General features: G+C 46.1%; 1 protein-coding gene across 1 annotated transcript; it reads left to right on the forward strand.

Annotated features, from left to right (window-relative positions):
- Positions 1 to 62,809: 62,809 nt before the first annotated feature.
- LOC130022006 (zinc finger protein 879-like) lies at positions 62,810 to 64,895 on the forward strand (the record flags this gene model as incomplete). The annotated part of the gene is made up of 3 exons (XM_056112732.1): positions 62,810 to 62,821; positions 63,634 to 64,401; positions 64,689 to 64,895. Coding segments are annotated over exons 1-3 (987 nt in total), but the record flags the coding sequence as incomplete, so codon positions are not given.
- Positions 64,896 to 144,179: the final 79,284 nt, after the last annotated feature.

Below are 144,179 nucleotides of genomic sequence, written 5' to 3' on the forward strand. Positions count from 1 at the left end.
ATGGAAGTGGCCCCTTGATTCAAATGTCTGACAAATGTTGGGAATATGTGTCAGTTTCCCACATCCCAGCACTCCCCAGGCTCCTCATATCCCAGCAGGCCGTTCTATTTACTTGTGTTTACTCACAAGTTTGGTCAAGTTTTTGGATCCCATCCGTCAGTTCAATAATATTAGAGAAAAGAAATAAGCATTGTATTTGGAATTAGCAGAGTTCCATTAATCTCATAGTCACCAGCATGATAAAAAGGATTCAGATTTGTTTAAAGGCCAAAAAGGCTCCAAAGTGACCGGAATGGTTTGCTACCTATTATCCTCCATTCTTAGGATTGGAAAATATAGTCTAGGTTTTTATGTGTACATACATGTATATAGATATAAATTTTATGTATATGTAATTTATATATCTTATGTATAGGCTGGAGTGATAGCACAGCAGGTAGGGCGTTTGCCTTGCAAGTGGCCAATTGACCGACCCTAGTTTGATTACCCCGCCCCTCTTGGAGAGCCCGTCAAGCTACTGAGAGTATCTCGCCCACGCGGCAAAAGCCTGGCAAGCTACCCGTGTTGTATTCGATATGCTAAACACAGTAACAAGTCTCACAATGGAGATGTTACTGGGCCTGCTCAAGCAAATCAATGAACAACAGGAGGACAGTGACAGTGACAGTTAATGACAACACTTCTGTCAATTTTGCATGAACTTCTTGCAAAAATATCTGGTCATTCCAGGAAAAGCCATATGTGTACCAATAATTGTATTTGCATGGTGGAAATGTTAGACATCAAACCTGCAGGGTTCGACATTTTCTTTTGACATGAAGACTCTCAAGAAATCAAGACGTAATTGGAATCCTTTTCTGCTGTTCTCCAGCGAAGCAGCCAGCCTCAGTGGAATGTCTCTGATCCTGGGCACTGTGACAGTCTCAAGTGAGCAGTGATGCCTGCATCACCATGGGGATTCTGAGACAAACAGGAAGTCTTCAGATGGGAAAAGTCCCAGGGATGTTAGCAGCACGAACACAATTTGAGTCAGCTGCCACACAAGTGTGATCATCTGAATATCCACACAGGAGAGAAACTGTAGAAATGTAAAAAAATGTGGGAAGCCTTAGATCGATCTTCATACTGCATACACATAGGAGAATTCATACAGTAGAGAAACGCTATTCATCCAAGAAATATGGGAAGACCTCAAGACTTAGTATGCATAGGGAAATTCATTTAGAGAAACCTTATTCATGTAAGGATAAGGAATGTATAACGACCTTTATTTCCTTCTCAGGGGTTTCTGTGCATAGGAAAATTCATGCAGGAGAGAAACCTTTCTCATGTAAGGACTGTGGAAAGACCTTTATTTTGTACTCAGAACATACTAAGCAAAGGAAAACGCACACTGAAGAGAAATATATATATATATCTCAAAAGTATCCTGCCCGCACGGCAGAGTCTGGCAAACTTCCCGTGTCATACTCAATATGCTAAATACCAGTAACAATGATGTGTCTCATTCTCCTAATGCTGAAAGAGCATTGAAATAGCTCTTTTAAAATCTCAAGGCTAGTAAGAAGGAGACGTTACTGGTGTCTGCTCGAGGAAATCGATGATTGTGATCTTGTGAGATATATATATATATATATATATATATATATATATATATATATATATACACTGTTGGAAGACATTCACTTACCCCTCACTCCTTCTTCCATATAAGAACATTCATACTGGAAAGAAACCTTATGTGTGTAAGGCAAGCAGGAAGGCCTACATTATGTCCTCAAGCCTTAGTGATCACAGAAAAATTCATATGGTACACAGTTTACATATGGAAGGACCGTGGGAAGGCCTTCATTCAAAATTGATGTCTTACTAAGGTAAGGTAAAGGCCCTCCCGTTGATCGTCGATTTGCTCGAGCGGACCCAGTAACATGTCCATTGGAGACTTTGCTGTTACTGTGTTTGGCATATCGAATACTCTCGGTAGCTTGCCGGGCTCTCCGAGAGGGGCAGAGGAATCGAACTCGGGTCAGCCATGTTGGCCGCTTGTAAGGCGAACGCCCTACTGCTGTGCTATCGCTCCAGCCCGATGATGTCTTACTAAACAGAAATTTTCATACCAGAGAGAAACCCCATGCATGTTAAAAAGGCCTTTGCTCTACATTCAAGCCTTAGTATGCATAGGAAAATTCACAGTGGAGAGAAGTCTTACATATGTCAGGAATGTGCGAAGGCCTTCACTCAACCTTCAACTCTTCGGAATCATAGGAAAATACCCCTAGGGAAGACAAGTTTTATTTAGACCAGGAGCATTAGGGTGCCTTCAAAAGTGCAGCGAAGAAGCTAAGAATCCAGCATGACAAGCTTCCCGTGACATTATCCTATAACGGAATGGTACTCTGTGATTATTACCAGGGCTATAGTTATGCCAGTGTCCTGGCATTTGAACTTCACATGTATGTTAACTTGTAAATAACACTCTTGGTGATGGAAGCCAGGAGGAATGTGACTAAATAAGTACCAAATATAAATAGTAAAAACCTCTTGGAGCAAAAAAAGCTTTTAAAAATTAATGAGACAATCTTACCAATCCTACAACCAGATATAACAATGTTCACACGAACTTGTTTTCTCCACCTATTGATATTAATATTGCAAATTTGTTATCTCAAATTTTATTTTATTCATTTTTTTTGGCCTTTTGGGTCACATCCAGCGATGCACAGAGGTTACTTCTGGCTATGCACCTAAGAATTATTCCTAGTTGTGCTTGGGGGACCATATGGGATGCTGAGAATTGAACCTTCGTAGGCCGCATGCAAGGCAATTGCCCTACCCACTGAACTATCGTTCCAGTCCTGTTTAAATATAGAATTGTATTAAAAATTGTTGTTTTCTTTTTCTTTAGTAAATTAAATAAATAACCACCCCTCACTCTGCACCGTCAAGGTTCACCACTGGACCATTCTTTGCTCTGATCCTGGCATGGCCCAAAGACCCTGTTTTCTGGGGGTTTTGGCAAAGACCAACCACAGTGCTGCAGGGAATCGTCTTCAATCAAAAATCAGCCAAACCTTCATTCTTCAGGCCTTTCTGTGTTACATTCTAGGGTGCTGTGCCCTACACCTGGCTCTCTTCTCAGAGCTACATACCTGGGGGAATTCTCATATGTTGTAGAGCCCTGAGGTTGGAATACAGGTTGGCGTATCTGATAAGCACATTTTCCACTGTTGCATCTTTGCATATCTCATATTCTGGGATTTTTGTTTTTTGAAGAATCAACTCAGTATTGAGAATGTGTATTTCCAAAAACTATCATCTTAAGAAAATGTTCCTGGAAATCTTCGTTCATAGGTTGGATGGGAGACCGTTTAAATACATTTTATTGTGCATAGAAGAACTTGTGCCAGTTTTTTGAAAGGGTGAAAGGGGTCCCTGGAGTGAAATGTTTTACAAATGGTGGGGCCATGGGAGAGACCTCAAGCTTTCCCCCATCTCAGCCGGTCTTATGGGTACCTGTTTTGTAGCTGACAGAGATAGTTCACTCGGTCCCACTATTGTTACACGTGGGTGAAGGACGGCCTGGAACTGGCTGCAAGCGGTTCTTGAAGGCCGATTTTGGAGCAGGACAGGGGCGACTCTCAGTCTCTGCACTGTGAGTGACGCACTAGCGTGGGGTACGCTTTCGCGATGCTTCTCACTTGTTTCCCGACATCTAGGTGTTCCTGAGGCGTGGCGGAGCTTTAGGGGAACGCGGAGCTTTGGGGGACACGGTGGGGGCTATACTGGGGAGCAATGTTGCGGGTGTGAGCATGTGGTCCCGGGGGGCCGCTGAGGCCAGGATGGCCTCCAGCTCCGTGATGGGGCAGCGGCGGGTGGGCGGGTTGGGGGAGGGGCTGAGCTTGGGGCTGAGCACTGGGGTGCTGGACCTGCACACGGCAGGGGGCTTGGCTGTCCCAACCCTCCCAGCAGTCCCATGTTGAAGTTTTGACCCTAATGTCGTAGCTGTAGAACCTCCAGATTTGAAGGGCAGAGCCGCAGCCCCCCCCTCACCCCCCGATGGCAAGGGTCCCCTTGCTGTTCATCATTTTCCTTGCGCCCGTGTTGGTCCGTGACATTTGGGGGCAGTGACCCTGCAGGTGGCTGGAGTTTGCCAGTGAACATGTTCTCTTGGGGCTATTTTTTGTTTTGGGTTCTTTGAGGGTGGTTGGGGGCGGGGCATCCCCGGAAATGCTCAGGGCTTCCTCTGGCTCTGGGCTCAGGCATGATTCCTGCTGGTGTTGCTGCGGGACATAGGTATGCGGAGAATTTACCAGGTCAGGGCAAGTGCCCTACAGCCTTCATTATCTGACCAACCACAACATTGTTTTTTTTTTCCAGATCACGAGTTTCATCTCCGTCATGTCAAGTTGCAAAGCATCCTCCACCCTTCATCTCTTCCTGAGCGGGTTACACGTCGCTATTGGGATAAATACTGAGGGTAAAGATTTTGTTGTTTTTTAATTTTTTCCCTTTTTTGAAGGAAGATACTTGTTTATTTGTGTGTGTGTGTGTGTGTGATTTTGTACAGGACTCCTGGTATTTTTGGAAGAAATTTATGTAGGAAGGGGTGGAGCAAAAGTACAGCAAATACTTGCCTTGCACACAGTCAACATGGGTTCGGTCCCCTGCATACTAGTGATCCCCAAAGCTTCCAGAAGTGAAACCCTGAGTGCAGAGTTAGGAATACCCCCTGAGCAATGCTTGTTCTGGCTCAAAGAAACACACACACACACACACACACGTACACACTTGTACACACAGGAAACGTGTGATTGCAAGAAAAGAGAATAATAAGGATTCTGGGAAACTGTGGCAATGCCAGAAAACAGAGTTTTCAGAACCCACTATTTTACTATTTAAATGTTCCTCTAGTTTGTCTTTGTACATAATTTTTTGTTTGTTTGTTTGCTTTGCTTCCTTAGAGTCGTCCTGTTGTTGCTGTAGTTTTGACCACTCCTTGTAGGATCTGACATTACTTCTGACTCAGCTCAGGGATCACTGCACCAAGCCCCAGGGTGGCCAAATATCATACTTGGGTCAACTGAGTGTAAGACCACTCTATCCCCAAAAGAGAATATTTACAGTATAAGTAGTCTTGAGAAGTTCCAAATGTCAGGCACAGTTCATATTATGGTTCTTAGTAAACAAATGCCTTGGTTATTTGGATTTATTTTCTATAAACCTGGGTGATTGTACCATTTTCAAATATATTCCTGCACAACAGGACCCACGCAGATGTGCTGATGCAGGATTAGAGTAAATCAGGACTCAGATGGGCCCAGGTCCAGTCAGACAGAGCACGGCTGTGCCTCAGGCTCATCTGGACCCAGAAGTGACCTTGTTCCCATGGACAGAGTGCACAGGTGCATGTCCTTGTCCACCCTGCAAGACAGTGGGTGAAGGTTTGTCTACCCTAAGTCCCAGTCTTTCCCCATGGCAGAGCCACATTCCAGGCTGTAGTTCCCAGGGACAGCACTGCTGCCTGCCTGCAGGGGTTGCTGGTACTCAGGAACTCCTAAGGCCCCTGGATGTGTTTCTAGGGAATTTTTTGTGCTCCATGAAGTAATCTAAGGATCATAAAAGGCTGCCATTTCCAGTTCTTTCACTCCATTTTGATCACTTCCTCACATAACTCAATGTCAGGTGCCTTGTTCCAGCCTGCCTGTTTGACCTTGAATCAACCCACATGTGTTTTTCCTGATGGACTGTGTGTGAGAGCATTGTTTCAATGATTGACTGACCAGTGCATTTTCAGGAGGCCTCCCCTTATCCCCAGGCCCCCACTGTGTGAGCAAACACTCTAGCAGCTGCCTCTCCACTCCTTTATCCATTCCATCCCCCTTGCAGCACGGATTCACCTGGGTGGGCAAAGAGGGTCTCTGCATCTGGACCATGGCCCTTTAAGGCTCCTGGTGGAAGCAGAAATGATGTCATAGATGGGCCCTTCTGAAATCCTTTCTGTGCTAGTTGTGGTTGCCTGGCTCTGACCGCCATTGGTCTCCTGGCTAGAGGAGGAACTGGCACCTGGCATGACAGGGAAACTGTGAGGCCGATTTTCTGGCAGAACGCAAGTGGCCTCAGGTGAGCGCCCCGCATCTTGGCACTTTGAGTGGTGGGGCTGCACCAACTTGGGGGGAGTGCTTTTGCACTTGTTTTGCACTGTTCAGGATGTCCAGGTGGTTCCTGAGGTGAGGTAAGTCGAAAGCTTTCAGGGGACCCAGAGGCTTTGGATGGTGCAGTGGGGGCTGTGCCAGGCGCAGGGGTTGCAGGTGTGAACAAGTGATCCTGGGGGGTCCCCTTGGCCAGGATCTCCTCCAGCTCCTGGAAGGGTCAGAGGCCAGTGGGCCTGGGACTGCGGGACCTGCAGAGAGCGGGGCTTAGCACTCCCGAACCTGCCAACATTGGACTGTGCTTGGCCCTGGCATCCTTAGTGTGGCACCTTCAGATTCACTTAGAAGGGCAGGGTCCCAGCCCCATTGCAGCAGGAGACCCAGTTTTCCTTTGTTGGACTGCCCTGATGGGGTGGAACCACCCAGTGTCTCTGTCCTTGCAGGTGAGTGGGGTTTGCAAATGAAACTTTTTTTCATTATCATCATTTTGGTTTGGCTCTTGTACCACATCTGGAGGTGGTCAGGGTTTACTTTCAGCTCTGCAGTCGGGAATTTCTGCCCGTGGTACTATGGGACCATAAGGTATGCCGGGAATTGATCTCTGTTGACTGCATGAAAGGCAAGTTCCCTACCCACTTTACTGTCTCTGGTCCCAGCTTTTATATTTTTTCCCTAGGTCAAGAATTTCTCCATCCTAGGGTCCAGTTGCAAAGCACCCCACACATGTAATCTCTCCCTGACCAGATGACCCCCAGCTGTTGTTAGTACTGGGGGTCAAGTTTTGTTTTCCTTTTTTAAGAGAAATAGTTGATTCCCGGTGTGGGTGTTTTGGGGGAAGCTTAGTTCAGGGTCATTCCTGATGTGGTGAATATATTTAACTTAGAAAGGGCCAGAGCAATGGTACAGCAAGTAGGGTACTTGCCTTCCAAGGAGCCAACCCAGGTCTTTCTATGTCTAGTAATCCATATAGTCCCTGAGCCCCACTAGGACTGAACCCAGATCCCAGAGCTACAATAATCCCTGAGCATTGCTAGTTGGGGTCTAAAATTGAAACATGTGCATGAACACACCCACATACACACAGAAAGGCTATGAAAGCAATTAGAGAGAGGAGTAGTATTCACGAGAAAACATGAATATCTGCAGCATAGAAAAAAAAACAGATCCAACAAAGCTGAACGGCTGAACGGCTCCAATTCCAACAGGTACAGCCCGCCCCCAAGGGCCTGGGTTCCTCTCTGGGCACGCGCAGCTAGAAACAGCCCCTAGACAGCCGGTTTTCAACCCCTGATCTGCGTGGGACGGGCACAGAGGCCCAGCTCTGGGCAACAAAGCTGAACGGCTCCAATTCCAAACAGGAGACATTCCCAACTCCTCGCCCAGTGCCAGGGACTCTTTCCGGAGCCGCGGCCGCGTGGCCGCTAAATATTTTCACACTACATATGCCATAGGAACCATTAGCTAACTTCTTAGATGGAAACTTCTCTATTTTAGCTCAGCCACTAGAAACACAGTTGCCAATAACTCATAAGCCTATCTTAACTCACACTGCATATCAAGCAGAATAGTAACGCTGAACGTGAAGGACTAAACCACACCTCTCACAATGGTAAAGCAACGCAAAAGCCCACCAAACATTCACATTGAAGAGTCTAGCCCAGATGACACCAACAGTACTGTAGTGTTAGACAACCTCTCTGACAAGGAATTCAGAAGGGAGCTACTTAGGATGCTTAGGGAATTAAAAGAAACAATGGAAAGCAATGCCAATAGAAGACAAGAGGATCTGAAGGCAGAAATGAGGAAAATGCAATCAGAAATGTCAGACCTGAAAAATCTCGTAGGCGAATTGAAAAGCTCAGTGGAAGGCCTCAGCAGCAGAGTAAGAGCGGCTGAGAACAGAATCAGTGAGCTCGAAGATGAAGTTCAGAGACTCTCCAGAAAAGAGCAGAAAATGGAAAAGAGACTCACAATTCGGGAACAGATGGCAAGAGAAGATCGTGATGAAGCCAAGAAGGGTAACATAAGAATTATTGGAGTCCCAGAGGGACAGGAAGAAAACCTCGATGAAGAAGAAACTGTCAAAGACATCATTGCTACAAAGTTTGCAGAGCTGAAGAAAACTTGTGACCACATTCAGGAGGCCCAAAGGGTACCAGCTAGAAGAAATCCGAATAAAAATACCCCAAGACACATTCTGATCAAAATGACCAAAACCTTAGACAGAGACAAAATTCTGAAAGCAGCAAGATCGAAGAAAGAAATCTCTTACAAAGGAGCATCCTTAAAATTCACAGCTGATATTTCTGATGAAACCCTCATGGCCCGAAAACAGTGGTGGGACATAGTAAAAAAACTCAATGAAATAAATGCCTCCCCCAAAATACTTTTCCCAGCAAGACTCTCATTCATAATAGAAGGAACAACACACAGTTTCACAGACAAACAACAGCTCAGGAACTTCATAGACTCAAAACCATGGTTACAAGAACAACTAAATGGGCTACTTTAAGGCAAGAAAGGCCCCTCAAATACACCAAATTTTAACATAACAATGGGACAAAATCCCATAACAATAATCTCTCTCAATGTCAATGGGCTAAACGCACCAATTAAAAGACATAGAGTGGCAGGATGGATTAGAAAATTGAACCCAACATTCTGCTGCCTGCAAGAAACGCATCTCAATAGTCAAAGCAAACACAGACTCAGAGTCAAAGGCTGGAAAACAATCCTACACGCAAACAGCTCCCATAAAAAAGCTGGGGTAGCCATCCTTATATCAGACCACATCGATTTCAGAGTGATTTCAGAAGGTAATAAGAGACAGTGAAGGCCATTTCTTATTGATCAGAGGATCTGTACAACAGGAAGAACTTACAATAATAAATGTATATGCACCTAATGAGAGACCAGCAAAGTACTTAAAACAACTACTCATAGATTTGGAAAAAGACATCAATAGCAACACAATACTAGTGGGAGACTTCAACACTGCTTTGTCACCTCTTGATAGATCAACCAGACTCAAGCTTAGCAAGGACATACTTCATTTGAGGGAAACAATGGAAGAAAGGGACTTAGTAGATATATACAGGACACTTCATCCACAAAAAGCTGAATACACATTCTTCTCAAGCGTACATGGAACATTCTCCAAGATAGACCACATGCTGAGCCACAAAACATGCCTCCATAAAATTAAGAAGGTAGAGATTGTATCAACAATCTTCTCAGACCATAATGCGCTGAAATTAGAAGTAAATCACACACAAAAACAGAAAACTAAATCAAACACCTGGAAATTAAACAGTGCACTATTGAACAACGAGTGGATTAGACAGGAAATCAAAGAGGAAATCAAAAGATTCCTAGAAACGAATGAAAATGAGAACACGAGTTACCAAAACTTATGGGACACAGCATAGGCTGTGTTAAGAGGAAAGTTTATAGCTCTACAAGCATTCCTCAGGAAGGAGGAGCGAGCACACATAAGTAACCTAACCTCACAGCTTAAGAGCTTGGAGAAAGACCAAAAAAAGGAGCACAACCCGAACAGGAGAAAGGAAATAATAAAACTCAGAGCAGAGATTAACGAGATGGAAACCCAAAAAACAATCCGAAAGATCAATGAAACCAAAAGCTGGTTCTTCGAGAAAATTAACAAGATCGATAAGCCTCTAGCAAAACTCACAAAGAAAGGGAGAGAGAAAACCCTAATAAACCGAATCAGAAATGAAAAGGGGGTCATTACAACAGAAACCACAGAAATTCAGAGGATCCTCAGGGAGTACTTTGAGAAGCTTTATGCCACGGAACATCAAAACCTCGAGGAAATGGATAAATTCCTAGACTCCTACAGACTCCCAAGGCTGAACCAAGAAGACCTGGAATACCTGAACAGACCTATCACCATCAAGGAAATTGAAATGGTAATAAAAAGTCTCCCCAAGCACAAAAGTCCTGGCCCGGATGGATTCACTAGTGAATTCTTCCAAATCTTTAAAGAGGACTTACTCCCAATGCTCTTTAAGCTTTTCCACGAAATTGAAATATCAAAAACACTTCCAAACAGTTTCTACGAAGCAAATATCACACTGATACCAAAAGCAGACAGAGATACCACAAAGAAAGAGAATTACAGGCCGATATCCCTGATGAACACAGATGCAAAGATCCTCAACAAACTACTAGCAAATAGAATCCAACTACTCATTAAAAAGATCATACACCATGACCAAGTAGGATTCATCCCAGGGATGCAAGGATGGTTTAACATTCGGAAATCAATCAACATAATCCACCATCTCAACAAAAGAAAAGATAAAAAGCATATGATCATATCAATAGATGCAGAGAAAGCATTTGATAAGATCCAGCACCCCTTTATGATGAAAACCCTAGCCAAAATGGGTATAGAGGGGACCTTCCTCAACATAATTAAAGCCATCTACCACAAGCCTACAGCAAGCATCATCCTCAATGGGGAAAAACTGAGAGCCTTCCCTCTAAGATCAGGGACGAGACAGGGATGCCCACTCTCTCCACTGCTGTTCAATATAGTACTGGAAGTACTTGCAATAGCGATTAGGCAGGAAAAAGATATTAAGGGCATTCAGGTAGGAAAGGAAGAAATCAAGCTCTCACTATTCGCAGATGATATGATACTCTACTTAGAGAACCCAATAACCTCCACCAAAAAACTCCTAGAAACAATAGACTCGTATAGTAAAGTTGCAGGTTATAAAATCAATACCCAAAAGTCCATGGCTTTCCTATACGCAAACAGTGAGAGAGAATAAAGCAACATGAAAAAAACAATCCCATTCACAATTGTGCCCCAGAAAATCAAGTACCTAGGAATCAGCTTAACTAAGGAAGTAAAGGACCTGTACAAAGAAAACTACAAAACGCTACTTCAGGAAATAAAAGAGGACATGAGGAAATGGAAAGATATCCCCTGCTCATGGGTCGGGAGACTTAACATTGTCAAAATGGCAATACTACTGAAAGCATTGTATAAATTCAATGCAATCCCTATAAGGATACCCATGACATTCTTCAAAGAAATGGAGCAAACACTCCTGAAATTCATATGGAACAATAAGCCCCCACGAATAGCTAAAGCAATTCTTGGGAAAAAGAAAATGGGAGGAATCAACCTCCCGAACTTCAAACTGTACTACAAAGCAGTAATAATTAAAACAGCATGGTACTGGAACAAAGGCAGAACTGCAGACCAATGGAACAGGGTTGAATACACTGACATCTCTCCTCAATCATATGCTCATCTAATCTTTGATAAAGGTGCAAGTAATGTGAAGTGGAGTAAGGAAAGCCTCTTTAATAAATTCTGCTGGCATCACTGGACGGCTACATGCAAAAAAAAATAGGCTCAGAACTCTGCCTAACACCATGTACAAAAGTAAGATCAAAATGGATTAAAGACCTCAACATCAGACCAGAAACCATAAGGTACATTGAAGATAAAGTTGGCAAAACCCTCCATGACATTGAAGCTAATGGTATCTTCAAAGATGCCACGCCACTGGCCGAGCAAGTGAAAACAGAGATAGATAAATGGGACTATCTTAAACTAAGAAGCTTCTGCACCTCCAAAGAAACAGTGACCAAAATACAAAGACAGTCTACAGAATGGGAAAGGATATTCACCGAATACACATCGACAAGGGGTTGATATCCAGGATATACAAAATACTGGTTAAACTCCACAAGAAGAAAACATCCAACCCCATCAAAAAATGGGGCAATGAAATGAACAGAAACTTTCTCAAAGAAGAAATCAGAATGGCAAAAAAGCACATGAGAAAATGCTCTACATCATTAATCATCAGGGAGATGCAGATCAAAACCACAATGAGATACCATCTCACACCTCAGAGACTGGCCCACATTCAAAAGAACAAAAGCAACCGATGCTGGCGTGGATGTGGTGAGAAAGGGACACTCCTTCACTGTTGGTGGGAATGTCCACTGGTTCAGCCCTTCTGGAAAACAGTATGGACGATTCTCAAAAAATTAGAAATTGAGCTCCCATTTGACCCAGCAATACCACTCCTGGGAATATATCCCAGAGAGGCAAAAATGTATAGTCGAAGTGACATCTGCACTTGTTTGTTCATTGCAGCACTCTTTACAATAGCCAGAAACTGGAAGAAACCTGAATGCCCAAGAACAGATGACTGGTTAAAGAAACTTTGGTACATCTGCACAATGGAGTACTATGTAGCTCTTAGAAAAGATGAAGTCATGAAATTTACATACAAGTGGTACAATATGGAAAGTATCATGCTAAGCGAAATGAGTCAGAAAGAGAGGGATAGACATAGAAAGATTGCATTCATCTGGGGGATATAAAGTAACAAAGTATGAGATTAATACCCAAGAATAGCTGAGATCAGCACCAGGAGGATTACTCCATAACTTAGAGGCCAGCCGGGTATTCTAGAGGAAAGGGCTGTTCAGATAGAGAAGGGAGCACCAAGTAAAGGATGTTTGGAGGATCCTCCCAGGAGGGGAGATGCATGTAGAAAGTAGACTATGGACTGAACATGTTTGCCACTCAATGCCTCTTTTGCAGACCACAACACCCAAAAGGAGAGAGAGAACACAGGGGATTGCCCTGCCACAGAGACAGGGGGGATGGGGGGATGGGTGTGGGAGGGATATTATCCATGGTGGTGGAAAATGGGCACTGGTGGAGGGATGGGTATCTGATCATTGTATAATTGAAACCAAAGCACAAAAAATTGTAAATCTACAACTTTAAAAAAATAAAATAAAATAAAGGGAAAAAAATTAGAAAAAAAAGAACAAATAAAATTGAAAACCCCTTAATTAGAGTCATAGGGAAATAGAGAGAAAAAAATCTAATGAATGGGATCAAGATAAAAGGAAGCAATTGCAGCATAACCTTCAGAAAGATCATAAGATGTTATTATGAACAATTTTATGCCACTAAACTAGAAAATCAAGAAGAAATTAATGAACTTTTAGAATCACACAACCTCCCATGTGTGAATCAAATTGGAAATGGTAATAAAAATTCTCCCCTAAACCAAAAAAAAAAAAAAAACAGATCTACTTAAGGATCTACTTTAAATGTTTCACTCTAGAATTTGTCTTTACCCTAAGTGTTTTAGGCTTGATCAGTAAATTTCCACTTTTGCTCCCCCCAGAGAAGGTTATAGTGCTCTTATGAGCACTCCTAATCTATCCTTAAATCATAAAGTCAAACCTTCTGGTGACTCTGGACTTTGCATCTGTAGTCACTTATTTGCACTTCTCTTTCCTCTGTAACCTATATAATCAATAATCCATCACTATAGAGCAATGTTCTTTGCTTCAAAAAGGAAAATACGTTCATGCTAAGCTCTTAATATTTATGAGTTAGTTGACTCTAAAATATATTTACTTCCGTCATAATTACTTGACTCAGCATTCAGTTGCTATAGTCTCTAACCCCAGAAAGCTGGATCCCAGCCAGCTTTTAACCTTCGCTCCTGGACCCCAGAGAAGTAAGTTTTGGAATGTTTCTCTACTGTGTATATCGATAATTTCAAATATTAATAAGAAGTAAACTTAATTGTTTAATATGTACGAGCAGGGAAAGAGAAAAGCAACACAGATGCATATAGCCCCTGAGTGAATTTCTTAGTATAGTCTCAGGCAGAACGTCTTCTTGACTTAATTCCCCCGCAAAAAAAATGTCTCTGTTGAAACGCTTTACCTCTGTAAATGGTAAATCACAATACATGCAGTTCTGTACCGCAAAACTCCTCAGATATTCTATAAGTATGCTATTTGGTTCTGAATTAAAGGTTGACTATGCACTATCCATTGGCCATCAGTTCCTGTGTTCCCTGTGTCTGTCTTTCTTTGGAGACACAGAACACTAAACGTGTTACCATGTGACCTACCAAGTCACTATGCTTCACATCTGGCGACCTGGTGTGTATGCCTCAGAATTCATACTTGGGGTATTTTTTGTTGTTGTTCTCTTGTTTCATTAGAGTTATCTTTTGACGTTGCAGTGTTTTTGGTAATCACCCTTCATTGTCCGTGGCTTATTCCTGCCTCTAAACTCAGGGATCATTTCCTACAAGGGTCAGAGGCCCATATATGTTCTAGATTATTGAACCTGAGTCAGCCAAGTGCAAGGTGAATGTCTTACCGATTGTATTACCACTCCAGGTCCCAAGATATTATATTCATGGTTTCAAAGTGGACTCACTCTAGAAACTCCAGTTGTTAGATACATGTAATATTTCGTAATAAACATCCTGGTTATTTGGATACTTTTGTGATACAACACACTGTTTACATGGTTTTTAGAGTGATTCTTGCAAAAATTGGAGCATGTGCTGGATGAGGCTCATGTGCTAATTGGGGATTAGAATAAATCACGACCAGGATGGGTCCAGGTCCAGAGGGTCAGAGCTGGGACATTCTGGGGCCTATAGGCGCTCAGAAGTAACCTTGATCCCTGGAAACGAGTGCCTAGGCCCATGTTCCATCCACTCTGGAAGAGGGCAGCTGAAGTTTTGTCCACCCTGAGTCCCTGTGGCTGCTCCCACAGCAGAGCCAATAACGGAGCCATGGTCACTGGGGCATGCAGGGGCTGCTTCTGTGTGGGAGCTCCTGGCCTCATAGTTATTCTCTGGCCTTTGGGGCCTTCCTTTGTGGTTCCAAGGGTAGAGTCCTGGGGCTCGGGCAGCACTGAGTTTTCCTCCCTATAGGCCTCAGCCGCTCCTGTCCTGACAGTAGCTGGGTCAAAATCCACTTCTCTGTCCCTTGAGAGACAGGAACATCTGTTAGTGTCTCCCCTTGGATGGATCTGTGAGCCAGTGTCCAAACATCCGGCTGCTCACTACCTTTCTGGCTCCAATGCAGGGACTTCTTGTCAGTCCTGACAAGACTGGCGATTCTCGGGGCTTACTCTAAGCTCTGTCCATAGGAATCACTCTTTGTGGGTTTTAATGAATCTGGAGTGTTGGGGATCGACCCAGTTTAGCCCCGTGCATAGAAAGCTCCCAACATGTTGTACCATTGCTCAGGTCTCTCTAAAATGCTCCTGGTTCCTGCCAATGCTGAGTTCTCTGATTATTTCTTGTACTACACATAATTTCTATGTATTTTGGTTTTGCTTTTATTTGGGGCACAACTTGAATATTCTTGTCTCTGTGCTGAGGGATCACTCCTGGGGGTGCTCAGGGGCCATGGAGTGCTGAGGATTGAACATGCTTGGTAGCCAAAAAGGTTGCTGTCTTAATCCTGGAACTATTGCACCTGGCCCACAACTTCAGTTAATTTATTTTTATTTATTTTATTTTAGTTTAGTTTTATTTTTTTTTTCATTTTTATTAGTGAAACACCATGACGTACTTTTGTATACTTACAATTTTTGTGCTTGGATTTCAGTAATACAGTAATTAATTACACATCCCTCCACCAGTGCCCATTCTCCACCACCACTAATCCCAGTATCCCTTCCACGCCCATCCCCCCAGTCCACCCTGCCTCTATGGCAAGGCATTCCCTTTTATTTTGTTTTGATTTGGTTTGGGGTTATACTTACAAACACTTAGGATTATTTCTGGCTGAGTATTCAGTTATTCATCCTGGTTGTGGTCCGGGGCATTGTGTGTTGCTGGGGACCAATCCTGTACGTGTGTGTAGTGTCTGTGTCCTGCCTGCTGAAATATTGCGCCCAACACAGTTCATTTATTTCTTAGGGCCTCACCCCATAAGATGCTGCTCTATTTCAGTGCTCGTGGTCACTTGCAGTGGTTCTCTGTTCACCAGGACCCAGGGTTTGCCTCTGAACTATACAGTCAGGGATCAAGCAGATGACTTGAGAGACCCTACTGAATGTCAGGATCGAACTTTTATTGACCTTGAGCAAGGCCAGTGCCTGACCCTCTGTCCTGTCTGTCTGCATCCTTTTATCTTTATTTTTATAACCAATTTGGGGCTTTGGTCGTCTTTGGCCATCTTTGGATTTGTTAAGCTTTGGGATTTACTGCACTCAGGCATCAGTTCATGCAGGCTCAGTACATTGCATGTGATGCCGAGCCTTGAGTGGCAGTACAGTGGGTACGGTGCTTGTCTTGCCAGATCTGGACATGCGTTATATCCTTACCATCCCATGTGATGCTCAAGCACCACGAAAGGTTGTTTATGAGTACACAGTCAGGGAGAAGCCTTGAGCATCCCCAGGTGAAGATCCCAAACTAGAGAAAAACATACTAGGTGATGCGCTGTGATCAAACCCCCATTGGGGTGAGAAACCTGTTGGCCCTTTGCAATGCCAGGGCTATACTATTTGTGATGTTTTCTGGGGCCCCATATTCTCTTAAATTAAGACCCGAATCTTAGCTCTTGGATAACTCCAAATCTGGAGCATTTTAGAAGTACAGATTCTGCTCATGCCATTCCCATAATTGACTCCATTTTTATAGGGAGACATGGGGTTTACTTGTCACCTTTTCCTTGTCACTTATCCATGCTCCATCTCTGAGAGGTTCAGGGCATTCTTGGGTTAAGCCTCTGGTGATCTCCTGGCTGGAAAGAGGAACCCTGAGGCCGGGGAGGAGAGTCATGTATGCAGGTGAGTGTCTGAGAACCCTCCCTGGCTCAGGCCCTCGGCAGTGTGTGGGTGCCCTGAGCACATGTGAAACGAGCTGCTGACCCTGATATCCTTGAGTTCTTGGATCTTGGCATCTGTGTTCTATTCACGCTGCTCTTCGCTCCCACGGATTGTCTGTCATGGAATAATCTTGCGCTTTAATTTCTTGGCTTTGACATTATTTTTCATCTTCTGCCAGAATTTCCATGAAATTCTCACTTCTTGGTCCCCCTGTCTATTCCTTACCAGCCTTTTTGTACAGCCTGTAATGTTGCTATACTTTAAAAAAAATTGCCTCTTTTGTTTAGTTAATAAGTGAGGCCATAATAAAGCTATTTTGGCTCTGAGTGATAGTAATGCAGGAAATGTGCTTGTCCTGCACATTGTCCACCTGGTTCAATAACCAGCATCCCAAATAGTTCCCTGAACATCACTGCGTATGTTCAACAAACAAAAAAGAAAAAAAATGTCTTGTAGGATTGCCAAGCTTTTCACAGCAATCCTCCCCAGGGACCTTCCCTATTCTTTGGGATCCTTTGGACTGTGAGGACCATAGAGATGTCCTCAAGCTGTACTGCCTGGTTAAGGATGTTTCATTCAGTAATTCTTACATTGTATATTGTGTTTCATTTCAGAACTCAAAGCATGGCTTCAGGATTTGGGAACTCAGTCAGTGAGTATGAGTAAGCCGGTAAGATTTGCAAGTTTGGAATCAATATTATAGTACTAATGGAAAATGTCAGTAGGCCAGCATGTTATTTTTAATGTGCAGTACGGGAATGGCCAGAAGGAAATTCAGAGTATGATGCTTGAGGTCGAGGACACTTATCTTCACTGGGTGCTCACATCTCTGTGAAAAACCTAAGGAAAATTGTAATATGTTTCATATAAATGTCGTGCTTTTTCATTTGATTGAAAGCATCTACAAATGGTAATCGTGAAAGGAGTTGGTCTTTTAAACTGGTCAATCCACATTGCTCCATGTTTTTCACAGAGACCTACCAGGAATAATCCTTGACACTGCATGGTGTACCCCCTCACCCAAATGAAAACAAACTACAGAACAGAAAAAGTCATTGATCCTGAAAAGAATCTGCCTGTGGTGAGATGTTTTCACTGGCCCCTGTGGTCAGTCTCAGCAGTGTGGGATGCAGCATTTCTTCACAAATGCTTTCCGGGCTCTGCTCCACAGTGAGATAGAACTGAACCCAGAGTTTAGTGTGTTTTATTTTTCTTTTGAATCTGGTGCATCAGTTTTCTGTGGAGGGAGTTATTCCTGCCTGTTAATTAAGTTGAAAAAATATTTAAGAAATTAATGGCCTCTCATTCATCAATTTTCCATGTGTGTCTTACAGAAACATTAGGTTAGTCCATGGTAATGCCATCCACCTGCCGGGAATTGCATTGTGTGTTGCGAATGTTAGAAACCAATCTGCAGGTATCAATTTTATTTAACATGGAGACTCTTAAGGCATAGTACGATAATTGGAATCCTCTGCTGTTCTACAGGGAAGCAGCCAGCCCAAGTGGAATGTCTCTGACCCTTCACACTATGAAAAAGTCTTGAGTGTGCATTTGTGCCCTCAGCCACACAGGGATGCCAAGGCAGGCAGGATGGCCTCTGAGGGTGATCAGAATGGAGAGAGCAACCTCACTCTGAACAATCCTTCCCCTGGGAAAAGGTTCACACAGTCTGTTTTTCTCGGTCCACAGACACAAGCCCCAACTTTGGGGCAGTCTCTAGAATGTGGGAGAGGAGCACTGTTTATAGTGAGTCTTTCACACCGAAAGGCCCACAAGCAAAGTCACCATGGATTAATGCTGTCCAAGAGTAAGGAATATGGGGGAGCTTCCCCATGTTCCCAGGACCGTGATGTTCCCTTTGAAACCCACAGTGGACAGAATCCCCAGGAGTGTCGGCGGCAAGGGCATGGTTTGAATTCAGCGTCACCCCTTTGTGATGACATGAACATCCACACAGGAGGGAAACCAAATACATGTAAGAACTGTGCGAAGGTCTCCAATAGACCCTCATATCTCTTAAAACATTGTAGAATTCATACTGGAGAGAAAGCATATTGTGAGCAATGTGGGAAGCTCTTTTCTTACTCTTCACACTTTTCCAGACACAGGAAAATTCATAATGGAGAGAAATGTCATAAATATAAGGCACATGGAAAGGCCTTCACTCAATCCTCAATGCTTACTCATACTGAAGAGAGGCCTTTTATATGTAATGAATGCGGGAAGGCCTTTACTTATTCCTCAAACCTTACTCGCCATATAAAAATTCGCAAAGGAGAAAAGCCTTATGGATGTAAGGTATGTGGGAAAGCCTTTTGGTATCCCTCACAACTTACTTGTCATATGAGAAAACACACGGGAGAGAAGCCTTATGACTGTAAGGTATGTGGAAAGGCCTTTGTTGCATCCACAAGCCTTACTAGGCATATGAGAAGTCACATTGGAGAGAGACCTTATGTTTGTAAGGAGTGTGGGAAAGCCTTTGTTTCTTCCTCAACCCTTACTGTCATGTGAGAATTCACACTAGAGAGAAACCTTTTGTTTGTAAGTAATGTGGAAAGGCCTTCCATCAGGCCTCCGACCTAAATGTACATAGGGCAGTTCACACTGGTGTGAAATCTTACATATGTCAAGAAAGTGGGAAGGCCTTTCTGTTTATTTCTGGTCTTAGGAAACATCAGAAAATTCATATTGCGTAAGTCAATACCCTAATAACAATTTTTAATGTCAAAACAGCCACCCTTTGGTAAAGTCTGTTTTCTTTGTACCATGGGATGCTGTGCTACAAAAGTGCAGCTAGGAAAGAAATAATCCTTTAGTCCTTAACAAACATTTTGTGATGTCAGTTTATAAGGGAAAGTCTATGCAAAGTTTCTGGCATTTAAACTTGATGTGTATGTTAACATGTACTTTTTGGATTTTCTGGTGAAAGCCAGGAGGAATGTGAATTAAAAGGCAAAAATCCCCTATGCTCAGGGCTGTCAAGACTCACCACTGTCTCATTCTTTATAGTGACTCTGGCTTGACTCTCTTTTGGCTTTGTGGTTCACACCCAGCGATGCTCAGGGGTTACTCCTGCCTCTACAATCAGTAATTACTACTCGTGGTTTCTCAGTACCATATGGGATGGCAGGGATTGAAACTGGGCTAGCCCCATGCATGGAAACAGCCCTCCCCCTGGACTATCGCTCCAGCACCTGTGACTTGGCTTTGAGGCCCTTGGTTTGGGGGATTATAGCAGAGAAACAGCCACATCTTCGTTCCTCAGGCCTCCTGATTCATGTTCTTTGGAGCCAGAACCAGCTGAGTCCTATTCCTCGCTCTCAGCTCAGTCATCCCTACCTGGGGGACTCAGGATAATTATGGGGTACTGTGGTTGGAATCCAGGTAGGCTGTGTTCAAGCTCCTTCCCCCATGCCATCTCTGTCTCCCATGTGTTCAGATACTGGCTAGCATTGTGTAAGTATAAAGAATAAATGTTTCAGAAAGTGTTATCTTAGTTAAATGGCCCTGGCAAGGTTCTTTAATGAAGTGCCGTGAAAACAGTTTGTTTTTAAATTTTGAACTTTTTTCCCGTCTTTTTGGGTCATATCTTGAAATACTCAGATTACTGTTTTTAGAAAGACATATGAAAGGATGAAAGAGGCCCCTTGCATCAAATGTCTGACAAATGCCGGGAATATGGGTCAGCTCCCCACATCCCAGCAGGCTGTTCCATTCATCTATGATTACTCACAAGGTTGGTCACATTCCTGGATCCCCCCACAAAGTTTAATAATATTACAGAAAAAAATTAAGTGTTGTATTTAGAATTAGCAAAGTCCCCTCAGTGTAGTAGACACCAGAATGATAAAAAGGATTCAGATCTGCTTAAAGGACAAAAAAGGCTTTAAGGTGCCCAAAATGGCTTGCTGCCCATTAGCCTCCATTTTTATGGTCGGAATATATGATGATGTTGGTGCAGCCTGGCAGTGTTCAGGGCCTACTCCTGGCTTTGCAATTCAATGGTGCTCAGGGGACCATTTGGAATTATGAGGGTTGATCCCAAATTGACCACATGCAAGGCAAGCGCCCAAGCCACTGTACTAACCTCTTGCCCCATAATCTAGATTTAAAACTGTGCTTCTGAAACGGTTTTTCTTGTAGGCAAGAGTCCACTGGTTTGGTATTTTCAAGGGGTAGTGTGTTGACCAGACAGTGCACTCTGATGTTCTTACCATCCTATCCTCCTTTTCCAGTGTCTGTCCAGCTCTCTGGACTGTTTCTAGGCCAGTTCCTCTCTGCATCTCCAGGGCTGGCTTTGCAGTAACTGCTTCCACCCCATCTTAATTACTTCCCCAAGAAACTCAGCAACCTTCCTGTTTTACCTTGAATCATCTCAGCTGCTTTTTTCCTGATGGACTGTGTGTGAGAGCACTGAGTCATTGTTTGACTGAGCAGTACAGAATCAGGGGTCTTCTTATCCCCACCCTCCCACTCTGTGACCCACCACTCTCCACAGCCACCTCTGCACACCTTTATCCAGTCCATCCCCCTTGATCACAGATTCATCTGGGTGGGCAAAAAGGGTCTGTGCATCTGGAACAGGGCCCTTTAAGGCTCAGGTTCTGGCAGCAGTGGAAGTGGCGTCCCAGGCCAGGAACCTTCACATATTTTTTTCTCTTCCCATTGTGGTTGCCTGATCAGGCAGTGATTGGTCTGATGGTAGAGGAGGAAATGGTGGTTCTTTGTGGAAGGGGGACTGTGAAGAGCTATTTTTTGTCAGGACGTGTGTGGCGGTCCGCGAGCGACCAGTGCCTCCTGTTCTTTGCACTGTGAGTGCCAGGACCACTCCAGCTTGGTGGGGCCCTTTTGTGCTTGTTTTTCCCTCATTTTTGATATCAGTCATTTCCTGAGGCATGAGTGATGCTTTAGGGGAACCCAGAGGTTTTAGGGGGTTCAGGGGTTGCGGTGTCTGTGGGTGATCATGGGAGTCCCCTTTGGCCACCATCACCTCCAGCTCCATGAATGGTCAGCAGCAGGTGGGCATGGGGCTGAGCGCAGGGGCTGAGCTCGGGGCCTGCGGGTCCTGCAGGACCTGCAGAGGGCAGGGCTTGGATGTCCTGACCCTCCCAGGATGGGACTTTGCTCTGCACTGTTTCAGAGCACTTGGTCCTGGCATCACTCACTCGTGTAGAACCTTCAGATTCACTTCAGAGTGCAGGGTTCCAGACCCCCTGTTGTTGTCTGTCCTTTGACTGTTGTGAAATGGCAAGACCACATGATGGCTTGATTCCTGCCAGAGGCTGGGTTTTGCAAATGATACTTTTTCAGTATAATTGTTTTGATTTGGCTTGTGTACCACATTCACAGTTGTTCAGGGTCTACTTTTTTTTTTTGCTTTTTCGGTCACACCTGGCAATGAAAAGAGATTACTTCTGTCTCTGCAGTCAGGAGTTCCTCCTGGCAGTGCTGACAGGACCCTATGGGTTGCTGGGAATCAAACCTAGGCAGGCCGCATGCAAAGCAAACGTCCTATCTGCTGTGTTACCTCTCCAGCCCCACTCAGGGTTCGGAAACTGCCTCCTGGGTTTTCCTTGTAGATGAGTGTTCACTGCTCGGGTGTTGGTAATCGTAGACCATTCAGTGGACAGTGTTCTCTGATGTTCTTACGAGCCTTTGCTCCTGTTCCAGCGTCTCTCCAGCTCTCTGGGCTGCTACTAGGTCAGTTTCTCTCTGCTCTTGTGCTGGCTTCGAGTGACTGCTTTCACCCTACTTTGATGGATGATTTCCTGGAGAAGCTCATTGTTCCTTGCCCACCTGCCCCCTATCTGCCTCTTTTGTTTTGAATGAACCCCCTTTGCTTTTTTCCTTATGGACTGTGTGTGAGAGCATTGGCTCATATTTGCCCAATAGGACTTCTTACCTGTCACTACCCCTCCACTGTGTGACCGTCCAGGACAGCAGCTGCCTCCATCCCTTTATGTGAGCCCATCCCCCTTGCCCACAGATCCACCTGGGTGGGCATAATGGTTTTCTCCACATCTGGAGTCTGGCTCTTTAAGACTGCTTGTGGAAGCAGAAGTGACATCACAGGGGGCCCTTCCTGGTGATTCTATTCCTGGAAACTGGGTCAGTGTCATTGTTAACATGGGTAAAGGACAGAGTAGTGCCCACGAGAGAAAGTGGGACTCTGAAGGGCCAACTTTGTGGCAGAATGGGGACAATTTCCTGTGACTGCCTGGCAGTTCCCCATGTCCACACTGAGCTGCGGGTCCTCGCCAGCTTGGGGGCACTTTTGCACTTGTTTTTCACTTGTTCCCTGATACCAAGTGGTTCCTGAGTTGCGGTGGATGTTTGACGGGGTCAAGGGAGGAGGATGTGAATGAGTAATCCTGGGGGGCTGCTGCGGCCGCAATAGCCTCCAGCTCTGCGATTGAGCAGCGGCGGGTGGCTACGGGGCTGATCAAGGGGACTGTGGGCCTTGGGGTGAGGGACCTGCTGAGGGCAGGGGCTTGGCCGTTCTGACCTCCAGCTGGCCTACTTTGGGACCTTGGCCCCAGAATCGCTGCTGCAAAATCTCCAGATTCACTTTTGGCAGAGTTGCAGCTCCTGCAATGCCAAGAGACCCTGTTACCGTCTGACTTTTTCAATGGCTTCCCTGGTATGATAGGGCCATCTGGAGCAGTGGATCTGCAGGTTACAGGGGTTTTAGTTTCCTTTAGGGTCTATTTTTGGTGTGGGGAATGGGGGGCTCTGCATGCCCGACGATACCCTGAGGGCTTCCTCTAGCTCCTGGCTGAAGTATTCTTCCTGGAGTGCTCTGGGGGCCATAGGGATGCGTAGGGATGCAGAGGATTGAGTGGTGTCAACAAGGCAAGCATCTTGCTAGTTTTACTGTCTACCAGAACAGGAATTTCTGCTTCTTCATATCAAGTTGCAAAGCCCTGTCTAGACCCCAGTTTATTGAGATGAGTACTGGGGGTAAAGGGTGTGTGTGATTGTGTATGTGTGTGCCTGTAGAAATTGGGTTATTTTAAGAGGAGGAGGACTGTCCCCATAATAGAGCCACATTCTGGGCTATGGTTGTGGGAGGCAGCCCTGCTGCCAGCCTGCAAGGTGCGCTGATGCATGTGATCTGGCCTCTGAGTCAGCCTCTGCTGTGCCTGTGAGAGCCTTCTTTGGGACCCAGGGAGGAGTCCTCAGGCCAAGACAGGGCTGAGTTTTCTCCTTTGTAACCAACCCAGAGCTTGTGTCATGAAAGGCAACACAGATGCCAACCCATTTTGATTCTCCTGGGGAGACAGCAGCATTAGGCAGTATCCCCCAGGCGGGTCTGTGAGCCAGTGCCCTGATCAGGCCTGGGGGTTGTGCTCCTCTCCAGTGCTCACTGCTCTGACTCCTCCTTCAGGTCTCTGATCCTTGGGAAAATCAGAGGCAGGAGAAGATGTTGACATGCCATCGGACATCCCATCCCTAGGTAGGTAGAGAGTGACAAGAGAAGGTGATGCAGTGACAGGAGCACTCAGTCTTCTTGGGCCAGATGTTTCTGAGTTGTTTCAGGAATGATCCTGTATTGTGCCTCCTTTTTGGATGGCCCAATACTTTCTTTATTAGGCTATGTTTATTTCAGTTCTGTTGTATTTGGCTTTTCAACCACACCCAGGTAAAGAGTGCTCATACCTTAGTGCTCAAGGATGACTCCTGACATGTCTCAGGAACCATATGGGATGCTGGGGGTCGAACGCTTGCGTCTGGGTATTTTGTTTTATTTGGAGGGGTATAACCCAGTGATTCTGGAGATTATTCTTGGCCCTGCACTCTGGCGTTGCACCTGGCAGTGCTAGGGGGACCATATGGGAAGATTGGGTTCACAGCCCGACCCTCTGTTCTGTTACTCCATCCTGCTGCTTTATTTTCTTTCCTGTTTATTTTTGTTGCACAGTGGAGGTGCCCAGGCCTTCCTTGCTCTGTGCTCTGTATTCGCACTTCATGCACATCATGGGTCCCCTAGGGTGTGCTGGCCCTGTTTTCTCCCTAGCAGCTATGGTGACTCGGATCCCAGGACATGTGTTTCCCCTATTTTGTCCTTTCTGCTCTGGAGAGCCGTGCCTGCTCAGTCACACAGTCCTGCATTCATTCACTTCTCTGTTTGCAGTTCTGGGCATGCGCCGTCTTTTGGAGTCACACCTAGAAATACTCATGGATTACTCCTTGTAGTGCTCTGGGACCCTGTTAACGATAATTCAAGAGAAATGTCGTCCCTGCTGTCCTGTCTCTTTGGCCCCTACTCGAAACAGTTTAAATGAACTCTACTGTGCGTAGAAAGACGGTTGAAAGGATGGAAGGAGCCCCTTGATTCAAATGTTTGACAAATGTTGGGAATATGGGTCAGTTCCTCACATCCCAGCAATCCCCAGGCTCCCCACATCCCAGCCGGCCCTTCCATTTATTGTCATTACTCACAAGGTTGGTCAGGTTCCTGGATCCCAACCGTCAGTTCAATAATATCAGAGAAATAAAATAAGCATTCTATTTGGAATTAGGAAAGTTACATCAATCATGTAGTCACCCCAATGATAAAAAGGTTTCAGATCTGTGTAAAGGCCATAAAAGGCTCCAAAGTGACCGGAATGCTCTAGGTTTTTATGTGTACATACCTGTACACAGATATGAATTTGATATATATTTAATTTCTATGATATACATTATGTGTTATACAAATACTCCATATTATATATATATATATATGTATATGTCAAAAAACAAACTGTCCTCCCGTTTTTCATGTATTTTGCTCTAGCAGGCCCAGTAAAGTCACATTTTGAGACTTCTTGTTACTGTGTTTAACATATCGAATACTCCACAGGTAGCTTGCTAGGCTTTCCTGTGCAGGCGAGATACTCTTAGTAGTGTGCCTAGCTCTATGAGAGGGGTGGAGAAATCGAACTCGGGTACACTATGTTGGCCGCTTGCAAGGAAAACGCTCTACCAACTGTGCTATCGCTATGTTTGCTGGTGGTACACACCTGGCAGTGTGCCTAGCTTAGTCCTTGATTTTCACTTTGACAGTGCTCAGGGGACCATTTGGAATTATGAGAATTGAACCCAGATAGACCACATACAAGGCAAGCACCCACCCTACTGTACTACCTCTCTTGTTCATACTCTGGATTTGAAGGTGTTTCTGAAACTGCCTCCTGTGTTTTTTCTTGTAGGCAAGATTCCACTGGTCAGGCATTTTCAAGAGGTAGCATGTTGGCTGGACAGTGCTCTCTTATGGTCTTAATAGGCTTTTCCCCTTTACAGTGTCTGTCCAGTTGTCTGGGCTGGTGCTAGGCCAGTTCTTCTCTGCATCTCCAGGGTTGGGTTCAGAGTCACTGCTTTCACCCCATCTTAATTACTTTCTCACGAATCTCAGTGTCAGGTGCCTTGTACCAACCTGCCTGTTTGACCTTGAATCAACCACATGTTTTTTTTTTCCCTGATGAACTGTGAGAGCATTGTTTCAATGTTTGAGTAACTGGTACAGGATCAGGGCTCTTGTCCTTACCCCAGCGCCCCACTTGTGACCCACCACTCCAGCAGCTGCCTCTCCACTACTTTATCCAGTCCAGTCCCCTTAAAGCACCAATTTACCGGGATGGGGACAGAGGGTCTCTGCATCTAGACCATGGACCTTTAAGGATTCTGGCAGGTGCGGAAGTGTTGTCACAGAACTGGTACGTTCAGCATCCTTTCTTTTCTAGTTGTCGTTGCCTGGCTCAGACTGCCATTGGTCTCGTGGGTAAAGGAGGAATTGGCTGCTCCTTTGACGTGGACTGTGGAGGCTGATTTTGTGGCAGGATACTAGCGGCCTCCCAGTCGCCTGCACTGTGAGTGGCAGAGCTGGGCCACCTTGGGGGTGCTTTCTTCCTTGTTTTTCCACTCGTTCCTGGCATCCAGGCGGTTCCTGAGGTATGGCAAAGGCTTTAGGGGGACCCAGAGGCTTTGGGCAGTGGAGCGGGGGCTGTGCCGGGGTGCAGGGTTCGCACGTGTAAGCAAATGATTGTGGGAGGATCCCCTTAGCCAGGATCACCTCCCGCTCCGGAAAGGCTCAGAGGTGGGCGGGTGCTGGGCTGAGGGACCTGCACAGGGCGGGTCTTAGCCCTCTCAAACCTGCCAGCACTGGGCTGAGCTTGCCTCTTTCCAGAGACTTTGGCCCTGGCTTCACTAGTGTAGAACCTTCAGATTCACTTCAAAGGGCAGGCCCCCAGCCCCGCCGTGCAGCAGGAAACCCAGTTCTCCTCTGTACTTTGATTTGCTGTTGTGGTGGGAAAGGGTCACCCGGTGGCTCATTCCCTGTGAATGGGTGAGGTTTTGGAAGTTGAAACTTTTTCTTTTCTTTTCTTTTCTTTTCTTTTCTTTTCTTTTCTTTTCTTTTCTTTCTTTCTTTCTTTCTTTCTTTCTTTCTTTCTTTCTTTCTTTCTTTGCTGTCCTCCCGTTGTTCATCAATTTGCTCAAGCGGGCCCAGTAATGACTTCATGGGAGACTTTGTTGTTACTGTGTTTGGCATATCGAATACAAAACAGCTTGCCAAGCTCTACCGTGCGGGAGAGATGCTCTCCATAGCTTGCCAGGCTCTTTGACAGGGGCGGAGGAATCGAACTCGGGTTCGCCATATTGGCTGCATGCAAGGCAAATGCTCGACCGCTGTGCTATCACTCCAGCCCACTTTACTTATTTATTTTTTTTCGTTTTGGATCACACTCAGCCATGCACAGGGGTTACTCCTGTCTCTGCACTCAGGAATTACTCCTGGCGATGCTCAGGGGAGCAGATGGGATGCTGGGAATTAAATCTGGGTCGGCCACATGCAAGGTAAATGCTGTGCCAGCTCTGCTTTTCCTCCAGCCCCTTCATTATTTTTTTGGTTTGGCTTGTGTACCATATCTGGAGATGCTCAGGGTTTACTTTTGGCTCTGCACTTGGGAATTCCTGTTGATGGTACTCAGGGATCATATGGGATGCCAGGGATTGATCTGGGTTGGCAACGTGCAAGGCAAATTCCCTTACCCGCTTTACTGTCTCTCGTCCCAACTTTTTTGTCTTATTTTCTAGGTCAAGAATTTCTGCTTCCTAAGTGCCAGTTGCAAAGCACTATGAGCATTGTCTCGTGTGACACTGTCCCAACATATAAACATAAAAAACCCAAAATCCTCATTGATCCTGACATTGATTCAATTAGGTTAGATGATTTCAATGGCCCCTGCATTCTCAGCTTTGTGGGGACTCAGCCTTGCCTTCGTACATGCATCCCGATCTCCATACTGAGCTACAAGAGAACCCAGACTCGGGTGTATTTTTATTTTCTTGAAAGTTGTGCTTCCTTTTTCTGTATAGAAATAATTTTCACTTAATGTGTTCTTCATTGAGTTGAGAAAAAATTGGACACATGTTAATAGCAACACTTCTGTCAATTTTGCATAAACTTCTTGCAAAACTATTTGGTCATTCCAGGAAAAGCCTTTTATGTGTCAATAATTGTATTTCCATGGTGGAAATGTTAGACATCAAACCTGCAGGGGTTGACTTTTTTTTGACATGGAGACCCTCAAGAAATCAAGAAATAATTGTAAACCTCCTCTGCTGTTCTCCAGGGAAGCAACCAGCCTTAGCGGAATGTCCCTGATCCTGTGCACTGTGACAGTCTCGAGTGAGAGTGGAGCCTGCATCACTGTGGGGATTCTGAGACAGGCAGGAAGTCTTCAGATGGGAAAAATTCCAGGGCTGTTAGCAGCACGGACACAATTTGAGTCACCTGCCACACAAGTGTGATCATCTGAATATCCACACAGGAGAGAAATTGTAAACATGTAAAAATGTGGGAAGGCTTAGATCTATCCTCATACCTGATTATACATAGGAGAATTCATACAGGAGAGAAACGCTATTCATCCAAGGAATATGGGAAGACCTCAAAACTTAGTATGCATAGGAAAATTCATTTAGAGAAACCTTATTCATGTAAGGATAAGGAATGTTTGAAGACCTTTATTTCCTTCTCAGGGGTTTCTGTGCATAGAAAATTCATGCAGTAGAGAAACGTTACTCATGTAAGGACTGTGGGAAGACCTTTACTTTGTACTCAGAACTTACTAAGCACAGGAAAACGCACACTGAAGAGAATCCATATATATATATATATATATATATATATATATATATATATACTGTTGGAAGACATTCACTTACCTCTCACTACTTATTACATATAAGAACATTCATACTGGAAAGAAACATTATGTATGTAAGGCAAGCAGGAAGGCATACATTATATCCTCAAGCCTTAGGGATCACAGAAAAATTCATATGGCAGCGAGCTTAAATATGGAAGGACTGTGGGAAGGCCTTCGTTCAAATTTGATGTCTTACTAAATAGAAAATTTCATACCAGAGAGAAACCCCATACATGTTAAAAAGGCCTTTGCTCTACATTCAAGCCTTAGTATGCATAGGAAAATTCATAGTGGAGAGAAGTCTTACATATGTCAGGAAAGTGCGAAGGCCTTCACCCAACCCTCAACTCTTACGATCCATAGGAAAATACAAACTGGAGGGAAAACTCATGTTTGTCAATGTAGAAAGGCCTTTTTGTGCCTCTCTAGCCTTTGTAGTCTTTGTAAAATCCACATGGGATGAGTTGACCCCGAAGAACTGTCCCCAAGTTTAGCACAATCTCCCTAGGGAAGACGAGTTTTATTTAGACCAGGAAGGGTAGGAGGGGGCTACAAAAGTGCAGCCCAGAAGCTAAGAATCTGGCATGACAAGCTTCCCTTGACATCATCCTATAAGGGAAAGGTACCCGGTGATTATCACCAGGGCTATAGTTATGCCAGTGACCCGGCATTTAAACTTCACAGTGTGTTAACTTGTAAATAACAGTCTTGGTTATGGAAGCCAGGAGGAAAGTGACTAAATAAGTACCAAGTAAGGTAAGGTAAAGGCCCTCCCGTTGATCGTCGATTTGCTCGAGCGGGCCCAGTAACGTCTCCATTGGAGACTTTGTTGTTACTCTGTCTGGCATATCGAATACTCTCGGTAGCTTGCCGGTCTCCAAGTACCAAGTATAAAAGGAAAAACCTCTTGGAGCAACAAAAGCTTTTAAAAATTAATAAGACAATCTTACCAACCCTAAAAACATATATAACAATGTTCACATGAATTTGTTTTCTCCACCTATTGCATAGCGGTAGGGCGTTTGCCTTACAAGCAGCCAACATGGCCGACCCGAGTTCGATTCCTCTGCCCCTCTTGGAGAGCCCGGCAAGCTACCGAGAGTATCTCGCCCGCACGGCAGAGCCTGGCAAGCTCCCCGTGACGTATTGGATATGCCAGACACAGTAACAGCAAAGTCTGCAATGGAGACGTTACTGGACCCGCTCAAGCAAATCGACGATCAATGGGAGGGCCTTTATATTTATCTTATCTCAAATTTTATTTTATTCTTTCTTTGGCCTTTTGGGTTACATCTGGCAATGCACAGAGGGTACTTCTGGCTATGCACTGAGGAATTATTCCTAGCAGTGCTTGAGGGACCATATGGGATACTGGGATTTGAAACTTCGTAGGCCGCACAGGATCCCCTGGGTGTCCCGAAAGGATCTCTCTGCACTTGGAGCCTGGTCCTTTAAGGCTGCAGGTGGAAACGGAAGTGATGTCACAGACAGGGCCTTCCTGGTACCTGTGTTCTTGCTGATAGAGATGGTTCAGTCAGTCCCACCATTGTTACCTGGGTGAAGGACGGCCTGGAACTGGCTGGAAATGGTTCTTGAAGGCGGATTTTGGGGCAGGAGAGGGGCGACTCTCCGTCTCTGCACTGTGAGCAACGCGTTAGCATGGGGGACGCTTTCACGCAGGTTACTCACTTGTTCCCCAACATCCAGGTGTTCCTGAGGTGTGGCAGAGGCTTTAGGGGGACACGGAGCTTTGGGGGACGCAGTGGGGGCTGTACTGGGGCGCAGTGTTGCGGGTGTGAGCGCGTGGTCCTTGGTGGCTGCTGAGGCCATGATGGCCTCTATCTCCGTGATGGGGCAGCGGCGAGTGGGGGGAGGGGCTGAGCTTGGGGTTAAGCTCGGTGGTGCTGGAACTGCACAGGGCAGGGGTCTTGGCTGTCCAGACCCTCCCGGCAGTCCCATATTGTAGCCTTTGGCCCTAATCTCGTAGCTGTAGAACCTCCAGATTTTAAGGGCAGAGCCACAGCCCCCCTCACCCCCCATGGCAATAGTCCCCTTGCTGTACATCATTTTCATTGCCGCCGTGTTGGTCCGTGACATTCGGGCGCAGTGGACCTGCAGGTGGCTGGGGTTTGCCAGTGAACATGTTCTCTTGGGGCTGTTTTTGGTTTGGGGGTTGTTTTGGGGGGCGTTGGGGGGGAGGGGGCATCCTCGGAGATGCTCAGGGCTTCCTCTGGCTCTGGACTCAGGTATGATTCCTGCTGGTGTTGCTGTGGGACATAGGTCCGCGAAGAATTTACTGACTCAGGGCAAGTTCCCTACAGACTTCATTGTCTGTCCAACCAAAATATTGGTTTTTTTTTTTTTTTTTCAGTTCAGGAGTTCCATCTCCCTCATGTCAAGTTGCAAAGCACCCTTCACTCTTCATCTCTTCCTGAGCGGGTGACCCGTGGATATTGGGATAAATACTGAGGGTAAAGATTTTTGTTGTCGTTTTTTAAAATTTTCCCTTTTTTTGAAGGAAGATACTTGTTTATTTGTGTGTGTGTTCGGGGGGACTTTGTACAGGACTCCTCGTACTTTTGGAAGAAATTTATGTATGAAGGGGCAGAGCGAAAGTACAGCAAATACTTGCCTTGCACACAGTAAACTCAGGCTTGGTCCCCTGCATCTTAGTGATTAGTGATCCCCAAAGCTTCCAGGAGTGAAACCCTGAGTGCAGAGTTAGGAATACCCCCTGAGCAATGCTTGTTCTGGCTCAAAGGAAACACACACACACACACACACACACACACACACACACACACACGGACTTGCACACACAGGAAAACATGTGATTGCAAGAAAAGAGAATAATAAGGATTCTGGGAAACTATGGAAATGCCATACTATGGAAATGCCAAACTATGCCATACTATGCCATACTATGGAAATGCCAAACTATGGAAATGCTATGCTAAACTATGCCATACTATGCCAAACTATGCCATACTATGGAAATGCCAAACTATGGAAATGGGCTGGAGCGATAGCACAGTGGTAGGGCGTTCGCCTTACAAGCGGTCAACATGGCCGACCCGAGTTCGATTCCTCTGCCCCTCTTGGAGAGCCCGGCAAGCTACCGAGAGTATTCAATATGCCAGACACAGTAACAACAAAGTCTCCAATGGAGACGTTACTGGGCCCGCTTGAGCAAATCGATGATCAACGGGAGGGCCTTTACCCTTACCTTTACCTTATGGAAATGCCAGAAAACAGAGTTTTAAGAACCCACTCTTTTACTATTTAAATGTTCCTCTCTAGTTTGACTTTGCACATAATTTTTATTTGTTTGTTTGTTTTGCTTCCTGACAGTTGTCCTGTTGTTGCTGTAGTTTTGGCCACTCCCTGTAGTGCTCTGCCCTTACTTCTGACTCAGCTCAGGGATCACTGCAGCCAGGGCCTAGCGTGGCCAAGTATTGTACTTGGGTCAGCTGAGAGTAAGACCACTCTACCCCCAAAATAGAATATTTACAGTATAAGTAGTCTTGAGAAGTTCCAAATGACAGGCACAGTTCATATTATGGTCCTTAGTAAATAAATGCCTTGGATATTTGGATTTATTTTTTATAAACCTGGGTGATTGCACCGTTTTCAAATATATTCCTGCACAACAAGAGCGAGTATAGGATGAGACTCATGCAGATGTGCTGATGCAGGATTAGAGTAAATCAGGACTCAGATGGGCCCAGGTCCAGCAGGACAGAGCACGGCTCTGCCTCAGGCTTATTATCTGGACCCAGAAGTGATCTTGTTCCCCTGGATAGAGTGTACAGGTGCTTGCCCTTGTCCACCCTGCAAGACAGTGGCTGAACGTTTGTCTACCCTAAGTCCCAGGCACAGAGGGTCTCTGCATCTGGACCATGGCCCTTTAAGGCTCCTGGCAGAAGCAGAAATGATGTCATAGACGGGCCCTTCGGAAATCCTTTCTGTTCTAATTGTGGTTGCCTGGCTCTGGCCGCCATTGGTCTCGTGGGTAGAGGAGGAACTGGCGCCTAGCATTACAGGGAAACTGTGGGGCCGATTTTGTGGCAGAATGCAAGTGTCCTCAGGTGAGTGACCCGCGTCTTGGCACTGTGAGTGGTGGGGCTGCGCCAACTTGGGGGGTGCTTTCATTCTTGTTTTCCTCTGTTCAGGATGTCCAGGTGGTTCCTGAGGTGAGGTAAGGTGAAAGCTTATAGGGGACCCAGAGGCTTTGGGCGGTGCAGTGGGGGTTGTGACAGGCGCAGAGGTCGCAGGAGTGAACAAGTGATCCTGGGATTCCCCTTGGCCAAGATCTCCTCCAGCTCCTGGAAGGGTCAGAGTCCGGTGGGCCTGGGGCTGCGGGACTTGCAGAGGGTGGGGCTTAGCCCTCCCGAACCTCTAGCACTGGACTTTGCTTGGCCCTGTCCGGAGCCTTTGGCCCTGGCATCCTTAGTGTGGCACCTTCAGGTTCACTTAGAAGTGCGGGGCCCCAGCCCCACTGCAGCAGGGGACCCAGTTGTCCTCTGTCCTTTGTTTGACTTTCCTAATGCGGGGGGGCCACCCAGTATCTCAGTCCTTGCAGGTGGGTGGCGTTTGCAAATGAAACTTTTTCATTATTATCATTTTGGTTTGGCTCTTGTACCACATCTGGTGGTGGTCAGGATTGACTTTCGGCTCTGCAGTCAGGAATTCCTGCTCGTGGTACTAGGGGACCATAAGGGATGCCGGGAATTGATCTTGGTTGGCTGCATGCAAGGCAAGTTCGTACCCACTTACTGTCTCTGGTCCCAGCTTTTGTATTTTCCCTAGGTAAAGAATTTCTCCATCCTAAGTTCCAGTTGCAAAGCACCCCACACATGTATTCTCTCCCTGACCAGATGACCCCCCAGCTGTTGTGAGTACTGGGGGTAAAGTTTTGTTTTCCTTTTTTAAGAGAAATAGTTAATTTTCGGGGCAGGGGGTGTTGTTGGGGAAGCTTTGTTCAGGGTCACTCTTGATGTGGTGGAAATAATTCACTTAGAAAGGGCCAGAGCAATAGTACAGCAAGTAGGGTACTTTCCTTGCAAGCAGCCAACCCAGGTCTCTCTATGTCTAGTAATCCATATGGTCCCTGAGCCCCACTAGGACTGAACCCTGATCCCAGAGCTGCAAATTCCTGAGCACTGCCAGTTGTGGTCTAAAATTGAAATATGTGCTTGCACATACACATACACACAGAGAGGATATGAGAGCAATGAGAAAGAGGAGTATTATTCACGAGAAAACATGAATTTCTGCAGAATAGAAAAATACAGAAAAAGTGGCTTAAGGATCCACTTTAAATGTTTCACTCTAGAATTTTTCTTTACCCTAAGTGTTTTAGGTTTGATCAGTAAATTTCCACTTTTGCTCCCCCCAAAGATGGTTATTGTGCTCTTATGAGCACTCCTAATCTATCCTTAAATCATAAAGTGAAACCTTCTGGTGACTCTAGACTTTGTATCTGCAGTCATTTATTTGCATTTCTCTTTCCTCTGTAACCTGTATAATCTATAATCTATCACTATAGAGCAATGTTCTTTGCTTCAAAACAGAAAAACCATCCGTGATAAGATCTTAATATTTATGAGTTAATTGACTCTAAAATATATATACTGCTGGCCATCAATCATAATTACTTTACTCAGGCTTCAGTTGCTGTAGTCGCTAACCCCAGAAAGCTGGATCCCAGCCAGCTTTTAACCTTAGCTCCTGGACCCCAGAGAAGTAAGTTTTGGGATGTTTCTCTACTGTGTGTATTGATAATTTCACATATTAATAAGAAGTAAACTTAACTGTTTAGTATGTACGATCAGGGAAGGAGAAAAGCAACACAGATGCATATAGCCCATGAGCGAATTTCTCAGCAAAGTCTCCCGCAGAACGTCTCCTTGAGTTATTTCTCCCGCAAAGAATTATCTCTGTTGAAACGCTTGACCTCTGTAATGGTAAATCACAATACTTGAAGTTCTGTACCTCAGAACCCCTCAGATGTTCTATAAGTATGCTATTCGATTCTGAATTAAAGATTGACTATGCACTATCCATTGGCCATCAGTTGTTGTGGTCGTGGTCCCTGTGTCTGTATTTCTTTGGAGAGACAGAACACTGAATGTGTTACCATGTGACCTACCATCTCACTATTCTTCACATCTGGTGACCTGGTGTGTATGCCTCAGAATTGACACTTGGGTATTTTTTGTTGTTGTTCTCTTGTTTCATTATAGTTACCTTTTGAAGTTGCAGTAGTTTTGGTAATCACCATTCATTGTCTGTGGCTTATTCCTGCCTCTGAAGTCAGGGATCATTTCCTACAAGGATCAGGGGCCCATATACATTCTAGTATATTGAACCTGGGTCAGCCAAGTGCAAAGTGAATGTCTTATCCACTGTATTAGCACTCCAGACCCCAAGATATAATATTCATGGTTTCAAAGTAGATTCACTCTAGAAATTCCTGTTGTTAGACACACATAACATCATGGGTCATAGTAAACACCCTAGTTATTTGGATAGTTTTGTGATACAACACACTTTTTACATGGTTTTCAGAGTGATTCTTGCAAAATAGGAGCAAGTGCTGGATGAGGCTCATGTGCTGATTGGGGATTACAGTAAATCAAGACCAGGATGGGTCCAGGTCCAGAGGGTCAGAGCTGGGACTGCCTGGGGCCTACTCGAGCCCAGAAGTGACCTTGGTTCCTGAAAGAGAGCTCCCAGGCCCGTGTCCTATCCACTCTGCAAGAGGGCAGCTGAAGTTTTGTCCACCCCGAGTCCCTGTAACTGGCCCCATGGCAGAGCCAATAATGGCGCTGTGGTCATTGGGGCCTGCAGGGGCTGCAGCTACGTGAGAGCTCCTGGCCTCAGAGTTAGTCTCTGGCCTTTAGGACCTTCCTGTGCGGTTCCCTAGGTAGAATCCCGGGCTTGGGCAGCACCGGGGTTTCCTCCCCTGTAGGCCTCAACCACTCCTGTCCTGACAGCAGCTGGGTCACAAACCATTTCTCTCTCCCCCGAGAGACAGGAACATCTGTTAGTGTCTCGCCATGGATGTTTCTGTGAGCCAGTGTCCAAACATCCAGCTGGTCACTACCTTTCTGGCTCCAATGCAGGGACTTCTGGTCAGGTGGGGTCCGGGGCTGGTTGTGCTCCTCTCTGGTGCCCACGGCTCAGGTACTTGCATGGAGCCTCCTGTTGATCCACAGGAAAAACAGGCAGGAAATGGTGAGATGGCCTCTGCCACACCATCTTCAGGCAGGAGAGTGAGAAGACAATGCAGTGCAGTGACATGTAGCACAAGCTTCCCAGGCTGATTGTCTCTGATTGTTTTAGGAAGGAGCCTGGGGATCCAGCTCCTGACCTGATTGATCAGCTCTAATTTAGGCCACTGTTTTATTTTTTGTTGATTTGAATAAAGTAAAGGCCCTCCCGTTGATCATCGATTTGCTCGAGTGGGCCCAGTAACGTCTCCATTGGAGATTTTGTTGTTACTGTGTTTGGCATATCGAATACATCACAGGTAGCGTGGGACAAGCTTCCAGTGACATCAGTACTATAAGGGAAAGGTACTTGCTGATTATCACCCGGGCTTGGGCTTTAGCAGTGTCCCAGCATTTGGACTTCACGTGTATGTTAACTTGTAAATAATGGGTTTTGGTAATGAAAGTCAATAGAGAGCTGACTAAATAAAAATTAAAAATCAATATGTAAAAACCTCTTGAAGCAACAAAAAGCTTCAAAGATTCTTAGAGTCTTAAAATTCTGCAATCAAATATAACAATGTTCACATAAATTTATTTCTACATCGATTGATATTGCAAGTTTGTTTTCTTATCAATTTTAATCCTAAAATTTTATTAGCAGTTGGGGATTTTTCTCTTTAGTAAATTAAATACATACATATGTCACCACCCCTCACTTTGGACTGCCAAGTTTCACCATTGTCTCAGTCTTTGCTCTGATTCTGACTTGGCCCAGAGGCCCTGTTTTGAAGGGGTTTATGGCAGAGATCAACCATAATGTTGCCGAGAATCATTGTGAATCAAAAATCAGGCAATTCTTCATTCTTCCCACCTCGCTGTTTTATGCCTGAGGGAGCTGTGGTCAGGCCCTACACCATAGTATGGGGTGGGATGTCCTCACTCCTCTCCCCTGTGTATGTCGGTCAGGACGTGGTGACCTTCCCCGATGTGGCCATGAGCTTCGCCCCAGAGGAATGGACGGGGACCAGAATGCTAAGTATGTGCAAGGAGCAGGTGAGCCCCAATTTGCTGGAGTATCTCCCCAGTTGTGGGCCTTATTTATTATGAGTCCAACTTATTTTTTTTACTTTGTTTCATTTTGGGGTCCAACTGGAAATGCACATGGTGACTTCAGGTTCTGCACTCAGGAATCACTACTAGTTTGATACTTGACATCCAATATGGACCCCAGGCATGGCCAGGAGTATTTCCTCAGCCCAGAGCCATGAATATACCCTATACATTGCTGTGTATGTGACTCAAAACAAACGAAATAAATTTACTTCTCTTTCCACATTTAAATTGGGTGTTTTGCTTTTGCTCTTGGTATTGTTTCGGGAACACACTAGGAATTTTTATTTTCTTTCATTTGTAACTTTTAAATTCCATTCATTTATTTTTTGGTTGTTGGGTTGTGGTGTTCAGGGGTTACTCCTGGCTCTTCCCTCAGTATTTACTCGTGGCAGTGCTCAGGGACCATATGGGATGCTGAGATTCGAACGTTGGTGGTTTGCATGCAAGCCGTGCCCGCTATGCTGTCATTACAGCCCCGAAGATCATTTATTTCTTAGGGTCTCACCCTCTCATCTTCTCTTATTCTCAGTGATTGGGGTGACTTTAAGTGATCTTCGGTGATCAGGTGTCGCCCAGCATCAAATCAGAGGTTCCTGCATGCAAAGCATATTTCTGAATCCTTTGCATTGTCGCCCCGCCTTCATCGGACTCTTTTAGGTTTTTTTAAAATTTGTTTTGGGCAAAACCAGCAGGACTCAGGGTTTGATCTTTGTCTCTGCACTCAGGGATCATGTCTGGCTGGTGGTGGACAGTATGGGGTTGTCGGGGTTCATACTTGGTCTGACCATTGACAAGACCATTGCCCCACCTGCTGTAATACCTGCTACCCTCCGTCTTTCCCTTTGTTTTTAGCTTAATATAAATTTGGGGGGATTTCCATCATTGTCCTTGCTTGGATGCTTGGGTTTACTACTGACTCTGCACTCAGTGAGAGTGAACTCAGGACCCTCCAGTTGCTGGTGTCCTGGACACAGGGCCCAACAGTCATTGTTCTTGTGGATAAAGGACAAAGTAGAGTATCTTCTTGGAAAGCTGACTGTGAAGGCCAATTTTGTGGCAGGAGACAAGGCCTCCTGTGAGCACCCCACACTTCCCTGTCTCTGTTCTATAAGAGGGTTACCTGCTCCAGCTTGGGGAGCGCTTTCACACATTTTTTCCACTTGTTCCCTGATATCCAGGTGGTTCCTGGGGAGAGGTGGAGGCTCTCGGGGTCACAGCTTTGAGGGGTATGATGGGGGCTGTACCAGGGTGCAGGGTGCGTGGGTGTGAGTGCATGACCTTGGGGGGCCCCTGCAGACACGATCGCCTCCAGGTCAGTGATAGGCAGAGGCGGGTGGGAGCAGGGTTGAGCAGGGGGACTTCAGGTCTTGGGGTGAGGGACCTACATCAAAGCACTGAAAGCCTTTGTTTTCCACATTGCAGACCGAGGTTCCATCCTGCTAGCAACAACCTGGATTGATTTCTGAGTGCAGAGCCAGGTATTACCACTTAGCATCAGCTGTGTGGCCTCCAAAAAAATAAAATAGAAGATTTATTTTGATTGGGCTGGAGCGATTTATTTTGATTATTTTGATTGATTATTTTGATTGGGCCCAGCAAGTAAGGCATTTGCCTTGCATGTGGCCTACCCGGGTTTGATTCCCAGCTTCCCATATGGTCCCCCGAGCAACTGCAAGATTAATTTCTGAGTGCAGAACCAGGGGGAAACCCTGAGCATCGCCAGGTGTGACCCAAAAAGAAAAAAAAAAGATTATATAGGAATATGTTAAGGAGCAAAGCAACTTTCTCATTTCATCTCTCCCTTAGCAGGCTTCCCTCGCTGTTGTTTTGTGTAACGCTGGTAAAGTAAGATACTGGAAGGAAGATATTTGATTTTTAGGTGAATAGGAGCTTTGCCTAGGGCTCACTGCTGGTGTGCTTGAATTATTTAGAAAAGGCAGGGGACTGAAGCAATAGCACAACGGGTAGGGCGTTTGCCTTGCACGTGGCTGATGTGGGTTCGATTCCCAGCATCCCATATGGTCCCCTGAGCACTGCCACGAGTAATTCCTGAGTGCAGAACCAGGACTAACCCCTATGCATCGCCGGCTGTGACCCAAAAAGCAAAACAAAACAAAACAAATACACAATACTTTTAAAGTTACCTTTATAATACATTAATCATTTAATCACTTAATCCCCGTTATTCATCGATTTATTCGAGCGGGTGCCAGTAACATCTCCATTCATCCCGGTAGCGTGCTAGCGTAGCCCAATGGTATCTGTTCGTTCTAGGAACATGCAGAGCCTCAAACCGATCATTTAGGGTCTTGACGAAGAAGTCTGACCATCGTATAGGTGGGCATCCACGTGATCTTTTGATGTCCCGTGAAATCCAATCAGTAATGGCTCTAGTCCAGCAGTTGTCTGTAAACCTCATTACATGTCCAGCCCATCTGATTTTTGATGTCTTAGCAAATGAGACAGCGTCCCTGATTCTTGAGCGTTGGCGAAGATCAGAACTCCGGATTCTATCTCTCATTTGAGTGAATCGTGATATGCCAAGCATAATTCTTTCGATTCTTCTTTGAGAGACCCGAATAGCGTTCTCATCCTGTCTTCGTAGGGTCCAGGTCTCTGAGGCATATGTTACATTAATTAAATAATTAAATAATTATTTATTTATAATTATATATATAAATATATATAAAATGTATATATAAATATATATAATTATATATAATTATAATTAACTAATTACATATACTACATTATTTACTCAATAATTCAAAACTCTCCCAAATAAAATTTTCTCAAGGACCTAACATTATATTTTGTATGCGTCCAATTTTGTTTTCTTTAGTTTCATTTTTCAGCCACGCCATGATACTTCGGGGTGACTCTGGATTCTGCACTTATCCGTCTTGGTGCTTGCTTGGGGGATCATATGGGATCCGGGGATTGAATTGGACCAGTTGCGTGCAAGGCAGCAAAAGTGAAGATTGTGTTGTGTACTTTCAGTAACTTGGCTGGTTGTATCAGGGACACATGGGCTAGGACTCTCACCTTTTCATTGTCACTAATCTCTACATTGATTATGTGGGAGCAGGGTATTCTAGGGTGAAGCCAGCTGTAATTCCCGGGATGGTAGGAGGAGCCCTGAGGCCGGGAAGGAGAGGCGTGTATGCAGCTGAGTGTCTGAGGACCCTCCCAGGCTCGGCCCCGGGCATCGTGGGTGTGCCCTGAGTGTGTGTGAAACATGCTGCTGACCCCAGGGGCCCTCAGGCTCCTGCATGCAGGCATCTGTGCTCTACTCATGCTCTACTCACACAACCCTTCGCTCCCCTGGGGTGATCCTGTGCTTTGCTTTCTTGGCTTGTTCCAGTCTTATTCATTAGTCATGTGTTCATTTGATTCAGGGTCCTTTGTACCCCTTTCCCTTACCAGTCTGGGTGCACAGCCTGCATTGTTGGGGTGCCCTTTTCAGGAGCAGCAGAACCACCTTGCACCCCGCCCTCTCTGTCACTAAGCTTGTCTTTGACATCAGGTCATTTGCATGTTTTTTGAGTATACGAAGACATTTTGTTTTGTATCGGTTTGGGGTCTGATGTTGCCAAGGGTTTTATTCCTGGTGGTCCTCAGGGGTTCCTCTGGGTAGTGCTCAGAATCCTGCCCCTGTCAGCCTTTATGCAAGGCAGATGCCCTACCTGCTATTCTCTGTCTGACCCACTATGAAATATTCTTTTGGTTTTATGTTAAAAAATCATTGAGTGAGCCCATAATAAAGCTAGTTTGTGCTGAAGTCATAGTATAGTGGGGAGGGTGCTTGCCTTGCACTGGGTTTGAGTTGCAGTTCCCATAGGATCCTCAAATATCTCTGGTTCTAGTCGAATAGAAAAGCCAAAAGGCTAGTGTGTGATTGCCAGGCTCCTCCCAGCGATACTCCCAAAGGATCATCCCTTTGCTCTGGGCCTGTTTGGACTGTGAGAACCACAGAGATGTCATCTACCTGCTCGGCCTGTTCACCCAAGAGTCATTCGACTAATTCTTACCTGACTTGCTGTGATTTACTTAAGAACTCAAATCACAGCCTCAGGATTTGGCATAGCTGCAATCTGACTTGGGAATAGGGTCACTGAGATTGCGTGAGCTGGTAAGATTCACACATTCAAAAATGAATATCATTATACCCAGCGGGATAGATCAGTGGAACAAGCATGTGACTGGAAAGGTGGGGTTCCGGGCTCTCTCCCTGCCATTACATCTGTGGTCTCTGGACACTGCAAGGAGAAAATCCAGAGTCTTATCCTGGGAGTAAAAGACACTTAGCCTTACTGGGTACTGAAACTTAAAAAAATTCTATTATTTTTCATATCAATAAAGTACTTTAATTTTTCCTTCTACTGAAAGCAAATACAAGTGTTAATTGTTTCAAAGAACTGGTTTGTAAGTTCATGCTGTGTTTACAAAAAATGAATATGAAGCCCCCTCTCTCTCTCCTCTCTCTCTCTTCTCCCCTCCCCCCCACCTCCACCTGAATTTGATGGTCTCAGGCTGCTTCCCCAACCCTTGGCCAGCTGATGACCATGGGTGGATGACGGAAGGAATGAGGGCCAGGCTCGTTGGTATCAATTGCAGTTTCTTCCAATCTCCTCTCAGTTCTCCTCTGATTCTCCTTCCATGAATCTCCTTCATTTCTCTTGGATTTTCCCTCTCAGATTCTTTCTTGATTTTTTTCCCCTTGCCAACTCTTATAGCATTAATTATCTCCCAAATCATGAGGGAGTTGGTGTAGCAATTACACATAGGCGAGGTCATACAATCAGTGGATGAATGGTTCCTCTCTCAGAGGAAATTTCTTCTAGGACAAAGTCTTTCAGCAAGAAGACCCACCTAAAGGTGAAATGCCATCTATGGGTGCGTTTTTCCTTCTCTTAGTTCAGGAACCATATAAACATTCATCTTATTTCTACTCCTTAATAAAATTAGTAGTCATAGAATATGGACATAGTAATAGATACATTAAGCTGGGGACATCTTACTATAGATCTGAGATTACAGTGCTCAGGCCAGATTAGTCTTTCTTAACCCTAGCATGGTACCAATCTAGTTGTTACTCCTTGGATCATGACAGAATTTGTCCATGACCATGCTCTTAACATTTGGCATTTTGGTTTAGTCCGTTTCGATGCCAGGGTACGTCACAGCTAGCCGTGGGTCCATCCAGTCACTCATCATGACACTGCCTTTGGGGTGCTAGGGACTAAGGGTAACTGAGGCTTAGATTGAGAAAGCAGATGCCCAGGTATGAAGTATTATTTGGTGTCAATTAACTCCCAAGTTATAATGTCAGAGTATTAACTATCTTCCTATGTGTATACGAAAAGGGTGTTGCTCTAAAGTAATTATGCCAAGGACATAAGGAGAAGAGAAAAGCAGTTTTTCACTCAGATTTCTGAGGATTCAGACCTTTTTTACAAGTTAACAGAGTCTGATTAGGAGAAATATGTGACAGACCAGTTGGGAAAGCAAAGCACAGAGAGGGAAGTTACAGAGAAACATAGAAGAATGGGAGTGCCTCAGGAGCACTGTGGTAAGCCTAAGCTCCCTCTGGCAAGGGAGGAAGGACATACCAATGTTAAATCTAAAGTGTTTAGAGCTATATTCCAAGAAATAGAGGAACGGGAGTGCCTCAGGAGCATTGTATGGGTGTAATCCAATAAAACTTAAACTCCCTGTCACAAGGGAGAATGGACATACCAGTGTTAAACCTAAAATGTTTAGAGCTATATTTTCAACAGAACAGTGTAGTAGTTGGTCTGGAGCGATAGCACAGTGGGTAGGGCGTTTGCCTTGCACGTGGCCCTTGAGGCTGCTCTAAGTTCGATTCCTCTACCCCTCTCGGAGAGCCTGGCAAGCTACCGAGAGTATCTCACACGGCAAAGCCTGGCAAGCTCCCCGTGGCATATTAGATATGCCAAAGACAGTAACAAGTTTCACGATGGAGACACTATTGGGCCTGCTCAAGCAAATCGATGAAAAATGGGAGGACAGTGTGGTAGTGGGAAGATAGGGTAAGTTGAAGATAGGGGAGGTTGTGCTGCGTCCAGCCTTCTACATCATCCCACAGCTGACTCTCGGGACCAGAGAGAACATCGCCAGTACTAGCAGGTCCTTTGAAGGCTTTCTGCGGACATCCCAGGAATTTGGGATGTTGGGCCCCCATGCCATCAAATCTCGAATGAACTCCAAAATTTGGAGTGTTTGTTCACACCAGGTTACAGGCTGTTCTGCCAGGCAAAGCAGCAGCCTCCCAAGAGAAGCACAGTCTGTTGGTTAGAAAAAAGCACATCCTGATTCACCTGTCCATTTCATAAGCACCCACAAAATTACATTCACCAGACCCACATCCTGGTACCCTGTAAATTTATCTAAGCATAGTGAGGCAAGCATAGTTACCGAAGCAAAGAAAAGCGAATACAGAAATAAATCAGCTATTGATGTTTACTACCTCACTTTGGGGGGACCCTAACCTATTTTTCCTATTTGCACTCTGTGACGATCTGGCACCCTAGTGGAATGGTTACAAGAAATTGAGTATGTTTTTGTAATAACTCCGCTAAAAAGTAAACTTGTAAACTAAATTAATTTCATATTCTTACGGTAACAAGCACCAAATCATCATAGCCAAACAACAGATCAATAGATCAACATTTCTGAAAAAGAGGCTTTCTCCTGTACTGCTACTGTACAGTTATTCTTTCCCACTGGTTCAAATTTTGAAGAATTATAGCTTAATAAATCATCAAGTACTAAAATATTAAAAGAATATTTAGCTGCACAGCAGTTAAGGGACTTTCTATTCATTTGTCTGATCCATGTAGAATCACTGCTATGTAGACTTTGAGCACTGTTTGAAGAGTTGCTGCGCATAGCTCTCAAGGAATAACTGGAGAGCACCGTTTGCTCTGAACACACACAAATACAGAAACAGGAAGTGTTGAACACAAATGTTTTCCCAGTCATCACCAATCCCTGAGTCCCCTTCTGGGCTACCCCTGACTGCTTTCTAAGCCACGTGATTCACTTAGTTTCTGAATCTCTCCTATCATTGTGAAAATAAACAGTTGAAGTTACTCAAGACCTGGACTTTCAGTGTGATATAAATAAACGTGGGGACTCAGAGAGGTCTGGGAGGCTGTTTGCAAAGAATGTGAATTTTATTTCCTTCATCAAAAGAAAGACTTCTGATTGATGCGCTATCTGTTCAGTCCGTCACTCTCCATCTATCCCAGACCTGGCAAATATCAGATGTCCCTATCACCTGATCCTATCCCAGAAACGGGGAAAAATGAACCTTTCTGACCAGGCAAGTACCTGGTCAGGAATATTTGAAGCCTGGCCCTTTAAGGCTCTGGGCGCTCTGCCTATGACGTCACAGAGACGGGACCCTCTTTCCCTGCGCGTCTTGGAAGTTGGCGGAAGTGCTGGCGGGCGGCTTAGGTGCTGAAGGTGAGGAGCCGGTGAGGGGGCACCCAGGGGGCCAGAGAGGTCCAGGAAGGTCGGTTTCCCCACAGGCAGCCCGTGGTCGCTCTGAGCGCCTGAACCTCCGCGGTGTCCGCCTTGTGGGCGGCGGGGTCGCTCCTCGGCGGTGGCCCGGAGTGGCGGCCCCTCACCTGGGTCGCACAGAGAGCTGCTGCCGAATGGTTTATCTTATTTATAAATTGATTTTTGGGGAAAAACGATCGTTTTTACTGAGTAGAAGTTACTTAGATGCGTAAGGGGGGAACGCGGCCGGCCGGGTTCGATCCGGGCACCTCACAGCGTCCGATCACGGCCTGGAGTGAGCCCAGAGCCAGGAGTAACCCCTGACCAAAGCCCCCCAGAGCTCCCCAAAAAGGTGGGTGGGTAGAGGAAGCCCGTGGTCGAGGAGAAAAACGAATCTGAAGCGCTAAGGTCGTTCTGAAAGCTCCAGAAACAAGGACAGTAACCGAACGAAGAAAAGTGGAAACAAAAGTTGTTTTAATTTTTTTTATGTGTTCTAGCCCCTTACCCGGTGGTGCTCAGGACTCTCTCCCTGGGGATCCGAGGACCCTTTGGGGTGTCGGGATGCGGGGCCAGTGCCCTCCCTGCTGACCCGTTGCTCGGGCTCCTCACAAAGGAGAAAGAGTCAGAGCTAGAGGGAGCCTCAGTCTCCCCCAGATATGATGGGGCGGGTCAGGGCACCTCAGCGTTATCTTAGTTTCAGGGCGACGACCATCACCTGGTCAGTCACAGGGGTGGGTGGATCATCCCAGCAGTGTCCCCAGGACATCCCGTTACTGGCCCCTTTCATTCCTTAGGCTGATTGTGGAGTAGTGCTAAAGCGTGGGATTCCCTCATCAAAGGGACCAGGGGGTGCATTCTTTTTCCTCGTGGGGGGGGTGTTGAGCCCTACCTGGCTGTGCTCAGGGGTCACTCCTGGGGTTGCTCAGAGTACCCCATATCTGGGTCAGCAGCATGAAGGAGAAAAACACCCTACCATCTGTCCTGTCGTTCTTGGGGGGTGTCAGGTCTGGATGGGGGGTGGGGCTGGGCACATTCTTCATATGCTTGGGGCTTAAAAGCATTTGGCAGAGTCTTTGATTTTCACTGGTCCTTGTGCATTCAGTGGGTTCTGGGAGTTCAGGGAGGTGGGGAGCTTCTCTTTCCTTTTTTATTTATTTTGCATTTTGGGTCACACCAAGCGAGGCATTATGGTGACTCCTGGTTCTAAATTCAGCAAGCACTCCTAGTGGTGCTAGGAACCATAAGCGATGGCCAGAATTAAACCCACTTGGCCACCTTCAAAAGAAATGCTCATTTGTCTATGCTGTCACTCAGGCCCCAAGGTGTGGAGCTTTAAGCCAACTCAGGTTGTGGTCTGGAGAGGTGCATCAGGGTGGTGCTACAGTGGGTCTTGCAACCAAATACTCAATCTTAGCAGGAAGTAGCTTGGGCACTTCCAGAGTGTGCCCTAACCCCTCTAATAATGCAATTTAGGATCACTATTGGCCACCACACCTTTATTCATTTAAATGAAATAATTATTTAGTCTGTAGGAAATACAACTGCAAGACTCAGTTACTTCTCCTACCTTTGCACTCAGGGATCACTTCTGGCGGGTTTCAGGGTACCATATGGGATGCCAGGATTCAAACTTGATGTGGCCGAGTGCAAGACAAGCACCTCACCTGCTATACTGTGTCTCCAAACTCTTTCCACAGAAATTTCTCTTTTTTAGATTTTTAGGGTCACACCCAGCGATGCTCAGGGTTTACTCAGGCTTTGCATTCAAGAATCACTCCTGGCAGTACTGGGAGACCATATGGGACTTTGGGAATCGAACCCAGGTTGGCCGCATGGAAGGCAAATTCCCTACCTGCTGTACCATCGTTCAGGCCCCAGAAATGTCTTCATTACTTAATTTATTGTACTTTTTTTGGCCACAGCAACACTCAGTGCTCAAGGGTTACTCTTGGTTCTGAGTTCATGCATCATTTTTAGCAGTGCTGGAGTGGGTGAGCCTATGTCCTGTTGCATATTGACCCTGGCTTAGCTGCTTGAAAGAAAAGCACCCTACCAACTTATTAGCTTTGCTAACCCTATGTGATTATATTTCCTCAGAAAAAAAGAATTTCTGCCTCACCTGTCCAGATTCCAAGCATCTCCACTGTACATCTCTCCAAGACCAGGAGTGTGCCCTGCTGTTGAAGTGAGTACTTGCAGAAAGGGGTTTTCCAGGGACCAGCTGCAATAGGTTCTAAATGTCTCACTCTTAGGGGCTGGGGCAGTAGTACAGCCAGGAGGGCGTTTGTCTTTCTTGTGGTTACCAGAGTTATCCCTGCCACAACATCACTAGGTGATATTGTCCCCTGAGCATCACTAGGTATGACTCCAACCCTCCCACTTCAGAATTTGTCTTGACACATGAGAATTTTTTATGCATCTTTTTGGAGTTGGAGTGTTTCTCCTGTCTTTCCCTCTCCCCCTCACCTGCTCCATTTGCTATAAACTTGGAGATAGTCAGAGACTCTCCCCCTCTTGTGTCTGTGTGTCTGAGATGCAGGGGGAGACATGCCATGTCCCCCAAAGGTAAATCAGGTGCTCAGCCCTCTGAGCTCCTCTCCTTGGGTGTATCTCACTACTTGGGGAGAAGATGAGGTGAGATTTGGGGCCACACCTGGTAGTACTTGAGGTCTGTGTCCTGCTCTGTGCTCAGGGGACTAGTGGACACTGGATACAAGGGAAGGCCCTCTGGCCTTCCAGGTGGCTGGCATGTGCTTCAGTCTGCTGTGCTCTCTCCTGTTTATACCTTCATGGAAAGTTCTTACATGTGAAATTTCTAGAGCCCTTTCAACAGATGGCTGTTAGGGGAAAATGAAGGAGTTGGAGTTGGAGGCTCTTAGCGAAATTATGGACTTTAAAATCTCATTTGGGTTAAATTTAATTTTTCTTTTTTCTTTTTGGGACACAGCGGTAATGCTCAGGTGTTATTTCTGGCTTGGCACTCAGGAATCACTCCTGGCAGTGCTTGGGGGACTGTATGTGATGCCAGGGATCGAACATATGCCCTGCCAACTGTACTATCACTCTGGATCCAAGTATAATATTTCATCCTCTTTTTCTTTTATAAGATCACGTAACCATAGGAGTAAAATCATAGTCTGAAAACCTGGCCTGTAAGCTCTGAGCATTTCTGGATGTGGTCCCAAAACAAAACAACAAACCCAGAGGACTGAGCGTTCAGAATATATTACTAGATTTCACACCTCTTCTGTTGGCAGTTAACTCCTCATTGCCTTTATTTGGGCAGGAGGAGGATTGGCTATGCGGGATTTTGCCAAACCAAGCAGTGCTCCGGGATCATTCCTTGGCAATTCAAGTTCTGAAGTTAAGTCTTTTGCGTTCATGCAAGTGCCCTGCCACTCACTCTCAGCTCTTCCAGACCGCTGCAAAACTTTGAAATTGTAGCCTGTACTTCTGGCTCAGGTTTGCACCAGGAGGCCCCAGGTAGCAGCAACCCTGCCCTGCCCTCTATCTACCAGCTGGGCCTCATCCCTGCCCCCTGCAATATCTTTCTGACAAAGTTCACATATTTTTATATAGATTTTAATTCCTGCAGTCAGAGATAGGCCAGGAATGCAGGACCTGTCCTTGCAAGCAGTCTGCCATGGTAGTCTCCTGTAAAACGCAGGATTCCCCAAGCACCACTCAGGTAAGGTCAAAAGTCTGCCACCTGTAGCGCCCAAATCCAAACCTGCATTCTACAAAACTGGTTGGTGGAGGTTGACTTGTGAACAAATTAAGTATACATATAGATTTAGATATACACACATACACAAACACACACACACACACACACACACACACATGAAATGAAATTCTGTCATGAATCAAAAAGGGGGATAACCAGGCTCTTATAGATAAGCATATATAGTCTTTGGGTCTCGGTCATTGATGGGATTACACGGCACCGGGGACAGTTGGTGGGTGTAACGCCTACATACTGGAAGATGGGAGATCTGGGTGGAGGAGGCCCAGTCCCAATACAAGCAGCTTGGAGATCTCAGCCCCAGGTCCTGCACACCTGGGTTCCTGTGCCGGTTACTTCATGCGTGAGGCTCGTCCGAAATTCTGGAGAGTGGTCTTAAACATGGCTGTGGCTCGAACCAGAGGTCTTGAGCTGCCGGGGCTCTGCTCGGGGTTGGGAGGGAAACTCAACACACCCTCCTCCAAAAGGCACCAGTGAGAAAGCCAGACACGGAGGCAGGAGACTGCGTGTTTTCTTTAAGGATCAGGGTTTTATAGTCTCTGGGTCATGGCCATTGATGGGATTACACAGCACCGGGGGCAGTTGTTGGGTGTTACGCCTATATACTGGAAGATAGGGGATCTGGGTGGAGGAGGACCATCTCCTTTCTCAGTCTCCTTCATTCCCCCTGTCTCCCTGAAGCTGCTCTTTTTCTTCTCTCACCACGACCACAATCCACGCCTCCTCACGGTAAGCGCAATGAAAAATGATTTTCTAGACTTCCCCATCACCTGCAGCCCATGAAGAAAAAGCAGCCCTAAAGGTGTGTTACCCCTCCACTTCGTCGAGCAACTTAATTGACATATTTAGTCCTAATGATTACCATTCTGTATGAACAAAGTAATAGACACTTTTAGACTTGTTGGTGACTCTCCTGGGGACTTCTCACCACAGATTCATACTCAGGCCAGATCAATCACTCCCAATCCCAGCAGCGTCCAAGTCTAGTTATTACTTTTGGATTCGTGACAAAATTTGTCCATGACCAGGCTCTTATAGATAAGCATTATGGTACAATTGCCAGGCCCATTTCGATGCCAGCGTAGCTAGCTCACCACTTGCCCTGGGTCCATCTAGTCCCTCATCAGACCCTTCTTTATGACATCGAGGAAGTAAGGGCAGCTGAGGCTTCAGTCAAGAGAGCAGATGTCGAGGAGGTAATATTATCTGGAGACCAACTCTCAAGCTCAGGCTTTTCTTTGTAACTGTCTTCCTGTATCCATACACAAACCAATTGCTCTGAAGTAGCTAACCATGCAAAAGACATTAAGGAGAAGAGACAGACGATATTTAAAAGTCAAAATCTGATCAGGAGACAAAGGTAATTGAAAGGTTATGGGCAATCAAGAAACATAAGATCTCACCTGCCAGGGAGCAAGGGCAGACCACTATTATACTACAATACCTGGTGATCCTCAGTGGTTTCTCTTGGCTCTGCACTCAGGTATTATTTCTGATGGTGTTCCTGGAAACTACAAGATCCTGGGGATTGAATCTAGGTTGGCCATGTGCAAACAACGCTCTACCCAGATCTACAGTTGCTCTGGTCTCTGTTGGAGAGTTTAGATACATGAAACTGTGCACAGAATGTTGTTGGAAAGGATAGAAGGGTCGCCTTGATGAAATCTTTTATAAGTGGGAATATGGGTCAGGTCCCAAGATCTCCACATCCCAGGAGACCATTCCGTTTACCTGTGATTTCTAACAAGGATGGTCATATTCCTGGATCCCACCCATGTTATTTTACTAATAATAGAGGTAAAAAAGGAAACATTTACGATTGGATAAAGGAAAATTCCATCCATCTATTTGTCAGATCGTGCTCAGAGGACCCTTTGGAATTCTGGACATTGTACCTAGATTGACTGCAAGCAGCGCACTGTACTAGCGTGATACTCTCAGTTTGAAATCATGTTTCTGAAACTGCCTCCTGGGGTTTTCTTTGAAGCTGAGAGTCCACTGCTCGTGTGTTGTCAAGGGGTAGAGCGTTGGCCAGACCTTGCTCTCTGATGTTCTTACCAGCCTTTGTTCCTCTTCCATGTCTCCAGCTCTCTGGGTTTCTACTAAGCCAGTTCCTCTCTGAATCCTCAGGGTTGGCTTCGGAGTCACTGCTTTCATCCCCATCTGGATTTATTATTTCCCCAAGAAACTCATTGTCCCATACCCAACCAGCTACCTACCTACAGAGCTTAATTTCTTTTGACATGAAAACTCTCATGGCATAGACTATTGAGTGCAATCCTCTGTTCTTCTACATGGCACTAGCCAGCCCTGGTGGAATGTCTCTTCCTGAACACTGTGATAAAGGCTCAAGTGAGTAATTTGGCCCTCATCCCCACAGGGATGCTGAGACAGGTGGGATGTCTTCTGAGGGTGATCAGAAGATCACTCTTCCCATGTCCTCAGCACCATCACTTTCCCATAGAAGCCCATATTGGACAGAATTCCCAGAAATGTAAGCACTGTGGACAAACTTTTGAGTCCAGCATGACCCCGGTGGGACTATGTGAACATCCACATAGGAGAGAAACTGTTTAAGCCCTGTGGGAAGGCCTTTGATGGATCCTCATACCTTATACATAGGATATTTCATACTGGAGAGTCCGTATGCATGTAAGGAATGTGCTGTGTCCTTTCTCTGACTCATACATCTTAGTATGCACAGAAAAAGTCACACTGGAAAGAAACCATATGCATATACAGAGTGAAAGTCTTTGCTTATTCCACAAGCCTTAGTACACAGAAAATCTCACACTGGAACACTGGAGAGATAACTTATATTTGGGAGCAATGTAGGAAGGCCTTTGCTTCTTCCTGAAGTCTTAGTTTTCATAAATTCTGTTTTGCAGAAAACCCTTATATATGTGAGGTTGGTGGAAAGGCCTTTCATCTAAGGTCTTTCTGAGCATAGGAATGTTCATACAGGTGAATGACACACTATTCGTGTCACTATTGTGGGAGGGTCTTCACTTACTATTCAAAATTTTTTGTCCATAAGAAAACGCACATTGCAGTGAATCCATGTATATATGTAAGGAGTGTGGCAAGGCCTTTGCTTATTTCACAATCCTTTTGTGACACTGAAATTTTCATATAGGAGACAAACCTTATGTTTGTTATGACTTTTGCAAAGCCTTCACTTTCCCCTAACTCCTTATTAAACATAGGAAAATTCATTCTCGAAGAAGACATATGTAGGGGTGTGGGAAGATTTTTACTCAATCCTCAAGCTTTTCTGTGTGAGAAAAATTTATCCTGGATTGAGGCCTTATATATGAAATGACTGCAGGAAGATTTTGATGCAATTGGCATAGCTTTCTGAACAGGAAAATTCACAGTGGAGAGAACTCTCATAAGTGTAAGGAATGTGGAAAGGTGTTCAGTTTGTCTCCAGCCCTTACTGCGCATGTGAAAAGTCATTTTGCAGTGAAAAATTACATCTGTCAGGAGTGTGGGAAGGACTTTCCTGGATCCTCGGGCCTTATGCATAGGAGAATTCACACTGGAGAGAAGCTATATATAAATATGCATATTTATATATGTAAGAATATATATATTTATGTAAGAACGTGGAAAGTGAATTATTCTCACCTGCAACTTTAAAGACAATCCTGGAGGAAATCCTGTAGGTAAGGAATATAGGAAAGCTTTCATGTTCCCTCAAGCTTTAGTAAATATAAAAGTTATGTTGGATCAATCACTTCCATGATAACAATGGTCAGCGTAAGAACAGGGCCCTTAGGTAAAACAATTTTAGTTTCAACAAGTAGGTGGGGGAAAATTACAAAAGTACAGTAAGGAAGGAAATAATCCTGTTATATGTGAAAGCTTCCTGTGATACTAGTACCGTACGTGAAAGGTACTTGCTGATTATCCCCTGCACCATGGTTATGACAATGTCCTGGCATGTGGACTTCCCAGTATGTTAACTGTTAAATAATGGTTCTTAGTGATAAGGCAAGGTGGAAGGAATTAAATAAGAAGTAAATAGGTACAAACATTTCATTTTGCTGGTTACTGTCACGACTCACCATGGTTTCATTCTTGGCTGTGACTCTGACGTGGCTCAGAGGCCCTGGTTTGCAGAGGATAATGGCAGAGATAAACCAGGATGCTGAGGTAAACTCTTGACGTTGGATAGACAGCCAAACCTCCATTCTTCATCCCCTTCTGTGTTATGTTCTGGGAGTCACATCCCGCAGTGCTGTCCATAATTTGTGTCCAGGTAGAGCCACATGCAAGGAAGCACTTCATTCGCTGTAGCATATCTGCACTCATTGTATTCAGTTTTCCATTTGATTTACACAAACATTGAGGGTAAATGTTTTGAGACTTACACTTTGGAAGCCGTAAAATCCTAACAATCTCTTATACACCAAAATGGGACCATATAGAATCCAGATGATTGAACCTGAGTCAGCTGCGTACAAGGCAAACACCCTTTCCACTGTGCTTTTGCTCCAGCCAACCAGCCTTACACATTTACCTGCATTTTCCTAGCTGTTCTCTGCGCAGCTGGTGTCTGGCCCTTTAAGGCTGCTTGCAGAAGCGGAAGTGACGTCATAGCAGGGAATTTACATGTTTCCTGCAAGATGCTGGATCAGGCCTCCATTTGTTAAGCAGGTGAAGGAAGAAGAAGCTGTCTGTCCGTGGTGGAAGGTGTCTGTGAAGGCCGGTTTCGTAGCAGGACACTAGCCGCCTCCTGTGAGCACCCCGCACCGCGCCTCCCAATTTCTGCACTGAGGGGTGGAGCCAAGCCAGCTCTAAGGACACTTTTAAGCTTTTTCAACTGATATCCACTTGGTTCCTGGTTCCTGCCGCCCGGCGTGGTTTTGTGGTGGACTCGGAGCTTTGGTGAGTGCAGTGGGGGCTGTGCTGGGGCGCAGGGGTTGCGGGTGTGAGTGTGTGATTCTGGGGATCCCCTGCAGCTCTGCCGTGGGATGGTGGCAGGTGGGCGCGGGGCCGAGTGGGTTGGGCGGGCGCTGGGCCGCCCCTACGCTCCCAGCTTGGGACTGCGCTGGGCCCTGTCTTGGACGCTTTGGCCCCAACCTCACTGCTGTAGAAGCTGCAGGTTCACTTAGAGGACCTGAGAGATAGCACAGCGGTTAGGGCGTTTGCTTTGCATCTGGCACACCCAAGATCGATCTCCAGGCTCGACCAGGATGGGTGCCTGAGTGCAGTTAGAAGTTTCTCGTCCATATCGCCGGTGGTGCCTCCAAAACTATAAAAGGACTGTTCATTTTTGAGGGGCAGCTCCCTGATGGCAAATGACACTGTAGCCCTCAGTCACTATTCATTAGTAGCCTTAATTTCCAGACCATCCCTTGGGTGGGATTCTAGGGGTGGTTGCGGTTTGCAACTGAAAATTTACTTTGCGGCTATTTTTGGTTGTATATTGGGCACAAATATGTAATCTCGGGGCTTCCTTAAGGAGCAGCACTCTGGAATTCTTTTTATTTTAAGTTCTTTAGGTTCCATGTGAGATGCTGAATATCAATCAGGGTCAGCATGGGAAACGCCCCTCCCAGCTTAATATCTCTGACTACACATTGTTGTTTTTTCTAACGTAGAATTTCTGTATCCTAAAATCAATTTGAAAATTGCACCCCAACTCTTCATCTCTCCCTGATTAGGCAAAACCCGGCTATTACACTGAGAGTTGTGTTCAAATAATGTCTGGACATGCGCTGCATGCCTTTGGTGGCTGTGATTGGTCTCCCCACCCTGGTCGGTGAAGGGTAACAGGATCAAAGAAGGAAACGGGCCAGGCTGTTGGTGACCTGCTGGATATTAACCCAAAGTGTATTAGGCTTCATCTGTGAATTGCCCCTTTTGCTCCTCCCAGAGAAGCTTATCATGTCCTTGCTAACATCCCTAATTTAGTTAAAGTTTATCTTTAACATTTCCTTTGTATTTTTCTTCGCGTTGTCTCAATTCCCCAGGCCAGTCTTGATTACTTATATACCATAACTTTCTGGTTATTCTCAACTTTGTATTTGCACTGCTTTGTAGTTGAAGTGGCTGTGGATTTGTACCTGCTTTCCTGTTTCCCCTATAGGATTTTTATTTTTTCACTCTACAGCACTGTTCTTTGGTTAAACACAGAAAGACCATCAATGCTTATACTCCTAGTATTTCGGAGTAGATGGACTCAAGTATATCTACTCCTGGGCATAATTGCTTGGTCATAATTACTTGACTCGGGCTTCAGTTACTGTAGTTTCTAACACCCCAAAAGGGAGGTTCTGCCGTGGAACTTGTATGGAGCTGGGGCAAGTGGGAAAACTACCCCAGCTTCGAAATGGAACATTCTAGAAAGCACGTGTGCATGGTCTTGATGCAAACAGTTACAACATTAGAGACAGGATCCCCATGGGGAAGGACAAGGTGAACGGGCCTGAAGACTTAGTCTGGGATTTACAGTAAAAGCCTTGCTTGCTCTCAGAGCCCAGAGAAATAAGTGTTAAAAGCCTTATTTGCTCTGGGGGCTGGAGAGATAGCTCAGTGGGTAGGGTGTTTGGCTTGCACACGGCCAACCTGGGTTCGATTCCCAGCATCCCATATGGTCCCTTGAGCAATGCCAGGAGTAACTCCTGAGCGCAGAGCCAGGAGTATCCCCTTGTATCACCGGGTGTGACCCCAAAAAAGCAAAAAGCAAAAAAAAAGCCTTATTTGCTGTCAAAGCCCAGAGAAATAAGTGTTGGGATATTTGTCTCTTACTGTGTTTATCCAAACAACTACAAGTGTTGATAACTTATACAACTAGAGGAAACGATAAAAGCAACGTAGATGTCCCTGGGAGACAGAGTGTCTCCTTGGGTAAATCTCCCCATGATAATTTACTCTGCCAAATGTTTATCTGCGTAAATGATCAGTCACCCCTCTGGTATGATGCTTACCTGTCCCTTTTTGATGCCAGGGTAGCTCACAGCTCTCCTGGGTCCATCCAGTCTCTTGCTTTTGGGGTGCTAAGAACAAAGGGCAGATGAGGCTTAAGTCTCATATACATGACAATGCCCAGGAGTATATAGTATCTGCAGTTAATTAACTCTGAAGTTACAAAAGCATAATATTGCCTTCCTTTGTCTAGACAAAGCTGAGGGCTGGGGGCATGGCCATCCCAATCCTCCCAGCACAATCTTCCCAACTTGGGACTGCACTGGTCCTTGTTCAGGAGCAAAAAAGGATATTTTTCTAAAGTAAACTGTAGAGGATATAAAGGAAAGAGAAAGTCAACATTTTATTTACAAATACAAAATCCAGAGATCTCTGGAGAATCTGACTTTACAATTCACAGGTTGTGATTAGGGAAAATGCGTGAATAGTGTATAGGGGAAGCAGAGCACAGGGAATTAAAGATGAATACTAAGGAAATGGGTGTGACTGGGATGGGTGTTACTCAGTAAGCCTCAACTCCTTGTAGCAGAGGAGAAATGATGAACCAATGTTAAACCTAAATTGTTTAGAACTAGAATCCAACCAGGGTAAAGGATTTTGTTTTTTTTTTTTTAAGCAAGAAAGTTTTGGTTTTCCAGGAGTCAGGACATTTGCTCAGGAATCCCACTGAGTGTGCTAGGAGCACGTTTACTTAGACCCGGAGCCATAGTACAGTGGGTAAGGAGCCATCCAAGCAATCGACCCAGGTTCTATGCCCTGCATTCCATATGGTCTGTACCAGAGTGATTCCTGCGTGTAGAGCTAGGAGTAAGCCCTGAATCTGCCGGTTGTGGCCTAGGAACAAAAATCAAACAAAGTCACACTTATATATACACATATATATGCACAATGGTGAAAGAACAACAGGGCTTCAGGAGAAACTGTGACTTTCTGTAGCACGGATAGATCAAAAATATGGGATTATTTTTTCTTTTTTGGGTCACACTTGGCGATGCACAGGGATTACTCCTGGCTTTGCACTCAGGAGTTACTCCTGGCAATGCTCAGGAGACGATATGGGATGCTGGGAATCGAACCCGGGTTGGCCGTGTGCAAGGCATATGCCCTATCTGCTGTGCTGTCTCTCCAGCCCCAAGAATAGAGGATTTTTAAGGACCAGAAATTTGACTCTTTTAATGTTTCATTCTCGAATTTGTCTTTGTACATCATTTCCCCCCCTACCTTCGATAGAATTTGCCTTTTTTCTTGTTAAATTTTTCACCACAGCCTACAGTGCTCAGTGTTTACTCTTGTCTCTGAGCTCAAAGATCATTTGAGAAGAGTCAGGGTAACATTCTGTGTTTAGATATCATTGGTCCGATGTTAGGTGACAATGCAGGATCAGGGGACTTCTCCTTACCCCCAGGCCCCCAGTGTGTGAATGACCAGACCAGCATTTGCCTCTCCACTCCTTTATTCGAGTCCATCCCCCTTGCAGCCAGATTCACCTGGGTGGCAAAAATGTCCTCCGTGCCTAGACTCTGGCTCTTTAAGGTACCTAATGGAAACAGAAGTGATGTCATAAGTGATGTCATAAATGTCATGGTTCATTTTCCATCCCTCACTCAGACAGTGGGGCTGTTGCTCACTTGTCAAAGGACAAGTAAATTTGCTCCCCATCCTGGAAGGGGGACTCTGAAGAAGGATTTAGTTGCAGGATTCGAGCAACCTCCTGTAAGCACCCTGCGCCTTCCCGTTTCCACACTCTGAGCCGAGCGGCCGAGCCAACTTGGGGGGCACTTTTGCGCTGGTTTTTCACTTGTTCGCCAACATCCAGGTGGATCGTGAGGTGTGATGGAGGTTTTAGGGCCACGCAGAGCTTTGGGGTGCAGTGGGGATTGTCTCACGGTTCAGGTGTGACAGTTGTGAGTTCGTGATTCTGGCGTGACTCTTTTCTCACGATCGTCTCCAGCTCCAGGATGGGGCAACAGTGGGTGAATGCGGGAATCATCCGAGGGCTTGGCTATTCCAATCGTCCCAGCAGTCCCATGTTTGAACCATCGGCCCTAAGCTCGCTTCTGTAGAATCCCCAGATTTAAGGTGCAGAGCTTCAGCCCCTCCACCTAATGGCAGGAGACCTGTTGCTGGTCATCTTCATTTTCTCCTGTGATAGCCGCGATCTTGCAGGGTATATGGGGGGGGAAGGGGGCCTGCAGGTGGCAGAGGTTTGCCAATGAAAATGTATTTCGGGGGCTATTTTTGCTTCTTTATATTTTAAGGGGAGAGAGAGCACATATGCGGAGATGCTCATGAGTTACTCGAGTCTCTAAGCTCAGGTATTTTCCCTGGTGCTGCTGGGGGCCATATCGGATACAGAGGATTGGTTGGTTCATCTAGTCAAGCACCCAGTTCACATTATTGCCTTCTAACCGCAATACCAGTGTATCTTTTTCTGGTTCATGAATTTCAGGTCCCTCACATCAAGCTGCAAAGCACCCCTGACTCTTCATCTCACCCTGAGCAGACGACACCTGCCATTGTGGTAAATACTGAGGTCCCCAGAACAGAGTGCTCAGGTGCATGTCCTTGTCTACCCTGCAAGAGAGTGTCGAAGATTTGTTCACTCTAAGTCACATGGTGTAGCCACATTCCAGGCTACGGTTGCCACAGGACAGCACTGCTGCCAGCTGCAAGGAGGCGCTAGTATTCGGGAGCTCCTGGGCTGAGAGTCGGCCCCTGAAAAGGCCTACAGGGACTTTCCTGTGGGAGCCAGAGAGGAATCTGGGGATCAGAGAAGGCTGTTTTTTCTTCCCCTGTATCCTGGGCCCAGGCTCCTCTCCTAAAAGTGCAGCACAGATGCTAACAAAATTTGCATCCCCAGCGGAGACAGGAGCTTCTGCCATTGTCTCCCAGAGGCAGAATTGTGAGGCTGTGCCAGAGGGTGTGGCTGGTCTGAGCTCAGGAGTGGGAGGAGGTGCTCCTGTCTGGTGCTCAATGTTCCTACTTCTCCAGGTTTTTGCACGGAGCCTCCTGCTGATCGTCAGAACAACAGTGACAGGAGAAGATGGTCATGTGGCTTCTGATAAACTGTCCCCAGGTAGGAGTAGAGGGATAGAATGACATGAGGTAGTACCAGGAGTGCCCAGGCTTCCTGGACCATCTGTTTTGAGTTTCTTTTGGACGGATTCCAAGATGAGACTTCCGATCAGACCGTCCCATTCTGCTGTTTGAAGCTGCTTTTGTGTATGTTTATTTTGTTTTATTTAGCCTTGGGGGCGACCCAGTGGTGCATGAGGAGTATTCAAATCTCAGTGCTCAATGTTCATTCCTGAAAGGTCTAGGTGACCAGTGGGATGCTGGAGGTCCAAAGGTTTCATCTTGGGTTTTCTGTTTTCTTTGGGGTGGCAGAGCAAGGATTCTTGCAATCATTTCTTGTGCTGCACTCTGGCATTGCCCCTGGCAGTGCTTGTGGACCATATGGGATGTTGGGGATCGCTAGTCCTACATGCTGTCCCTGGAACAGCTGTCCTGTTACGCCAACCTGCTGCTTCGGCTTCTTTTGCATCGTTTTTGTCATCAGCTGTCCTCTTGACTCTGTGCTCTGGATTCACAACTGACTGGCCTCAGAGCACCCTGGGGTGTGTTGGCCCTGTTTGCGCCCTGGCAACTACAGTGACTTGGGGCCCCAGACTTGCTTTTCTCCTGTTTTGTCCTTCCTACTTTGGAGAGACTACATGCTCGGTCATATAATTTTACATTCACATAATCTTGTGTGTGGATTTCTGGGCATGTGCTGATCCCAAGGAGAAAGAGCCAAGGATCTCTTCGGCCAGTAGAGATTTTGGGGTCAAGAAACTTCTACCTTATTTGAGCGGGATTTGGGGCGGTACAGTGCAGTGAGTTCCTACAGGCACAAATGCCATGCACTGCTCTGAGTAGTTGTCTATACGGACTGTCGAGTTCTAAATCCTAGTGGTCATGAGCTGTGAGGGTGCAGCGGTGAGCGTGCAGTGTTTTTTGCTACACCCAGGGATAGTCTTTTGGATCGTACAAGTCTGTGTTCAGGTGATCCTCTCTACAGTGCTCACTGGACGAGTGGTGCTCGAATTGGCCGGGGGGTTACCAGGAAAGGCAGATACATCCAAGAACCTTCTGTATAACGTCCTCCCACTTTAGCAGATCCAGTTCCCTTATGTGATTTTTGGGGCCCGTCAGTCATGCGTGAGCATGGAGGCTGGTTCATTCGAAGTGGAGAGGCCCAGCGACAATATAGGACCCTGGGACCTGGCCTCAGAGTAGTGGGAACGAGGCTAAGATAGACTCTGACTCCCACCCTCTTCGTGTGCTGACTCAGGACGCAGTGACCTTCCATGATGTGGCTGTGAACTTCACCCCAGAGGAATGGTCATGCCTGGAGGCCTCTCAGCGGAAGCTCTACAGGGACGTGATGCTGGAGACCTACCAGAATCTGCAGGCTGTCGGTGAGAGCAGTGTGGAGCCAACTATGTCTGAACAGACCCGCTTGGCTCCCTGGGGTTGGGCGGCAGCTGTGTGTCCAACAGTAGCTCTGTGACGGGCGTGCAGTAGCTCTTCCCTCCCTCGTTTTTTTTAGGGTTCACCTGTGGATACTCAGGGCTTACTCTCAGCTTTGTCTTCAGGAATTACTCTTGTGGGGTAGACAGACCGTATGGGGTGATTCAGATCAACCGTTTTCGACTGTGTCCATGGGAAGATCCCTATCTGCCCAGTTATCACTCAGGTCCCTTTAAATACTTCCATCCATTGGTGCAACAATTTACTTTGTGTACTACACAAAATTTTGTGTGTTTAATTGGTTTTGCTGTTTCCTTTGTTTGGGGGGCACAGTCCACAGTTCTCTTGGCTCTGTGCTAAAGGATGACACCTAAGAGTGTTCAGGGGCCATTTGGAACCGTATATTGAAACCTCTTGACAAGTTAAACTGTCGGTGCCTCACCCCCCGTACTTTTGCACCAGTCACTCAAGTCAGACAGTTTTTGCATTTTCTTTTTTCCTTAGGGATTAGGGATTATTCCTGCCTTTGTATTCAGGATCCACACCTGGACTTGCTCCAAGACCATATGGGCTGCCTGGGATCAAACCCACATGTGTGTGCAGCGCTTCTGTCTTATCTGCTGTACTATCTCTTTCACACCACAGGGTATCTGATATCTCGTCTCTCAACTCATTAGACGCAGCCCTATTTCAGTGCTTTGATTTACTTCTAATGGTTCTTGTGAGACTTCAGCAAGACTTAGGTTTTGCTTCTGGACTCTGCACTCAGGGATCGCTCCTAGCTGGCATGAGGGACCCTAGGAGATATCGGGTATCGCAACTGGATTGTCCGTGAGAAACTCCTGCTGTGCTCTCTTTCTGGATACATTTTTAGCTTAAAAAATAAGGGTCTCTTGTCACCCTTGGCCATTTCCAGATTTATTATGCACTTAGTTTTACTGAAATCCGTGAAAAGTTCATGAGGGGCTCAGGAAACCCCATGTGCTGCTGGGCCTAGAGAGAAAGTACAGGGAGGAAAGTGATTTTCTTGCAAGCGGCGCATGTGGGTTAAATTTCCGGCAACCCATGTCATCCCCGAGCACCAGCAGCAGTGATTTCTGAATACAGAATCAGGAGTCTGCCCTGATCATTGCCAGGTGAGACCCAAAACAAGACAAAAAACAAAAACATACTGTGCTAATCAACCCCCTGTCGGCCATACACAAGGCCAGGTCAAGAGTATTTGTGATATTTTCTTGGGTCATAACTCTCGAATAACTAGAAATATGTGGAATTTTGGAAATGGACATTCTGTTCATGCTTTTCAGATATATGCCCACTTATATCAGGAAAACATGGGCATTTACCTGTCACCTTTTCCCTGTGACTTATCCATGCCTCTGTCTCTGTTGGGGCAGGGCACACTGGAATGAAGCCTGCAGTGATCTCCTGGCTGGAAGGAGGAGCTCTGAGGTCGGGTTGGAGTGGCGTGTGTGCGGGTGAGTGTCTGAGGACCCTTCCTGGCTCAGGCCCTGTGCAGTGTATGGGTGCCCTGAGGCATGTGTGAAACATGCTGCTGAGGCCGGGGCCTTGGTGTCCTGGATCCTTGGGTCTGTGCCGCACTCAAGCTGCTCTTCATTTCCCTGGACTGTCAATCACAGAATGATCCTGTAATTTGCTTCCATGGCTTTCGAGTAAATAACACCATAACAGAGATAGTTTGGATCTAAACGATAGTACAGCAGGGAGCGCCTTGCAGTGCCTGAATGTGACCTGTTCAATAATCTGTTTAATAACCTGGTTCCCCGAACATCACAGGTCTGCTCAAAAACAAAAACATAACCTAGTGTAGAATTGCCAAGATCCTCACAGTTTTCCACTGTCCGAATCTTTTCTTTAGTGTGGGACTCTTTGGACTTTGAGAACCACAGAGATGTACTGTTAACTACATGGCATCATTATGCTACATTTTTTGACATGTGCTTGATTTGCATGTTTTGTTCAGTTTCAGAACGGAAACCGCGACTTCAGGATTTGGCATTAGAGCACTTTGATTTGGGAATGGGGTCAGCAAGTACGAGTGAGTTGGTAAGATTCACGAATACAGAATAAATATTATTATGCCAGCAGGAGTGGACCAAGTATGTGATTGTAAAGGTGGAAGGCTGGGATTGGCAGGGAGAAATTCCAAAACCTGATGCTTGGAGTAGAGGACTATTAGCTTTGCTAGGTGCTGAAATTCACCATGTATAAAAAGTACTGTGAGTTTTGATTGGCTTGACAGTGGTAGTTGTTTAGAAAGCTAATTTCTGCGCCCTAGAGATGGTGCAGTGAGAAATATACTTGTTTTGCTTAGGGATGGATGGTCCTTACCCAGCACGCCTTATAGACAGCATAGACCCACAGAACTGATCCTAGACACTGCATGGTGTGCCCCTCCACCCACCCAACCACAAATAAATAGAAACGACAAAAAAGAAAGAAAAAAAAACTTCATTGATCCTGAAAGGCATCACTTGTGGTGAGAGAATTGCAATGGCCAGGTGGTCTGCTTCAGCTGCGTTACGATGCAGCATAGTCTTCACCACTGCATCACAGGTTCCACACGGAACTTTAACCAAACCGACATGTGGATCTATTCATTTTCTCCTGAAATGGATGTGTCCGTTTTCTATAGAAGGAATTATTTCTAGTTGTATTCCTTAATTAATTTAAAAGGGGGGAAAGTCACAGAATTTACTCTCTATCCATCAATGTTGTGCATGCAACTTACGGTAACATGAAGTTATTCAATAGTAAGACAATTCATATGTCAGTAATTGCATTTTTGCGGTGCATATGTGTGAAACTACATCTGAAGGGCTCAGTTTTTTTGACAGGAAGACTCAGTGAATAAGTCAATAATTAGAATCATCTGTTGTTCTACAGGAAAGCTGCCACCTCGAGTGGAATGTCTCTGATCCTGCACTGTATGATAATTTCTCGAGTGATCAATCCTGCCCTCAGCCCCATGAGGACACCGAGACAGGCGGGATGTTGTCTGAGGGTGATCAGTATGGTGAGAGCTACCTCACTCTGAAGAAGCCCTCTCCTGGAAAAAAGTTCCTTGGAGTGTGTTATTCTCAGTTCACAGACACAAAATTCCCCAATTGGGCACCTGCTATGGAGAGAAGCACTGTTTATAGTGAGTCCCTCACAGCAACATACCCTCAACCACAGTCACCATGAGCAGAACCCATATAGGTGTAAGGAATGTGGGGGAGCCTCCCCATGTTCTCATCACTGTGGTGTTCCCTTAGAAAACCACAGTGGACAGAATCCCCAGAAATGTCAGCCCCAAGAACAAAGTATGAGTCAAGGGTTACTCCATCATGACCATATGAATATAAATTCAGGAGCGAAACCTTTTGCATGTGAAGCATGTGGGAAGGCCTTCGATCAATCATCACATCTTATTATGCATAGGAGAATTCATACAGGAGAGAAACCTCATGAATGTCAGACATGTGGGAAGGCCTTTATTCAGACCTCTAGTCTTAATAGACCTATGAAAACGCATAGTGGAGAGAAGCCTTATATATGTCAGGAGTGTGCTAATGCCTTTACTCGATCCTCAGGCCTCAGTATACATAGAAGTATTCACACTGGAGAGAAACCATATATATGTAAGGAATGTGGGAAGGCCTTTGCGAAAGCCTCAAATCTTAGTGAACATAGGAGAATTCAAACAGGAGAGAAACCCTATATATGTAAGAAATGTGGGAAGGCCTTTGCGAAAGCCTCAAATCTTAGTGTACATATGAGAATTCACACTGGAGAGAAACCGTATATATGTAAGGAATGTGGAAAGGCCTTTGCTCAATCCTCAAGACTTAGTGAACATAGGAGAATTCACACTGGAGTGAAACCGTATATATGTAAGGAATGTGGAAAGACCTTTGCTTTGGCCTCAAGACTTAGTGAACATTGGAAAATTCACACTGGAGAGAGACCCTATGTTTGTCAGGAATGTGGAAAGGCCTTTATTTTGGCCTCAAAACTTAGTGTACATAGGAGAATTCACACTGGAGAGAAACCGTATATATGTAAGGAATGTGGGAAGTCCTTTGCTGAAGCCTCAAGCCTTCGTGTACATAGGAGAATTCACACTGGAGAGAAACCGTATATATGTAAGGAATGTGGGAAGTCCTTTACTGAAGCCTCAAACCTTAGTGTACATAGGAGAATTCACACTGGAGAGAAACCGTATATATGTAAGGAATGTGGGAATGCCTTTGCTACAGCCTCAAGCCTTAATGTACATAGGAGAATTCACACTGGAGAGAGACCCTATGTTTGTCAGGAATGTGGAAAGGCCTTTGCTACAGCCTCAAGCCTTAATGCACATAGGAGAATTCACACTGGAGAGTAAAGTAAAGGCCCTCCCGTTGATCGTCGATTTGCTCGAGCGGGCCCAGTAACGTCTCCATTGGAGACTTTATTGTTACTGTGTCTGGCATATCGAATACTCTCGGTAGCTTGCTGGGCTCTCCGAGAGGGGCGGAGGAATCGAACTCGGGTCGGTCATGTTGGCCGCTTGTAAGGCGAATGCCCTACCGCTGTGCTGGAGAGAAACCGTATATATGTAATGAATGTGGAAAGGCCTTTGTTTTGGCCTCAAGACTTAGTGTACATAGGAGAATTCACACTGGAGAGAAACCGTATATATGTAAGGAATGTGGGAAGGCCTTTGCTCAATCCTCAAGCCTTCGTGTACATAGGAGAATTCACACTGGAGAGAAACCGTATATATGTAAGGAATGTGGGAAGGCCTTTGCTAAAGCCTCAAGACTTAGTGAACATAGGAGAATTCACACTGGAGTGAAACCGTATATATGTATGGAATGTGGGAAGGCCTTTGCTAAATCCTCAAGCCTTACTATACATAGGAGAATTCACACTGGAGAGGTAAAGGTAAAGGTAAAGGCCCTCCCGTTGATCGTCGATTTGCTCGAGCGGGCCCAGTAACGTCTCCATTGGAGACTTTGTTGTTACTGTGTTTGGCATATCAAATACTCTTGGTAGCTTGCCGGGCTCTCCGAACACTGGAGAGAAACCGTATATATGTAAGGAATGTGGAAAGGCCTTTGCTGGAGCCTCAAGACTTAGTGTACATAGGAGAATTCACACTGGAGATAAACCATAATATATGTAAGGAATGTGGGAAGTCCTTTGCTGAAGCCTCAAACCTTTGTGTACATAGGAGAATTCACACTGGAGATATATGTAAGGAATGCGCAAAGGCCTTTACTTCATCCTCGCAATTGACTATACATAGGAGAATTCACAGTGGAGAGAAACCGTATATATGTAAGGAATGTGGGAAGTACTTTGCTGAAGCCTGCTGATTTTCACCCGGGCTGCACCTATGCCAGTATTCTTGTGCTTGGAATTGCTTGTGTGTTAACTTGTAATCAATGGGTCATGGTGATGAAAATAAGTACGAAGTTGACTGAATAAACAGGTACAGAAACAACCTCCTGCTCAGAGCTGTCATGGTTCACTACTCTATTATTGTTTGCTATGCTTCTGGCTTGGCCCAGTGGGACTGGTTAGTGGGAATTATGGCAGAAATCAACCAAGATGCAGCATTGAATACTTTGAAAATTGAAAAATAGGTAATCCTTCATTCTTCAGTATTTCCTGTGTTAGGATTTGGGATGCTTGAGCACCCTGGTTTGGCAACTTGAGCGCCAGGTCTAGCCAGCTTGTATGGTGCATTCAAGCTTGTTTCTTACTTGTTCTGGATATCTAGGCTTTCGTAGATGTGGAGCTTTTTAGGGGTACATTGGGTGCTGTTCTGTCGCTCAGGTGTCATGGGTGAAGGTGTGTTATCCTGAGGGCCCCTGCAGCCACCATCGATCCAGGTCCAAGACGGCACTGGAGGTTGGGCACATGGACTTCAGGCCTTGGTGTGAGGAGCCTGCAAAGAGTGGGGGTCTTGGTCATCTCGTTCCTTCCTACTGGAGACTGTGAAGGACCCTGTTTGGAGCCTTTGGACTGGAAATAACACTTATCGAAACTCCAGATATGTTCACGGGCAGCCCCCAAAGGAAAGGGACACTTTTGCCGTCGGTCATTTTCATTGGATTCAGTGCTGGGTTTGGCACTTTGGGGTGTGTTTAGACACGTGAGAGGTATATGCCTTGAAAATTTACTCTTTGGATTATAATTTTTTTTTGCTCTTTGTGTCACACTCAGCGTTTCGCATGGGTTTCTCCTGACTTATGCACTCAGGAATTACTCCTGGTAAAGCTCAGGTGACCATATTGTTTCTGGGATTCGAACCCGGGTTGGTCACGTGCAAGTCAAACCTCTTACCCGCTCTGCTATCACTTCAGCCCCTCTTTGGATTAATTTTAATAGCTGCTTTTATTCAGGGGTGTTGGAAGGGATTCTTTGATGCACAAGTTTTACTTCTGGTTTTGCATCTCAGGAATTATTCTGTGGTGCTGCTGGGTACCTATCGGATGGGGAGGCTAGCATCCTAGTCGCTTCACAATGATTCCAACCCCACTATTGGTGTTTTTTTTCCCATATATAGAATTTCTACAACACGGGATTATGGTACCGCCAGCAGGTCAATCTGTGCCTGTAAGGCGACTGCATCAGCAGCCTGATGGCACCATCAGACTTCCAGATACTCCGAAATAGATGTTGTGCCTTTGGCCAGACAACAAAAACTTTGGGCAAAGTCTTCCAAGAAAGTAAACAGCCAAAGTTAGGTATGTGCAAGACACAACAACAAACCATTTACTGCTCAGCTATATAGTTGGAGGCAAGGTCTCTCTGGTTCCTGATCAAACCTCTTAAAGGCTACGATCCCAGAGACTCAGAGATAAATCTCGGAACCCAGCAGCTTTTTGCAGAGATGTGCCCGATACCCGCAATGAGCTACCGGCGACAGACCACCACAAGGGGAATGGGTGTGTTTCTCAGCCCGATCCCACTTGGTGGCTCGGTGGCCACCATCTTCCATAGACCATTGGAAAGACAGGTTTGGGCCTGCAGTGACAAGACATGCAAGGCCTCATAGGATTGGGCTGGACTCTGCACTTTCCTCCCCACCTCAATGAGACCCCGAGTCGCTGCCCATGTACGAACTTTCTGGCTCTTGATCACTCTGTTTAACGGCCATGATCCCAGAGTCTCAGAAACTAATTTCGGAACCCAGTGGCTTTCAGAAGAAATGTGTTCTGTCCCCACAGTAGGTTACCAAAGCTGGGTATTTCAGGTGGGAATAGGTTTTGTGCCTGGCGGTTCAGTGGCCGCCATCTCTTAGGGCTTCTGGACGGTTAGGTTTGGGACTGCAGTGAAGAGACATGCAGGGCCTAATGGGATGGTGGTGGAGCCAGCCCTTTTCCCCCTGCCCCAACGAAACCCCGAGTTTTCTGACGTCTACGATTGACCTCTGTGGCTCGTGATCAAGGTGAGTAATGGCCATGATCCCAGAGATTCAGAGACAAATCTCGAAACCCAGTGCCTTTTAGCAGAAAAGCATCTGGATCCTGCAGTAGGTTACTGTCCCAGGTCCACCCCAAGGGGAATTGGTGCTGTCCCCCCAACTGCTCCTCCTTGGCGGCTCAGTGGCCTCCATCCGCCAAAGGCCTTTGGAAAGTCAGGTTTGGGCCCACACTCACGAAGATACGTGGGGCCTTGCTGGATGGGTGTGGAGCTGGCCAATTCCTCCTCACCCCAACAAGAGCCTAAGTCATTCCCACAAACCACCTCTCTGGCTCGTGATAAAGCTGTTTAATGGCCATAATCCCAGAGACTCAGGAACAAATCTCAGAACCCAGCAGGTTTTTGCAGAAACTCCTCCAGATTTTGTTGTTAAAATTTCATAATTCCAAAATCATATGTTATTTATAACCAGCAATTGAATAAGAATTGTCTACTGTTGCGTTTTCACCAGATCTAAGTGCCGGAATAAAATCCCAAATAATAATGGTGGGTCTTGTGTCAAAATATTGAATGTAATCAAAGTAGAGAGAATAATTGGAAATTATCTGCCCCACAGGTAGAGGAAGGCTGTGGAATGGCGTTATACTTGGGTTTTTAGTGATGGAAAGTGGGCACGGTGAAGGGACGGGTGTTTCATTGTATGACCGAGACTTAAATCTGAAAGCTTTCTAAGTGCTCTCCCATTTTCCCCTGTTTTCTCCCATTTATTTAGAAATGGCCAGAGTAATAGTAGAGCAAGTAGGATGCTTACTTTGCATGTGGCCAACCCAGGAGTCCTCTAGTCCACAACATCTTTGAGTTGCTCATTGGATATTGAACATCCCCTTCTCATCCCTAGAACATGTGATGTGGGGGTGTGGCATGGGGTAGGGGTGTCTTCTCCCTGGAGCTGTTCATTACGGACAGATCCAGTGCTTTCCTTTCTTGACTTTATTGTGATTCTTCTCTATCTGTCAGGTATGTCAAGTAGTCCATGTGTTTCAAGGCTCTTGTTTTCCCAGTTGTATAACTGGCCAGACTGTACACCTAAAGGGTCGGGTGCCCTTTCTGGACTCCTCTCAGTCAATCTGACAACATGCATATCTTTGCCTTTGGATCATTGCCACGGTTTTTTGAATTTGGGAAGAAATTTAGTTTTCTTTTGTTATGGGGCCTGGGGATGCTCAGCAGTTATTTCTGGTTGTTCTTGTAAGTTGCTTTTAGCAGTGTTCAAGGATCAAACCCTGTCAGCCTCATGCTAGGCAAATGCCTACCTACTGTACGCTTGTACGCACCAAAAACTGTTTTATTGTGTGTATGTTAAATTGTGACTGTAAGCCCATAGTGAAGTTAATTAGGACGAGAACAGCAGTGCATCACGGTGGATTCTCGCCTTACAGATGCCGCCTACCTTCGATGCCCAGCATCCCCTATGGTATCCCAAACATCACTGGGTCTGATTAAAAACAAAACCCAAAAGGATTTTTGGGGGGATTGCTGAGCTCCTCCCAGCAACACTTCCCGCAGATTTTCCCTTTCTGTAGACTTGCTTGGACTGTGAGAACTATGGAGATGTCCTCCACCTGCTTGGTTATTCAACTGCATTCCATTCAACATTGGACTAATTCTCATTGTGCATTTTGTTTGATTTCAGAACTCAAATCACAGGTTTATGATGTGACATTACAGCAATTTCTTTAGGGAACAGGGGTATTGCATACAAGTGTGCTGTAAGATTCTCTTGTTTAAACTATTATGCCATTGGAGTGCTCAGTGGACCGAGCATGCGACTTCAAAGGTGGGGTCCAGCTCCATCCCCACAACCACATCTATGGTCTCAGCATCACAGGAAAAATATCAGAGCCTAATGCCTGGACTAGAGGGTCTTTAACCTCAGTGGGTGCTGAAATCTGGAAATATATTTTATTGTATTGATTTTTAAAGTCTTCATTAAAATGCCAGTATTTTTAATGTTATTGATAGTTGTATTTAGGCGTACAATCATTGACCACCAATTCCTGCATCAACTTCCCTCCACCCGTGTTCCCGTATTCCCTCCCCACCCAGCTGCCCACTCTGCCCCCACCTGTCATCTGGACAAGCATATGACTAGGTTTCCGTGGTTACAGCTTAGATCTCTTATTTTCAGTTCTGTTGCATCTGTGTTTTGGGTAAATGGCTACACCCCTCACTCATGTCACTGGCATAAATGAATCCCTGATCCCTGTAAACTTCCGGGTCTCTTCCGCCCCAAATTTCTTTCCTTCTTTGTCCGGCTTCTCTCTAAACACTGGAATCAGGGATGATTTAAGCAGCCCCTTTACATTACATTTCCACATCCAGTGTTCGGTATTCCACAGATGAGTGAACAGCATCCTGTTTTTGTTTCTTTTTCTGGCTAACTTCACTCAAGACACTATCTTCCAGTTCCAACCATGTTGGTGCATAAAAGCAGTAATTCTAAAACCTAAAAAATATATCAATTGATCTCCCTTTATTCATCGATTTATTCGAGTGGGTGTCAGTAACGTCTCCATGCATGCCTGTTGCGTGCTAGTGTAGCCCAATGGCATCTGTTCTAGGAACATGGAGAGCCTCAAACCGATTTTTCAGGGTCTTGAGGAAGAAATCTGAACCTCTTGTAGGTGGGCGTCCACGCAATCTTTTGACGTCCCGTGGAATTCAGTCAGTAATGGGTCTAGGCCAGTGGTTGTCTGTAAACCTCATTTCGTGTCCAGCCCATCTGATTTTTGATACCTTAGAAGATCAGACAGCGTCCCTGATTCTTGCCCGTTGATGGAGATCAGAACTCCGGATTCTATCTCTCATTTGAGTGATACGTGATATTCCAAGCATAGCTCTTTCGATTCCTCTGTGAGAGACCCAAGTAGCGTTCTCATCCTGTTTTCATAGGGCCCAGGTCTTTAAGGCATATGTTAATGCAGGAAGAACAGTGGAATTGAAGACATGTGCTTGAAGCTGGAGGTTCTTTGTCCTCTTAGTTATTTCTTCAACGCTCTTGAAGGCATTCCAAGATGCTCTCATCCTCCTGCGAAACTCAGGTGCCAGGTCATTCATCATGTTTCTTTCTCGAACTAGGTATATATAACTTGCATTCGGAGATGGTGGTTCCATTGAAAGCGAATGGAGGATCAGAAACGAGGTTGTTTCTCATAAACATTGTCTTCATAATTGTGATGCTTCATAATTCAGCTGTAGTCCGACCTTTCCACAACCACGGTCGAAGTCGGTCATCATTTCTGCCTCTTGGCTGATGTTGGGTGTTATTAGAACGATGTCATCAGCAAAGCAGAGGTGGTATAGTTGCCTACCATCTATCTTCACTCCCATTCCTTCCCATTCCAGTCGTCGCATGATGTTCTCAAGGGTGGCACTGAAGAGTTTTGGTGAAATGGTATCACCCTGCCGAACCCCTCTCTTGACATGGATAATTACTTCTTTGTAGAGTGATCAGATCCTCGTAGTGAATCCATAATAGACCTCACGGAGGATCCTGATGTATTGAGTTTGTACACCCTGATTGGCTAGGGCTTCTATGACCGCTTCCGTCTCCATAGAAGCAAAGGCCTTCTTTAAATCAATGAACGTTAGACAGAGCGGCTTCTTGAACTCCTGAGAAACCTCAATGAGCTTAGTAATCATGTGGATATTGTATATGGTACTGAATCCTTTTCGGAACCCACCTTGTTCACATGGTTGTTCTTCATCTAGTATTCTGCTAATCCTATTCAGGATGACTTGAGTGAACAGATTGTAGATGAGAGACAATAGGCAGATTGGGTGATACTTGCCAATGTCGTGGATGCCTTCCTTCTTGTATAGTAGTATGGTCTTGCTGGTTTTCCATTGGGATGGAACCTTGCATTCAGACAGCGTGTGAAGAGCCGAGCCAGTGTATTGATGAGTACTGATGGTAAGTTCTTCAAGTGTTCAGGTCTGATCTTGTCTGGGCCAGGTGCTCTTTGTTTCTTTACCGACGAGATAGCATGTTGAATTTTGAAGGGAGAACATTCAGAATGATATATCCATGGTGCAGAATGTGGTATGTGGGCAGGTGGACGTGGCTATTAAAGAGATCTGAGTAGAAGTCATGAATAATCTTCTCCATTTCCCTTCTGGATGATGTGATAGATCCATCAGGATGTCGAAGGGGAGTCATCTTGGTCTTGTAGTTGGTGAAGGACAGGCGGGCATTATGAAGGCTTTTCATGGCTTCTGCCGCATCTACCAGCATCGCTGTTCTCCTGTCTTTGAGGTCATCCTTTATGGCTTCTCTGCATTGTTTTGCCAGCTTGGACGTTCTCTTGCGGTTGCCTGAGGCATGTGCCAAGCCACATTAGCGAATAAGTTCAAGAGTGTTCAAAGAAAGGCAGTTTTTTTGTGGTTATTTCTCTCGGCCCCGAGAGTCCCAGCAGCAGGAATCTCTGAGAAATGCTGGTGTGACCCTCTCCCCACGTATGTTAATTAAAATTCTCCTTAACACACCCTACTTTCTCTGATTGCTGTTACCTTTTCCCCAGACATCTGGAGATGCTGGAGTTGAATCTGGCTTCTCCTCCATGGAGAACAAAAGAAATGGGACTTCTCATGTGTATAAGAACCTCAAAACTCAGGACAGAAGATGGCACTCTCAGCAATGTGGGGTGCTGTGATATGTGGAAGTGGGGTCTGGAGACCTTTAGAACTGAGTTGGTTGGACACATCGTACTGCAGGAAGGCAAGCCTCTCCTGTGTCACCCTGTTCGCTCTCGGGTAGCTGGCTCTGGAGCACTGCTAACTGGGTATCCTTCCATACATAGAGTGAGTGGGGCAAGCCTCAGGCAGCAGGGACACCCGGACACAGATCCCCAGTTTATTCCCTGACCCAAGGCCCAGTCAGACGCGGCCAGGGCCGGAAAATGCTGGACTCTCTCATCCCCTCTCTTACTTTGCGGGTGTATGAGAGTTGAATCCATCAGAGGTGGCTCTTGGCACACGGACCCCACGAGAATGAAGCAGCACCATTGACGTCTGGGGTCATCCCCCAACCCCCACCCCACCCCACCTGGTCCACACCTCCTGATCTGACTATATTATTTAAGTGAGGGGGTCGGAAGCAGTGTTGGGGGGCCCCACTTCCTTCTGGAGTTTGACTTTGGTTCCTACACTCAGGGAACCTCCACTTGCCCTGCTCCCGCAAATGTCTGCAAAAGCCAATGAGAAGTCTCCCTGGAACAGAAGGGAATCCAATCTAGGCTTTTACCTAGGTCAAAGTCCCATTGCTAAGGAGGTTGCCTAGGCAGGTTGAGAGTGGTGATGATCTTCTTTGAAATTCCTTTCCTGGCCTTTTTTTTCTGCAGGAGCTTCTCTGGGTCTGTTACTGGCCATAGGTGAGGGTGTGATCAGGCCTTAGTTTCTGTTTTCTTCAAGGTTGGCCTTCACAACTTCAGAGCTATTCCCGGGAAATTCACTGCCTTTACCTTGGGAGGGGGAGCCATCCCTATCTGCCTGCATGCCTACATCAATTCCCTCCAAACCATTAGGGGTTGCTGGACCTTAGGACGTTAGGAGCCCTCAACCCTGGCCCCAGAGGAGTGACTCCTGAGTGCAGAGGCAGGAATAAATAATCCCTTAGCACTGTTGACTATGTCTCCCTCCCCAAAGATGCAAATCCTAAGGTTCCCGGTGCTTCCCAGGTAGCTGGTTACTCACTGTGGTACCAGGGGACCATGTGATACTGGAGGTGAGCCCAGAAAAAACATCTACAGGCAGAGAAAGCCTTGATCACAGGGATCACTGAAATCGCTCACATCTGTAATTTATAAACCTGATCCCCCTGACATAGTGCTTTCTGTTCAATACACAAAACAAGTACTTTTTTGTAGGGGTGGGGATAAGGCACAACCAGAAATGGAGTTACTTCTGGCTCCCCAGGCAGGATAATTCCAGGTGGGCCTGGGAGGGAAAGGGATTATATCCTGTCATCCCCTGCAAGACAAAATCCCAGCAGTCCCTAAAATCTAAATTTCAATTTACCTTGAATGCATCATTCAATCCCCCCCGGCCTTTGGGTGGGATACACAATACCTCCATTATCTCTGGGTTCCTCATGGTTTGCCCTTTGATCATTTTTTCCATTTTTGTGTCCCACCTGGGTGATGCTCAGGGGTTTCTCCTGAATATGCACTCAGGAATTACTCTTGAAGTGTGGTGCTTGGGGGATCTTGTGGCAAACACTCTGCTTCAACCTTTTGATGTCTTAAATATACACTCCTAGTTCATTCTTTACATTACAGTTCTCAAGTTCAAATTAAACTGGTGTCTTCAGTACTATGAGGGAAAGGGAATTGCTGATGATTGCAATTCAGGGAAACACAAGGATCTTCCCATTCTGTAAACTCTTAAGAGTTCTTGCCACTGTGTATTTTCATACGCCTACTAAGGTCTGAGCTCCTGGTGAACCTGAATTAACCTCCCGAGTTTCCTTATATAGCAAACCATAATAATAATAGTAATGATTACTATTTCATATGCCAGTGTCCCAGCACTTGGACTTGATTTGTATGTTAACCTGTAAACATTGGTCCTTTTTTTTGGTCACACCCAGAGATGCTCAGGGGATACTCCTGGCTTTGCACTCAGGAATCATTCCTGGCTGTGCTCGGGGGACCATATGGGATGCTGGGAATCGAACCTGGGTCAGCCACATGCAAGGAAAACGCCCTACCCTCTGTGCTATTGCTCTAGCCCCTGTAAATAATGGTTCTTGATGATGGAATTCAGGGGAAATCTGATTAAATAGGAACTAAGTAAAAGGGTACAAAAACCACCCCTCAATCACAAATATCAGTGTCACTCCTGGGAGTGCTTGGGGGACTGTATGTGATGCCGGGGACCGAACATATGCCCTGCCAACTGTACTATCACTCTGGCTCCAAGTATAATTTTTCATCCTCTTTTTCTTTTATAAAATCACGTACCCATAGGTAAATCATAGCCTGAAAACCTGACCTGTAAGCTCTGAGCATTTCTGGATGTGGTCCCAAAACCGAAACAACAAACCCAGAGGACTGACCGTTCAGAACATATTACTATATTTTTCACCTCTTCTGTTGGCAGTTAACTCCTCATTGCCTTTATTTGAGCAGGAGGATTGGCTATGCGGGATTTTGCCAAACCCAGCAGCTCTCCGGGATCACTCCTTGGCAATTCAGGTTGTGAAGTTAAGTCTTTTGCGTTCATGACAAATGCCCTGCCACTCACTGTCAGCTCTTTCGTGCCGCTGATAGCCTTTGAAATTGCAGCCTGTACTTCTGGCTCAAGTTTGCACCAGGAGGCCCCAGGTGCCAGCAACCCTGTCCTGACCTCTATCTACCAGCTGGGCCTCAGCCCTGCCCCCTGCTGTAACTTTCTCACAAGGTTCACATTATTTGTATAGAATTTGAATTCCTGCAGTCAGAGATAGGCCAGGAATGCAAGACCTATCCTTGCAAGGAGTCTACCATAATACAGTCTCCTGTACAAAGCAGGATTCCTCCAAGCACCTCTCAGGTAAGCTCAAAGTTCTGCCACCTTTAGCAAAATCCAAACCTGCATTCTAAAAAACTGGTTGGTGGAGGTTGACTAGTGAACAAATTACATATATATATATAGATAGATAGATAGATAGATAGATAGATAGATATATAGGTATAGATATACACACATACACAAACACACACATATATGTGTATATATACATATATATGTGTATATGTATACATATATATATGTGTAAAGGTAAAGTAAAGGCCCTCCCGTTGATCATCGATTTGCTCAAGCGGGCCCAGTAACGTCTCCATTGGAGACTTTGTTTTTACTGTGTCTGGCATATCGAATACTCTCGGTAGCTTGCCGGGCTCTCCGAGAGGGGTGGGGGAATCGAACTCGGGTCGGCCATGTTGTCTGTGTGTATATATATGTGTGTGTGTGTGTGTGTGTGTGTGTGTGTGTGTATATATATATATAGCCATACCCTGTGGTTGCTGCAAAAGGTAACAAATGGTACTCAGTGTTGTGCCGGGGTATACAGGTCAGCCGTGTACAAGGCCAGTACCCTACCATACTATAGCTGTGGCACCTAAATTTATTGATTTATTTTTGGTTGACTACACCCAATGGAGATTAGAGTTTACCTCGGCTCTGCTCTCATTGATAATGCTAGGTTTGGGGACCCTGTGAGGTGGTAGAGATTGAACCTCGGTCAGCTATGTGCCAGACAAGCAACTCGTGGTCTGTGCTTTCTCTGTAGCCATCATAAAAATGCTTCTTTGCTAAGTCGAGACAGTTGTGTTCTTTTTTCTGATTAACTACACAATTCACTTTCTTTTTTTTTTTTCTTTCTGGATCACCGCCAGTGATGCACAAGGGTCATTCTTGGCTCGTGCATTAAGGAATTACTCCTGGCGGTTCTTGGGGGACCATTGGGGATGCTGGGAATCAAAGCTGGGTTGGTCGTGTCCAAGGTAAACACCCTCCCCACTGTGCTATCGCTCCAGCCCCCCCCCAAGAACACTTTTTTGTGTTTTTGTTTTCGGATCACAGCCAGGAGTGCTCTGGGCTTACTCCTGACTCTGCACTCAGGAGTCACTCCAGGGGGGCCTGGGGGAACCTATGAGAAGTGGGAGTTTGAACAGGATTTACACCATAACAGGTCTCTCCTGGTAGCTCTCTCTCACTGTCCACATTTGGTGCTCTTGAGCCACTTCTCCACCCTGGACAGTTGTTGCTTTGGACCGATGAAAGTAGAATGAGGACCAGGCTGGTTGCTGATTACTTGCAGTTTATTCAGTCTCTTGTCTCCCAGCTCTAACCAACCCTCTCTCTAACTCATTCTCCAATGATCTCTGTGACTCCTCTCCAATCTCCCCAGCCACTCTTACTCTCAGCTCTCAGCCTTCTCTTTATGTCGCAACCGTGTCCTCTAACTCTGTGTCTCTTCTTCTCTCACTCTCTCGTCATCCTGTTGTTCATGGATTGACTCAAACAGGCCCCAGTAATGTCTCCTTCTTCCTATCCCTGAGATTTTAAGAAGTGCCACATTTGAGGCTCTTTCAGGGTCAGGAGAAAGAGAACCATGATTGTTACTGGTTTTTGGCATATTGAATACACCATGGGGGAGTTTGCCAGACTCTGCGGTGTGGGCAGGATACTTCTGGTAGCCTGCCAGTTTTTCCAGATTAAGACTAGATAAAAAAAATTTTGTGTGACCGTGCACTTCCCAGAGCACAGTTTTATAGTCTTTGGGTCTTGGCCATTGATGGGATTACACGGCATCTGGGACAGTTGGTGGGTGTCACGCCTACATACTGGAAGATGGGAGATCTGGGTGGAGGAGTCCCAGTCCCAGTGCAGCTTGGAGATCTCAGCCCCAGGTCCTGCACACTTGGGTTCCTCTGCCGGTTCCTTCATGCGTGAGGCTTGTCCGAACTTGTGGAGAGTGGTCTTAAGCATGGCTGTGGCTTGAACCAGAGGTCGTGAGCTGCCGGGGCTCTGCTCGGGGTTGGGAGGGAAACTCAACACACCCTCCTCCAAAAGGCACCAGTGAGAAAGCCAGCCACGGAGGCAGGAGACTGTGTGTTTTCTTTCAGGAGCAGACTATAAAGTCTCTGGGTCTTGGCCGGGGGCAGTTGGTGGATGTAACGCCTATATACTGGAAGATAGGGGATCTGGGTGGAGGAGGACCATCTCTTTTCTCAGTCTCCTTCATTCCCCCCTGTCTCCCTGAAGCTGCTCTTTTTCTTCTCTCACCACGACCACAATCCATGCCTCCCCACGGGAAGCGCAATGAAAAATGATTTTCTAGACTTCCCCATTACCTGCAGCCCATGAAGAAAAAGCAGCCCTAAAGGTGTGTTACTCCTCTCCTTCGACCAGCAACTTAATTGACATATTTAGTTTTACTTCCTAATGATTACCATTCTGTATGGACATAGTCATAGAAACTTTTAGACTTGTTGGTGACTGTCCTGGGGACTTCTCACCACAGATTCAGACTCAGGCCGGATCAATCACTCCCAATCCCAGCAGCGTCCAAGTCTAGTTATTACTTTTTGATTCGTGACAAAATTTGTCCATGACCAGACTCTTATATATAAGCATTATGGTACTTTGGCCAGGCCCATTTCGATGCCAGCGTAGCTAGCTCACCACTTGCCCGCATCGGACCCTTCTTTATGAGATTGAGGAAGTAAGGGCAGCTGAGGCTTCAGTCTAGAGAGCAGATGTCCAGGAGGTAATATTATCTGGAGACCAACTCTCAAGCTCAGGCTTTTCTTTGTAACTGTCTTCCTGTATCCATACAAAAAGCAATTGCTCTGAAATAGCTACCCATGCAAAAGACACTAAGGAGAAGAGAAAGACAATATTTACAAGTCAAAGTCTGATCAGTTGACAAAGGTAATTGAAAGGTTATGGGCAATCAAGAAACATAAGATCTCACCTGCCAGGGAGCAAGGGCAGACCACTATTATACTACAATACCTGGTGATCCTCAATGGTTTCTCTTGGCTCTGCACTCAGGTATTATTTCTGATGGGGTTCCTGGAAACTACAGGATCCTGGGGATTGAACCTAGGTTGGCCATGTGCAAACAACGCCCTACCCAGATCTACAGTTGCTCTGGTCTCAGTTGGAGAGTTTAGATACATGTAACTGTGCACAGAATGTTGTTTTAAAGGATAGAAGGGGCGTCCTGATGAAATCTTTTATAAGTGGGAATACGGGCCAGGTCCCAAGCTCTCCACATCCCAGGAGACCATTCCGTTTACCTGTGATTTCTCACAAGGATGGTCACATTCCTGGATCCCACCCATGTTACTTTACAAATAATAGAGGTAAAAAGGAAACATTTACGATTGGATAAAGGAAAATTCCATTCATCTATTAGTCAAATGGTGCTCAGGGGACCCTTTGGAATTCTGGACATTGTACCTAGATTGACTGCATGCAGCGCACTGTACCAGTGTGATACTCTCAGTTTGAAATCATGTTTCTGAAACTGCCTCCTGGGGTTTTCCTTGAAGCTGAGAGTCCACTGCTTGCATGTTGTCAAGGGGTAGAGCGTTGGCCAGACCTTGCTCTCTGATGTTCTTACCAGCCTTTGTTCCTCTTCCATGTCTCCAGCTCTCTGGGTTTCTACTAAGCCAGTTCCTCTCTGAATCCTCAGGGTTGGCTTCGGAGTCACTGCTTTCATCCCCATCTGGATTTATTATTTCCCCAAGAAACTCATTGTCCCGTACCCTACCAGCTACCTACCTACAGAGCTTAATTTAATTTGACATGAAAACTCTCATGGCATAGACTAATGAGTGCAATCCTCTGTTCTTCTACATGGCAGTAGCCAGCCCTGGTTGAATGTCTCTTCCTGCACACTGTGATAAAGTGAGCAATTTGGTCCTCATCCCCACAGGGATGCCAAGACAGGTGGGATGAGTTCTGAGGGTGATCAGAAGATCACTCTTCCCATGTCCTCAGCACTATCACTTTCCCATAGAAGCCCATATTGGACAGAATTCCCAGAAATGTAAGCACTGTGGACAAACTTTTGAGTGCAGCATGATCCCGGTGGGACTATGTGTACATCCACACAGGAGAGAAACTGTTTAAGCACTGTGGGAAGGCCTTTGATGGATCCTCATACCTTATACATAGGAGATTTCCTATTGGAGAGTCCGTATGCATGTAAGGAATGTGCTGTGGGCTTTCTCTGACTCATACATCTTAGTATGCACAGAAAAAGTCACACTGGAAAGAAACCATATGCATATACAGAGTGAAAGTCTTTGCTTATTCCACAAGCCTTAATACACAGAAAAACTCACACTGGAACACTGGAGAGATAACTTGTATTTGGGAGCAATGTAGGAAGGCCTTTGCTTCTTCCTGAAGTCTTAGTTTTCATAAATTCTGTTTTGTAGAAAACCCTTATATATGTGACGTTGGTGGAAAGTCCTTTCATCTCAGGTCTTTCTGAGCATAGGAATGTTCATACAGGTGAATGAAACACTATTCGTGTCACTACTGTGGGAGGGTCTTCACTTAATTTTCAAACTTTTTTGTCCATAAGAAAATGCACATTGCAGTGAATCCATGTATATATGTAAGGAGTGTGGCAAGGCCTTTGCTTATTTCACAATCCTTTGGTGACACTGAAATTTTCATATAGGACACAAACCTGATGTTTGTTATGACATTTGCAAAGCCTTCACTTTCCCCTAACTCCTTTTTAAACATAGGAAAATTCATTCTCGACGAAGACGTATGTAGGGGTGTGGGAAGATTTCTACTCAATCCTCAAGCTTTGCTGTGTGAGAAAAATTTATCCTGGATTGAGGCCTTATATATGAAATGACTGCAGGAAGATTTTGATGCAATTGGCATAGCTTTCTGAACAGGAAAATTCACAGTGGAGAGAACTCTCATAAGTGTAAGGAATGTGGAAAGGTGTTCAGTTTGTCTCCAGCCCTTACTGCGCATGTGAAAAGTCATTTTGCAGTGAAAAACTACATCTGTCAGGACTGTGGGGAGGACTTTCCTGGATCCTCGGGCCTTATGCATAGGAGAATTCACACTGGAGAGAAGCTATATATAAATATACATATTTATATATGTAAGAATATATATATTTATGTAAGAACGTGGAAAGGGAATTATTCTCACCTGTAACTTTAAAGACAATCCTGGAGAAAATCCTGTATGTAAGGAATATAGGAAAGCTTGCATGTTCCCTCAAGCTTTAGTAAATATAAAAGTTATGTTGGATCAATCACTTCCATAATAACAATGACCGGCGTCAGAACAGCGCCCTTAGGTAAAACAATTTTAGTTTCAACAAGTAGGTGGGGGATAGATACAAAAGTACAGTAAGGAAGGAAATAATCCTGTTATACGTGAAAGTTTCCTGTGATACTAGTACCGTAAATGAAAGGTACTTGCTGATTATCCCCTGCACCATGGTTATGACAATGTCCTGGCATGTGGACTTCCCAGTATGTTAACTGGTAAATAATTGATCTTAGTGATAAGGCAAGGTGGAAGGAATTAAATAAGAAGTAAATAGGTATACTAACATTGCATTTTGCTGGTTACTGTCACGACTCACCATGGTTTCATTGTTTGCTGTGACTCTGACTTGGCTCAGAGGCCCTGCTTTGCATAGATCATGGCAGAGATCAATCAGGATGCTGTGGTTAGCCATTTTTGCCGTTGTATACACAGCCAAACCTCTATTCTTCAGGCCCTTCTGTGTTATGTTCTGGGAGTCACATCCCGCAGTACTGTCCATAATTTGTGTCCAGGTAGAGCCACATGCAAGGAAGCACTTCATTCGCTGTAGCATATCTGCACTCATTGTATTCAGTTTTCCATTTGATTTACACAAACATTGAGGGTAAATGTTTTGAGACTTACACTTTGGAAGCAGTAAAATCCTAACAATCTCTTATACACCAAAATGGGACCATATAGAATCCAGATGATTGAACCTGAGTCAGATGCGTACAAGGCAAACACCCTATCCACTGTGCTCTCGCTCCAGCCAACCAGTCTTACACATTTACCTGCATTTTCCTAGTTGTTCTCTGCGCAGCTGGTGTCTGGCCCTTTAAGGCTGCTTGCAGAAGCAGAAGTGACCTCACAGCAGGGCATTTACATGTTTGCGTGCAAGATGCTGGATCAGGCCTCCGTTTGTTAAGCAGGTGAAGGGAAAAGAGGCTGTCTGTCCGTCGTGGAAGGTGTCTGTGAAGGCCGGTTTCGTGGCGGGACACTAGCGGCCTCCCGTGAGCACCCCACACCACGCCTCCCAGTTTCTGCACTGAGGGGTGGAGCCAAGCCAGCTCTAGTGACACTTTTAAGCTTTTTCAACCGATATCCATGCGGTTCCTGGTTCCTTCCGCCCGTCGGGGTTTTGTGGGGAACTCGGAGCTTTGGTGAGTGCAGTGGGGGCTGTGCTGGGGCGCAGGGGTCGCGGGTGTGAGTGTGTGATTCTGGGGATCCCCTGCAGCTCCGCCGTGGGATGGTGGCAGGTGGGCGCGGGGCCGAGTGGGTGGGGGGGGCGCTGGGCCGTCCCTACCCTCCCAGCTCGGGACTGCGCTGGGCCCTGTCTTGGACGCTTTGGCCCCAACCTCACTGCTGTAGAAGCTGCAGGTTCACCTAGAGGACCTGTGAGATAGCACAGTGGTTAGGGCGTTTGCTTTGCATCTGGCCCACCCAAGATCGATCTCCAAGCTCGACCAGGACGGGTGCCTGAGCGCAGTTAGAAGTTTCTCGTCCATATCGCCGGTGGTGCCTCCAAAACTATAAAAGGACTGTTCATTTTTGAGGGGCAACTCCCTGATGGCAAATGACACTGTAGCCCTCAGTCACTATTCATTAGTAGCCTTAATTTCCAGACCATCCCTTGGGTGGGGTTCTAGGGGTGGTTGCGGTTTGCAACTGAAAATTTACTTTGGGGCTATTTTTAGTTGTATTTGGGCACAAATATGTAATCTCAGGGCTTCCTTAAGGAGCAGCACTCTGGAATTCTTTTTATTTTAAGTTCATTAGGTTTCATGTGAGATGCTGAATATCAATCAGGGTCAGCATGGGAAACGCCCCTCCCAGCTTAATATCTCTGACTACACATTGTTGTTTTTTCTAACGTAGAATTTCTGTATCCTAAAATTAATTTGAAAATTGCACCCCAACTCTTCATCTCTCCCTGATTAGGCAAAACCCGGCTATTACACTGAGAGTTGTGTTCAAATAATGTCTGGACATGCGCTGCATGCCTTTGGTGGCTATGATTGTTCTCCCCACCCTGGCCGGTGAAGGGTAACAGAGGATCAAAGAAGGAAACGGGCCAGGCTGTTGGTGATCTGCTGGATATTAACCCAAAGTGTCTTAGGCTTCATCTGTGAATTGCCCCTTTTGCTCCTCCCAGAGAAGCTTATCATGTCCTTGCTAACATCCCTGATTTAGTTAAAGTTTATCTTTAACATTTCCTTTGTATTTTTCTTCGCGTTGTCTCAGTTCCCCAGGCCAGTCTTGATTACTTATATGCCATAACTTTCTGGATATTCTCAACTTTGTATTTGTACTGCTTTGTAGTTGAAGTGGCTGTAGATTTGTACCTGCTTTCCTGTTTCCCCTATAGCATTTTTATTTTTTCACTCTACAGCACTGTTCTTTGGTTAAACACAGAAAGACCATCAATGCTTATACTCCTAGTATTTCGGAGTAGATGGACTCAAGCATATCTACTCCTGGGCATAATTGCTTGGTCATAATTACTTGACTCGGGCTTCAGTTACTGTAGTTCCTAACACCCCAAAAGGGAGGTTCTGCCGTGGAACTTGTATGGACCAGGGGCAAGTGGGAAAACTACCCAGGCTTCGAAATGGAACATTCTAGAAAGCACGTGTGCATGGTCTTGGTGCAAAAAGTTACAACATCAGAGACAGGATCCCCATGGGGAAGGACAAGGTGAACTGGCCTGAAGACTTAGTCTGGGATTTACAGTAAAAGCCTTGCTTGATCTCAGAGCCCAGAGAAGTAAGTGTTAAAAGCCTTATTTGCTCTGGGGGCTGGAGAGATAGCACAGCGGGTAGGGTGTTTGGCTTGCACACGGCCAACCTGGGTTCAATTCCCAGCATCCCATATGGTCCCTTGAGCAATGTCAGGAGTAACTCCTGAGCGCAGAGCCAGGAGTATCCCCTTGTATCACCGGGTGTGACCCAAAAAAGCAAAAAGGAAAAAAAAAGCCTTATTTGCTGTCAAAGCCCAGAGAAATAAGTGTTGGGATATTTGTCTCTTACTGTGTTTATCCAAACAACTACAAGTGTTGATAACTTATACAACTAGAGGAAAAGATAAAAGCAACGTAGATGTCCCTGGGAGACAGAGTGTCTCCTTGGGTAAATCTCCCCATGAGAATTTACTCTGTCAAATGTTTATCTGCGTAAATGATCAGTCACCCCTCTGGTATGGTGCTTACCTGTCCCTTTTTGATGCCAGGGTAGCTCACAGCTCTCCTGGGTCCATCCAGTCTCTTGCTTTTGGGGTGCTAAGAACAAAGGGCAGATGAGGCTTAAGTCTCATATACATGACAATGCCCAGGAGTATATAGTATCTGCAGTTAATTAACTCTGAAGTTACAAAAGCATAATATTGCCTTCCTTTGTCTAGACAAAGCTGAGGGCTGGGGGCATGGCCATCCCAATCCTCCCAGCACAATCTTCCCAACTTGGGACCTCACCTATCCTTGCTCAGGAGCAAAAAAGGATATTTTTCTAAAGTAAACTGTAGAGGATATAAAGGAAAGAGAAAGTCAACATTTTATTTACAAATACAAAATCCAGAGATCTCTGGAGAATCTGACTTTACAATTCACAGGTTGTGATTAGGGAAAATGGGTGAATAATGTATAGGGGAAGCAGAGCACAGGGAATTAAAGATGAATACTAAGGAAATGGGTGTGATTGGGATGGGTGTTACTCAGTAAGCCTTAGCTGCTTGTAGCAGAGGAGAAATGATGAACCAATGTTAAACCTAAATTGTTTAGAACTCGAATCCAACCAGGGTAAAGGGTTTTGTTTTTTTTTAAGCAAGAAAGTTTTGGTTTTCCAGGAGTAAGTACATTTGCTCAGGAATCCCACTGGGTGTGCTAGGAGCACGTTTACTTAGACCCGGAGCCATAGTACAGTGGGTAAGGAACCATCCAAGCAATCGACCCAGGTTCTATGCCCTGCATCCCATATGGTCTGTACCAGAGTGATTCCTGCGTGTAGAGCTAGGAGTAAGCCCTGAATCTGCCGGTTGTGGCCTAGAAACAAAAATCAAACAAAGTCACACTTATATATACACATATATATGCACAATGGTGAAAGAGCAACAGGGCTTCAGGAGAAACTGTGACTTTCTGTAGCACGGATAGATCAAAAATATGGGATTATTTTTTCTTTTTTGGGTCACACTTGGCGATGCACAGGGATTACTCCTGGCTTTGCACTCAGTAGTTACTCCTGGCAATGCTCAGGGGACCATATGGGATGCTGGGAATCGAATCCGGGTTGGCCGCGTGCAAGGCAAACGCCCTACCCACTGTGCTATCTCTCCAGCCCCAAGAATAGGGGATTTTTAAGGACCAGAAATTTGACTCTTTTAATGTTTCATTCTCGAATTTGTCTTTGTACATCATTCCCCCCACTTCGGTCGAATTTGCGTTTTTTCTTGTTAAATTTTTCAGCACAGCCTACAGTGCTCAGTGTTTACTCTTGTCTATGAGCTCAGGGATCATTTGACAAGAGTCAGGGTAACATTCTGTGTTTAGATATCATTGGTTCAATGTTAGGTGACAATGCAGGATCAGGGGACTTCTCCTTACCCCTAGGCCCCCATTGTGTGACTGACCAGTTCAGCATTTGCCTCTCCACTCCTTTATTCGAGTCCATCCCCCTTGCAGCACAGATTCACCTGGGTGGCAGAAAGGTTCTCAGGGCCTAGACTCTGGCTCTTTAAGGTACCTAATGGAAACAGAAGTGATGTCATAAGTGATGTCATAAATGTCATGGTTCATTTTCCATCCCTGAATCAGACACTGGGACTGTTGCTCACTTGGCAAGGGACAAGTAAATTTGTGCCCCATCCTGGATGGGGGAGTCTGAAGAAGGATTTAGTTGCAGGACTCAAGCAACCTCCTGTGTGCACCCCGCGCCTTCCCTTTTCCAAACTCTGAGACAAGGGGCCGAGCCAACTTGGGGGGTACTTTTTCACTGGTTTTTCACTTGTTAGCCAACATCCAGGTGGATCGTGAGGTGTGGTGGAGGATTTAGGGGGACGCAGAGCTTTGGGGGTGCAGGGGGGGCTGTCTCAGGGTTCAGGAGTGACAGTTTTGAGTTCGTGATTCTATGGTGCCTCTTTGGCCACGATCGTCTCCAGCTCCAGGATGGGGCAACAGTGGCTGAATGCGGGAATCATCCGAGGGCTTGGCTGTTCCAACCGTCCCAGCAGTCCCATGGTTGAACCATCGGCCCTAAGCTCGCTTCTGCGGAATCTCCAGATTTGAGGGGCAGAGCTTCAGCCCCTCCACCTAATGGCAGGAGACTTGTTGCTGGTCATTTTCATTGTCTTCCATGAGAGCCGCGATCATGCGGGGTATGTGAGGGGGAAGGTGGCCTTTAGGTGGCTGAGGTTTGCCAATGAAAATGTATTTGGGCAGGGCTATTTTGGTTCTTTATATTTAAGGGGGGAGAGAGGGCACATACCCGGAGATGCTCATGAATTACTCCAGTCACTAAGCTCAGTTATTGTCCCTGGCGCTGCTAGGGGCCATATGGGATGCAGAGGATTGATCGGTTCATCTAGTCAAGCGCCCAATTCACATTATTGCCATCTAACCACAATACTTGTATATCTTTTTTAGGTTCATGAATTTCAGCTCCCTCACATCAAGCTGCAAAGCAACCCTGACTCTTCATCTCTCCCTGAGCAGACGACACCTGACATTGTGGTAAATACTGAGGTCCCCGGGACAGAGTGCCCAGGTTCATGTCCTTGTCCACCCTGTAAACGAGTGTCAAAGATTTGTCCACTCTAAGTCACATGGTGGAGCCACATTCTAGGCTACGGTTCCCTGGGGGCAGCACTGCTGCCAGCCTGAAGTGGGGCGCTAGTATTTGGGAGCACCTAGACTGAGAGTCAGCCCCTGGCAGGGCCTATTGGGACTTTCCTGTGGGAGCCAGAGAAGAATCCGGGAATCAGAGAAGGCTGTCTTTTCCTCCCCTGTAGCCTGGGCCCAGGCTCCTCTCCTGAAGTACAGCACAGATGCCAACAAAATTTGCATCCCCAGCGGAGACAGGAGCTTCTGCCATTGTCTCCCAGAGGTGGATTTGTGAGGCTGTGCCTGAGGGTATGGCTGGTCTGGCTCAGAATTGGGAGGAGGTGCTCCTCTCTGGTGCTCACTGTTCTGTTTTCTCCAGGTCTTTGCACGGAGCCTCCTGCTGATACTCAGAACAATAGTGACAGTAGAAGATGGTGACACGGCTTCTGATAAACCGTCCGCAGGTAGAAGTAGATGGATAGAATGACATGAGGTAGTATCAGGAGTGCCCAGGTTTCCTGGGCCTTCTGTTTTGAGTTTCTTTTGGACGGATTCCAAGATGAGACTTCTGATCGGACTGTCCCATTCTGGTGTTTGAAGCTGCTTTTGTGTATGTTTGTTTTGTTTTATTTGACTTTGGGGCCAACCCAGTGGTACATGAGGAGTACTCAAAGCTCTGTGCTCAATGCTCTTTCCTGAAAGGTCTAGGTGATCAATAGGATGCTGGAGGTCCAAAGGTTTCATCTTGGGTTTTCTGTTTTATTAGGGGTGGCAGAGCAAGGATTCTCGCAATCATTCCCTGTGCTGCACTCTGGCATTGCCCCTGGCAGTGCTTGTGGGACCATATGGGATGTCCGGGATCACCAGTCCTACATGCTGTCCCCGGAATAGCTGTCGTGTTACGCCAACCTGCTTCTTTGGTTTCTTTTGCATTGTTTTTGTCATCAGCTTTCCTCTTGACTCTTTGCTCTAGATTCACAACTGACTGGCCTCAGAGCACCCTGGGGTGTGATGGCCTCGTTTGCGTCCTGGCAACTACCCCCAGACTTGCTTTTCTCCTATTTTGTCCTTCCTACTTTGGAGAGACTACCTGCTCGGTCATACAGTCTTGCGTTCACATAATCTTGTGTGTGGATTTCTGGGCATGCGGTGATCCCAAGGAGAAAGAGCCAAGGATCTCTGTGGCCAGTAGAGATGTTGGGGTCACAAAACTTCTACCTTGTTTGAGCAGGATTTGGGGCAGTCCTGAGCAGTGAGTTCCTACAGGCGCACATGCCATGCACTGCTCTGAGTAATTGTCTATATGGACTGTCGAGATCTCAATCCTAGTGGTCATGTGCTGTGGGGTTGCAGCGGTGAGCGTGCAGTGGTTTTTGCTACACCCAGGGATAGCCTTTTGGATCGTACAAGTCTGTGTTCAGGTGATCCTCTCTACAGTGCTCACTGGACGAGTGGTGCTCGAATTGGCCGGGGGGTTACCAGGAAAGCAGATACATCCAAGAACCTTCTGTAAAACTTCCTCCAACTTTAGCAGATCCAGTTGCCTTATGTGATTTTTGGGGCCCGTCAGTCATGCGTGTGCATGGAGGCTGGTTCATTTGGAATGGAGAGGCCCTGCGACAATATAGGACCCTGGTACCTAACCTCAGAGTAATGGGAATGAGGTTAAGATAGACTCTGACTCCCACCCTTTTTGTGTGCTGACTCAGGATGCAGTGACCTTCCATGACGTGACTGTGAACTTCACCCAGGAGGAATGGTCATGCCTGGAGGCCTCTCAGCGGACGCTCTACAGTGACGTGATGCTGGAGACCTACCAGCATCTGCAGGCTGTCAGTGAGAGCAGTGTGGAGCCAACCTTGTCTAAACAGACCCGCGTAGGCTCCCTGGGGTTGGGCGGCAGATGTTTGCAAGCGGCGCACGTGGATTAAATCCCAGGCATCCCATGTCATCCCCAAGCACCAGCAGCAGTGATTTCTGAATACAGAGTCAGGAGTCACCCCTCAGCATGGCTAGGTGAGACCCCAAAGAAGACAAAAACCAACAACATACTGTGCTGATCAACCCCCTGTCGGCCATACACAAGGTCAGGTCTAGAGTATTTGTGGTATTTTCTTGGGTCTTACCTCTCGAATAACTAGAAATATGTGGCATTTTGGAAATGGACATTCTGTTCATGCTTTTCAGATATATGTCCACTTGTATCAGGAAAATATGGGGATTTACCTGTCACCATCTCCCTGTCACTTATCCATGCCTCTGTCTCTGTTGGGGCAGGGCACTCTGGGATAAAGCCTGCGGTGATCTCCTGGCTGGAAGGAGAAGCCCTGATGTTGGGGAGGAGAGGCGTATGTGCGGGTGAGTGTCTGAGGACCCTTCCTGGCTCAGGCCCTGTGCAGTGTATGGGTGCGATGAACATGTAGGAAACACGCTGCTGAGACTGGGGCCTTGGGCTCCTGGATCCATGGGTCTGTGCCTCACTCACGCTGCTCTTCATTCCCCTGGACTGTTAGTCACCGAATGATCATGTAATTTGCTTCCATGGCTTTTGAATAAGTAAGACCATAACAGAGCTAGTTTGGATCTGAACGATAGTACAGCAGGGAGTGCCTTGCAGTGCCTGAAGGTAACCTGTTCTATAATTTGTTCAATAACCTGGTTCCCTGAACATTACCAGGTCTACTCAAAAACAAAAACAAAACCTAGTGTAGAATTGCCAAGATCCTCACAGTTTTCCACTATCCGAATCTTTTCTTTAGTGTGGGACTCTTTGGACTTTGAGAACCACAGAGATGTACTGTTAACTACATGGCATCATTATGCTACATTTTTTGACATGTGCTTGATTTGCATGTTTTGTTCAGTTTCAGAACGGAAACCGCGGCTTCAGGATTTGGCATTAGAGCACTTTGATTTGGGAATGGGGTCAGCAAGTACGAGTGAGTTGGTAAGATTCGCTAATTCAGAATAAATATTATTATGCCAGCAGGAGTGGACCAAGTATGTGATTGTTAAGGTGGAAGGCTGAGAATGGCAGGGAGGAATTCCAAAGCCTGATGCTTGAAGTAGAGGACCCTTAGCTTCACTAGGTGCTGAAATCAACCATGTTTAAAAATACTGTGAGTTTTGATTTGCTTGACAGTGGTTGTTGTTTAGAAAGCTAATTTCTGCGCCCTAGAGATGGTGCAGTGAGAAATATAATTGCTTTGCACATGGACGGATATTCCTTACCCAGCACACCTTATGGACAGCATAGACCCACAGAAATCATCCTAGACACTGCATGGTGTGACCCTCCACCAACCCCACCCCCAATAAATAGAAACTACAAAACAGAAAGAACAAAAAACTTCATTGATCCTGAAAGCCATCACTTGTGGTGAGAGCTTTGCAATGGCCACGTGGTCTGTCTCAGCTGCGTGACGATGCAGCGTTGTCTTCACCCCTGCATCACAGGTTCCACACGGAACTTTAACCAAACCCGCATGTGGATCTATTTTATTTTCTCTTGAAATAGATGCTTCCATTTTCTATAGAAGGAATTATTTCCAGTTGTATTCCTTCATTAATTTAAAGGGGAGAAAGCCACAGAATTTACTGACTCTGCATCCATCAATTTTGTGTGTCCAACTTACAGTTACATGAAATTATTCTATTGTAAGACAATTCGTATGTCGGAAATTGCATTTGTGTTGTGCATATGTGTGAAACCACAGCTGAAGGGCTCATTTTTTGTCAGGAAGACTCAGTGAATAAGTCAATAATTAGAATCCTCTGTTGTTCTACAGGAAAACTGCCACCCCAAGTGGAATGTCTCTGATCCTACACTGTGTGACAATGTCTCTAGTGAGCAATCCTACCCTCAGCCCCATGAGAACGCCGAGACAGGCGGGATGTCTTCTGAGGGTGATCAGAATGGTGAGAGCTACCTCACTCTGAAGAAGTCCTCTCCTGGAAAAAGTTCCTTGGAGTGCGTTATTCTCAGTTCACAGGCAAAAAATTCCCCAATGGGGCACCTGCTAGGGAGAGGATCACTGTTTATAGTGAGTCCCTCAGAGCAACATACCCTCAACCACAATCACCGTGAGCAGAACCCATCTAGGTGTAAGGAAGGTGGGGGAGCCTCCCCATGTTCCCAGCACTGTGTTTTTCCCTTAGAAAACCACAGTGAACAGAATCCCCAGAAAAGTCAGCCCCAAGAGAAAAGTGTGAGTCAAGGGTTACCCCATAATGACCATATGCATATTAATGCAAGAGTGAAACCTTATACATGTGAAGAATGTGGAAAGACCTTCAGTAGATCAGCAAATCTTATTTTGCATAGTAGAATTCATACAGGAGAGAAACCATATAAAGGTCAGACTTGTGGGAAGGCCATTATTCAGACCTCACATCTTAATAGACACATGAAAACTCATGGAGTGGAGAGAAGCCTTATATATGTGAGGAGTGTGGCAAGGCCTTTACTCAGTTGTCAAGCCTCAGTAGACATGCAATTATTCACACTGGAGAGAAACTGTATAGATGTAAAGAATTTGGAAAGGCCTTTGTTTGGGCCGCAAGACTTAGTTTACATAGGAGAATTCACACTGGAGAGAAACCGTATATATGTAAGGAATGTGGGAAGATCTTTGCCGTAGCCTCATATCTTAGTGTACATAGGAGAATTCACACTGGAGAGAAACCGTATATATGTAAGGAATGTGGGAAGATCTTTGCCGTAGCCTCATATCTTAGTGTACATAGGAGAATTCACACTGGAGAGAAACCGTATATATGTAAGGAATGTGGGAAGGCCTTTGCTGTAGCCTCAACTCTTAGTGAACATAGGAATGTTCACACTGGAGAGAAACCACATATATGTAAGGAATGTGGGGAGGCCTTTGCTGGAGCCTCAACACTTCGTGAACATAGGAAAATTCACACTGGAGAGAAACCTTATCAGTGTCAGACATGTGGAAAGGCATTCACACGGTTCTCTTCCCTTACTCTGCACATGAGAATTCATACTGGAGAGAAGTCTTAGATATGGATGGAGTGTGAAAAGGCCTTTACTTCTTCCTCACAATTGACTGTACATAGGAGTATTCATAGTGGAGAGAAACCATATATATGTAAGGAATGTGGGTAGGCATTTGCTACAACCTCAAATATTAGTGTACATAGGAAAATTCACACTGGAGAGAAACTTTATATGTAAGGAATGTGGGAAGGCCTCGGTTTGTCCTCAATACTTAATGTACATAGGAGAATACTCACAGGAGAGAAATCATATACATGTAAGAAATGTAGAAAGGCATTTTGAGAAACCTCAGATTTAGTGTACACAGTAGCATTCACGCCAGAGAATAACTTAGCTTCCTCTTAGTCGTCGATTTGCTCTAGCGGGCACAAGTAACATCTCCATTTGTCCCTGTTGCTTGCTAGTGTAGCCCAATGGCATCTGTTCACTCTGGGAACATGAAGAGCCTCAGACCGATCGTTCATGATCTTCACGAAGAAGTCTGACCATCTGGTAGGTGGGCGGCCATGCGGTCTTTTGACATCCTGTGGAATCCAGTCAGTAACAGCTCTAGTCCAGAGGTCGTCTTTAAATCTCATTACGTGACCAGCCCATCTGATTTTTGACACCTTGGCAAACGAGACAGCGTCCCTGATTCTTGATCGTCGACGCATGTCAGAAATCCGGATTCTTTCCTTCATTTGAGTGAAACGTGATATTCCAAGCATAGCTCTTTCTATTCTTCTTTGGGAGACCTGAATAGCGTTCTCATCTTTTTTGCGTAGGGCCCAGGTCTCTGAGGCATATGTTAATGCAGTAAGAACAGTGGAATCAAACAGATGTGCCCAGAGCCGGAGGTTCTTTGTCCTCTTAGCTATTTCTCCGACGTTCTTGAAGGCGTTCCAAGCTGCTCTCTTACTCCTGCGCAGCTCGGGTGCCAGGTCATTTGTCATGTTGACTTCTCGACCTAGGTACACATAGCTGTTGCATTCGGAGATGGTCGTTCCATTGAGAGCGAATGGGGCGTCAGGAATGAGGCTGTTTCTCATGAACATCATCTTCGTAAGATTCAGCTGTAGTCCTACCTTTCCACACTCACGGTCAAAGTCGGCCAGCATTTGTGCCGCTTGGCTGATGTTTGGTGTTATTAAAACAATGTCATCAGCAAAGCGGAGGTGGTGTAGTTGCTGACCATCTATCTTCACTCCCATTCCTTCCCATTCCAGTCGTCGCATGATGTTCTCGAGGGTGGCACTGAAGGGTTTCGATGAAATGGTATCACCCTGCCGCACCCCTCTCTTTACATCAACGACCACTTCTTTGTAGAATGGTGAGATCCTCGTAGTGAATCCGCAATACAGCTCACGGAGGATCCTGATGTATTGGGCTTGAATGCCCTGATTGGCTAGGGCTTCAATGACCGCTTCCGTCTCAACAGAATCAAAAGCCTTCTTTAAATCAATGAACGTTAAACAGAGTGGCATCTTGAACTCCCGAGAAACATCAATGAGCTTGGTTATCGTGTGGATATGGTCGATGGTGCTGAATCCTTTGCGGAACCCAGCTTACTCGCATGGTTTTCCTTCATCTAGTGTTCTGCCAATCCTATTTAGGATGATTCGAGTGTACAACTTGTACATGACAGACAATAGGCAGATCGGGCGATAGTTGCCAATGTCATGGATGTCTCCCTTCTTGAACAGTAGTACGGTCCTGCTGGTTTTCCTCTGGGACGGAATCTTGCATTCAGACAGGTAGCGAGTGAAGAGGCGAGCCAGTGTATTGATGAGTACTGACGGCAGGTTCTTCAGGTGTTCAGCTCTGACCTTGTCTGGGCCGGGTGCTGTTTGTTTCTTTACTGACGAAATAGCGTGTCGGATTTCGGAAGGGAGAACGTTGGGAATGACATATCCATCCTGTGGAATTTGGTATGTCGGCAAGTGGACATGGCTATCGAAGAGATTTGAGTAGAAGTCATGGATAATCTTCTCCATTGCCATTCCGGAGGATGTGATGTATCCATCAGGACGTCGGAGGGCAGTCATCCTAGTCTTGTAGTTGGTGAAGGACAGGCGGGCGTTACGAATACTTTTCGCTGCTTCTGCCGCATCTACCAGTACTTCTGCTCTTCTCTCTTTGAGGTCTTCCTTGATCGCATCTCTGCACTGCTTTGCGAGCTCGGACAAAGTGCGAGCTGCACTGCTTTGTGTGCGTGTTCGAGCACGCCAGAGAAAAACCTTATATATGGGAGAAATGTGGCAAGGCCTTCTGCCATTCTAAATCCTTTCTAAGCACGGGAAAATTCACAGTGGAGGGAAACCTTATTAGTGTCCGACTTGTGGGAACACCTTCATTTGGTGCTATTCTCTTACTCAGTATATGAGAATTCATACTGGAGACAAACTGCATATATGTCAGTAATGTGGGAAGGGCTTCATGTACCCCTCACGCCGTAATAAACATAAAAATTCATACCGGATGATTTGATCCCTTAATATCGGTCTCTAAGGACAGAACAGGACAAGTCAGACAAGCAAGTTTCGTTTGGACACAATGGTCAAGGGTGTTAAAAAAGTGCAGTTAAGAGGGAAGTAAGCCTGCCTGCTCGGTACAGGCTTCTCTTGTCATTGAAATGTACCTGCTGATTTTCACCCGGGCTGCACCTATGCCAGTACTCTAGGGCTTAGAATTGCTTGTGTGTTAACTTGTAAATAATGGGTCCTGGTGACGAAAATAAGGAGGAAGTTGACTGAATGAACAGGTATAGAAACACCCCCCTGCTCAGAGCTGTCACGGCTCACTACTCTCTTATTGTTTGCTATGCTTCTGGCTTGGCCCAGAGGGGCTGTTTGGTGGGAATTATGGCAGAAATCAACCAAGATGCAGCACTGAATTCTTTGAAAATGGAAAAACAGGTAAACCTTCATTCTTCAGTCTTTCCTGTGTTAGAATTTGGAATGCTTGAGCACCCTGAAAATCCCGGTTTGGGAACGTGAGCGTCAGGTCACACCAGCTTGTAGGGCACTTTCATGCTTTTTTTACTTGTTCTGGATGTCCAGGCTTTAGAGGATGTGGAGCTTTTGGGGGGTGCATTGGGGCTGTTCTTTGGCTCAAGTGCCATGTGTGAGGGTGCGTTATTCTGAGGGCTCCTGCAGCCACGATCGCAACCATGTCCAAGATGGCACTGGAGGGTGGGCACATGGACTTCAGGCCTTGGTGTGAGGAGCCTGCAGAGAGTGCGGGTCTTGGCCATCTCATTCCTCCCAACTCGAGACTGCGCAGGACTATGTTTGGAGCCTTTGGACTGGACATAACACTTATCAAAACTCCAGGTATGTTCACGGGCAGCCCCCAAAGGAAAGGGACACTTTTGGCGTCAGTCATTTTCATTGGCTTCCTTGCTGGGTTTGGGACTTTGGGGCGTGTTTGGAAAAGTGAGAGATAGTTGCCTCTGAAAATTTACTCTTTGGATTATTATTATTTATTTATTTATTTATTGCTTTTTGGGTCACACCCAGCGTTTCACATGGGTTTCTCCTGGCTTATGCACTCAGGAATTACTCTTGGTAAAGCTCAGGGGACCATATTGTTGCTGGGATTCGAAACCGGGTTGGTCATGTGCAAGTCAAACGTCCTACCTGTTCTGCTATCACTTCAGCCCTACTTTGGATTAATTTTAATAGCTTTTTTTTAATTCAGGGGAGTTGGAAGGGATTCTTTGATGCTCAAGGTTTACTTCTGGTTCTGCAGCTCAGGAATTATTCTGCAGTGCTGCTGGATTCCTATGGGATGGGGAAGTTTGACCTGGATCAGCAAGGCAAGCATCCTACTCACTTTATAGTGAGTCCAACCCCAATATTGGTGTTTTTTTTTCCATAAATAGAATTTCTACTTCCCGGGTGTCTGGTACCACCAGCAGGTCAATCTGTGCCTGTAAGGAAAGTGCATTAGCAGAATGATGACACCATCAGACTTCCAGATACTCCGAAATAGATGCTGTGCCTTTGGCCAGACAACAAAAACTTTGGGCAAAGTCTTCCAAGAAAGTAAACGGCCAAAAGTTAGGTATGTGCAAGACACACCAACAAACCATTTCCGGCTCAACTATATAATTGGAGGCAAGGTCTCTCTGGTTCCTGATCAAACTGCTTAAAGGCTATGATCCCAGAGACTCAGAGACAAATCTCAGAACCCAGCGGCTTTTTGCAGAGATGTGTCCGGTTCCCGCAATGAGCTGCCAGTTACAGACCACCACAAGGGGGAAAGAGTGTGTATCTCCGCTTGATCCCACTTGGTGACTCAGTGGCAACCATATTCCAGAGGCCATTGGACAGACAGGTTTTTGACAGACAGGTTTGGGCCTGCAGTGACAAGACATGTGGGGCCTCATGGGATTGGGGCAGACTCTGCCCTTTTCTCCCCCCCTCAATGAGACCCCAAGTTGCTACCCATGTACGGACTGTCTGGCTCTTGATCACTCGGCCATGATCCCAGAGTCTCAATAACAAATCTTCGGAACCCAGTGGCTCTTAGCAGAAATGTGTCTGGTCCCCACAGTAGGTTACCAAAGCTGGGTATTTCAGGTGGCAATAGGTTTCGTGCCTGGCGGCTCAGTGGCCGCCATCTCTAATGGCTTCTGGACGGTTAGCTTTGGGACTGCTGTGAGGAGACATGCAGGGCCTAACTGGATGGTGGTGGAGCCGGCCCTTTTCTCCCCACCGCAACGAAACCCCGAGTTGTCTGGCACCTATGATTGACCTCTCTGGCTCATGATCAAGGTACCTAATGGCCATGATCGCAGAGATTCAGAGACAAATCTTGAAACCCAGTGCCTTTTAGCAGAAATGCATCTGGATCCTTCAGTAGGTTACTGTTCCTGGTTCACCCCAGGGGAAATTGGTGCTGTCCCCCCAACTGCTCCCACTTGGCGGCTCGGTGGCCTCCATCCTCCAAAAGCCTTTGGAAAGTAAGGTTTGCGCCCTCACTCAGGAAGATACGTGGGGCGTCTCAGGATGGGGTGGAGCCGGCCAATTCCTCCCCTCCCCAACAAGAGCCTATGTCATTCCCACGAACCGCCTCTCTGGCTCGTGGTAAAGCTGTTTAATGGCCATAACTCCAGAGACTCTGGAACAAATCTCGGAACCCAGCAGGTTTTGACAGAAATCCCTCCAGATTTAGTTGTTACAATTTCAGAATTCCAACATCATATGTTATTTATAACCAGCAATCGAAAAAGAATTGTCAATTGTTGTGTTTTCGCCAGATCTGAGTGCTAGGGTAAAATCCCAAATAATACTGGTGGTCTCGTGACAAAATATTGAATGTAATCAAAGTAGAGAGAAGAATGTGGAAATTATCTACCCCACAGTTAGTGGGAGGCTGTGGAATGGCGGTATACTTGGGTTTTTAGTGGTGGGAAAAGGGGACGGTGAAGGGACGGGTGTTTCATTGTATGATGGAGAATTAAACCTGAAAGCTTTTTAATTGCTCTCCCATTTTTTCCCGTTTTCTCCCATTTATTTAGAAATGGCCAGAGAAATAGGGCAAGTAGGATGCTTGCTTTGCATGTGGCCAACCCAGGAGTCCTCCAATCCACAACATTTGAGTTTCTCATTGGACATTGAGTATCCCCTTCTCATCGCTAGACCATGTTATGTGGAGGTGTGGCGTGGGGTAGGGGTGTCTTCTCCCCGGAGCTGTTCATTACGGATAGATCCTGTGCTTTGCTTTCTTGACTTTGTTGTCATACTTCCTTATCTGTAAGGTATGTCGAGTAGTCCATGTGTTTCAAGGTCCTTGTGTCCCCGGCTATATAACTAGCCTGGCTGTACACCTAAAGGATCGGGTGCCCTTTCTGGACTCCTCTCAGTCAATCTGACACCATGCATATCTTTGCCTTTGGAGCATTGCCATGGTTTTTTGAATATGGGAAGAAATTTAGTTTTCTTTTGTTTTGGGGCCTGGGGATGCTCAGCAGTTATTCCTGGTGGTTCTCGTAAGTTGCTTTTGACAGTGTTCAAGGATCAACCACTGTCAGCCTCATGCAAGGCAAATGCCTACCTGCTGTACGCTTGTACGCACCAAAAATTGTTCTATTGTGTGTGTGTTAAATTGTTACTGTGAGCTCATAGTGAAGTTAATTAGGACGAGTACAGCAGTGCATCACGGTGGGTTCTCGCCTTACAGATGCCGCCTACATTCGATGTCCAGCATCCCCTATGGTATCCCAAGCATCACTGGGTCTGATTAAAAACAAAACCCAAAAGGCTTTTTTAGGGATTGCCGAGATCCTCCTAGCAACACTTCCCGCAGATTTTCCCTTTCTGTAGACTTGCTTGGACTGTGAGAAATATAGAGTTGTCCTCCACCTGCTTGGTCATTCAACTGCATTCCATTCAACATTGGACTAATTCTCATTGTGCATTTTGTTTGATTTCAGAACTCAAATCACAGTTTTAGAATGTGGCATTACAGCAAATTCTTTAGTAACAAGGGTAAAGGTAAAAAGGTAAAGGCCCTCCCGTTGATCGTTGATTTGCTCGAGTGGGCCCAGTAACGTCTCCATTGGAGACGTTGTTGTTACTGTGTCTGGCACATCGAATACGTCACGGGGCGCTTGCCAGGCTCTGCCGTGTGGGCGAGATACTCTCGGTAGCTTGACGGGCTCTCCGAGAGGGGCGGAGGAATCGAACTCGGGTCGGCCATGTTGGCCGCGTGTAATGCGAACGCCCTACCCGCTGTGCTATCGCTCCAGCCCAGTAACAGGGGTATTGCATACAAGTGTGCTGTAAGATTCTCTTGTTGAAACTATTATCCCATTGGAGTGCTCAGTGGACCGAGTATGCGACATGAAAGGTGGGGTCCGGCTCCATCCCCACAACCACAACTATGGTCTCAGCATCACAGGAAAAATATCGGAGCCTAATGCTGGGACTAGAGGGTCCTTAACCTCAGTGGGTGCTGAATGTTGTATTCAGAGATGGTGATTCTGTTGAGAGTGAATGGAAAATCAGAAACAAGACTGTTTCTCATGAACATTGTCTTTGTGAGATTTAGTTGTAATCCGACCTTTCGACACTCACGGTCGAAGTCAGTCAGCATTTGTTCTGCTTGGCTGATGTTTAGTGTTATTAGAACGATGTCATCAGCAAAGCGGAGGTGGTGTAGTTGCCGACCATCTATCTTCACTCCCATTCCTTCCCATTCCTGTCATCGCATGATGTTCTCAAGGGTGGCACTGAAGAGTTTTGGTGAAATTGTATCACCCTGCCCGACCCCTCTCTTGACATGGATAATTACTTCTTTGTAGAATGGTGAGATCCTGGTAGTGAATCCGCAATACAGCTCATGGAGGATCCTGATGTATTGAGTTTGTACACCCTGATTGGCTAGGGCTTCTATGACCACTTCCATCTCAACAGAAAAAAAAAGGCCTTCTTTAAATCAATGAACGTTAGACAAAGCGGCATGTTGAACTCCTGAGAAACCTCAATGAGCTTAGTAATCGTGTGGATATTGTACATGGCACTGAATCCTTTTCGGGACCTGGCTTGTTCACATGGTTGTTCTTCATCTAGTGTTCTGCTAATCCTATTCAAGATGACTCGAGTGAACAGTTTGCAGATGACAGACAATAGGCAGTTTGGGCGATAGTTGCCAATGTCATAGATGTCTCCCTTCTTGTATAGTAGTACAGTCTTGCTGGTTTTCCATTGGGATGGAACTTTGCATTCAGACAGGTAGCGTGTGAAGAGCCAAGCCAGTGGAAGTAAAGGTGCACATGGAAGACTCCAGTCTGTGACATCATCCATTTCACGAAGATAAGTACTTACCATCAGTACTTATTGATAAGTACTGATGGTAAGTTCTTCAGGTGTTCAGGTCTGATCTTGTCTGGGCCAGCTGCTCTTTGTTTCTTTACCGAAGAGATGGCGTGTTGAAATTTGGAAGGGAGAACATTGGGAACAATATGTCAATCGTGCAGAATGTGGTATGTGGTTAAGTGGACGTGGCTATTAAAGAGATCTGAGTAGAAGTCATGAATAATCTTCTCCATTGCCCTTCTGGAAGATGTGATAGATCCATCAGGATGTTAGAGGTTAGTCATCTTGGTCTTGTAGTTGGTGATGGACAGGCAGGCATTATGAAGGCTTTTCATGGCTTCTGCCGCATCTACCAGCATCGCTGTTCTCCTGTCTTTGAGGTCATCCTTGATGGCTTCTCTGCATTGTTTTGCGAGCTTGAACGTTCGCTTGCTGTTTCCTGAGGCATGTGCCAAGCCATGTTGGCGAATAAGTTCAAAAGTGTTCAAAGAAAGGCGGGTTTTTCGTGGTTATCTCTCTCGGCCCTGAGAGTCCCAGCAGCAGGAATCCCTGAGCACTGCTGGTGTGACCCTCTCCCCACCTAAGTAAAGAGAACAAGATAACAGAAAACTTATTGATCCTCGAGAGGAATCTGCTTCAGGTGAGATGTTTTCAAAGGTCTGTCTCGGCTATGTGGGGATGCATCATTGCCTTCGCACGTGTATCCCACTAAGCTATCCCACTAAGCTTCACACTAAGCTAGTAACAAAACTAGTCTCGGGTCCCTTTTATTTTCACTCTAAACTGGTGCTTCAATTTTCTGCAGAGGGACTTATTTCCACTTACTGTGTCTGTTCTTTGAGTTGGAAAAAAATCACACAGCTATGTGACCTGCCGTCCATCTATTTTGCTTGTCCATCTTGCTGAAACGTTAGGTAGTTGCCTGTAAAAATCCATCCATGGGTCAGAATTGCAACCGAGTTGGGTAAATGTTAGAAACCAACCTGCAGGTCTAGAATTTTGTTGTCGAGAAGACTATCAGGCACAGCCCCTCCAGCACTTGCCTCTCCTCTTTTTTATTGGAGCTCATCCCCCTTGCACTGGTTCACCTGGCTGCCATAATGGTCTGTCTGCACTTGGAACCTAGCACTTTAAGGCTCTTCGTGAAATGGATGATGTCACAGACTGGAGTCTTCCATGTGCACCTTTACTTCCTAATGATGTCAAGTGGATCAGGCCTCATACAGACAAGCGTTTAAAGGACAAACTGATACTTCAGGTGAAGGGGGGAACTGAAGGCCAATCAGTGGCAGGACATGAGGACCTCTCACCTTCAATGCCTGTAATGTGACCAATGGGATCGTTCCAGCTTTCAGGACAATTTTGTGGTTATTTATCAGTCCGCCTCATCCATATCCAGTGGGTTCCTGGGGTCTGCCTTGCTCCAGAGGCTTTAGGAGAATGCAGAGCTTTGCTGGTTGCATTGGGAGGATTTAACACGGCACGTGGGTCTCGGGTGTGAGCTTGGGGGCATATTCGTCTCCAGCTCTGCGATGGGGCAGCGTGGCCCCTGTGCGGAGTTGAACATGGGGGGCTGTGGGTCTCGAGGATGCCCCACCTGCTGATGGAAGAAGTCTTAACCATCCCAGCCTTCTCAAGCAGGGATTGTACCAGGCCCTGTCCCGCAGCTTTCAGTGTAGGCATGTGTGTGAAACTGCCAGATCACTTTGAGGGGCAGATCCTCAGCCCCCAATGGTGAGGGACCTTATTGAACCCCGTCTTTTTTATTGGCACCTGCCAGAAAGATTCCTGGGGGGTGCATATGCTGCCGGAGCCCATGTGCTGCTTGCACCCACATGGCCGAGCACATGTGGTTCCCGAGCACATGTGTTGCCCGCATCTCCCCTCTTGGGATGTGTACATTCATGCTTTCATGTCTAACTGTACTCTCTCTCTCTCTTTTTCTTTCTTTCTTTCCCCCCACTCCACAGCTTAAAAATCCTCCAAATGAAATCTATTTACTTAAAAAATAAAGATTCCTGGGGACCTATTTCTAGCATGTGGCTGAGGGTTGTAAATGAATATATACATGAACATCGGGACTCACAGAGATGGTCTTGGTGGCTGTTTGCAAAGTACTTTTGTGAATTTTATTTCCTTCATAAATACAAAAACTCTCTGCTCGACATGTTATCTGCTCAGCTCATCCCTCTCTATCTATCCCAGACCTGGCGACCCCCAGCTATCTGGATCACCTGATGCTATCCCGGAAATGAGGAAAAATGAACCTTCCTGAGCAGGCAAGTACCTGGTCAGGGATATTTGAAGCCTGGCCCTTTAAGGCACTGGGCGAACGTGCAGGTGACATCACAAAATCCACGACCTTTATCCGCCAGGGCTTGGCATTCTGTGGGGAGGTACCAGCGGGTCGCCTGGTTGCGGAAGGTGAGGAGCGGGTGAGGGGGTACCCTGGGGGGCAGGGGGTCCCCGAAGGTCGGTGCCCCCGCCACCCGCCCGGGTGGTCGCTCTGAACGCCTGAACCTCCGCGTTCTACGCCTTGTGGGCAGCGGGGTCGCTCCGTGGCGGTGGCCCGGGGTAGCGGCCCCTCACCCGGGGCACACAGAGCGCTCCTGCTGAAAGTTTTATCTTGTTTATAAATTGATTTTGAGGGACACAGGGTCATTTTTTCTAAGTAGAACTTATTTAGGAAGATGCATAATGGGGGAACGCAGCCGGCCGGGTTCAATCCCAGCACCATACATCGTCCCGGTACCAGCCTGGAGTGAGCCCAGAGTCCGGAGTAACCCCTGGGCAAAGCCCCCCAGACCCCCCAAAAATATGGGTGGGTAGAGGAAGCACGTGGTCAAGGAGAAAAATGAATTTGAAGCGCTAAGTTCGTTCTGAAAGTTCCAGAAACAAGGACAATAACGAAACAAATAAAAGAGGAAAAAGTTTTAATTTTTTATGTGTTTTAGACCCCTACCTGGTGTCGCTCAGTACTCCCTCCCTGGGGATCCGAGGACCCTTTGGGGTGTCGGGATGCGAGGCCAGCGCCCTCCCTGCTTACCCATCGCTCGGGTCCCTCACAAAGCAGAATGTGTCAGAGCTAGAGGGAGCCTCAGTCTGCCCCCCAGATCTGATGGGGCATGTGAGGGATCCTCAGCGTTAATTTAGTTTCGGGGCGACTTCCGCCACCTGGTCAGTCACAGCGGTGGGTGGATCATCCCAGCAGTGTCCCCAGGACATCCCGTTACTGGCGCCCTTTCATTCCTTAGGCTGCTTGTGGAGTAGGTAAAGCGTGGGATTCCCTCATCAAAGGGACCTGGCGGCGCATTCTTTTTCCTTGTGGGGGGTGTTGAGCCCCACCTGGCAGTGTTTAGTGGTCAAACCTGGGGTTGCTCAGGGTACCCCATAACTGGGTCAGCAGCCTGAAGGAAAAAACACCCTCTCCTCTGTCCTGTCATTCTTGGGGGGTGGCCGGGCTGGATGGGGGGAGGGGCACAGCATATTCTTTATGTGCTTGGGGCTCAAACGCATTTGGCAGAGCCTTTGATTTTCACTGGTTCTTGTGCATTCAGTGGGTTCTGGGACTTCAGGGAGGTGGGGAGCTTCTTGTTCCTTTTGATTTATTTATTTTGCATTTGGGGTCACACCCAGCGAGGCATTATGCTTACTCCTGGCTCTAAATTCAGCAAGCACTCCTAGTGGTGCTCGGAACCATAGGGATGCCCAGAATTAAACCAAGGTTGGCCACCTTCAAAAGAAATGCTCATTTGCTTATTCTGTCACTCAAGTCCCCAAGGTGTGGAGCTTTAAGCCAGCTCAGGTTGCAGTCTGGTGGGGTGCATCAGGGTGGTGCTACAGTGGATCTTGCAACCAAATATGCAATCTTAGCAGGAAGTAGCTTGGGCACTTCCAGAGTGTGCCCTAAACCCTCTAATAATGCAATTTAGGATCACTATTGGCTACCATACCTTTATTCATTTGAATGAATTAAATATTCAGTCTGTAGGAAGTACAACTGCAAGACACAGTTACTTCTCCTGCCTTTGCACACAGGGATCACTCCTGGCGGGGTTCAGGGCACCGTATGGGATTCCAGGATTCAAACTTGGTTTGGCCGAGTGCAAGACAAGCACCTCACCTGCTATACAGTGTCTCCAATCTCTTTCCACAGAAATTTCTCTTTTTTGCATTTTTAGGGTCACACCCTAGGTACACATAGCTGTTGCATTCGGAGATGGTCGTTCCATTGAGAGCGAATGGGGCGTCAGGAACAAGGCTATTTCTCATAAACATTGTCTTCGTAAGATTCAGCTGTAGTCCTACCTTTCCACACTCACGGTCAAAGTCGGCCAGCATTTGTGCCGCTTGGCTGATGTTTGGTGTTATTAAAACAATGTCATCAGCAAAGCGGAGGTGGTGTAGTTGCCGACCATCTATCTTCACTCCCATTCCTTCCCATTCCAGTCGTCGCATGATGTTCTCGAGGGTGGCACTGAAGAGTTTTGGTGAAATGGTATCACCCTGCCGCACCCCTCTCTTGACATCAACGATCACTTCTTTGTAGAATGGTGAGATCCTGGTAGTGAATCCGCAATACAGCTCACGGAGGATCCTGATGTATTGGGCTTGTATGCCCTGATTGGCTAGGGCTTCAATGACCGCTTCCGTCTCAACAGAATCAAAGGCCTTCTTTAAATCAATGAACGTTAAGCAGAGCGGCATCTTGAACTCCCGAGAAACCTCAATGAGTTTGGTTATCGTGTGGATATGGTCGATGGTGCTGAATCCTTTGCGGAACCCTGCTTGCTCACATGGTTGTCCTTCATCTAGTGTTCTGCCAATCCTATTCAGGATGACTCGAGTGAACAACTTGTAGATGACAGACAATAGGCAGATCGGGCGATAGTTGCCAATGTCATGGATGTCTCCCTTCTTGAACAGTAGTACGGTCCTGCTGGTTTTCCATTGAGATGGAACCTTGCATTCAGACAGGTAGCGAGTGAAGAGCCGAGCCAGTGTATTGATGAGTACTGACGGCAGGTTCTTCAGGTGTTCAGGTCTGACCTTGTCTGGGCCGGGTGCTGTTTGCTTCTTTACTGACGAAATGGCGTGTCGGATTTCGGAAGGGAGAACGTTGGGAACGACATACCCATCCTGTGGAATTTGGTATGTCGGCAAGTGGACATGGCTATCGAAGAGATTTGAGTAGAAGTCATGGATAATCTTCTCCATTGCCGTTCTGGAGGATGTGATGGATCCATCAGGACGTCGGAGGGCAGTCATCTTGGTCTTATAGTTGGCGAAGGACAGGCGGGCGTTACGTATACTTTTCCCGGCTTCTGCCGCATCTACCAGTACTTCTGCTCTTCTCTCTTTGAGGTCTTCCTTGATCGCATCTCTGCACTGCTTTGCAAGCTCGGACGTTAGCTTGCGGTTGCCTGAGGCATGCGCCAAACCACGCTGGCGAATTAGCTCAAGAGTTTTCGAAGATAGGCGACTTTTTGTGGCTATCTCTCTCTTGGCGTTCCTCGCACATTCATGGAGGTGCTGAACCAGTCGATCGTATTCCTCGTCAATGTTGTCAACAATGGCATCTTCCCATGTTGCCGCAATAGTACCAAAGAGTTCCCAGTTGGTACCTAGGTCGAGAGGTCAACATGACAAATGACCTGGCACCCGAGCTGCGCAGGAGGAAGAGAGCGGCTTGGAACGCCTTCAAGAACGTCGAAGAAATAGCTAAGAGGACGAAGAACCTCCGGCTCCGGGCACATCTCTTTGATTCCACTGTTCTTCCTGCATTAACATATGCCTCAGAGACCTGGGCCCTACGCAAACAAGATGAGAACGCCATTCAGGTCTCCCAAAGAAGAATAGAAAGAGCTATGCTTGGAATATCACGTTTCACTCAAATGAGAGAACGAATCCGGAGTTCTGACATCCGTCGACGATCAAGGATCAGGGACGCTGTCTCATTTGCCAAGGTGTCGAAAATCAGATGGGCTGGTCACGTAATGAGATTTAAAGACGACCGTTGGACTAGAGCTGTTACTGATTGGATTCCACGGGATGTCAAGAGACCGCGTGGCCGCCCACCTACCAGATGGTCAGACTTCTTTGTCAAGGTCATGAACGATCGGTTTGAGGCCCTCCATGTTCCCGGAGCGAAGAGATGCCATTGGGCTACACTAGCACGCGACAGGGACAAATGGAGACGTTACTGGCGCCCGCTCGAGCAAATCGACGACTAACGGGAAGTTAAGTGATTAAGTGATTAAGGGTCACACCCAGCGATGCTTAGGGTTTACTCTGGCTTTGCATTCAAGAATCACTCCTGGCAGTGCTGGGGGACGATATTAGATTTTGAGAATCGAACCCGGATTGGCCGCATGGAAGGCAAACTCCCCACCTGGTGTACCATCGTTCCGGCCCCAGAAATGTCTTTATTATTTAATTTAGTGTACTTTTTTTGACCAAAGCAGCATTCAATGCTCAGGGGTTACTTTTGGTTCTGAGTTCATGTATCATTTTTAGCAGTGCTGGAGTGGGTGAGCCGATGTCCTGTTGCATATTGGGGTGGGAAACTCCACACACCCTCTCCAAGAGGCCCCACTAAGACAGCAAGATGCAGAGGCAGGAGACTATGCTTTTCTCTTTCAGGAGCAGGGTTTTATAGTCTTTGGGTCTTTGCCATTGATGGATTACACAGCGCCGGGGGCAGTTGGTGGTTGTAACACCTACATACTGGAAGATAGGGGATCTGGGTGGAGGAGGACCATCCCTTTTCTCAGTCTCCTTCATTCGCCCTGTCTCCCTGAAGTTTCTCTTTTTCTTCTCTCACCACGACCCCAATCCATGCCTCCCCACGGGAAGCACAATGAAAAATGGTTTTCCAGACTTCCCCATCACCTGCATCCCACGAAGAAAAAGCAGCCCTTAAGGTGTGTTACTCATCTCCTTAGACCAGGAACTTAATTGACATATTTAGTTTTACTTCCTAATGATTACCATTCTGTATGGACACAGTAATAGACACTTTTAGGGTTGTGGGTGACTCTCCTGGGGACTTCTCACCACAGATTAGATTACAGTGCTCAGACCGGATCAATCACTCCTAATCCCAGCAGCGTCCAATTCTAGTTATTACTTTTTGATACATGACAGAATTTGTCCATGACCAGGCTCATATGAATAAGCACTATGGTACTTTGTCCAGGCCCATTTCGATGCCAGGGTAGCTAGCTCACCACTTGCCCTGGGTCCATCTAGTCCCTCATTGGACCCTTCTTTTGGGGATCGAGGAAGAAAGGGCAACTGAGGCTTCAGTCAAAAGAGCAGATGTCCAGGAGGTAATATTATCTGGAGACCATCTACTCTCAAGCTCAGGCTTGTCTGGTGGGGGACGTGGAGCTTTGGTGAGTGCAGTGGGTGCTGTGCCTGGGCGCAGGGGTCGGGGGTGTGAGTGCGTGGTTCCGGGATCCCCTACAGCCACAATCGCCTTTGGCTCCGCCGTGGGGCAGTGGCGGGTGGGCACGGGGCTGAGCGCGGGGGCTGCAGAGCGTCGGGCTGGGCCGTCCTAACCCTCCTAGCACGGGACTGCGCTGGGCCCTGTCCTGGATGCTTTGGCCCCGACCTCACTGCTGCAACACCTGCAGATTCACATAGTGGACCAGAGAAATAGCACAGCGGTTAGGGCGTTTGCTTTGCATCTGGCCCATCCAAGTTTGATCTCCGAGCTCCACCAGGACGGGTTCCTGAGCACAGAGTCAGAAGTTTCTCGTCCATATTGCCGGTGGTGCATCCAAAACTACAAAAGGACTGTTCATTTTTGAGCGGCGGGGGGGGGGGGGCAGCTCCCTAATGGCAAATGACACTGTAGCTCTCGGTCACTAGTCATTATTAGCCTTGATGTTCAGGGCCATCCTGGGGCCGTGGTCCTAGTAGAGGTTGTGTTTTGCAAATGAAAATATACTTTTGGGCTATTTTTGATTGTATTTTGGGGACATCTGTGGTAGCTCCGGGCTTAACTTCAGTAGCAGCACTCTGCAATTGGTTTTTTCATCTTTAGGGGTCACGTGAGATGCAGAGTATCAATCTGTGTCTGCGAGGGAAGCGCCCCTCCCAGCTTACCATCTCTAACTCCACTTTGTTGTTTTTTCTAGCATGTAGAATTTCTGTACCCTAAAATCAAGTTGAAAATTACACCCCGACTCTTTATCTCTCCCTGATCAGGGCAAAGCATGGCTGTTACACTGAGTACTGAGTGTGTTCAAATAATGTCTGGGCATGTGCTGCATGCATTTGGTGGCCATGATTGGTCTCCCCACCCTGGTGGGTGAAGGGAGACAGAGGATCGAAGAAGGATACAGGGGCCAGGCTGTTGGTGATCTGCTGGATATTAACTTAACAGTGTTTTAGGCTTCATCTGTGAATTTTCCCTTTTGCTTTTCCCAGAGAAGCTTATCCTGTTCTTGCTAACCTCCCTAATTTAGTTAAAGTTTATCTTTAACCTTTTCTTTGTATTTTACCTCACGTTGTCGCAGTTGCCCAAGTCAGTCATGATTACTTATAAGCAATAACTTTCTGTTAATTCTCAGCTTCGTATTTGTACTGATTTGTAGTTGAAGTGCTGTGTATTTGTACCTGCTTTTCAATTTCCTCTATAGCTTTTTTATGTTTTGACTATACAGAATGTTCTTTGGTTAAACAGAGAAAGGCCATCAATACTATACTCCTAATATTTGGGAGTTGATGGACTCTGAAGTATATCTACTCCTGGCCATAAATGCTTGGTCATAATTACTTGACTCAGGCTACATTCGCTGTAGTTCCTAATGCCCCAAAAGGGAAGACCAGCCGTGGGACTGGGATGGACCTGGGGCAAGTGGCAAAACTACTTTGGCTTCGAAATGAATATTCTAGAAAGCATAAATGCATGGTCTTGATGCAAACTGTTACAACTTTAGAGACAGGATCCCCTTGGGGAAGGACAAGTTGAACTGGCCTGAGGACTTAGTCTGGGATTTACAGTAAAAGCCTTGCTTGCTCTCAGAGCCCAGAGAAGTAAGTGTTGGGATCCTTGTCTCTTACTATGTTTATCAATACAACTGCAAGTATTGATAACTTATACAACTAGAGAAAAAAGATAAAAGCAATGCAGATGTCCCTGGGAGACAGAGTGTCTCTTTGAGTGAATCTCTCCCTGAGAATTCCTTCTGCCAAATATTTTTCTGCGTAAATGATCAGTCACTCCTATGTCCATACATCATGCCCCCTCAGAAGTTCTATAAATACGGTAGCTGTTCTGCATTAAAAGGACAATTTTCACCATCAGGCTGTGGTTTTCTGTCTCCCTGTCTCTCTGTCTCTGTTGAAAGGGGCTAAGGAGGTGAGGAGGCAGTGCTGGACCACCAACACCTCACCACACCCCCACATTTTACTTTGTGGACTCACGGTGATCAATTTCTCTTTATTCCATTCTCCTGTGCACCTATACCACTCTCCCACTGCTCCTCATTCCCTCTCCTCACACGTCTCCCACAGCCTTTTTACTCCAACCCATCCCACAGAGTCAGGGTTAGCAAATAGACAGAGATGTGGTTGTACAATCAAAGGAAGGGGAAAACTTCTAGCATAAAAATCTGACTTGGAAGGAGAGTTCAGCTCAAGGGCAGAATTGTCTCTTAAGGGCATATTTTTTTCTTCGCTTAGTCCATATTCATTGAAACAGTCATCTTAAATTTACACTTACTCTTTCTATTCATTTTGAATGGACACAGTAAAAGATCTATTAAGTTTATAGGGTGTCTCTATTGGGGATATTTCCTATAGCTCCCAGACTACACTCCCCAGAACAGTTTAGTCCTTCCTAACCCCAGAATGATCCTTATCGAGTTGCTTATGTTTGGGCCATGATGATGTTGGTGGGCCCCACGGGTGACTTATGTGAATTGGGGAGGAGAAAGACAGTCACTTTCTCCCCAACCGCCTCTGCTACCCGGGACCCAGTGCTACTGGGTTCTTATCTCACCTCACAGAAAGGAATTTCAGGAATAGACAAGCAGTGAAATAAATAGATTTTATTTAGAGGATTTTTAGGTGTGGAGGGAGAGAGAGGGAGAGAGTGACGTACTCAAGAGACAACACGGGCTTCTCCAATAGCAGAGAGAGCCCCTAAACACATCCTAGCATTAGACATGAAAGCATGAAAGTACACATCTGAAGAGGGGATATGCGGGCGACAAATGTGCTAGGCCACATGGGCGGAAGAAGCACATGGGCTTGGCAACATATGCGCCCTTCCTTTGTTCAAGGTGCCCTTTATAGGGTTTCTCCAACCTTCCCCCATGTGGGGCTTCTTCCTAGGTAAAAGTCCCGTTACCGAGGAGGTTACAAGGGAGGTTGGGAGTGGTGAGGGTCTTCTTTGGGCTGAATCACTAAAGTTAATCAGATTAAGGAAGATGACCCAGGTTTTTGAAAAGAGAAACTTCATGGGGAGTGGGCAAATATCCTCAGGGTCTGCTGATGGTCTTATCAGGTTTTTGTTTTCTGTATCCACAAGGTGGATCAGTCCTAGAATTCTTCCATGAAATTTTGTTTATCCAAGTTTCATTGTCAAGGGCCTTTCCCTATCTACCTGTCTACCTCAATGACAGAATTTGTTATGGTGCTTACCTGTCCCATTTCAATGCCAGGGTAGTTCAGAGCTATCCTGGTTCCATCCAGTCTCTTGCTTTTGATGTGCTAGGAACATAGGCCAGTTGAGGCTTAAATCTCATAAATATGACAGTGCCCATATATATATAGTATATATATATATACTATATATATAGTATATATATATATAGTATATATATATAGTATATATAGTATATAGTATCTGAAGTCAATTAACTGAAGTCACAAAAGCATAATATTGTCTTCCTTTGTCTATGCAAGATCCTCCCAGCACAATCTTCTCTGCACTGGTCCTTGTCCAGGAGCAAAAAGGATATTTGTCTAAAGTAAACTGCAGAGGAAATAAAGGAAAGGGAAAGTCAAAATTTCACTTACGAATACAAAATCCAAATCTCTCTGAAGAATCTGACTTTACAATTCACAGGTTCTGGTTAGGGGAAATGGGTGATTAATGCATAGAGGAAGCAGAAGCACCTGGAAATTAAAAATGAATGCTAAGGAAATGGGAGTGATTCAGAAGCATTGGGATGGATGTTACTCAATAAGCCTAAGCTCCTTGTAGCAGAGGAGAAATTATGGATCAATGTTAAACCTAAATTGTTTAGAACTCTAATCCAACAAGGGAAAGGGTTGTATTCTTTTAAGCAAGATAGTTTTGTTTTTTCAGGGATAAGGACATTTTCTCAGGGATCACCCTGGGTGTGCTAGGAGCACATTTACTTAGAGCCAGAGTCAGCGAGTAAGCACTTAACCATCCAAGCAATCGACCTAGGTACCCTGCATCCCTGCATCCCATATGGTCCGTACAAGAGTGATTCCTGAGTATACAGCTAGGAATAAGCCCTGAGTCTGCCAGATGTGCCCTCCAAACAAAAATCACACAAAGACACATATATATGTACGTACAGTTAAGAAAGATGCAAAATGGAAAAAGAAAAATAGGGATTCAGGAGAAACTGAGTTTCTGTAGCAGGGAAATATCAAGAATAGGGGATTTTAAGGAACAGAAATTTGACTCTTCACTCTAGAATTTGTCTTTGCACATCATTTTCCCCCTGTGGTAGAATTTGCCTTTTTTGTGTTACATTTTTCACCACAGCCTATGGTGTTCAGAGTTCACTATTGCCTCTGAGCTCAGGGATCATTTGGCAAGAGTCAGGGCATCATTGTGTGTCTAGATATCATTGGTTCAATGTTTGGTGACAACTGCAGGATCAGGGGACTTCTTATCCTCAAGCCCCTTAGTGTGTGACTGACCACTCCAGCATTTGCCTCTCCATGCCTTTTTTTGAGTCCATCCCCCTTGCAGCACAGATTCACTTGGGTGCCAAAAAGGTTCTCAGTGCCTAGAATCTGGCTCTTTAAGGCACCTTATGAAAACAGAAGTGATGTCATAAGTGATGCCATGGCTCATCATCCGTCCCTGACACAGGCACTGGGGCTGTTGCTCACTTGGCAAAGGACAAGTAAATTTGTGCCCCATCCTGGAAGGGGGACTCTGAAGGCAGATTTTGTGGCAGGACTCAAGCAGCCTCCTGTGAGCACCCCGCAGCTTCCCATTTCAACACTGTGAGCGGAGGGGCCGAGCCAGCTTGGGGGGCACTGTTGCACTGTTTTTTTCACTGTTCCACGGTATTCAGTCGGGTTCTGAGGTGTGGTGGAGTCTTTAGGGGGACATGGAGCTTTTGGGGTGCAGTGCAGGCTGTATCAGGGTTCGCAGCTGTGAGTGCTTGATGCTGGAGAGCCTCTATGGTCGCCATCGTCTCCAGCTCTGGGATGGAGCAACAGCGGGTGAATGCGGGACTCAGCTGGGGGCTTGGCCATCCCAACCCTCTCAGCAGTTCCATATTTGAACCGTCGGCACTAATCTTCCGTAGAATCTCCAGATTTGAGGGGAAGATCTGAAGCCCCTCCACCTAATGGCAGGAGACCTGTTGCTGGCCATCTTCATTGTCAGCTGTGATAGCCAGTGTCATGAAGGGGATGGGGGTGAGGGGACCTTCAGGTGCCGGGGGTTTTCCAATGAAAATCTACTTGGGGAGCTATTTTTGCTTCTTTGTTTTTTTGAGGGGGAGGGGCCACATCTGGAGATGCTCAGGACTTACTCTAGCCTCTAATATCAGGTATTATCCCTGGCGCTGTTGGGGACCATATGGGATGCAGAGGATTGATCGGTTCATCTAGTCAAATGCCCAACTCACATTACTGCCTGTCCAAACTCAACACTGTTGTTTCTTTTTCCAGATCAGGAACCTCAGCTCCCTCACATCAGGCTGCAAAGCACCCTTCATCTCTCCCTGAGGTAAAGGAGTTTTAAATGTTTATTTTTTGAAAGAAGATTTTTTTGGGTGGGGAGGGAGAGCTGTGTTCATGACTCTTGGTATTTTTGGAAGAAACTTACATAGAAAGGGGCGGAGCAAAAGTACGGCAGGTAGAGTGCTTGCCTTGCACACAGCCAACCCAAGTTCTGAATCTTGAATCCCACTGGTCCCCAAACCTGCCGGGAATGAAACCTGAGCGCAGAGCTATGAATATTACCTGAGTAGTGCTGGTTCTGACTCAAAGAAGAAAAACATGCACACACACCCAGACAGACACACCCACATGCACAAAGAAAACGTGTGATCGCAGAAAGAGAATAATAATTCATGGAAAACCATGGCAGAAATACAAAGTTTTTTTTTTATAATTTTTATTAGTGAAACACCATGAGGTACAGTTGTAGACTTACAAATTTGGGGGTTTCAGTTATACAGTGATTGAGTATCCATCCCTCCACCAGTGCCCATTCTCCACCACAACTAATCCCAGTATCCCTTTCACGCCCCCATCCCCCCATCCCACCCTGCCTCTGTAGCAGGTCATTCCCTTTTGTTCTCTCTCTTTTTGGGTGCTGTGGTTTGCAAAATAGGCATTGAGTGGCAATCATGTTCAGCCTATAGTCTACTTTCAGCATGCATCTCCCATCCTTGGCGGATCTTCCCAACACCCTTTGTTTGGTGCTCCCATCTCTATCTGAGCTACCTTTATACCTAGCGTGTGCGGCTGGCCTCCACACAATGGAGTAAACTTTCTGGTATTTATCTTGGCTATTCTTGGGTGTTAGTCTCCTATTTTGTTACTTTATTTTCCCCAAATGAATGCAATCTTTCTATGTCTGTCCCTCTCTTTCTGACTAATTTTGCTTAACATGATACTTTCCATGTAGTACCACTTGTATGTAAATTTCATGACTTCATCCTTTCTAACGGGCTGGAGAGATAGCACAGCAGTAGGGCGTTTGCCTTGCATGCAGCCACCCCAGCCAACTCAGGTTCGATTTCTCCGCCCCTCTTGGAGAGCCTGGAAAACTACCGAGAGTATCTTGCCCGCGCAGCAAAGCCTGGCAAACTACCCGTGATGTATTTGATATGCGAAACACAGTAACAACAAGTTTCACAATGGAGACGTTACTGGGCCCACTCGAGCAAATTAACAAATAACAGGAGGACCATGACACTTCCTTTCTAACAGCTACATAGTACTCCATTGTGTAGATGTACCAAGGTTTCTTTAACCAGTCATCTGTTCTCGGTCACTCAGGTGTTTTCCAGATTCTAGGTCTTGTAAACAATGCTGCAATGAACAAACAAGTGAAGATGTCACTTCGACTATATATATATATATTGGTTTTTGGGTCACACCTGCCAATGCACAAGAGCAACTCCTGGCTCATTCAATCAGGAATTACTCCTGGCGGTGCTCAGGGGACCATATGGGATGCTGGGAATTGAACCCGGGTCGGTCGCGTGCAAGGCAAACGCCCTACCTGCTGTGCTATTGCTCCAGCCCCTCAACTATAATTTTTTGCCTCTCTGGGCTATATCCTCAGGAGTGGTATTGCTGTGTCAAATGGGAGCTCAGTTTCTAAATTTTTGAGAATCGTCCATACTGTTTTCAAAAAGGGCTGAACCAGTCAGCATTCCCACCAGCAGTGAAGGAGAGTCCCTTTCTCGCCACGTCCGCACCAACACCGGTTGCTTTGTTGTTTTGGATGTGGGCCAGTCTCTGTGGTGTGAAATGATTGAAATGAAATCTCATTGTTGTTTTGTTGCATCTCCTGGATGATTAATGATGTGGAGCATTTTCTCATATGCCTTTTAGCCATTCAGATTTCTTCTTTGAGAAAGTTTCTGTTCATTGTGTTGCCCCATTTTTGATGGGGTTGGATGTTTTCTTCTTGTGGAGTTTAACCAGTACTTTGTATATCCTTGATATCAACCCCTTGTGGGATGTGTATTTGGCAAATATCCTTTCCCATTCTGTAGACTGTCTTGTACTTTGGTCACTGTTTCCTTTGTGGTGCAGAAGCTTCTTAGTTTAAGATAGTCCCATTTGTCTATCTCTGTTTTCACTTTCTTGGCCAGTGCTGTGATACCGTTTGAAGATACCATTAGCTTCAATGTCATGGAGGGTTTTGTCAACTTTGTCTTCAATGTACCTTATGGATTCCGGTCTGATGTTGAGATCTTTAATCCATCTTGACCTTACTTTTGTACATGGTGTTAGGCAGAGATCTGAGCCCACTTTTTTGCATGTAGGCGTCCAGTTTTGCCAGCAAAATTTGTTAAAGATGCTTTCCTTGCTCCACTTCACTTTTCCTGGCCCTTATTAAAGATTAGATGATCATATGCTTGGGGGAGATGTCAGTATATTCAACCCTCTTCCATTGGTCTGCAGCTCTGCCTTTGTTCCAGTACCATGCTGTTTTAATTATTACTGCTTTGCAGTAGAGTTTGAAGTTAGGGAGATTGATTCCTCCCATTTTCCTTTTCCCAAGAATCGTTTTAGCTATCTGTGGGGGCTTATTGTTCCATATAAATTTTAGGAGTGTTTGCTCCATTTCTTTGAAGAATGGCATGGGTATTGTAATAGAGGTCACATTGAATTTGTAAAGTGCTTTGGGAAGTATTGCCATTTTGACAATATTAATTATCCTGATCCATGAATAGAGGATATTTTTCCATTTCCTAGTGTCCTCTTTTATTTCCTGAAGTAGCATTTTGTAGTTTTCTTTTTACAGGTCCTTTACTTCCTTAGTTAAACTGATTCCTAGGTACTTGATTTTCTGGGGCACAATTGTGATCGGGATTGTTTTCTTTATGTCACTTTCTTCTTGTTCACTATTTGCGTATAGGAAAGCCATGGACTTTTGGGTATTGATTTTATAGCCTGCAACTTTACTATCGAAGTCTTCTTTTTCTAGGAATTTCTTGGTAGAGGCTTTAGGGTTCTCTAAGTATAGTATCATATCATCTGCAAATACTGAGAGCTTGATTTCTTCCTTTCTTACCTGAATGCCCTTCATATCTTTTTCTTCCCTAATCACTATTGCAAGTACTTCCAGTACCATATTGAACAATAGTGGAGAGAGTTGGCATCCTTGTCTCATCCCTGATCTTAGAGGAAAGGCTCTCAGTTTTTCCCCATTGAGGATGATGCTTGCTGTAGGCTTGTGGTAGATGGCTTTAACTATATTGAGGAAAGTCCACTCTATCCCCATTTTGGTGAGGGTTTTCATCATAAACGGCTGCTGGATCTTGTCAAATGCTTTCTCTGATCTATTGATATGATCATATGATTTTTATCTTTTCTTTTGTTGTTATGATAGATTATGTTGATTGATTTCCAATGTTAAACTATCCTTGCATCCCCAGGATGAATCTCACTTGGTCATGGTATATGATCTTTTTGATGAGTTGTTGAATTCTATTTGCTAGTATTTTGTTGAGAATCTTCGCATGCTTGTTCATCAGTGATATCAGCCTGTAGTTTTCTTATGCTGTCTTTGTTTCCTTTTGGTATGAGAGAGATATGGGCTTCATAGAAACTGTTTGTGAGAGTTTCTCTTTCTTCAATTTCCTGAAAACCTTGAGAAGAACTGGCAATAAATAGGTCCTCTTTAAATGTTTGGAAAAAGTCGCTAGTGAATCCATCTGGACCTGGGCTTTTGTTTTGGGGAAGACTTTTGATTACAGTTTCAATTTCCTTGATGTTCATAGGTCTATTCAGGTACTCTAGATATTCTTGATTCTGCTTTGGAAGATTATAGGAATCCAGAAATTTATTCATTTCTTCTAGGTTCTCTTGTTTCGTGTCATATAGACTTTCAAAGTTGTCTCTGATGATCATATGAATTTTTTTGGTTCCTGTTGTGATATACCCATTCTTATTTCTGATTCGCGAGCGAGCGAGCCCCGCCGGCGGCCGGGCTGGAGCGATAGCACAGCGGGTAGGGTGTTCGCCTTACAAGCGGCCAACATGGCCGACCCGAGTTCGATTCCTCCGCCCCTCTCGGAGAGCCCGGCAAGCTACCGAGAGTATTCGATATGCCAGACACAGTAACAACAAAGTCTCCAATGGAGATGTTACTGGGCCCGCTCGAGCAAATCGACGATCAACGGGAGGGCCAGGCCAGAATTTCTGATTCGATTTATTCGTGTTCTCTCTCTTTCTTTGTGAGTGTTGCTAGTGGTTTATCTATCTTGTTTATTTTCTCGAAGAATCAGCGCTTGGTTTCATTGATCTCTTGGATTGTTTCTTTGGTTTCCATGTCGTTGATTTCTGCTCTAAGTTTTATGATCTCTTTCCTTCTGCCTGATTTGGGCTCATTCTGTTGATCTTTTATAAGATCTTGAACTGTGAAATCAAGTTGTTTATGTGCATCCTTCTTCTGTTCTAAAAAAAATGCTTTCAGAGCTATGAATTTCCATCTTAATACAGCTTTAGCTGTATCCCATGAGTTCTGGTAGCTCATGTCTTCATTCTCATTTGTTTCCAAGTATCCTTTTTTTTGCTTTTTGGGTCACACCTGGAGATCCACAGGGGTTACTCCTGGCTCTGCACTCAGGATTTTCTCCTGTCAGTGCTCAGGGGACCATATGGGATGCTGGGAGTCGAAACCAGGTCGACCACATGCAAGGTTAACACCCTACCCGCTGTGCTATCTCTCCAGCCACTCCCAGGTATTTTTTGATTTCATCCTTGACTTCCTTCCTTACCCACTCATTGATCAGCATTGAGTTGTTTAATTTCCAGGTGTTTGATTTGGTTCTCCGTGTCTGTGTGTGATTCATTTCTATCCTCAGCTCATCGTGGTCTTAAAAGATTGTTAATACTAATTCTATCTTCCTGATTCTATTGAGGTATGTTTTGTGGCCTAGCACATGGTCTGTTTTGGAAAATGCTCCGTGCACACTGGAGAAGAATGTGTATTCTTTCTTTTTGGGGTGCCAAGCCCTGTAGAGGTCTATAAGCCCTTTCTCTTCTATTTCTTCTTTCAAAGCCAATGTTTCCTTGCTGAGTTTTGTTCTTGTTGATCCATCCAGAGGTGATAAGGCAATGTTGAAGTCTCCAACTACTGTTGTGTTGCTAGCAATGTCCTCCTTAAAATCGATTAGCAGTTGTTTTAAATATTTAGCTGTTCCCTCATTAGATGCATATACATTTAAGAGTGTGATTTCTTACTGTTGTACGTATCCCTTGATGAAGAGAAAATAGCTTTCGCTGTCCTTTCTAATCTTTTTCAGCCTGAAATTAATGTTGTCGGATACTTGTATGATCACCCCAGCTTTTTGAGGGAGCTGTTTGCTTGCAGGATTGTTTTCCATCCTTTCACTTTGAGTCTGTGTTTGCTCTGACTGCTGAGATGAGTTTCTTGTAGGCAGCAGAATGTTGGGTTTTGTTTCTGAATCCATTTTGCCACTCTGTGTCTTTTAATTGGGAAATTTAGACTGTTGATATTGAGAGATATTATTGTTGTGGGGTTTTGTATCATCTTTCTGTAAAGGTCTTTTGTGCTTATAGGGTTTGTCTTGTCTTATAGTAGACCCTTTAGCCCTTCTTTTAGGTTTGGTTTTGAGTCTATGAAGTTCTGGAGCTGCTATTTATCTATTAAATAGTGTACCGTTCCTTCAATTTTGAGTGAGAGTTTAGCCAGATAGAGTATTCCTGGTGACGCATTTCAGTGAGTTTTTTCACTATATCCCCCTATTGCCTTTGGGCTTGGAGGGTTTCCTCTGATAGGTCTGCCGAGAATCTAAGGGATGCTCCTTTGTATGTGATTTCCTTCTTTGACCTTGCTGCTTGCAGTATTGTGTCTCTATTGGCAGCATTGATCATTCTGGCTATGATATGTCTTGTAGTGTTTTTGTTAAGGTCTCTTTTAGCTGGCACCCTTCGGGCTCCTTGAACCTGAATGGCTGCATTGTCGAGCTCTGGGAATTTTTCAGCAATGATTTGTTTAACCGTGGCTTTTTAATTGGGATTGTTTCCCTGAGCTTCTGATACTCCAATAATTCTAATGTTGTTCCTCTTGGAATCGTCTCCTAGGACTCTGATTCACTCTAGAGCTATTTTGAGGTCCCTTGCCATTGTTCGTTGTTGCCTGTTGACTTGGTTCAGCTGATCTTCCAGCTCACTGATTCTGTCCTCAGAATCAGTGGGTTATTCTACTATTGAGGGAACAGACTGTGTTTTTTATTTAATCTATGGAATCTTTAATTCATGACATTTCTGTGCATAGCTTTCCAATTTCTACTCTCATTTCTTCCTGTATTTTCTCGAGTGTTTCTTTCATGTCCTTTAATTTACTGGATATATGTCTGACTGTTTCATTGAGTTCATTGAACATCTTCATGACTTCATATCTGAATTCTTTGTCAGAGAGTTCCCTTCGGTGTGTTGCACCTACAGAGGCTTCTGGACTCTTTTCATCGTTCTCCGCATGTAGTGGGAATTTGCGTTGTTTCTTCATGTTGTTGTGTAGGTATGGGTACTAGGTTTCTTGGTATGTCTAAAATACCTGCAGCTGCTTAAGGGGCCGCCTGCCTAAAATCAGGCCACGCCCATTTCTAACATAGGCACGCCCACTTCAGAAGAGGCGACGCCCCCACCGGAACCGGTTGTGGGGGGGGGGGAGTAAAGACTGGGTGGGGAAGAAGACCAGGACAGCTTGGCGGGTGAAGAGGAAGAGCAGAAAAACAAAGTTTTAAGGTCCTGCTATTTGACTATTTAAATGTTCTTCCCTCTTATTTTGCACATGAATTCTGTTTGTTTCTTGTGCTTCGAATTTGCCTTTTTGTTTCAGTATTTTTGTTCATAATCTACAGTGCTCAGGTATTAATTCCTGACAGTTCATATTATGGTCCTTAGTAAATGCTCGGGCTATTTGAATTATTTTGCTGTACAACCGACTGTTTGCATGGTTTTCTAATATATTCTTGCATGACAGGAGCAAGTGTTGGCTGAGGCTCACGCAGATGTGCCGTTTTAGGGTTTGAGTAAATCAGGACCCATAAGGGCTCAGGTCCAGTGGTAAAGAGCAGGGCTGTGTCTCTGACCCAACTGTACCCAGAAGTGATCTCGGTTCCTGGGACAGAGTGCTCAGGCTCAGGTTCTGTCCACCCTGCAGGAGAGTGGCTGAACATTTGTCCACTATAAGTCCCTGTGTCTTTCCCAGTGGAAAAGACACATTCCAGGCTATAGTTCTCAAGGGGCAGCACTTCTGCGAGCCTGCAGAGGCGCTGGTTTTCGGGAGCTGCTGGACTCAGAGTCAGCCCCTACCTGGGCCTGTAGGGACTTTCCTGTGGTATCTAGGGAGGAATTTTGGAGTCAGAGAAGGCTGCCGTTTCCACCCCTGCAGCCTGGGCCCTAGCTCCTATCCTGAAGTTCATCACAGATGCCAGCAAAATTTGTATCCCCAGCGGAGACAGGAGCTTCTGCCACTGTCTCCCTGAGGTGGAATTGTGAGCCTCTACCCAAGGGTTTGGCTGGTCCGACCTCAGGGGTGGGAGGAGGTGCTCCTCTCTGGTGCTCACTATTCTGACTTCTCAAGGTCTTTAAACGGAGTCTCCTGCTGATCCTCAGAACAACAATGGTGGGAGAAGATGGTGACACGGTCTCTGATAGACCGTCCCCAGGTAGGAGTAGAGGGACAGAATGACATGAGATAGTGCCAGGAGTGCCCGGGCTTCCTGAGCCATCTGTTTGGGGTTGTTTCTTTTTTTTTCTTTTCTTTTTTTCTTTTTTTTTTTTTGCCTTTTGGGTCACACCCAGCGATACACAGGGCTTACTCCTGGCTCTGCACTCAGGAATCACTCCTGGTGGTGCTCAGGGGACCATATGGGATGGGAATCGAACCCGGGCCGGTCGCGTGCAAGGCAGACGCCCTACCTGCTGTGCTATTGCTCCAGCCCCCAGGGCCATCTGTTCTGAGTTTCTTTTGGACGGATTCCAAGATGAGACTTCCGATCAGAAAGTCCCATTCTGCTCTTCGAAGCTGCTATTGTGTATGTTTGTTTTGTTTTATTTGGCTTTGGGGCCGACCCAGTGGTGCATGAGGAGTACTCGAAGCTCAGTGCTCAATGATCGTCCCTTACAGGTCTAGGTGACCAATGGGATGCTGGAGGTCCAAGGGTTTCATTTTAGGTTTTCTGTTTTATTTGGGGTGGCACAGCAAAGGATTCTCACAATCATTCCATGTGCTGCACTCTGGCATTGCCAGACATGTCGATTTCTGGGCATGCACTTATCTGAAGGAGAAAGAGCCAAGGATCTCTGAGGCTAGTAGAGATGTTGGGGTCAAGAAACTTCTAACTTTTTGAGAGGAATTTGGGGTGGCCCTGAGCAGTGAGTTTCTACAGGCACACATGTCCGTACACAGCTATGACTAGTGGTCTATATGGACTGTTGAGTTCTCAGTCCTAGTTGTCATGAGCTGTGGGGGTACAGCAGTGGGCAGGCAGTGGTTTCTGCTGCACCCAGGGATGGTCTTTGGGATCGTATAAGTCTGTGTTCAGGTGATCCTCTCTATAGTGATCACTGGACCAGTGGTGCTCGAATTGGACCTGGGGTTACCAGGAAAGGCAGATACATCCAAGAGCCTTCTGTATAACGTCCTCCCACTTTAGCAGATCCAGCTGCCTTATGTGATTTCTGGGGCCCGTCAGTCATGCGTGGAGGTTGGTTCATTCGGAGGGGAGAGGCCCAGCGACAATATAGGACCCTGGGTCCTGGCCTCACAGTAGTGGGAATGAGGCTAAGATAGACTCTGACTCCCACCCTCCCCGTGTGCTGACTCAGGACGCAGTGACCTTCCATGACGTGGCTGTGAACTTCACCCCGGAGGAATGGTCGTGCCTGGCAGCCTCTCAGCAGAAGCTCTACAGGGACGTGATGTTGGAGATCTACCAGCATCTGCAGGCTGTCGGTGAGAGCAGTTTGGGGCCAACCGTGTCTGGACAGACCCACTTTGGCTTCCTGGGGTTGGGCCGCAGCTGTGTGTACAACAGTAGCTGTCATTTTGATGGGCTGGGATGTTGGACAGCCGTGTGGTAGCTGTTCCCTCCCTGTTTTTTTTAGGGTTCACCTATGGATAATCAGGGCTTACTCTCAACTCTGTCCTCAGGAATCACTCTGGTGGAGTAGCAGGACCCTGTGGGGTGATTCAGATCAACCTGTCTCTACTGTGTCCATGGGAAAATCCCTATCTGCCCAGTTATCGCTCAGGTCCCTTTAAATAGTTGCATCCATTGGTGAATCAATTTACCTTGTGTACTACAGAACTTTTTTCTGTTGCCTTTGTTTGGGAGCACAGTCCAAAGTTCTCCTGGCTCTGTCCTAAAGGATGACTCCTAAGAGTGCTCAGGAACCGGGGTACCGTGGATTGAAACCTCTTGGCAACTTAAAACATTGGTACCTCACCCCCAGTACTATTCAACCAGGCTCTCAAGTCAGAGGGTTTTTTCTTTTTCTTTTTTTCCCTTATGGATAGGGATTATTCCTGCCTGTGTATTCAGGATCCAAACCTGGCATTGCTCCAAGACCATATGGGCTGCCTGGGATCAAACCCACATGTGTGTGCAATGCTTCTGTCCTATGTGCTGTACTATCTCTCCCGCCATCGGGGCTTTGATATTTCGTCTCTCAACTCATAATTGCTGCCCTATTTCAGTGCTTGGATTTACTTCTAATGGTTTTTGTGAGACTTCAGCAGGACTCAGGGTTTACTCCTGGACTCTGCACTCAGAGATCACTCCTGGATGGTATGAGGGATCCTAGGGGATGTCAGGTATCGCAACTGGGTTGGCTTTGAGAAACTCCTGCTGTGCTCTCTTTCTGGAAACATTTTTCAGCTTAAAATAAGGGTCTCTTGCCACCTTTGGCCATTTCCAGATTTATTAAGCACTTAGTATTACTGAAATCCGTGATGAGTTCATGAGGGGCTCAGGAAACTCCATGTGGCGCTGGTCCAAGAGAGACAATACAGGGAGGAAAGTGATTGTCTTTCAAGGAGCGCACGTGAGTTCAATCCCTGATCCATGTCATCCCCAAGCACCACCAGCGGTGATTTCTGAATACAGAGTTAGGAGACACCCCTGAGCATTGGCAGGTGAGGCCCGAAACAAGACAAAAACCAACAACATATTGTGCTGATCAACCTCTTGTTGGCCATATACAAGGCCAGGTCTAGAGTATTGTGGTATATTCAGGGTCCACCTATTTCACTCTTAAATTGAAACCTGGGTCTTACCTCTCGAATAACTACAAATATGTGGCATTTTGGAAATGGACATTCTGCTGATGCCTTTCAGATATTTTCCAAGTTATATCAGGAAAACACGGGGATTTACCTGTCACCTTTTCCTTGTCTCTTATCCATGCCTCTGTCTCTGTCGAGACAGGGCGCTCTGGGATGAAGCCTGCGGTCATTTCCTGACTGGAAGGAGGAGCCCTGAGGTCGGAGAGGAGAGGCGTGTGTGCAGGTGAATGTTTGAGGACCTTTGCTAGCTCAGGCCCCGTGCAGTGTATGGGTGCCCTGAGCATGTATGAAACACACTGCTGAGTCCGGTGGACTCCTGGACCCATGGGTCTGTGACACAGTCATGCAGCTCTTCACTCTCCTGGACTCTCTGTCACAGAATGATCCTCTAATTTGCGCCCATGTCTTTGTTGTTACTTTTGCTCTCTGTCAGTCAATGAGATTCACCGTTTCTGATCCACCCCATCCCCTATCTATGACTTACCTGATTGGATTCACAACCACGGTGTCACTATACCTGTAAAAATATTTTTAGACCTTTTTGTTTAAATCCGAATAAGTGAGCACATAACAGAGCTAGTTTGGATCTGAACTATAGTACATGGAGGAGTGCCTTGCATTGCCTGAAGGTGACCTGTTCAATAACCAGCATCACATATGGTTCCCCAAACGTCACCAGGTCTGCTCAAAAACAAAAAAAAAAACTAGTGTAGTTTTTCCAAGATCCTCACAATTTTCCACTAACCAGATCTTTTCCTTAGTGTGGGACTCTTTGGATTTTGAGAACTACAGAGATGTACTCTAAATTTGTGGCATCATTTTCCAACTTTTTTTTTCTGACAAGTTCTTGAATTGCATGTTGTGTTCAGTTCCAGAACTGAAACCGTGGCTTCAGGATTTGGCATTACAGCACTTTGATTTGGGAATGAGGTCAGCAAGTACGAGTGCGTTGGTAAGATTCACTAATTCAGAATAAATATTATTATGCCAGCGGGATAGCTCAGTGGACAAAGTATGTGATTGTTAAGGTGGAGGGCTGGACGTGGCAGGGAGGAATTCCAAAGCCTGATGCTTGGAGTAGAGGACCCTTAGCTTCACTAGGTACTGAAATCAACCATGTATAAAAATACTGTGAGTTTTCATTTGCTTGACATTGGTAGTTGTTTACAATGCTAATTTGTGGGTCCTAGAGATAGTGCAGTGAAAGATATACTTGCTTTGCACAGGGATGGATATTCCATGCCCAGCAGTCCTTATGGTCTCCATAAACCCACAGAACTGATACTAGACACTGCATGGTGTGCCCCTCCATCCACACAACCCCCAATAAATAGAAATTACAAAACAGAAAAAAAAACCAAAAAAATTCTTTGATCCTGAAAGCCATCACTTATGGCCGCTTTGTCTGTCTCAGCTGTGTGACGATGCAGCGTTGCCGTCACTCCTGCATCACAGGTTCCGCAATGAGCATTAATCAAACCCACATGTGATGTATTTCATTTTGTCTTTAAAAGGGTGAGTCAGTTTTCTATAGGAGGAATTATTTCCAGTTTGCTCCTTTATTAAGTTGGGGGGGCGGGAATTCACAGAATTTACTGACTCTGTCCATCAATTTTGTGTGTCCAACTTACAATAACGTGAAGATATTCTATAATAAGAATTATATGTCGGTAATCCATATGTCAAAATCTCAAGGCCGGACTAGGCTGCCACAATGAAGGAAGACAAAAATGATCGTCTGTACTTTCAATGCACGTACGCTAGCATCAGATACATCCATCGAGGACCTGATGGTACAAGCGCGGATAATCAAGTACGACATCATTGGTCTGACCGAGACAAGAAGGCACGAATCTCACATGCTGTTTTCGACACTGGAGAAGAATTGTTCCTCGGAACATGCGATAAAAGAGGTGTCAGAGGCGTCGGTGTCCGTGTCAACACAAACTTGGCCAAGAGCATTGATTCATTCGATGCCTAACAACCCGAATCGGACGTTTACATTTGAATAGATGTGGCTCACTGCCGGCAGTTTCTATCTTCGTTGTCTACGCACCAACATCTCATTATGATGAAAGAGAAATCGAGAAATTCTACATGGAGCTGAAGAAGTTCTATAAAGAAGAACACACCTTCTACAAGATCATCATGGGTGATTTTAATACCAAGATAGGACCGAGAAGATCAGCTGAAGAACTTCACATCGGGACCAATGGCCTAGAATGGAAGGAACAGGGTGAGAGATTGTCTGAGTTCATCATGTCGACCAAGACCATCCATGGTAACTCACAGTTCCGGAAGGCAGAATCTAAACGTTGGACATGGGAGTCTCCCGGTGGACGATTCCACAACGAAATAGAGCACATCATAGTCAATCGAAGGTTTTGCCTAAACGATGTCACTGTTGTCCCAAAATTTCAAACAGGATCGGACCACCATCTCCTTCATGCAAAATTCTACTTAACAGAGTGGGGAGAAAGGGCTGAAAAGTTCAAAAAGAGAACTTCCAGAACGACCACCAACTGGGAACTCTTTGGCACTATTGCGGCAACATGGGAAGATGCCATTGTTGACAACATTGATGAAGAATACGATCGACTGGTTCAGCACCTCCATGAATGTGCGAGGAACGCCAAGAGAAAGATAGCCACAAAAAAACACCTGTCTTCGAAAACTCTTGAGCTAATTCGCCAGCGTGGTTTGGCACATGCCTCAGGCAACCGCAAGCTAACATCCGAGCTTGCAAAGCATTGCAGAAATGCGATCAAGGAAGACCTCAAAGAGAGAAGAGCAGAAGTACTGGTAGATGCGGCAGAAGCTGGGAAAAGTATTTGTTACGCCCGCCTGTCCTTCACCAAGTACAAGACCAAGATGACTGCCCTCCGACGTCCTGATGGATCCATCACATCCTCCAGAAAGGCAATGGAGAAGATTATACATGACTTCTACTCAAATCTCTTTGATAGCCATGTCCACTTGCCGACATACCAAATTCCACAGGATGGATATGTCATTCCCAACGTTCTCCCTTCCAAAATCCGACACACCATTTTGTCGGTAAAGAAACAAACAGCACCCGGCCCATACAAGGTCAGACCTGAACACCTGAAGAACCTGCCATCAGTACTCATCAATACACTGGCTCGGCTCTTCACTCACTACCTGTCTGAATGTAAGGTTTCGTCCCAATGGAAAACCAGCAGGACCGTACTACTGTTCAAGAAGGGAGACATCCATGACATTGGCAACTATAACCCTATCTGCCTATTGTCTGTCATCTACAAGTTGTTCACTCGAATCATCCTAAATAGGATTGGCAGAACACTAGATGAAGGACAACCATGCGAGCAAGCCGGGTTCCGCAAAGGATTCAGCACCATCGACCATCACGATCACGACCACCCTGTTGTACTTCGATTGCCTCGAGCAGGTGCCAGTAACATCTTCGTCCTAGCCCTGAGATTTTTTTTTTAAGTGCCATATTCAAGGCTTTTTCAGGGTTAGGAGAATGAGACCCATCATTGTTACTTGTTTTTGGCATATTGGGTATACCACGGGCAGTTTGCCAGACTCTGCCGTGTGGGCAGGTTACATTTGGTAGCCTGCCAGTTTGTCCAAAGTAGGAATGAGATGATAAGATGTCGCATTCGCGGCCGTGCGCTTCCGGGATCTCAGTGTGATAATCTCTGGATCCTGGCCGTTGTTGGAGTTACACGGCAGTTGGTGGGTGTAACTGTCTAGTTACTGGCAGGTCCAGTCCCAAACCATGCAGGCTTGGAGATCTCAGCCCCAGGTCCCACACACCTGGGTTCCTCTGCCAGTTCTTTTATGCGTGAGGCTCATCCAAGTGTGTGGAGAGTGGTCCCAGCATGGCCTTGGCTGGGCCCCGGAGGTCTTCAGCTGTTGGTCCCTGGTGGAGACAGTCAGGCACAGGGTAGGAGATTCTGCCTTGTTCTCTCCCGGGAGCTGAGTGTGATAATCTCTGGATCCTGGCCATTGTTGGAGTTACACGGCAGTTGGTGGGTGTAACTGTCTAGTTACTGGCAGGTCCAGTCCCAAACTGTGCAGGCTTGGAGATCTCAGTCCCAGGTTCCATATCCACACATCGATCATATCCACACAATAACCAAACTCATTGAGGTTTCTCGGGAGTTCAAGATGCCACTCTGTTTAACGTTCATTGATTTAAAGAAGGCCTTTGATTCTGTTGAGACCGAAGCGGTCATTGAAGCCCTAGCCAACCAGGGCATTCAAGCCCAATACATCAAGATCCTCCGTGAGCTGTATTGCGGTTTCACTACCAGGATCTCACCATTCTACAAAGAAGTGATCGTTGATATCAAGAGAGGGGTTCGGCAGGGTGATACCATTTCACCGAAACTCTTCAGTGCCACCCTCGAGAACATCATGCGATGATTGGAATGGGAAGGAATGGGACTGAAGATAGATGGTCGGCAATTAAACCACCTCCGCTTTGCTGATGTCATTGTTTTAATAACACCAAATATCAGCCAAGCGGCACAAATGCTGGCCGACTTTGAACGTGAGTGTGGAAAGGTAGGAGTACAGCTGAATCTTATGAAGTCAATGTTCATGAGAAACAGTCTCGTTCCTGATGCCCCATTCGCTCTCAATGGAACGACCATCTCCGAATGCAACAGCTATGTGTACCTAGGTCGAGAAGTCAACATGACATATAACCTGGCACCCTAGCTGCACAGGAGGAAGAGAGCAGCTTGGAACGCCTTCAAGAACGTCGAAGAAATAGCTAAGAGGACGAAGAACCTCCGGCTCTGGGCACATCTCTTTGGTTCCACTGTTCTTCCTACATTAACATATGCCTCAGAGACCTGGGCCCTACGAAAACAGGATGAGAACACTATTCATGTCTCCCATAGAAGAAAAGAAAGAGCTATGCTTGGGATATCACTTTTCACTCAAATGAGAGATAAAATCAGGAGTTCCGACATCCATCGACGATCAAGAATCAGGGACGCTGTCTCATTTGCCAAGGTGTCAAAAATCAGATGGGCTGACCACGTAATGAGATTTAAAGATGACCGCTGGTCTAGAGCTGTTACTGACTGGATTCCACAGGATGTCAAAAGACCGCATGGCCGCCCACCTACCAGATGGTCAGACTTCTTCGTGAAGATCATGAATGATCGGTTTGAGGCTCTTCATGTTCCCAGAGCGAACAGATGCCATTGGGCTACACTAGCACATGACAGGGACAAATGGAGACATTACTGGTGCCTGCTCGAGCAAATCTACGACTAACGGGAAGTTAAGTCATTAAGTGATGTCGGTAATTGCATTTGTATTATGCGTATGTGAGAAAACACATCTGAAAGACTCAAGTTTTTGACAGGAGACTCGGAGAATAAGTGTTAATTGGCATCCTTCTCTGCTGTTCTACAGGGAAGCAGCCAGCCTGAGAGGAATGTCTCTGATCCTGCGCTCTGTGACAATGTTTTGAGTGAGCAGTCCTGCCCTTCGTGCCTTGGGGACATCGAGACAGGCGGGATGTCGTCTGAGAGTGATCAGAATGGCGAGAGGGACCTCACTCTGAAGAAGCCCTCACCTGGAAAAAGTTTCTTGGTGTGTGTTGTTTTCAGTTCACGGGCAGAAAATCCCCCAGTGGGGCAGCGTCTAGGGAGAGCAGCACTGTTTACAGTGGGACCCTCACAGCGACGTACCCTCAACCAAAGTCACCATGAGCAGAACACATCTAAGTGTAAGGAATGTGGGGGATCCTCCCCATGTTCTCAGCAACGTGGTGTTCCCTTAGAAAACCACAGTGGACAGAATCCCCGGAAAAGTTGGCACCAACGACAAAGTGTGAGTCAAGGTTTACTCCATCGTGACCATATGAATATAAATGCAGGAGAAAAACCTTATGCAGGTGAAGAATGTGGGAAGGCCTTCATTAAACCATCATATCTTTTTATGCATAGGAGAATTCATACAGGAGAGAAACCACATAAATGTCAGACTTGTGGGAAGGCCTTTATTCAGACCTCACATCTTAATAGACATATGAAAACTCATAGTGGAGAGAAGCCTTATATATGTCAGAAGGGTGGCAAGGCCTTTATTCAATCCTCAAGCCTCAGTAGACATGCAAGTATACACACTGGAGAGAAACCGTATAGATGTAAAGAATGTGGAAAGGCCTTTGCTGGGGCTGCAAGACTTAGTGTACATAGGAGAGTTCACACTGGAGAGAAACCATATATATGTAAAGAATGTGGGAAGGCCTTTGCTGGAGCCTCAGGTCTTATTGTACATAGGACAATTCACACTGGAGAGAAACTGTATGTATGTAAGGAATGTGTAAAGGCTTTTGCTGGAGCCTTGAGACTTACTTCACGTAGGAAAAGTCACACTGGGGAGAAACCATATATTTGTAAGGAATGTGGGAAGGCCTTTGCTATGGCCTCAATTCTTAGTGTACATAGGAGAATTCACACTGGAGAGAAACCTTATATATGTAAGGAATGTGGAAAGGCCTTTGCTGGAGCCTCAAGACTTAGTGCACATAGGAGAATTCACACTGGAGAGAAACCATATATCTGCCAAGAATATGGGAAGGCCTTCTGTCAATCTCAGTACCTTAGGAATCATAGGAGAATTCACAGTGGAGAGAAATCTCATCAGTGGCCGACATGTGGGAAAGCCTTTACTCTGTGCTCTTATCTTAATGCACATAAAAAAATTCATCTTAGAGAGAAACCTCATCAGTGTCAGACATGTGGGAAGGCATTCACACATTTCACTTCCCTTACTATACACATGAGAATTCATACCGGAGAGAATATATATATATATATATATATATATATATATATATATATATATGTAAGGAATGTGGGAAGGCTTTTACTAGATCCTCAAGACTTAGTGTACATAGGAGAATTCACACAGGATAGAAACTGTATATATGTACTGAATGTGGAAAGGCCTTTTCTGGATGCTCAAGACATACTGTACATAGGAAAATTCACACTGGCGAGAAACTGTATATGTAAGAAATGTGTGAAGGCCTTTCCTGTGGCCTCAATACTTAATGTACATAGGAGAATTCACACTGGAGAGCAACCTTATATATGTAAGGAATATGGAAAGGCCTTTGCTGGAGCCTCAAGACTTAGTGTATATAGGAGCATTCACACTGGAAAAAAACCTTATATATGTGATGAATGTGGGAAGCCCTGCCATTCTGAATACCTTGCTCAGCACAGTAAAATTCAGTGGAGGGAAAACTTATCAGCGTCAGACATGTGGGAAGGCCATCACTTGGTGCTATTCTCTTAGTCAGTATATCAGAATTCATACTGGAGAGAAACCACATATATGCCAGGAATGTGGGAATGGCTTCATATTATCCTCACACCTTAGTCAACATAGAAAAATTCATACTGGATGATTTGATCCCTTAATAATAGTCTCTAAGGTCAGAACAGAACAGCTCAGTAAAGCAAGTTTCCTTTGGACAAGATGGTCAAGGGTGCTACAAAAGTGAAGTTACGAGGGAAGTAAGCCTGCCTGCTTGTGACAGCCTTCTCATGTCAGTGAAAGGTACCTGCTGATTTTCACCCAGGCTGCAGCTATGTCAGTGTACTAGTGCTGAGATTGCTTTTTTTATTTAACTTGTAAATAATGGGTCTTGGTGATGAAAATTAGGAGAAAGTTGACTGAATAAACAGGTATAAAAACACCCCCTGCTCAGAGCTGTCATGGCTAACCACTGTGTCATTGTTTGCTCTGCTTCTGGCTTGGCCAAAAGGTGCTGGTTTGTAGTAATTATGGCAGAAATCACCCAAGATGCTGATTTGAATCCTTTGAAAGTGGAAATAAGGCAAACTTTCATTCTTCAGTCCTTTCTGTGTTAGGATTTGGGATGCTTGAGCAACCTGTGCCTCGGGTTTGGGAAATTCAGCGTGGATCACGCCAGCTTGTAGGGCACTTTAACCCTTGTTTTTTCACATTTTCTGGATAACCAGGCTTTAGGGGATGTGGTGCTTTTGATGGGTGCTTGGGGGCTGTTCAGTGACGCAGGTATCTTGGGTGAGGGTGCGTTATCCTGAAAGCCCTTGCAGCCACAATCGCAACCAGGTCCAAGATGGTACTGGAGGGTGGGCACATGGACTTTGGGCCTTGGTTTGAGGGACCTGCAGAAAGTGGAGGTCTTAGCCATCTCATACCTCCCTACTCAGGACAGCCTGTGGCCCTGTTTGGAGTCTTTGTACTGGATATAACACTAATCAAAATTCCAGATATGTCGCTGTAATTTTTATTGGCTCCCGTGCTGGGATGGGACCTTCTGGGCGTGTCTTTACAAGTGAGAGGTATTTGCCTCTGAAATTTGCTCTTTGGATTATATATTGCTTTTTTGGGTCACACCCAGTGATGCACAGGGGTTACCCCTGGCTTATATACTCAGGAATTACTCCTGTAAGTGCTCAGGGGACATATTGTTGTTGGAAATCAAACCCGAATTGGTCGCGTGGAAGGAAAATGTCCTGTCCTCTCTGCTGACACTCCAGCCCCTCTTTGGATTAATTTTAGTAGCTCTTTATATTCAGTGGAGTTGGAAGGGAAGAAAAGACATTCTTCGATGTTCAAGGCTTACTTCTGGCTCTGCAGCTCAGTAATAATTCTGGGGTGCTGCTGGGCTTCTATGGGATGGGAAGGTTTGACCTGGATCAGCAAGGCAAACATCCTACTCAATTTACGGTGAGTCTAACCCCAATATTGTTTTTTTTTCCATATCAAGAATTTCTACTTCCTGGCGGTGTGGTGCCACCAGCAGGTCAATCTGTGGCTGTGAGGCGAGTGTATCAGCAGACTGATGGCGCCCTCAGACTTCCAGATACCCCAAAATTGCTGCTGTGCATTTGGCCAGACTCCAAAAACCTGGGGCAAAGTTTACCAGGAAAGTAAACAGCCAAAAGTTAGGTATGTGTGAGACACACCAAGAAACCATTTCTTGCTCAGCTACATATATGGAGGTAAGGCTTCTCTGGTTCCTGATCAAACTGCTTAAAGGACATTATCCCATAGACTCAGAGATAAATCTTGGAACCCAGCAGCCTTTGCAGAGATGCACTCAGTCCCCGCAATGGGCTACCAGTGCCAGACAACGGCAAGGGGGAAAGGGTGTATCCCTCTGCCTGCTCCCTCTTTGACTTGACGGCTGCCATCTGACATTGGACATTTGCCATTGGACAGTCAGGTTCGGGCCTGCTGTGACAAAACACGCAGGGCCTCATGAGATGGGGGTGACATGGCTCTTTCCTCCCTGCCCCAATGAGACCCTGTGTCACTGCCCACCAATGGACTCTCTTGCTTGGGATCAAGCTGCTTAACGGTCATGATCCCAGAGACTCAGAAACAAATTTCAGAGCCCAGCGATTTTTAGCAGAAATGCATCTGTTCCCCATAGTAGGTTACCGGTGCTGGGCCACCCCAAGTGGAAATAGGTTTCGTGCCTTGGCCTGTTACCCCTGGTGGCTCGGTGAACGCCATCTCCAATGGCCTCTGGATGGTTAGGTTTGGTCCCGCAGTGATGAGACATGCAGTACCTAAGGGATGGTGGTGGAGCCGGTCCTTTTCTCCCCACCCCAAAGAGCCCCCAAGTTTCCTGGTGCCCATGAATGGCCTCTGTGGCTCATGATCAAGCTTCTTAATGGCCATGATACCAGAGATTCAGAAACAAACCTAGAAACCCAGCAGCTTTTGGCCGAAATGCGTTGGGACCACGCAGTAGGTTACTGTCGCCAGGTCACACAGGGGGAAAGGATGCTGTGCCTCCACCTGCTCCCCTTGGCGGATCCATGGCCACCATCCTCCAGAGGCCATTGGAAAGTCAGGTTTGGGCCCACAGTGACAAGATACAATGGGCCTCACAGTATGGGTGTGAAGGTGGCCCTTTCCTCCAGCCCCGAGACCCTAAGTTGCACCCACGAAGAAGAGAGGCGTCTCTTCTGATAAAGCTGCTTAATGTCCTTCATTCCATAGACTCAGGAACAACTATCAGAACCCAGCAGATTTTTGCAGAAATCCCTCCATATTGTTAAAATTTCAAAATAAGAAAATCATATGTTATTTATAACCTGCAATAGAAAATAAATTGTCTATTGTTGCCTTTTCGGCAGATCTGAGTGCTTGGGTAAAATCTCAAATAGTAATGGTGGGTCTGGTGTCAAAATATTGAATGTGATCAAAGTAGAGAGAGAGAGAGTAATGTGGAAATCATCTGCCCCACAGGTAGGGGGAGGATGTGGAATGGGGGCATACTGGGGGTTTTGGTGGTAAAAAAATGGGCTTGGTGAAGGGATGGGTGTTTCATTGTATGACCGAGATTTAATCCCGAAAGTTTTGTAACTGCTGTCACGGTGATTCAATAAATAAAATTATGAAAAAAGTAAGCTGGAGTTCATGCCCATTTTAATCAGCCTAATTAATGGCTGAATAAACAGCAATGCTCCTAGGGAAAAAAGGAATTTCTACTTTCACATGCCCAGTTGCAAACAGTCCCTTTCTCTTCATCACTCCCTGACCAGGATATTAGGTATACTGGTTCTTGGGGTGGCTACATTGGTAAACTTGTTGTTTTATGTTTTTCTGAAAGGGAGATATTTTGGTATGGGGAAGCATCCTCCACCCAGATCCTCCATATTCCAGTAGGCAGGGGTCACACCCACCAACTGGCCCCCTGGTTCCGTGTAATGTGTAATCCCATCAACGGCCAAGACCCAGAGATTATAAAACCCAGATCCCGGAAGAGAACAGCACAGAGTCTCCTGCCCCCGTGCCTGGCTGTCCTCTCCGGGGCCCCTTGGAGTGGAGTGGGTTGAGTTTCCCTCCCCCCCCCCCGACCAGGGCTCTGGCGGCCGAAGACCTCCAGAACCAGCCACCACCATGGTGAGACCACTCCCTGCACACCTGAAGGTACCGGCAGAGGAACAAAGGCATGTGGGTTCCGGGGCTGAGATCTCCAAGCCTGCTCAGATAGGGGCTGAGCATCCTCCACCCATATCCCCAATATTCCAGTAGGCAGGGGTCACACGTACCAACTGACCCCTTGGCGCCATGTAATCCCATCAAATGGCCAAGACCCAGAGACTATAAAACCCAGATCCCGGAAGCGAATGTGGCTGAGACATTATTATTTCATGCTTACTTTGGACAAACTGGCAGGCTACCAAATGTAACCTGCCCACATGGCAGAGTGTGGCAAGCTCCCCGTGGCATAACCAATATGCCAAATACCAGTAACAATGATGGGTCTAATTCTCCTAACCCTGAAATAGCTTTGAATCTCAGGGCTAGGATTAAGAAGACGTCACTGGGGCCTGCTCGAGGTAATCGATGAACAAAAGGATGGTCGTGATCATGATTGGGGAAGGGGAACTTTGCTCAGGGGTCACTCCTAGTGTGCTGAGAAGAAATTCATTTTAGAATTGGCCAGAGCCATAGTAAAGCGAGTACAGTGCTTGCCTTGCATGTGGCCAACCCAAGGTACTCCAGTCCACAGCATCTTTGAGTTGCTCACTGGAAATTGAGTGTCTCCTTCTCATCCCTAGAACAGGTGATGTGGGGGTGCGGCATGAGGGAAGAATGTCTAGTGGTTTGGCCCAACCCAGTGTTGCTTTCTTTTGGTCCTACTGGGTCTGTGCTTAGGTATCACTCTGTCTGGTGCTCACAGGAGCAGTGTTCATTGGCTTTGTCCCTGGAGTGGCTGTGTGCAAGTCCATCAACTTTCAGTATAGTGCCATTGTAAGAAATCTGGCTTCCATACTGTAATTACTGGGGCCCGTCACCCTAAAGTGTTGGTGGAGGCCAGTTTCTCCCTTCTAAAGTGGGGAGACGGGAGAGGCCCTGAGCTCCTCTACGGTGTTGCAGTATATCCTTTGGCCCTATTGTGTGGAGTGGGATGGCCTCCTCCTCCCCTTTTGTGTTCTGATTCAAGATGCAGTTACCTATGTCAACATGGCAGAGAGTTTTACCCGAGAGGAGTGAACATGCCTGGTTGCCTCTCAGAGGAATCTCTACAGGGACGTGTTGCTGGAGTCAAAAGAGAAACAAAGAGATGGGGGACCACTGATTGATGATCAGAATGACCCATTTAATGCAAAGCTGTTAGCATACTTACAGAGCATTGAAGGGGTTTGAGGTATAGGACTACACGTAGGGGTGACTGCACATGCCCTGCTCAGGTTCCTGCATAAATAGTTCCTTCCATTGATAAATTAATTGTGCTATACTTCAATTCAGTATGTTATTTTGGGATTTGTTTCGGGGCCACAGTGCCCATTCTTCCTGGCTCTCTGATGAAGGATCATTCCTGGCAGTGCTCCAGGACCCACGGAGGTGATGTGGATTAACCCAGTCAAACAGCTTATTAGGCTGGTGTCTTATCCACTCTGCACCAGTGCTGCAACTTCATTATTTTTTGGTTTTGATTTTGTTTGGGGGCTACACACAGCAATGCTCTGGATTTCTCCTGGGAATATATTTGGTAATTTCTCCTGGCAGTGCTCTGGTGCCATCTGGAGGTCAGAGATCAAAACTGTGAGTGTCAGGAATGTGTCCGCCCCCTGGACCTTCCCTCCAGCCACAGGTTCATTTTTTCTAGGGTCCCACCCCATCAGACACAGGATTGTTTATTGGGATTACTTCCAGTGGATCTTGGGACACTTCAGCATGACTCATTTACATCATAAATTGAAATATGGTTATTCTGCTGCCTACCTGCCAGTTACTGAAACAACCTGCTTCATTTTTCCCCCATGGACTTGAGTGTGAGAGCATTGGTTCACCCTATTACAGCATCAGGGCACTTCTCCTTACTCCCAGCCCCACACTGTGTGACCAACCACTCCAGGAGCTTCCTCTCTACTCTTACGTATAAGCCCATCCACGTTGCAGCACAGATTCACCTCGGTTTTCCGAAACAACCTCTCCACACCTGGAGCCTGGCCCTGTATATGCTGCCTGCGGAGCCTGAAGTGACATCACAGCGCAGGAGCTACTGGGTACACATTTTGTTTCTGACACAGATGCTTCAGTCACGCTGCCCTTGGGTACCCGGGGTGAAGGAGGAAGTGGCGTTCTGGCACGGCAGGGGACTCTGAAGGCCGATTTTGTGGCAGGAAGGGAGCGGCCTCCCATGAGCACCCCACGCCAACCATCTCTCCACTGTGAGCGGTGGAACCACGTCAGCTTGGGGGATTCTTTCATGCTTGTTTTTCGCTTATTCCACTATATCCAGGTAGTTCCTGAGGCGCAATTGCCTCCAGCTCTGTGATGGTGTAGCAGCGGGTGGGTGCAGGCTGGGTGCAGGGGATTGGGCATTGAGGTGCGGGATCTGCGTAGGATGGGGGCTTCACCGTCCCGAGCCTCCCAGCACAGACTGCACTGGGCCCTGTCCTTGAACCTTTGGGCCAGACATAGGAGTCAATCTAGAACCTCCAGACTCACATGAGGGGCATCACTTCAGCCTCTTGCTGGCAAAGGAACCGGTTTTCATCCTTGTTCGTCATTGGCTGCTGTGATGGGGCGAGGTCACCGGGGGCGTGATGCTTGCAGGTGGCTGGGTTTGCCAATTAAAATTCTTTTGTGGCTATCTTTATTTGGTCTTTTTTTTCTGGGGTGGGTGGTCCACCCGTAGATGCTCAGGTTTTATTTCTGTCACTGTGCTCAGGAATTATTCCTGACGGTGCTCTGGGGGCTGTACGGGATGCAGAAGATTGATCGGAGTCAGCGAGGTAAGCATCCAACCTGTTTTATTGTCTGTCTTATCCCTACATAGTTTTATTTCCAGATCAGGATTTTCTAGTCTCTTAAGTCAAGCAGCAAACCACCCCTCACCCTCATCTCTCCCTGACCAAGTGACCCCTGGTAACTGGTTATTGGGTGAGTACAGTGGATAGACATATCTTTGTATTTTGTTTTTTCGTGTATTTTTTTCTTTTTTGAAGGAACAGGTTTTTTTGGAGACAAGAAGCCTTGCTCAGGGATCACTCCTCGTGTGCTGCGAAGCAATTAACTGATAAATGGCCAGAACCAAAGTACAGTGCTAAGGGCACTTGCCTTGCACAAAGCCAACCAAGGTTTGAGCCCCTGCATCCGAGTAAAAGGCATATAATGAGGCTTTAAACACCCACTGTTTGGGGCTAGATAGAGAACACAGCGGGGAGGGCATTTGCCTTGCACTCAACCAATCCTGGTTCAATTCCCAGCATCTCATATGGTCCCCTAAGCACCACCAGGAGTAATTCCTGAGTTCCGAGCCAGGAGTAACCCCTGAGCATTGCCAGGTGTGACCCAAAAAGCAAAAAATAAGTAAATAAATAAACACCCACTGTTTGACTCTAACTATAGCAGGCTAGAATTTGTCATTGCACATGACATTGTTTTCTCTTTTCTTTTCTCTCCTGCTTGGTTAGAGTTACCAAGTTGCTGACCTTCTAGGCCATATCCTACAGTTTGTCAGTCTAACTCCTGACTGAACTCAGGGCTCACTGCTGCCAGGGTCAGGGCACCATAAGGTATGCTTGGGTATTTCCTTGGGACAAACAACTGCAAGCTGATAATGTATGCGGTAATATTGATGTGGCACATGAGATAGAAAATGTCTAGTTAGAAAGTAGACTTACACAAGAAGTTCTGACTGTCAGACACAGTTCCTATCATGACCTTTAGTAAACACTCTGGATAATAGGATAATTATGCTCTACAACACACATTTGTGTGGTACTCAAATCTGTTCCTGCAAGACAGGAGGGAGTACTGGAAGAGGCTCACGTGGATATGCTGATTCGGGAGTAGAGTAGATCAGGACCCAGGGGAGCCCGGTTGAGCAGGACGGAACTAGGACTGTGCTTTGGGCTCATATGGGCCCAGAAGTGATCCTGGTCCCTGCAGAGAGCTCCCAAATGCATGTTCCTGCCCAGGTGCCAGAGGGCACCTGATAGTTTGCCCATGCTGAGGCCCTTTAGCTGAGCCCATGGCAGTGCCACTTTCAGGCTGAGGGTCACTGGGGCCATCATTGATGCCGGCCTGCAGGGGGTGCTGATGTGCTTGGGCACCTGGGCTCAGATTCAGCCCCTTGCTGTACCTGTGGGACCTTTCTGTAGTTTTTAGGATGGAGTCCAGGGACTCAGGCAGGGCTGCCGTTTCCTCTCCTGTATCTGGGACCCAGAGCTTCTGTTTGGACATGTAGCCCAGATTCCAACCCACTTTAACATCCTCATGAGAGGAAGAAATTTCTACCAGTGTCTTCCTGGAGTGGGTCAGAGTTCTGGTGATAATATTTTCCCCATTGAGAGTATTTCTGCCTCCAAATCTGGGGCTTCTGGTACGGATTTAGGGGTGGGGTGTGCTCCTCTTTGGTATTCATGGCTCTGACTTCTCCAGGTCTTTGCACATGGCCTCCTGCGGATCTTCAGGAATAACAGATGCTGGAGATGATGATGACACATCATCTGACACACTGTTGCCAGGAATGAGGTACGTATCAAGATGACATGGTGCAGTGCCAGGAACTTGCTGTCTTCCTGGCCCATCTGTCTCCAGTTCGTTTAGGAAGGAGCCCTGGACTGAGATTCCTGGAAAGGGTTTCCAACTATGCTGTATGAGGTAAATTTTGTCCCTGTTTGTTTTGTTGTATATGGATTGAGTCCTCACCCAGAGGTGCTCCAGAAGTACTCCCAACTCAGTGCTCAAGTGTCACTTCTTTAAGAACTTGGGGATCTTACAAGGTACTCGGGGTCCAAGGCTAACTTTGGGATTTTTGGTTATTTTATATTGGGATGTGATGTGGGACCAGACCTTGTGATGTTCACAATTACTCCTGACTCTGCACTGCAGGATAGCACCTCAGAGTGCATGAAGGACTGGGTGTGACTGAAGAATCGCCAGCCCTACCCCTACAATGCTGCTTGATGCTTTGTTTTCTTTTATATTTATTTTTGTGCCACAGTGGAGGTGCTCAGGGCTTCCTCTTGGCTCTGTGCTCTAGGTTCACACCTGAGGGGCATTAGGGGCCCCTGGTGTGTTGGCCCCATATGTATCCTGGCATCTACAGTGACTCGGGCCCCAGAATATGTGTTTCCCCTGCCTTGTCCTTCCAGCTCTGGAGGGCTTCGCCTGCTCAGTCACAGTGTCACGTTCACATGCTGCTGTGCATGCAGTTCTGAGCTTGCGCCCGTACCTGGGAGACAAGCAAAGTATGTTGTATCTGGTAGAGGTGTTAAAGATCAAGACATTTTTGCCTCTTGAACAGGGATTAGAGGCAGCCCTGAACCGTGACTTCAGGGTCCTACAGGCACATATGTCCACACAGAACTTTGAGTTTGCCACTGTACATTGACTGTCCCCTTCTCATCCCTAGAACAGGGCGTGTGGAAGTGTGACATGGAGGGTCGTCTGGTGTTTGGTCCAACTCAATGTATCTTCTATGTTTGGTGCTGCTGGTTATGTACTTGGGCGTTTCATTCTGCAGTGCTCACCAGAGCAGTATTCATTGGCTTTGTCCCTGGGGTGGCCCTGTGTTAGTCTAGTACCTGCAGGAACCTTGTAGTATAGTGTCATTGTAGCAGATCTGGCTTCTCTCAAGTGATTTCCGGGACCTGTCACCCATCATCCTGAAATGCAGTGTAGGCTGGTTCCTCCCTATGGGAGTGAAGAGAGGAGGAGGCCCTGTACTCCTCTAGGGCACTAGGGTGTCTCATCCTCAGGCCCCATAGTATAGAGTGTGATGTGTGATGGCCTCACTCACACCCCCTGTGTGTACCAGCTTAGGACATGGTGATCATCCCCGATTTGGCCATGAGATTCACCATGGAAGACTGGCCGTGCCTGGATGCCTCTCAGAGGAAGCTCTACAGGGATGTGATGCTGGAGACCCCACCAGCACCTGTGGGCTGTCGATGAGAGCTGCTGGGCCTGCTTTCAATGCCCAGAGAAACCCATGTGGGCTTCTAGGGGCTGGGCCAGACTGTGATTCTGATTGACTGGTAGGTGTGACAGCCATGCAGATAGCTGTTTCTCTACTTCCTTTCATTTTTTCCTTCCTTCTTTCTTTCTTTCTTTCTTTCTTTCTTTCTTTCTGTCATATTTTCTTTCTTACTTTCTTTCTGGGGCACACTATTGATTCTGAGGGGTTCTTACTGATTCTATACTCAGAAATCATTGTTGGTAGGCATGGAGAATCATATTGGATGCCCAGTATCAAACCCGGGTCAGCTAAATGTATTCAAGCACCCTATGAGCTTTTTCTTCCTTTACTAAATGGAATTACTATCAGCCAGAACAATAGTATAATCAGCCTGGCATTTTTTCTTTGTTGCTAGTCCAGGTTCAATCCACGGCATCCAATACGATCCCAAGACACAGCCAAGAGTATTTCCTCTGCCCAGATCCAGGATTAAACCTTGTGCATTGCTGGGTGCAACTCCCAAAATATACGAAGTAAATTTACTTCTATTACCACACTTAACTTTCATGTTTTCTTTTGTTTTGGTTATTGTTCCGGGACCACACTCAGCATTTTCTCGGGTTCTGTGCCAAAAGATCACTCCTGGCAGTGATCAGGGGACAATTTGGGTACTGTGGATTGCAACCTGGTCAGGAGTTTGCAGAGTGCACGCCTAGACAGGCATTCAACTTCATATATTTTTTCTTTGTTTTTCTTTGGGGCCACACCTGGCGATGCTCAGAGGTTCCTGCTGATAGTACACTCATGAGTTCCTTCTGGTGATGCTCAGGGAATCATATGGGATGCAGGTTCAGGGCACTAAGAGTGTGTAGGGCACAGGCGAGCCCCGACCTTCTGGAGTATCTCCTTAGCACTTTCTTTATTTGCTATGAGTCCAACTTAATTTTTTTGCTTTGTTTGCTTTGTTTGGGGACCCACCTGTTGATGCGCATGGGTGACTCCTGCTTCTGCACTCAAGGATCACTTCTGGAAGAGCTCTGGAGACTATATGGGACGTGGGGACTCGAACCTAGATCAGCCACAGCAAGGCAGCACTGTCCCCACTGTACTGTCTCTCCAGCCCCTATTTTATTATCTGAAATGTCATTTTATTTATTTGAGAGAGGAAGTGTGGGCCACACCCATCTCTGCTCAGGGCTCCCTCCTGTGTCGGTTCAGGGCAAGGTAAGCGCCCTCTGCTCAATATCTTCTCACTAATCCCGAAGATTCTAACTTGAGTAATAATTTGTAAAAGTGTGACTAAAGTTTGTTTAGTTCTTTTACTTGTAATTTTTAAATTTTCGTTCATTTACTTTTTAGCTTTTGGGTCACAATCACTGATGTTTAGGGGTTACTCTGGCTTTGCCTTCAGGAATTACTCTTGGCAGTGCTCAGGGACCTTAAGGGATACATGGGATCAAACCCGGTTGGACTGTGTGCAAGGCACACGCCCTCCCTGCTGTGCCATCTCTCTGTCCGCTAAGATCATTTATATCTTAGCGCCTAACCCCCTCAGTTGATGTTCTGTTCAGTGCTTAGGGTCAATTCCAGTGTTCCCAGGAGACCAGATGGTGCCTGGAATCAAGTCAGAGGGTCCCACATGCAAAGCATATTCCCCAATCCTGTGCATTGTCACCCTGCCTCCATTGGACTCTTCTACGGATTTTAAAATTTGTTCGGGACCAAACCAGGTGGACTCAGGGTTTGCTCCTGGCCTCTGCACTAAGGGATCATGGCAGGCTGGTAGGGCACAAACTTGGTTTGAATATGGGCAAGTACTTTGACCCACCTACTGTACTATCTGCCTAAACCGCCTTCTATTTCCCTTTATTTTTAGCTTAAAATAAAGTTGAAGGTCTTGCCATCCTTGTCCTCACTTGGGTGCTTGGATTTCCTCCTGACTGTGCACTCAGCGATCACTCTGGGAGGGGCTCAGAAACTCCATTTGGTTTCGGGGTGAGAGAGTGTAAGTGCGGAGTGCTCTTCCTTACTCGAAGAAAACCGGGTTCAATCACTGACCTTCCATGGAGCCAATACTATCAGAAGTGATTCCTGAGTGTGGATACAGGATTAACCCTTGAGCATCGCCAAGTGTGACCCCAAAACAAAACTACATACAGTGCTGGGATGAAACTTAAGTCAGCCATATGCCTGGCCAAGCCTAGAGTGTTAGTGGTATTATCTGTGGCCCCATTATTTAACTCTTAAATTGAAACCTTATCTTATGTCTCACTCCCCACCAATCTCTGGGATATTGAAAGTTGATATTATGATCATGCCTTTTCAGTAATATGGCCGGTTAGACCAGGGGCACATGAGGATTACTTGTTGTCTTTTCCTTGTGACTAATCCATGCTTCCATCTCTGTGAGGACTGGGCTTTTTGGGGTGAAGCCAGTGTTAATATCCTGGGTGGAAGAGGACCCCTAAAGCCAAGGAGGAGAGGTGTGTATCCCACTGAGTGTCTGAGGACCCTGGCTGAGGCCCTGGGCACTGTGTGGGTGCCTTGAGAGCATGTGAAACATGCTGCTGACCCCGAGTTCCTTGGGCTCCTGGATCAGGTGTCTGTGCTGTGCTCATGCTGCCCTTCACTCCCCTGAGCTGTCTGTTACCGAGCAATCCTACGCTTTGATTTCTTGACTTTGTTGTTATTCTTCCTCATCTATCAGGTATGTGGAATAGTTTATGAGTTTCAAGGTCCTTGTTCCCCTGGCTGTATAACCAGCCTGACTGTACACCTACAGGGTCGGGTGCCCTTTCTGGAGCACTGGACCCCGCTCTTTCAATCAGACACCATGCTTATCTTTGCCTTTGGATCATGCCATGGTGCTTTGAGTATAGAAAGAAGTGTAGTTTTCTTTGGTTTCGTGGCCTGGGGATTCCCAGCAATTATTCCTGGTAGTTCTCAGAAGTTGCTTTCGGCGGTGTTCAGGGATCAACCCATGTCAGCCTCATGCAAGGCTACCTGCTGTACTCTTGACCAACCAGAAATGTTTTATTGCGTGCATGTGAAACTGTGAGTGTGAGCCTATAGTGAAGCTAATTGGAACCAGAATGGCAGTGCATCAGAGAGGGTGTTTGCCTTACAGACACCGCCTCCCTTCGATGTTTGGCATCCCCGATGGTATCCTGAGGATCACTGGGTCTGATCAAAAACAAAACCCAAAACGTTTTTTCGGTGATTGCCGTGCTCCTCCCAGAGACACTTCCAGCAGAGTTTTCCTTTCTATACGCTTGTTTGAACTGTGAGAATCATGGAGATGTCTTTCACCTGCTCAGCCATTCAGGGGTGTTGCATTCAACATGGGACTAATTCTTGTGTATTGTTTTTGATTTGAGAATTCAAATCACAGGTTCTGGATGTGGCATTGCAGCAATTTGATTTGGGAACATGGATATTGCATACACGTGTGCTGGTAAGATTCTCTTGTTGAAACTAAATATTATGCCATTGGGGGTACTTTGTGAACCAAGCATGTGACTTGACAGGTGGTCCAGCTACATCCCCCAACCACATCTATGGTCTCAGCACCACAGGAAAAATATCAGAACCTGGGGCTGGAGTGATAGCACAGCAGGTAGGGCATTTTCCTTGCACGCGGCCGACTTGGGTTCGATTCCCAGCATCACATATGGTCCCCCGGGCACCTCCGGGGTAATTCCTGATTGCATGAGCCAGGAGTAATCCCTGTGTATTGCAGAGTGTGACCCAAAAAGCAAAAAAAAAAAAATTCAGAGCCTAATGCTGGAACTAGAGGGTCTTTAACTTCAGCGGGTGCTGAAATCTGGAAATTTATTTTATTGTATTGCTTTTTTTTAAGTGCCAGGATTTTCAAAGTTGTTCGTAGTTGTACTTAGGCATACAATAATTCAACACCAATCCCTGCACCCATGTCAGCATCCCTCCACCCGTGTTCCCATATTCCATACCCACCCCAGTCCCAACTCCACTCCCGCCTGTTCTGGACAACCACATGACTAAGTTTCAGTGATTGCGGCTTAGATCTCTTGTTTTCAGTTCTGTTGCATCTGCATTTTTGGGTAAATGGCTACACCCCTCACTCATGTCACTGGCATAAATGAAGCCCTGATCCCTGTAAACTTCTGGTTCTCTTCTGCCCCCAGATTTCTTTCCTTCTTTGACCGGCTTCTCTCTAAACACTGGAGTCATTGATGATTTAAGTAGCCCCTTTAGAGTACATTTCTACATCCAGTGTTCTGTATTCCACAGATGAGTGACATCATCCTGTTTTTGTTTCTTTTTATGGCTAACTTCACTCAACATGGTATCTTCCAACCGTTTGGCAGCACATATACTAAAATTATAAAACCTAAAAAAATTATTAAATTTTTGCTTTTTGAGTTACATCCATTGATGCTCAGGGGTTACTCCTAGATTTTCGCTCAGGAATTATTCCTAGGGGTACTTGGGGGAGCATATGGGATGCCTGGGATTGTAGCTGGGTTGGCTGTGTGCAAGGCAAATGCCTACCCCTGTACTATGGCACCGACTCCCCCAAAATTATTTTTATTACAGGGGAAATACTGTGACTTTACATTTGATAGACAGCAAGGACAAGTGTGTTGAAAAGAACTCAATGGTTCAGCTCTAGTGGTTTTGCATTAGGAAGGACACTTGCTTGGCACCAGGAAGAAAACTATGGTTCCATTCCAGCACACCACATGGCCCCCAGTGCCCCAGCAGCAGGAATCCTTGAGCAATGCTTGGTGTGACTCTCTCCCCACCTAAGTAAATATAACAAGATAACAAAAAACTCAATGATCCTGCAGAGGAATCTGCTTCAGGTGAGATGTTTGCAAAGGTCCATCTCGGCTGTGTAGGGATACATCATTGCCTTCACATGCTCAGCCCGGGCTCCAAACTCAGCTAGACCCAAACCCAGTCTCAGGCCCCTTTTAATTTTCACTTTAAACTGAGGCTTCACTTTTCTGCAGAGGGTGTTATTTCCACTTACTGTGTCTG

Source organism: Sorex fumeus, unplaced genomic scaffold (assembly GCF_029834395.1).
Source record: "Sorex fumeus unplaced genomic scaffold, SorFum_2.1 ptg000019l, whole genome shotgun sequence".
Taxonomy (NCBI): Eukaryota; Metazoa; Chordata; class Mammalia; order Eulipotyphla; family Soricidae; genus Sorex; species Sorex fumeus.